This window comes from Scyliorhinus canicula, chromosome 21, assembly GCF_902713615.1.
Source record: "Scyliorhinus canicula chromosome 21, sScyCan1.1, whole genome shotgun sequence".
Lineage (NCBI taxonomy): Eukaryota > Metazoa > Chordata > Chondrichthyes > Carcharhiniformes > Scyliorhinidae > Scyliorhinus > Scyliorhinus canicula.
The window spans coordinates 6,213,751-6,357,929 of record NC_052166.1 but is presented as its reverse complement, the minus strand read 5'-3'; the positions used below and the strand labels follow the sequence as shown (position 1 = coordinate 6,357,929).

At 51.1% G+C, this 144,179-nt stretch overlaps 1 protein-coding gene across 1 annotated transcript; it reads right to left on the bottom strand.

The window, feature by feature from the left end:
- Positions 1 to 31,348: 31,348 nt before the first annotated feature.
- LOC119955620 (IQ motif and SEC7 domain-containing protein 1-like) lies at positions 31,349 to 82,751 on the bottom strand. Its single transcript, XM_038782020.1, has 12 exons — positions 82,604 to 82,751; positions 69,149 to 69,419; positions 65,027 to 66,294; positions 58,149 to 58,310; positions 54,906 to 55,028; positions 53,855 to 54,021; positions 52,703 to 52,842; positions 51,671 to 51,796; positions 49,239 to 49,338; positions 44,570 to 44,731; positions 40,657 to 40,827; positions 31,349 to 31,510 (listed from the first exon to the last, which is right to left on the bottom strand). The coding sequence occupies exons 1-12, from the start codon at positions 82,666 to 82,668 to the stop codon at positions 31,497 to 31,499; spliced, it is 2,769 nt and encodes a 922-aa protein (XP_038637948.1). The 5' UTR covers positions 82,669 to 82,751; the 3' UTR covers positions 31,349 to 31,496.
- Between the last annotated feature and the right edge of the window lie 61,428 nt (positions 82,752 to 144,179).

Here is a 144,179-nt window from a genome sequence, read left to right as displayed (position 1 = left end):
ATCAGGAGGTGGCAAAGGGGCGCGGGGGAGCTCACAAACACAGTGAGGCAGAGACGGGTGGGACCCAATCGGTCCGTACTGCGGACAGTTCCACGAGCGATCACCCAACACCGATTGACAGTGCGGGGGCGAGAGGCTGAATTGGAGGAGTGCAGAGATCCAGGAGGGTTGATTTGATTGTAAGAGGTGACAGGAGTCAGAGGAGGCCAATAGAGGAATCGGGTGAGAATGTTAAAATGTAGGCCCCATCACCAGGAGTGAGGGTAAGTCAACCAGCACAGGTCGGGGAAGACGGGCAAAACAGCAGAGTTCGAGGAGGGCAAATGATGGAATGGAGTGCAAGGAGAGTGCTGGGGATTGCAGGTTTTAGGATGCATGACCCCCGCTTTCTTCTGGGATCTAGTCCCGCCCAGCAATAACACACGTGGATCAGGAGGTTTATCGTGAGTGGGCAAAATAAATACAGATTTCATAAAGTCCAGCCGTAACGCGGGAAAGCCACGCTAAACTCTTCTGCTAATCAAAGTCTTGAACACAGGAATAGGAAGATTTTATGGGTGACACGGTGGCGCAGTGGTTAGCACTGCTGCCTCACAGCACCAAGGATCCGGATTCGATTCCGGCCTTGGGTGACTGTGTGCGCGGAATCAGCACGTTTTCCTCGTGACTACGTGGGTTTCTCCGGGTGCTCCGGTTTCCACCCACAGTCCAAAGATGTGCTGGTTGGGTGGATTGGCCATGATCAGTGCGCGCCATTATGGGGCTAGGCCCAATTGCTCTTTCAGAGAGTCAGTGCAGACTCGATGGGCCGAATGGCCTCTTTCTGCACTAGGAATTCTATGGATTCTATGGAGGAGGCCCATTCAGCCCCTCTCAGGCCTGTTACGCAGGAACAGGAGACCATTCAGCCCCTCTCAAGCCTATTTCCCCCATTAACCGAGATAGTGTCTGATTTTGATCTAACTCCAGATCCTACCAACCCCCCTCCCCTTCATTTCCCGTGACATCATAAAATAATGAAAATCTCACTCTCACGGATTTAAAATTAATTGACCCAGCATAACGATCGCCATTTGTGGAAGAGAGTCCCAGACTCCCACCACCCTTTTCTGTGTGGCAACCCATTTCCGAATTTCATTCCAGAAAGCTCGGCCTCTCCCTGGCCGACCAAAGACGCAGTTCAGACCAGGCAGAGACGACAGCCCAGGCCCTGCCGGACTGCGGGATAGCGAGCAACACGGTGGGCAGCACGGTAGCATTGTGGATAGCACAATGGCTTCACAGCTCCAGGGTCCCAGGTTCGATTCCGGCTTGGGTCACTGTCTGTGTGGAGTCTGCACATCCTCCCCGTGTGTGCGTGGGTTTCCTCCGGGTGCTCCGGTTTCCTCCACAGTCACAAAGATGTGCGGGTTAGGTGGATTGGCCATGATAAATTGCCCTTAGTGTCTAAAATTGCCCTTCGTGTTGGGTGGGGTTACTGGGTTATGGGGATAGGGTGGAGGTGTTGACCTTGGGTAGGGTGCTCTACCGGTGCAGACTCGATGGGCCGAATGGCCTCCTTCTGCACTGTAAATCTATGAAATATCTATGAAACACAACAGGATCTGAAACTAATTCTCTGTCAGCGGACAGAGTGGCATTGGAGCAGTGAGGGCGGGTGGGGTCCTGGTGCCCGGGTCACTTTGGAAGCGGACCGGTTTGGAGGAGAGGTTTCATGCCGGCGCGGAGCGAGGAACATCGCCGGCGTAAATCGCCAACGGGCGAGCACCGATCCGCTGGGAAAATAAACAACGGTCTCCGAGGCCTGAGCGGGAATCCTCAAGCCTGTTTTCCGGCCAAACCTTTGAGGGGGGGGGGGGGGGGGGGGGGGGGGGGGGGGGTAAAACTTAGCGACCGATAAGCGGGGCTCACTCTTCAGGCTGCCAACAAGGGAACTCGGGTCCTGCACTTGACCCTTTCTGGACTAACAACTCCCCCAACCCAGAGACTCAATCCTGAGCTTGAAGGGAAGGGGAAGAGAGAAACAATAAAACCTTTCCCAGTCGCCATAAGGGGAAAATAAAAGATCAAAACTTTTCCCCCACTGCCCCCTTGCCAGCCACCAATTACAATTCAATAAAATCTCACCCGTTATAATTTTTCACCGCCCCTCTCCTCCAAGTCTGATAAAAGGAAGAAACTTTGAAGGGTGACCTGGCCGCAGGGCAAGAGTGGCAGCGGGAGGGAGGAAGGGGGGCATTCAGGTACCCACTCCCATGATGATATTTTGGTTGTAATAGGAAAATAGTCACCCACCCACAGGTCCAACCCACTTTTCTCGTTGTCACAAATACGCAGATCGAAGTGTGTTGCTAAATGAGGTAAGCAAGGTTTGTGCTGATACACATCTCCCCACCTCCTCTCTGCCCGCCCCACACCAAATAAAAACTAAGGATGTGCCCCCTCAATGTTGCCACCTTTCTGGGTATATCAGGGAATGTAATTTGCAAAGACATCCAAAACATCAAAGACACAGAGGGTGCAATCCCTGTTTTTTTGTTGTTGGATAGAGCAGGACTGAATTGGAGGGAGAAGGGACACGTTGTGACCAAGTTTGATTCTGGAAGGGGGTGGTTGGGAGGGGTTGGTGGTGGTGTAAAGAAGGACAAGGTTCTCCTTCGCGTTGCACGCCCAGAGATTCGACATGTGCTCAAATGCGCGCGGGAATGGTTTATTTTGCACTTGTGTCTCCGCAAAGACATGGGGGGGGGGGGGGGGGGGGGTTAAGGCTCATTCTTTCTCTCTGTCTCCGCCATCTCAGTTGCTTTTCCTCCTCGGGGAAGTGGGGACTTTTGGAAGGAATTCAGTTTGGCACACCAGCAGGTTTAGACGCAAAGTTGGGACAAATCTCCGGGGTGCCAGGCCAATGTAACGGGATTGGGGAATTGTACAAGTGTTTGCGATTTTAAATAAAACAAACTCTCCACCCACCCCCCCCCCCCTCCCTCCCCCGCCATAGTTTCCTTTCCCCCACACCAACCAGAGGAGGCCTGATCTTGCAGATGCCACTCTTCTCCGCGATGGGCCTGATCTTGGCGATGTATCCCAGCGGGTCCGCGAACTCCTCCCAGCTCGGCTCAAAGACGGGGCACTCTGGCGGCGCCACGAACTCCTCGTACTCCGACATCTCCTTCCCCCGAGATTTCCCCCCCCGGGGGGGACAGGGGAAAGGGGTGGGGGGGGGATGGGGTGGGAAAAAGAGAGGGGAGGGTAAGAGATGAGAGTAAGGGATTTAAATGGGCTGCTGGAATGAGGGGTGGCTGGGTTGGAAGGCAAGGGTGAGGGAAGGAATTAGGGTGTGATCAGCCTCGCAAGACTGACGGGTTGGTCAGGGTGCAGTGTGTAGACCCCCCCTTGAGGGTGGGGACTCAGGGGGCCATCAGCTGGAGGTTGTCGATGCCTCTCCTCCTCCTTCCCGTCAATTCAGAACGTCCCCCCACACTGGGATCGAGGACTGCTTCCCCCTCAAGCAATTTCCCAATTCAAATTATCCCCAAATGCTGGATTCAGATTATAGTCAATTCAAATTATTCTCCAAATCTGGGATCAGATTATCCTCAATTCGAATTATCCCCAAATCCTGATTCAGGTGGTCCACAATTTGAGTTACCGTCAAAGTCTGGATTCAGATTATCCTCAATTCAAATGATCCCCAAATCCTGGAATCTGATCATTCTCAATTCAAATTATCTCCAATTGCTCGATTCAGGGCATCCACAATTCAAATTATCAAAATCTGGGTTCAGATTGTCCTCAATTCGATTATCCTCAACCTGAATTCTTCCCAGCTCCTGGGTTTGCGTTAACCTCAGTTTGAATTCCTTCCAGATCCTGGATTTGGATTCTCCTCAGTGTGGATTCTCACCAGATTTGAATTAATCTCAGTGTGAATTCTCTCCAGTTCCTGGATTTGGGTTCATCTCAGTCTGAATTCTCTCGAGCTCCGGGATTTCGATTCTCCTCAGTCTGATTCTTGGATTTGAATTGGGGAATTGCGTGAATGTTCCCCAGATCCAGGATTTGGATACTCCTCAGTACAAATTCTCTCCCGGATTTTGATTCCCTCCGTGTTAATTCTCGCCTGGAATTGGATTCTCCCCAGTGTGAATTCTCTCCAGATCCTGGATTTGGACTCCCCTGAAGTCTGAATTCTCCTCTGTGAATTCTCTCCAGGTCCTTGATTTAGATTCACCTCAGTGTGAATTCGCTCCTGGATTTGGATACGCTTCAGTCTGAATTCTCTCCAGATCCTGAATTTGGATTCTCCTCAGTGTGAATTCTCTCCAGATCCTGAATTTGGATTCTCCTCGGTGTGAATTCTCTCCAGATCCTGAATTTGGATTCTCCTCGGTGTGAATTCTCCTCAGTGTGAATTCTCTCCAGATCCTGAATTTGGATTCTCCTCAGTGTGAATTCTCCTCAGTGTGAATTCTCTCCAGATCTTGAATTTGGATTCTCCTCGGTGTGAATTCTCTCCAGATCCTGGATTTGGATTCTCCTCGGTGTGAATTCTCTCCAGATCCTGGATTTGGATTCTCCTCAGCTTCCTGAGGGAGAGGCTGAGCTTCCCTCCCTCCCTCGCACTCAGACTCCCTCTGAAACAATGGCTGCCCCTCTCTCTGGGAGAACCTCCCTCACACACTCAGACAAAAGCTGCTTCTCCCTTCTCTCTCTCTCTCTCTCTGGCTCCAGCTTCCCTCACTCTCCCCCTCCCCCACTTCCCTTTACCGCGGAACAATACCCCCAGTCCCACCACCCCCTCCTTCTCCGGTGGTGCTGCGCCGGACCCAGATCTGCCTCACTGCACCCCGCCAGCGTCGGTCGCGTCCGCCGTGCGTCAGAGAGTCCCTCTGCTCGCACCCCCCCCCCCCTCAACAAAACAGACAACCAGCCAGCTGACGTCAACACGTCAGAGAGGAGTTGGACGCAGCGGGCGAAACACAGCGCGCTGACGTCAACACGTTGGAAAAGAGAGAGAGAGGAGCTCCACACGCAGACCCAAGCACAGCGCGCTGACGTCAATACGTCAGAAAGGAGCTCCGCCACTGGAGGAGACAGCGCGCTGACGTCAATACGTCAGAAAGGAGTTCCGCCACTGGACGAGGCAGCGCGCTCACGTCAGCGCGTCAGCAAGCCCCACTGACACACGGTCAGGGACACAACCAGCAAACGTCAACACGTCGGGGTCCCTCCTACACGCAGGAAAACACGTCGCAGCGTCGCACCCGGCCCCTCCTCCCAAAGGGTCACGCGAGCTCACATCGCAACGTCAGACTCCCAGCGCGCTGACATCACCACGTCGCGTCCCACCTCCGGCAGAGAGTCCAAGCGAGCCAGCGTGGATGCGCCAAGCCTCACCCCCATGAGCTGATGTGGGACCGGTATGACGTCACTGCCGGAGGGACCCCCTCCGCCCAAGATAGAGGCGAGTTGTGCCGCCCCCTCAGCGAGGACCCTAAGCCACGCCCCTCGCCGGCAGCGCCATGACATCAGAATGTGTGCATGTCATCAGGCCGGAGAAGACACGTCACCCGTTCACCAGGCCCATCAGCGACCCAGGCGTGATCATGTACGCGCGGGCGCGCCCGAGGCCCCGCCCCTTTGCGTCTCCACGGCCACCGCTCGCACTCCTTCGCCGCCCCACCCCCCGCGGAGGCCCAAGCCCTGCGCCTTTGCACGTGGGCTGCTGGCGTCGACGCTCGAGCTCAGCAGAAAGCCGCCCCCTCAGCTCCATCCGCCGCCTCATCACCGCCAACGGCCGCCAGTCACTCGGCGCCGCCCAAAGGTGTCCCCCCCGCCCCCCAAAAGGGACAAGATTTTAATGTCGAACATGCCTCTTTTCTCAAATTTCCCCTGACGATCCAGCTCATTCTTCTCTCCCTGGTGCATCTTTCAAGTCATGGGCGCCGTCCCTCTTGCAGTACTAAGGGAGCCCAAATTGAGTGACTCAATTAGTTCGCAGAAAGCTCCTGCAGAACTCCCATGTGGTAAAATCAAACTTTTCACTTCAACTTTGCACAGATGATGATTGAGCAATAAATATATCCGCGGTACACTCGGAGGGTCAGTACTGAGGGAGCACCACACTGTCGGAGGGTCAGTGCTGAGGGAGCGCCGCACTGTCGGAGGGTCAGTGCTGTGGGAATGCCGCCCTGTCAGAGGGTCAGTGCTGAGGGAGCGCCGCACTGTCGGAGGGTCAGTGCTGAGGGAGCGCCGCACTGTCGGAGGGTCAGTGCTGAGGGAGCGCCGCACTGTCAGAGGGTCAGTGCTGAGGGAGCCGCCCTGTCGGAGGGTCAGTACTGAGGGAGCACCGCACTGTCGGAGGGTCAGTGCTGAGGGAGCGCCGCACTGTCAGAGGGTCAGTGCTGAGGGAGTGCCGCACTGTGTGAGGGTCAGTGCTGAGGGAGCCGCACTGTCGGAGGGTCAGTACTGAGGGAGCACCGCACTGTCGGAGGATCAGTGCTGAGGGAGCGGCGCACTGTCGGAGGGTCAGTGCTGAGGGAGCGCCGCACTGTTGGAGGGTCAGTGCTGAGGGAGTGCCGCACTGTCGGAGAGTCAGTGCTGAGGGAGCGCTTCTTTTAGCGTGAGACATTAATCCCAAAGCCCGCCTGCCCCCCTCATGTGAACTGAAAAGATTTCTTGACCACTGTTGGAAGAAGAATTGGTGTGAGCAGGAGGATTCCGCCCCCCACCACCCCAGATGACTAAGAGCCAAGACTTCTCTCTTCACCACCACTCTTAAAACAGATGCACTGGGTCTTGTGTTTGCTGTGCCCAGATTGCTTGCCGTGTTTCTTACATTGGCGCCCCTTCCAAACTCCCCTGTTTACTGTGAGGTCATTCAGGATGACCTGAGGCGGCGAAAGGTGCTGGAGAAGAAACGTAACTTTAATCCCAATCTTAGCGAGTTCTAACGTGAATTCTCCATCATCTGACATGTTACCAGTTAATTAGCAAATTCATTCTCTGCCTTCACACACTCAGCAGCATCGATGGCCAAAGAAACTACTGGTAAAGGCTGTCACTGGCTGTAGCTCTTAGATGGCAGAGTGGGTATGTTACTGGGGCTTGTAATCCAGAATCCTGGGCTAATAATCTCCAAACTCCACCACGACAACTGGAGAATTTAAATTCAATGAGTTAAATAAAATGTGGATTAAAAGCCTCGCCTTGGCAATGGTGACCGTGGCTGGGGTCTTCCCGCTCCTCCCCTCCCACTGGCGGGGTTTTCCGTTCCCGCCAAGGTCGACGCGGATTTAAACGGATCGCCGCATCGACAGTGGAGGAAAACCTCCCATGTGTGGGCCACGAAACCTCGGCGCACAAAACCACCTGATTGCTGTTTAAAAGTTCATCTGCCTCATCAAGAGTAGCACAGTGGCTAGCACAATTGCTTCACAGCTCCAGGGTCCCAGATTCGATTCCGGCTTGGGTCACTGCCTGTGCGGAGTCTGCACATCCTCCCCGTGTCTGCGTGGGTTTCCTCCGGGTGCTCCTGTTTCCTCCCACAGCCCAAAGATGTGCAGGTTAGGTTGATTGGCCATGCTAAATTGACCTTAGTGTCCAAACGTGCCCTTAGTGTTGGGTAGGGTTACTCTATTATGGGGATAGGGTGGAGGTGTTGACCTTGGGTAGGATGCTTTTTCCAGGAGCCGGTGCAGACTCGATGGGCCGAATGGCCTCCTTCTGCACTGTAAATTCTATGATAATCTATTCTATGATAATCTCTTCCAGATTCCACATCTCGTCCGAGCAAATCTAGTAACCCAAGTCAACAGTAGGTGCCGCAAAGCGAGGAGGAAGGCCTGCAGGTCAAAGGGACTGGAGGATGTGAAGAGGACGTCTGCCTCCAGTTATGCAGGTGGGACCACGGGCCTGAATTCTCCGTCCATTCACACTGCCGGATTCTTCGATCCCACCGCAGCGAATGGCATTTTGTATGAGCGCCAAATTCTCTGTTCGCGCCGGCAGTGGGGCGAATGCAGAACGGAGAATGCTAGCCCATGTCTCGAATAAGTGTAAAGAAAGCAAATACTGCGGATGTTGGAAATCTGAAACAAAAACAGAAAATGCCGGAAAAACTCAGCAGGTCTGGAAGCTTCTGTGGAGGGAGAAACAGAGTTAACGTTTCGAGTCTGTACGACTCTTCTACAGAACTGAAGTGAAGGTAGAAATGGGATGAATTATATACTGCAGTTAATGTAGGAATTTCTGATATATTGTATTATATGTATTTTGTGCAGTAAGGGTTAAAATCCTGGGTTAGTGTACAGAGGTCCAATTAAAGGACGTCTGTTTCCAGTGGGGCTCCACAGTTTTCCGGTATCTATCAATGATTTAGACCTAAATGAATGCACCACGATTGTACAAAGCTGCTCACGTGTTTTAGTGAATGAGGGAGACTGCAAAATGATAAATGGAATTCAGTCTGGAGCAATGGGAGGTAATGAATTTGGGAGGGTAAAAAAGGCAAGGGAATGACCAATAAATGGGATGATGCTGAGAAGTGTAGGGAAACAGAGAGACCTTGGAGTGCATATCCACAGATCGCTGAAGGTGGCTGTACAGGTAGGTCAGGTGGTCCAGAAGGCACTTGGGACACTTCTTTCTTGTCTGAGACCCAGAATATAAGAGCAGGGAGATTATGTATATACTTCATAAAATGTTAGTTAGAGCACAGCTCGAGGACTCAGCACAGGTCTGGTTACTGCCTGAATCAACTAAAAACGAAAACCAAACTAATGAATTAGCTTAAAACTAAAATTAATCATATAATTACAGTCAGTGTTCAGTAAATCAAATCTAGGGGTGAAGCGGAAGCTAAATAACAAACAATTGAACAGGGAAGAAGTTTGAATTTTTCAGTAAATAAAAATCTGAGGCATTGAGGTCCAAAAAGATGAGGTGTTGGACGCCTTGAAAAATATTAAGGTAGATAAATCCCCAGGGCCTGATGGGATCTACCCCAGAATACTGAAGGAGGCGAGAGAGGAAATTGCTGAGGCCTTGACAGAAATCCTTGGATCCTCACTGTCTTCAGGTGACGTCCCAGAGGACTGGAGAATAGCCAATGTTGTTCCTTTGTTTAAGAAGGGTAGCAAGGATAATCCAGGGAACTACAGGCCGGTGAGCCTTACGTCAGTGGTAGGGAAATTACTGGAGCAAATTCTTCGAGACAGGATCTACTCCCATATGAAAGCAAATGGACATATTAGCGAGAGGCAGCATGGTTTTGTGAAGGGGAGTGTCTCACTAACTTGATAGAGTTTTTCGAAGAGGTCACAAAGATGATTGATGCAGGTAGGGCAGTGGATGTTGTCTATATGACTTCAGTGAGGCCTTTGACAAGGTCCCTCATGGCACACTGGTACAAAAGGTGAACTCACATGGGATCAGGGGTGAGCTGGCAAGATGGATACAGAACTGGCTCGGTCATAGAAGGCAGAGAGTAGCAATGGAAGGGTGCTTTTCTGATTGGAGGGCCGTGACTAGTGGTGTTCCACAGGGATCAGTGCTGGGACCTTTGCTGTTCATAGTATATATAAATGATTTGGAGGAAAATGCAGCTGGTCTGATTAGTAAGTTTGCAGACGACACAAAGGTTGGTGGAATTGCGGATGACGGTGAGGACTGTTAGAGGATACAGCAGGATTTAGATCGCTTGGAGACTTGGGCGGAGAGATGGCAGATAGAGTTTAATCCGGACAAATGTGAGGTAATGCATTTTGGAAGGTCTAATGCAGGTAGGGAATATACAGTGAATGGTAGAACCCTCAAGAGTATTGACAGTCAGAGAGATCTAGGTGTACAGGTCCACAGGTCACTGAAAGGGGCAACACAGGTGGAGAAGGTAGTCAAGAAGGCATACGGCATGCTTGCCTTCATTGGCCGGAGCATTGAGTATAAGAATTGGCAAGTCATGTTGCAGCTGTATAGAACCTTATTTAGGCCACACTTGGAGTATAGTGTTCAATTCTGGTCGCCACACTACCAGAAGGATGTGGAGGCTTTCAAGAGGGTGCAGAAGTGATTTACCAGGCTGTTGCCGGGTATGGGGGGCATTAGCCATGAGGAGCGGTTGAATAAACTCAGTTTGTTCTCACTGAAACGACGGAGGTTGGGGGCGACCTGATAGAGGTTTACAAAATTATGAGGGGCAGAGACAGAGTGGATAGTCAGAGGCTTTTTCCCAGGGTAGAGGGGTCAATTACTAGGGGGCATAGGTTTAAGATGCGAGGGGCAAGGTTTAGAGGAGATGTACGAGGCAAGTTTGGAACTCGCTGCCGGAGGAGGTGGTGGAAGCAGGGACGATATTGACATTTAAGGGGCATCTTGACAAATACATGAATAGGATGGGAATAGAGGGATACGGACCCAGGAAGTGTAGAAGATTTTAGTTTAGTCGGGCAGCATGATCGGCACAGGCTTGGAGGGCCGAAGGGCCAGTTCCTGTGCTGTACTTTTCTTTGTTCTTTGTACCATAAAAGTTGGGCTAATGGATTTTTGTTTATATCAAGAAGGTTCCCCGGGGTATTGATAATTAGAGACACTGGGCGAAATTCTCCATTTGGGAGACAAAGTGTTGACACCGGGACTGAATTGCTTGCAGATCGCATTCCCATTGGGGGCGCTATTTCTGGAGCATTTCAGGACATGCTAATGAGCCAGCAGTCTGCTGCCGCAAAGTCCGAGCAATTCCTGGCGCAGTGAGTGTTCTAACCGTTGGGACCGGAGTTAGTGCCAAAGAACCCAGCAGCTCAAGCTGTTTTTGAAGTGTTGCACTTACCACACATTCACTGCAGCCACCAAGGTGGCACAGAGAAGACCTGCCTTCCCCCCCCCCCCCCCCCCCCCCGCTGTCGGGAGGCCGAGGTGGACGCACAGCTCCATGCCAGTGAGGAGCAGAGGGATACGATGTTCCCCAGCGCGGCTGGCAGACACAGTCAGCGCCGCCAATCTCACCAGAAGATGACAACTGGTGATCCAGAGGATTTGGGGGAATCATTGGTGAGGCCTCTGCCCTGAGAGGGGCAAAGAACAAGGGAGGGCTACAAACAGGTGTCCTCTGGATGGCGTGAGCTTATTGATCCCCTGCTTACTCAGCAATGGGGCAGCTCGTCTGAGCAGTACCAACACCTAGTGGTCCCCTGATTGAGCTTGGCCACGCCCATCTCCTTGATGATACAGTTGAGATATGAGGGTGTTGAGAGGGACGACCTGCGTGGGCTCCCAGATGACGGGAGGCCTTCTGAGCATTTAAAGGACACAGGCATCACTCATCAGTGTGAGCAGCCAGGGACCTGCAAGTAGCACCAAAGGGATGTATTTAAAAGACACACTGCAGAAATGGCAGTCAGAGCCAGGCCACCCTGATCCTGAGGGAGACACCCCAAGTCCACGGACCTGGCACTTCCTGCTACTGCCCTGGCCCAGGCAGCCATCCTCCAGCATTTCTAGCCTCCCGCTCCCCCTCCGCAGCCATGGCGCCCAGTACACATTTGTAAATATTTGTTGTAATTCACACATGTAATTCACTTCTGCCTGAGAGGAGCGAAACAAAGAACAATACAGCACAGGAACAGGCCCTTTGGCCCTCCAAGCCTGTACCGGTCATGATACCAACTTTTGCCAAAACCCTCAGCACTTCCTTGTGCCGTATCCCTCTATACCCATCCTATCCATGTGTTTGTCATGATGCCTTTTGAACGCAGTTAATGTATCTTCTTCCACAACCCCTGGCAACGTATTCCAGGCACTCACCACCCTCTGCGCAAAATAACTGCCTCTCACATCTCCCCTAAACTTTGCCCCATGGACGTTAAACCTATGCCCCCCCCCCCCCGGTAACTGAAGCCTCGCAGAGGAGCGGAGCACACTGCTTCCAACCCAATTATCAGATTTAAATGCATGCAAGTGGCGGTTTTGCATGTCACCATCAGCAAGGGCACAACCCTTGTTATCGCCAGCAGTGAGGGATTGGAGCATGATGCCCAAATTGGCGGCGGGCATGAACCTCGATTTTGGCCGGATGCCCAATTGCAAATCACATTTGCAGTATCGCGAGGCGGAGAATCTCACCCATTGTGTTTAGCTTCAGTAAGATGATGTAGTTAATGGGAGGAGCCAGAGGCTGAAACAGTCAGGCGTTGAGTTCTGGAGTTCAGTTTTGATCTGTCTGTGGACAGACCAGCAGATTCTCTCAAAGCAGTCTAGTTCAAAAAGATTATGCCTGTGAACAGAACAACATGTTCTAAAAAGGCTGGCAGGTTAATCATTAGTTTGACACAGGCAAGAACTTGCAAGCTGGTTTCCTGAAGGATCTCTCTCTCTCAAAGCAGTTTATCCAAGACATCTCTTTACGGCATATATTCCATGGTTGGCTATCTGTATTTAAAAGTGGATTTTGACCTCAGATGGGTTTTGCTTGAGTGGAGATAAAATATAGCAGCTCGGAATTGTGTTTCATTGTCATCGTTAAGTACTGTTTAACTGGTCACTATAAGCTTTTTTCTTTATGATGCTGTAGTTACAGATACTGTGTTAGCAATAAAGTTTATTGTAACATACCATATCCCTATTTGTGTGTGGAGTCACTCCTGGAACAAAGTATCCTTTCCTCACAGTCTCACAAATAAATAAAATATAGGGGCTTCCATCCGGTATCCTAGCAACGTTTGGGGTCTGGTCCAAAATCGTGATAATACTTGGAGAGGGGGATGCTGGGTCAGAATGGAAAGTCAGCGCTAAGGAGAGATTGACAAAGATGTCATGGACTGTAGGAAAATAGTTAAAATCCGAGTTTTTAAAATATTGTAACTGCAGTTGAAATATAAGCTTGTAATGTATGGGCAAAAAGTCAAACCTTACACCAGCCTCTCAGCTAGACTGCAAAGGGAGTACAGCCAGTAAGTCAGATATCAATGTGAGTGATGGTAAAGACCACCATTCAGAAGTCACAATTCAAAACCTATAAACCAATAGGGAGCAAAGACGGAGGCGGTATCAAACACAGGTCTAAGGTTACTAGCACAAGTGTTGCCGATCTCTCTCTTCTCTCTCTCTTCACCTTTGTTCTTCCTTATGCCCTGCTGGGCCTTTGCTTCTTTTATTGTGTAGTTTTTGAAATGTACTTGATTTTTGCAATAAAACTCAATCTCGGACTACCACCAGACCCTCATCTTAAAAATAAGAGACCCCACAATTTGGCGCTGCTAGCAGGGTTGCTAAGAGAAGAAAGGAATCGAAGATCTGGACAGGTCAATTCCTTGAGGTAAGTACATCTCTATTAAAAAAATGTTCTCAGCCATTGTTTAGACTCTTCCGGTACTCCAAACCTCTCCGGTGTGGTAGTCAGCTCAATTCCCTAAACAAACGTCTGGATTTTGGCGATGTACAGGGTAGATATACAGGCCTGGCTGAAAGAAGCCACACGGTTTGAGTCTATTCAGAGGTATTATGGCAGAGGAAAAGAAGAAACAGTTGGCGATCACCGTTAAAGGTGGGCAGGCCCGCCAGACGTTTCCTTAGTTGAGATCCTTCAGCAATTAAATGAGTATACAGAACAACAGTTTGACTTATCCAAACCCTGTACAGAGATTGAGAAAAAGTACAGTGCCGCCAAAGGACAATGGTCCTTGGAAGATATTAAAAGAATCTGGGGAAAAGCTGCCCGGATGAAAGAAAAAGATCGAACCAAATGGTCCCTAGTCGTTATGGGTCAGGTTCGGCGGCTAAAACAAAATTACGGGTCAATCGCAAAATGATCGCGCACTGACCACTGCAAAAGAAAGTTGAAGGCAGTAATCGAACAGTTAAAAATAGTAAAATTTAAATTGGAAAAATGAGAAGCCAAAGTAAAAGATCTGAAGTCAGAAATTAAGGAACTTAAGTCTGATATCAAGTCCAAAATCAAACAGCTTAAAAAGCAATTTTGCAACAAAGTAGGAGCCCCACCACCATCGAATAGGCCAGGTACACCCCTCAGATCCAATTTGTACCCTTGCCTAGAAGAGATAGAAGTGCAACAGCGAAAAGCGCAGTTATACGAGGGTGGTATAGAAACCGAATCGGAGTCCTCTTGTGCCTCCAGTTGAGAAAGTCACCTGCAGGAGGCATCCTCCTCGGTGCAACTTAATCATCTAAAGAAAAAACAGGTTAAGATCAAGATAGAAGAAACCACCAACCCCAGGGGAGTGAAAACAATTTGAGTTAAATGCGCCCAGTATTTTCAGCATGTCGCCACTGAAAAAATTATAAACGGTCTAAAGAATTGCCACACGCCAAGAAAGGGGTAAGGAAAACTTGGGAACAGTGAGGGCATTTATAATCTCCACTCGTTGGATGGGGTACAGATCCTGACGGTAATGGTACCTAGATGAAAGGGGAAGAGATTGAGTAAAAAGTTCTAAATCGCCCTTGGGGACGATGAGCAACAATTAGGTGCAGGATGGGCTGCAATCTAGCGCTGGTTGCTGGCGTCGGCTCCAGCAAAAAACAGACTGGGGAAAGATAGTGGCTTGCTAAAAAAAAGGGACGGAGGAAGTCTGAGATTATGACGAGCGATTCCAATTTGTCTGGTTGTAACACGCGGGAATGCGCGATCAGGGACCCGAAGAAATGGACGATAGCACTTTCAAACTCATGAAAGTTGCTAAAGTTACTAGTTTAAGACCAGAATTGGCAAAAATTACTCCGCCCAGGTGGGAGACCAGAGAAATAACCTTTGCAGCATTAGTCGATCGGTGCAACCAGATGGACCAGGATATGGTAGCTAAACTGCGAGCCATGCAGGCAGGGGGGTATATCTAAACAATTCTAATAACAACAATACCCAAGAAAAGCAACCTGGAAAGTGTTATCACTGCGGGAAAGAAGGCCATTGGGTGAAACAGTGCAAAGAAAAGGCAGACAGAGAGGCAGAAAGAGCCTGACTTCCAATCCAAGCATATCCTCTGTTGGTGAGGACAACCTGGTGCAACTACTTAAGCCGCTTACACCACGGCAACAGAAGGAGTTGCTGGAAGTTGCAAAAACCTAGAGGAGCCCCCCTCGATCTCCCTGACAATGATCCAACAGCACAGCTGGAAGATATTGCCCTCACGGAAGAGCTTGAGGCCTTCGCAAATCTAAAAAATGCATCGTATTCGGCACAGGCTCTGGGAATCCCCGACAATGGAAGGCCATTTACCTTGTTTGTTCATGAGAAAGAAGGATACATGACAGCAATGCTGACACAAGAACATGGGAATCAGCAGAGACCCATTGGCTACTATTTGGAACAACTGGGCACAGTAGCCCTCGGATGGGGAAGTTGCCTGAGAGCCATAGAGGCCACGTGTCAGGCAGTAATGGCTTCTGGTCTAGTCCTGAGCCAAAAGTTAACTGTCAAGAGCCCACACACCGTTCACATTCTGTTGTCTATGACCAAGTTTCACAGGTGACTGCAGCCAGATGGACAAGATGGATAGCAACCTGGAAGGCCCAACCTCCACATTGTCTGGGCTAGCCCGGTGAACCCATCATCTGTGCTGTCACTTCCCAAGGAGCAAGAGGCGGGAGGAGAAGGGCATGAGTGTGTGGAGATCTTGAACAAAATGGAGGAATCAAGCTTGGCAGCAGGAGAACCATTGTACAACCCAGATTTTATTCGATTTGCAGACAGCTCCTCCTTTGTTGACAATGGTATCCGAAAAGCCTACACAAGATTGTGGCAAAGGGTTGTCTGCCCTCAGGGATGTCTGTCCAACCAGCTGAGTTACGGGCCCTGGCGGAGGCGTGCCGGATAGCAAAAAGACAGACATCTATACAGACTCTATACAGGTACGGCTTTGGAGATGTTGACTACTTTGGCCAGTTGTGACAAAGAAGAGGATTTCTGACCACTGCAGGTATACCTATCCGAAATGGGAAGGAGGTACGAGACTCAGTAGAGGCCATACAGCTACCATGTGAAGGTCCATTTTGAAGTATTGGGCTCATTTGAAGGAAAATACCACAGAAGCACAAGGAAACACCCTAGCCGACAAGGCAGCTTAAGAGGCCTCCTCACAATGCGCTCCTCCAGAGGAACCAGCATAAATATGCAGACTGGGAGCAAACAGTCTAACTCGAGAGCTACAATGCAAGGCGACTGTACTCAAGAGCAAAAGGACATGGATTGAAGCAGGAATAAAGCTAAATGATGACAAAAAGACATCGACAAGCCAGTCATGCCACAAGCACTAGCACAGAAAAGCTAGCGGGGTCGAGGATTCAAGAAACACGGCCTGTTGGTAGCAGATCGCTGTGTAATCTGCCAGAAGAACAATCCTGGACCTTTCACGGTTATGCCCCTGCTCCAGCGGGACCATTCCAGCATTTGCAGGCCGACTATATCTCCCTTCTCCATCTCAAGGATACACCAGTGTTCTCTTGGTGGTTGGCAAGTTCTCAAGGTGGGTGGAAGCCATTCCAACTAAAAGGGCCACAGCCAATCACACGTCCACAGTCCTATGAAAGGATTACATTCCCCGAGGGTGTGTCCCGACCAGCATTAACTCTGACCAAGGAACTCACTTTACGGGTGCTGTCTGCAAAGAAATCTGTAGACTATTAAACCTCACCTGGGACTTACATAGTCCTTATCGCCCACAATCTTCAGGGCTTGTGGAAAGAATGAACAGAACTCTGAAACAGCGACTTGCCAAACACGATCAGGACGGAATACCTTGGCCTCAGGCATTACCAATAGTCTTGTGCAGTATTGGGCACCCTTAACAGGACAATGGGTCTGAGTCCGTTTGAAATCCTAACAGGGAGACCCATGTCCCTACCAGGAACAATTGATTTGCAAAAAGACGATTGTCACTTAATAAGTGAAGCCTTTTTGGAATATTGTCAGAATGTAACAAATCCTATTAGTTCTAGATTCCCAACAGATATGGCAGCTTGGGGAGACCTGCCAGAAGAAGGACACAACATCCTCCCCGGCATTTGGGTTTACATGAAGAAAGTACAAAGAGAACCCCTAGATGCTTAGTGGGATGGACCTCATCAGGTGCTACTGACCACTCAAGCAGCTGTTAAAGTCCAGGGAAAGAAAGCTTGGATTCTCACATCTCACGTTAAACGAGCATACCATGATTAAAAAGACAATTTTTATTCCCACCTTCTGAAAGCACAATTTTGTTTTGCCAATATGTTTGACCATATTGTTGCATCTGTTGTTTGCATTTAAAATTTTTGCATTCCTGGTTTCCCTTGACCAGCCTGTCCAGTTATACCAACTCTAAATGGAGAGAAAGAAACTCAAACAACCGGCAGCCAACACCTTGTGGAGCTGGGCATCTGGATGGGTGGGCTCAATGGGAACCTCTCTAGTTCAGGGCTTGATCTTATTTTTCATTTTGAATTGTGTTTTTATGCTCATTAAGTGTTGCTTTAAACGGCTAACCAAAACCCCTGCTAAGGTTACGCCTCTCAAGACTACCCATCATTCCCTTTTGCCTAATAAGCGTGCCTCCTATATTTAACGGCTTGTAACACTTTATAGGCTTGCCCATTCCAGTGTTGAAGACTGTTCCTAAACAAAGGGACCATCAAAGGCACCTGTGAATGTATTCATCTCGCTATTTCCTGCTTGCTAGCTTTTATTGATTCATTCTCTTTGAATTTTTAGAAGAATCAAAGGGGGGATTGTATGAAAATAGTTAAAATCCAAGTTTAAAAAATATTGTCATTGCACTTGAAATACAAGCTTACATTATTCTGAGTCAAGGTCAGCTTGGCGGTAAAACCGTACACCATCCTCTCAGCTAGACTGCAAAGAGAGTACAGCCAGTAAGTCAGATATCAGTGTGAGTGATGGTAAAGACCACCATTCAGAAGTCACAATCCAAAACTTGTAAACTAATAGGGAGCAAAGAGGGGGCGGCATCAAATAGGTATAAGGTTACTAGCACAACTGTTGCCTATCTCTCTCTTCTCTCTCTATTCATCTTTGTTCTTCCTTATACCTTGCTGGGCCTTTGCTTCTTTTATTTTGTAGTTTTTGAAGTGTACCACCTTGATTTTTGCAATAAAACTCAATCTCGAACTACCACCAGACCCTTGTCTCTTGAGATCCTACATGGGCATAAAGACAAAAGCGGGTGTTAATGGTGCCATTGGGGACTGAAGAGTGCTAATAGTGGCATAAAGGTAAGATAGCAGAATGTATTAATCAGTACTTAGTGAGAGCAAAACTAGAGAACAAGTGACTGGTGATTGTGTGGGGGTGGGCTGGGGGATTTTGCTGGGGCAGGCCAAAGGACCTTCTGCCATGGTTAGCACTGTTTGGTCTTTACTGGCATCATTCTGTAGAAGGGTCAAATGGACTTGAAACGTTCAGCGTATTTCTCCCTCCACAGATGCTGTCAGACCTGCTGAGTGCATCCAAAATTTTCTGTTTTTACTCCTGGAATACTGTGCGCAGTTTATGCCATTTTGCGTGGCTTGCCTGTCCTGCCGCCATGGAATATGCCGTTGGCAGGGAGGGGAGGTGGGGGCAACAAGACCAAAAGATCCGGCTGGCGGAAAGACCCGGAAAATCCAACCCAGTTTTTGGTAATTTATATTTGTGGGTGTTAGGAATAAGATATAGGTTTTCAGCACAGTGGGCAGCACTGTTGCTTCACAGCGCCAGGGACCCGGGTTCTATTCCCGGCTTGGGTCACTGTCTGTGTGAAGTCTGAGCGTTCTCCCCGTGAATGCATGGGTTTCCTCCGGGTGCTCCGGATTCCTCCCATAGTCCAAAGATGTGCGGGTTAGGTGGATTGGCCATGCTAAATTGCCCGTAGTATCCTAAAAAGTAAGGTTAGGGGGGGGGGGGGTTGTTGGGCTATGTGTATAGGGTGGATATGTGGGTTTGAGTAGGGTGATCATTGCTCGGCACAACATCGAGGGCCGAAGGGCCTGTTCTGTGCTGTACTGTTCTATGTTCTAAGTCCCGAAAGACATGCTGTTAGGTGAATTCGACATTCTGAATTCTCCCTCTGTGTACCTGAACAGGTTTCGGAATGTGGCAATGAGAGTATTTTCACAGTAACGTCTTTACAGTGTTAATGTAAGCCCACTTGTGACACTAATAAAGATTATTATTATAATATATATTTCTGTCAAAGCATGTTAACTTCAAAAGAAGCCAGCATTTTAGTGAGATTTTATGACTTTTAAAATTGGAAAATGATGCGTGGCCCAGCAACCAGGGGCCCACAAAGACAACAAAAGCAATTGTAATTCAGAAGGCCAGTTGCCCAGTGACTGGACAGTCAAAATAATAGAAAAGGGACAGAGGGCAAGTCCCATACTAAAGATGACGGTTCAAAAAACCAGGAAGGGGGCAGGAAAAAGTCCCAAGACAACAAGCTAAAGGTAAAGAACAAGGCCAGGTATCGTAAACAGATCCTATTCAGCTAAATTAAGGGTGACGATTAGAGGCTCCAAATTATAAAACAAGGTTGTGTGGTGCATACGTGAGATAATGTGGGCTTGCGAAAAGCCAGAAATCCAAGGAGACCCAAATATCTATGACTCTACTACAGGCCCATGAAGCAGCGATGTTCTGACAACACATTTGGCATCTGAGAGAGTGCTTGTGGAAGACAAAGCTTGAATGCTCGTGGCAATCTGGGGGAGAGCGAGAGACAGGACCATCAAGATTGAAACTCTGGATCCGTGGTGGCGACATCCGAGAGAGAAAGCATCGCACAGGAGAAGATTTTGAGGTGTGTCCTTTGAGAACAGAGGCTAAGTGAAGGAGAGAGGGTGGGATTTTCTGACCCCATCCGCCGCGTGCTTTCCGCGGTGGAAGAAACTTGCCATTGGCTGCCGACAAAATCTTCCGGTCCTGCCAATGTCTACGACATTTACTTGGCTCGCCCGCACCACCAGCAAGGAGAGGGATTGGTTGCCTTTAGCGGGTCTGAAAAATTCCACTCAGAGTTCCAGCGAGACGAGTTGGACAAGCATCTGAAAGGAGTTGGGGGGGCGGGGCAGGTGATTTGATCAGAAATCCGTAGAAGTTCCTTTGGGTTGGCATCTGCCACTTGATTTCAGAGTGTGGCTTCTCTGACCAGTTGGCCGATTGGTTTACAGGAACTGAACTCACAGAATAGTAGAGTAAGAGGTAGATGTTGCAACTTTTGTTATCGTTACAAATCTGTCCATATATCTGTAAAGGTATAGCTGGGGTGAAGGGTTAGCATATTATGGTTCATCTTCTCTTTAATAAACGTTCTATTCTTTTGTTAAAAGGTCCTCTGTCATTTCTTGTGACCCTGTTCAGTATATACCCAAACAAAAAAAAGTTAGGATTTGTCCAACCGGGTTCCACTCTGGGATCTAATGTATCCCAGCAATAACATCAGCTAGGATCACAGCATACGCATCGGAGGCTGGTACAGTGAAGGTTCACTAGAATGGTGTCCCTGGGGTGAGGAGTGGGGTGGGGGGGGGGGGGGGGGGGGGTTTGTCCTGCGATGAGAGGCTGAGGATATTCTTTGAAGCTTCGAAGAACAAGAGGCAGTCTGATTGAAACGTACCAGATTCTGAAGGGGGCTTGACAAGATGGGCCCCCGAGAGATTTTTTCCCGCTGGGCGTGGAATCTAAAAAAACAGGGCAGGGAGGGGGAGTGATCATTTAGTACCAAGAAGATAAGAAATTTCCTCATTCAAAGGGTTATGAATCTTCGGGATTTTTGGCCCCAACGGGTTAGCAAGGCTCTGTTGCTGAAGACATTTAAGACTGGGATTAGACAGATTTCTGGCCTCTCAAGGAATTGGTGGGCAATTTAAGGGTTAAAAGGCTGGGGTTAGTGTGTCTGGGGAAATCCCTTGACCGTTAATGATTTTCAGTCTGCAGAGATAATGTTTTTTTCATCTTGAGGAGATGAGGTCAGTGCTGGGTGGAGTTCAGAGAGACAAGGAGCATTTGTAAAGCATTAGACGTTTAGTGTGTTTTGGGAGAAAGATGAAAGGAAGCTCTGATCTGGCAGCCTTGTGTGACCACAAGACAGGCAAGTTTCTTTCCCAGTGACATAGTTTAAGAAGTGATAATATTTAAAAGCAGAGCAGCCTTTTCTGGAGACAAGGGGAAAGTTGAAACCACCCCAGTTGAAGCAGTCACTTGAAGACTTTCAAATATGTGCAGGTTAGGTGGATGTGCAGGTTAGGTGGATTGGCCATGATAAATTGCCCTTAGTGTCCAAAATTGCCCTTAGTGTTGGGTGGGGTTACTGGGTTATGCGGATAGGGTGGAAGTGTTAACCTTGGGTAGGGTGCTCTTTCCAGGAGTCGGTGCAGACTCGATGGGCCGAATGGCCTCCTTCTGCACTGTAAATTCTATGAAAATAGAGTCTGAAGTGGTTCTCACAAGATCCAGGGTATGATTTGGAATGCAACGGAATCCATCAGTTGAGGACTCTGGGTCTGTACTCGTTGGGAGTTTAGAAGGATGAGGGGGGAATCTTATTGAAACTTACAGGCTACTGAGAGGCCTAGATAGGTGGACATGGAAAGGATGTTTCCATTAGTAGGAAACACTGGAACCCAAGGGAAAAGCCTCAGACAAACAACGGATTAGATCTAAGCTCTGCAGATCTGCCACATCCACTCATGAATGTTGGTGGACAATTAAACAACTCACTGGAAGCTGAGGCTCCAAAAATATCCCTATCCTCAATAATGGAGGAGCCCAGCACATCTGAAGGCTGAAGCATTCACAACAATAATCAGCTAGAAGTGCCGAGTGGATGAACCATCTCGGCCTCCTCCAGAGGTCCCCAGCATCACACTTGTCAATGGATACTGCAAGGCTACGGGCCCTGACAATATTCCAGCAATAGTACTGAAGACTTGTGCTCAGAAGCTGTTCCAGTACAGTTACAACACTGGCATCTACCAAGCAATGTGGAACATTGCCCAGGTGTATCCTGCACACAAGAAACAAGATAAATCCAACCCGGCCAATTACTCTGTTAGTCTTCTCTTGGTCATCAGTAAAGTGATGGTCGGGGTAATCAACAGCGCTACCAAGCGGCACTTACTCAGCTATTGGGGAGCGGTTTAGCTCGGTTGGATAGCTGGTTTGTGATGCAGAGCAAGTTCAATTCCCGTACCGGCTGAAGTTGTTCATGAAGATTCTCAACATTGCCCCTCGCCTGAGGTATGGTGGTCCTCAGGTTAAATCACCAGTTGTCAGCTCACCCCTCAAAGGGGAAAGCAGCCTATGGTCATCTGGGACTACGGCAACTTTACTCTTACTTATTCAGCAATAACCTGCATTGTGGATGTTTAGTTTGGGTTCCGCCAGGGTCACTCAGCTCCTGACCTCATTACAGCCTTGGTTCGAACATGGAAATAAAAGGTGAACTCCTGGGGTGAGAGTGACTGCCCTCGACTCAAGGCAGCATTTGACTGAGTGTGGCATCAAAGAGTCCTAGGTGGAGTCAATGGGAATCAAGGGGACAGCTGGTAGGAGTCATATCTGGCACAAAGGAAGATGGTTGTGGTGGTTGGAGATCAATCAGCTCAGCTCCAGGACATTTCTGCAAGAGCTCCTCAGCATAGTGACTGAGGCCCAACCATCTTCAGCTGCTTCAATTACTTTCCTTCCATCATAAGGTCAGAAGTGAGGATGTTTGCTGATGATTGCACAATGTTCAGCACCATTCATGGCTCCTCAGATACTGAAGCAGTCCGTGTCCAAATGCAGCAACACCTGGACAATTTTCAGGCTTGGACTGATAAGCGACAAGTTACACAGTTATCAGGCAATGACCATCTCTTACAAGTGATAATCTAACCATCCCCTGTAGGAGTAGATGGTTATTAATGTATACAACTGCTGTGGTCAGCAGCAGATCTAGTCATAGAGGTTTACAGCATGAAAACAGGCCCTTCGGCCCAACTTGTCCATGCCGTCCATTTTTTACCACCAATTGCCTGCATTTGGCCCATAGCCCTCTATACCCAGTTTTCCCATATAACTGTCAATGCTTTCTCAAAGACAAAATTGTACCCGCCTCTACTACTGCCTCTGGCAGCTCACCACCCTCTGTGGGAAACAATTACCCCTCTGGACCCTTTTGTATCTCTCCCCTCTTACCGCAAAACTATGCCATCTAGTTTTAGACTCCTTACCTTTGGGAAAAGATGTTGACTATCTACCTTATCTATGCCCTCATTATTTTATAGACCTCTATCAGTTCACCCCCAGCCTCCTACGCTCCAGGGAAAAAAGATGTTGCGAAGCTAAGTTAAAGTATACGTGAAAAACATCACGAGTTCAGTTACTCAGTAACCGACATCACCAAAAACACAATAGGTTGTATGTGATTAAGACATAAACACAATCAGTGGGGGATAAACCTAATCAATGGGGGTAACATCCCACTGTGGCATATCACAACCAATCCGTGTAAGGAACTGACACTCTCACAGCCCTGCTTCTGAAAGGAGTTGTGAAAGTTGTAGGCATTGGAGAGAAAGAAATGATACCAGCATATAACGTTGCAGACTGAAGAAAGTTTTGTACGATTGTACCACAATTCCGGCTCATGTCCTGTGAATATAATAGCCCCTTGACATTGAATGACATTACCATTGCTGAATCCTCCTCACTGTCAACGTCCTGGGGGGGTTATCATTGACCAGAAACTGAACTGGACCCAGCCATATACATGTTGTGGCTACCAGAGCAGGTCAGCGGCTGGGAATACTGCAGAGTAACACACCTCCTGACTCCCCCCCCCCCCACCCACCAAGGCCCGTTAACCATCTAAAAGGCACAAATCAGGAGTGTGATGGAATACCCTCCCACTTACCGGGATGAATGTAGATCCATCAACATTGGAGAAGCTTGCCACCAACTAGGATCAAAGAACTCCCCTACCCCCACCCACCCCCAAGGCTTGATTGGCACTCTAACCACCACCTTCAACATTTACTCCTCCACCCGCCATGTGCACTGTCTACAAGATGCACTGCAGCAACTCGTCAAGGCTCCTTAACTTTTTAAAATACATTTAGAGTACCCAATTATTTTTTTCCAATTAAGGGGCAATTTAGCGTGGCCAATCCGCCTAACCTACACATCTTTGAATTTGGGGGTGAGATCCATGCAGACATGGGGAGAATGTGCAGACTCCACATGCTCAGTGACCCAGGGCCAGGATTGAACCCGGCCCTCAGCGCCGTAGGCAGAAGTACTAACCACTGCGCCACCGTGCCTCTCTTTCAAGACTCCTTAACAACGCTGCCCCAACCCACCACTTCTACCGCCTAGAAAGATAATGGTAGCAGATGCCAGGGGGAACACCACCACCTGGAGTTTCCCCTCCGAGCCCCCAGTCACTCACACACTCACCATCCCGACTTGTAAATATATCTGTCGTCCGTTCCTTCACTATCCTGGAACTCTGTGCATGTTAGACCACAGGGGGACTGCAGCGGTTTAAGATGACTCATCCAGCACTTTCTCAAGGGGCAACAAGGGATGGGCAATAAATGCTTGGCCCATCCACATCCCGTAAAATAAAAAATGAGAAAACACTCCTGACTTGTGCCTTGTAGATGATGGGGGTCAGTTACGCTCCGCAGGATTCCCAGCCTCCGATCTGCTCTGGTAGCCACAGTATTTGTATGGCTGGGTCCAGTACAGTTTCTGGTCAATGGTAACCACTGAGAATGTCGAGGGAAGGAGATCGAAGCCTGGGGATGTCGAGGGAAGGAGATCGAAGCCTGGAGATGTCGAGGGAAGGAGATCGAAACGGAGGGGGATTTACCAGAATCCAGGCATGAGGGAACTTCAGTTCATTTGAAGAGACACTGGGAGAAGCTGAGATTGTTATCATCAGAACAGAGAAGGTGAAGGGGAGAGATTTAATCGAGGAGTTCACAATCTTGAGGTGAGGTGGGGGGAATTTAAATCGATGAATGAGGAGAAGTGTTTCCCAGCGGCAGAACGGTCTGGTAGGCGTTGACTGAAAGGATGTGTGACCAGATTTGCCTTCATAATTGAAGGGTAAAGATTTTCAAGGGTTATTGGAGGGGGAAAGAGTAGAGGGGAGGGAGAGAGAGTTGTGGAACAATTGGATAGCCCTTTCAAAGGGGCCAGCAGGATCAATGATGGAATAAATGGCCTCCAACCGCACTTCCAGATTCTCCGCATCCTTTTTTCTTGGTTGGGCCACGATCCACGCCCGCGCGCTCGCCCTCCCTTGCATGAAAGCAGCTCCCAGGCGACTAAAACTTTGAAAATAACTTAACAGATCTCTTTATTGTTGTCGCTGATCAGATAATTATGTACACACAAAAGAGGAACAGATCACTCGTTATCATTTCAACAAACGGAAGAGAAAACCCAGTAAAAGAAAAGAGGGAACATAACAAACACCACTTTGCTGACACGCTTTCTACCAGTCACGTGATTTGAGACCATGCATTTGCTTACGTCACACAAGGCTTTGTAACATGCACGCACTGACATCACTCCACAAGGACCGCCCTCCGACGCAGTCCTGAATACCCAATGAGTGGCCGGGAGCTCTTTCCTCACCTTCTTGGAGAATCCACGTTTCAGGCCTCCCCGCCCACGCGTGCACACTTTGCAAAACCTCACTTCAAATTTTAATAAGCTGTCCAGGAGAGGGGGTTACAACCAGCGTGGTGTGAAGAGAGAGGCGGGGTGGTCATGCAAGACAAACCTGCCGCTCCCACTCACTCACGATGTGTGGGGGGGGGGGGGGGGGGGGGGGGGGAGAAACCCAGGAGGGGGTGGGATGCAGGTGATAGGAAGATGGGAAGGGGACTGTTCCTCATGTTGCTCTACTCAGGGCTGCATTGTGTGTGAGTATGCGGGGTGGGGCACTCCCTAGGAGTTCCGGACCAGAGGAAGGCGGGAGAGGTCAATCCAGAACTGAGGGGACCAGCGATGCGAGGTGTACAAGCTCAAGTATGGGCCCATAGCTGATTCCAGTCTGTAACTCACTCCCGGGTACCGTTATTCTGTATATACACCCCCTGAACCCCTCGATTAAGTTCCTGTCTAATGCAATTCCAGGTATCTTATTCTAGATACAAACCGCCTCAAACCCCTCAATTAGATTATAGTCTGTAACTCACTCCCGGGTGTCTGTTATTCTATCTATATATAAACCTTCCAAACCCCTCGATTAGATTCCAGTCTATAACTCACTCTGGGGTATCTGTTATTCTATATAAAAACCACCCCAAACCCATCAATTAGGTTTCTGTCTGTACTTCACTCCACTCCTGGGTGTCTGTTATTCTATACATAAAACCACCGAACCCCTCGATTAGATTCCAGTCTGTAACTCACTCCCGGGTATCTGTAATTCTATTTATAAACCACCCGAAACCCCTCGATTAGATTCCAATCTGTAATTTATTCCCGGATATCTATTATTCCATATATAAACCTCCCCAAACCCCTCGATTAGATTCCAGTCTATAACTCACTCTGGAGTATCTGTTATTCTATATAAAAACCACCCCAAACCCATCAATTAGGTTTCTGTCTGTACTTCACTCCACTCCTGGGTGTCTGTTATTCTATACATAAAACCACCGAACCCCTCGATTAGATTCCAGTCTGTAACTCACTCCTGGGTATCTGTTATTCTATATATAAACCACCCGAACCCCTCGAATATATTCCAGTCTGTAACTCACTCCAGGGTATCTGTTATTCTATATATAAACCTCCCCGAACCCCTTGATCAGATTTCAGTCTCTAACTGACTACTGGATATCTTATTCTATAAATAAACCCCGAACCCCACGATCAGATTCCAGCCTGAAAATCACTCTCAGATATCTGTTGTTCTACATATAAACCACCCTGAACTGCTTGATTAGATTTCAGTCTGTAACACACTCCTGGATGTCTGTTATTCTACATATAAAACGCCTCTAAACCCCTCGATTAGATTCTAGTCTGTAACTCACTCCCGGGTATCTGTTATTCTATATATAAACCACCCTGAACTCCTGGATTAGATTTCGATCTGTAACTCACTCCCAGGTATCTGTTATTCTATCTCTAAACGACCCCGAACCTCTCGATTAGATTCCGGACTCTAACTCACTCCGTGGTATCTGTTATTCTATATATAAACCCTCGTGAATTCCTCGATTAGATTCTCACTCTCAGGTATCTGTTTTTCGATATATAAATCCCTGACGAATCCCTCGATTAGATTCCAGCCTGTAACAGTTCCGGGTATCTGTTATTCCATATATAAACCCCTGAACCTCTCGATTAGATTCCAACTGTAACTCACTCCTGGATATCTGTTATTCCATATATAAACCACCCCAAACCTCTTGATTAGATTCCAGTCTGTACCTCACTCCCGGGTATCTGTTATTCTACATATAAACCATCCCAATCCCTCGATTAGATTCCAGTCTGTAACTCACTCTCGGGTATCTGTTATTCTATCTCTAAACCACCCCGAACCTCTCGATTAGATTCCGGACTGTAACTCACTCCCTGGTATCTGTTATTCTATATATAAACCCTCGCGAATTCCTCGATTAGATTCTAGTCTGTAACTCACTCTCAGGTATCTGTTTTTCAATATATAAACCCCTTACGAATCCCTCGATTAGATTCCAGCCTATAACTCAGTCCCGCGGTATCTGTTATAATATATATAAAACCTCCCGAACCCCTCAATTAGATTCCAGTCTGTAACTCACTTCCGGGTATCTGTTATTCTTTATATAATCCCTCCCGAACCCCTCAATTAGATTCCAGTTTGTAACTCACTCCCGGGTATCTGTTATTTTATATATAAACCACCCCAAAACCCTCGATTAGATTCCAGTCTGTAACTCAGGTGTAATGCTTCTGCACAGACATTTATACCTTCTATATGTTAGATTGTGCATACAGCAGAGCTGGAAAACATTGGAAATATATTGTCACATTGGTTTACAATATCTCCTGCTGGAATTAAAGAATTTATAATATTTCACAGAATGTTTTAATATCTCAATGGCAGGGAACATGGCTTTGTTTGATTGGAAGCACTCAGAGGTGTTGGGAACAGTGTATTGGGAATTTTACTCTGTATCAAACCCTGTGCTGCACCTGTCCTGGGAGTGTTTGATGGGGACAGTGTTGAGGGAGCTTTACTCTGTATCTAACCCCGTGCTGTACCTGTCCTGGGAGTGATTGATGGGACAGTGTCGAGGGAGCTTTACTCTGAATCTAACCCCGTGCTGTCCCTGTCCTGGGAGTGATTGATGGGGACAGTGTCGAGGGAGCTTTACTCTGTATCTAATCCCGTGCTGTACCTGCCCTGGGAGTGTTTGATGGGGACAGTGTAGAGGGAGCTTTCCTCTGTATCTAACCTTGTGCTGTACTTGCCCTGGGAGTGTTTGGTTGGGACAGTGTAGAGGGAACTTTACTCTGTATCAAACCCCGTTCCGAACCTGCCCTGGGAGTGTTTGATGGGGACAGTGTAGAGGGAGTTTTACTCTCTATCTAACCCTGTGCTGTACCTGTCCTGGGAGTGTTTGATGGGGAACAGTGTAGAGGGAGCTTTACTCTGTATCTAACCCCGTGCTGTACCTGTCCTGGGAGTGTTTGATGGGGACAGTGTAGAGGGAGCTTTACTCTGTATCTAACCCTGTGCTGTACCTGTCCTGGGAGTGTTTGATGGTGACAGTGTAGAGGGAGCTTTACTGTATATCTAACCCCATGCTGTACCTGTCCTGGGAGTGTTTGATGGAAGCCACATGCTGGAAGGCCATTTCAAGACAGTTGTGAGGCAGTCTCACAGTTCCTGTGCCTATGCTATCAGCTTAAAACCGTTGCTGTGATTCCCCACACGGTGCTGGGACACAGGCCTGTGGCTGTGATTTCCCCCACGCTGTTTCTGGATGCAGCTCTGCCTCTGCGATGTCCCCCTCGCGGGCCTGTGTCTGCACTTTACACCACGCTGTGACAGGACGCGGGTCTGCGTCTCCAATTTCCCCCACCCGGTGAATGGGACGCGCGTCTGCGTCTGTGGGTTTCATCATCCCGTGACCTCCAGGTGTAGGCTTGGGAAAACAAACACCTTGATGAACATCTGCAGTCCCTAAACCCAGAGCTCTCCCACTGTGCTCCCGGAGCACTCACAAGTATCCAGAGACAACCCAGAGGAAAGCATCACCTCGTCCTCCTCAAATCCTGTTTCATCCGATCAGAAACGGCAACACCTGAGAGTTGTCTCCATCATGACGTCTTAATTTGGCAAAAGTACTTCAATAAATATATTTGCTGAATTATACAGTCCGCCTATTAATTAATTACAATTAAATATATGTTTTTCTTTTTAAATATACATTCATTCAAGAACGTGGCCCTCGTGATATATCTCTCTTTCCCCTTGACAAACTTCAACCGTGGGCCAGCGAGGCACGTTCTCTTAGGGGAGAGCAACATTCGCCCTCCCCTCAGCCTTTTCAGGCTTCCGTGCAACACAGCAAGAGGTTATACTTTTTTTTGTCCTGTTTTGTTTATTTCTTTATATATCAAAAAAAAGGTGGGGGAGGAAATCCAGAGTTTCCCACGCATGTCTCATGACGGGGAGTGGGGTGGGACTGGGCTGAGAAAGAAACTGAGGGCCTTACTGGACAGTGGGCCAGAGTAGCTCTGCCCCAAAATGAAAAATAAAAATAGTAATACTTGAAGGATACTGGTATGAATTGCCAGATGTATACCTTAGAATGGTACTGGTGCCAGTTGTACAGGGATTTACCGGGATTTGGAAAATTTGAATGAGCTTTTCCTTCTGGGCAGGTAGGCCGTGGTAGGCCCCGGTTAGGCCATGCTAGACCGGGGTAGGCCTGGTAAGCTATGGTAGGCCCAGTTAGGCCATGCTAGACTGCGGCAGGACCAGGTTGGCCAGGACACCCCCTCAGGATTCAGTGTTTGCAACCTCCTTGACAGCTGCTCCCCATTTCTGAAAGGGAGAATCCAACTGGGAGAGGGGTTGACATAGAAATTTCCAAAGGGTGTGCGGAGGTTAAGGAACAGTTTCTCTTTCCGCACCCAACCCCCCCCCCCCCCCCCCACCCCCCAACCCCCATACCACCACCACACCAAAAAAAAACTCTCACCAAGATTCTGCCCTCCCCATCCCCACTCCCCCCCCCCCCCCCCCCCCACCGGTTCCCTTGTTCACACCACCGTACTAATCCGGTTGACGGGTTTGGCTTTGACTCCGGTTGAGACCTGGCTGCTCGGTTGCCCGACGAGGGTCTGCTGAGGGTGCGGGGGCAGGGTTGAGAGGGGCAGGGGGAGCAGCGGCGAGTAAGGGGAGTGCGGGGACTGTGGGGTGAGGGGGGTGAGAGGGGTGAGAGGGGTGAGGGGGGAGTGAGGTGTGAGCGGGGAGAGGGGCGAGTGGGGTGAGAGCTGGGGCGGCAGGCCGTGCTGCTGGAGTAGCGCATGCTGCTGGGCGTGCTGTTGCTGCAGCGCATGCTGCTGCACATGCTGCTGCTGCAGCGCATGCTGCTGCGCATGCTGTTGCTGCAGCGCATGCTGCTGCGCATGCTGTTGCTGCAGCACATGCTGCTGCGCATGCTGTTGCTGCAGCGCCTGCTGCTGCGCATGCTGCTGTAGCGCATGCTGCTGCGCATGCTGCTGCAACGCATGCTGCTGCACATGCTGCTGCAACGCATGCTGCTGCGCGTGCTGCTGCTGCAACGCATGCTGCTGCGCATGCTGCTGCTGCAGTGCATGCTGCTGCGCATGCTGCAGGGTGTGGTGCGCCAGTGGGTGCTGCTTCAGCGTGTGCTGTGCCAGTGGGTGCTGCGGTGCTGTGGCAGCGCCGTGGTGCTGGCCCAGCTGCACCGCCGGGTGATGTGACTGCAGCAAGTGCAGGTGTTGCTTCTGCAGCTGTGCCTGCAGGGCCGCGGAGTGGGTGTGTGGCGGCGGCACGTACTGCGAGAGCGGCTGACTGATGGCATATGTGGGTAGCTGGTGAGGCGCGAGCGGGGATTGCGGCGAGCTGATGGGTGGCCGGATTGTGTGCACCATGGTGGCACGGGGCAGGAGCGGGGGCAGTTTGGGTCTCTGCCTGCACTGTCGCTGGAGGGTGACATTCATGTGCTGTGGGTTGGGCTGCGCGTGGAAGCGATGGTGGTGGTAATAAGGTGGTGGTGGCTGGCAGTATTGGGCATGTAGCGCTTGTATCTTGGATGGCACCTCCGACTGTCCACTCTGGAGCTGGTAGGCCGGCTGGTAGGAGGAGGCTGGGTACTGCTGGGCTCCGCCAGCCTGCGAATAGGCCTGCGAGGCTTGCTTGCCCCGCTTGCTGCCGAACAGGGAGCCGAGGAAGGAGGCAGAGTTGGAGAACTGTCGGTGAGGCCGCATGGTCGAATCCTCCTGGATGGGCACGGGTCTCAGCTGCACCCGGGGGCTGCTAATGATGGATCCCTGTGGGAGCGAGAGACACAGAGAGAGAGAGGGAGTGAAAAGAGAGAGAACATTTCTTGGTTACACAGTCACTTTCACAAGTGCCCTGCAGCCGCTGAGCGACAGGAGATTCGGGCAGTGGGATCAACCCACATTCCAAACCCTGTCCGCGAGGAGAGAATCGATGGTGCCTTGTGCGGAGGAGATGGGTGGCTGTAGACAACTGGCCGAGGGGTGGGCAGGGCAAATTGGGCACGATCACAAATGGGGAAATTCTGCAGATGGTATGAATCTAAAATCAGGACTGAGAGTGCTCCAGATACCCAACAGGTCAGGGGAGCCAACAGAGAGAAAAACAGAATTAACATTTTGCATTGGTGATGATGCAAATCTCCTCCCAATGTTGTCAACCTTGACTCTGTCTCTCTCGCCCCATGGTCCCGTTTAATTTACAATTTCAACTCTGCCTCAGAATGCGTATGAGTGAAAGTGTTAGTGTGTGTGTTACAAATGTAGGGATTTCAGATATATTGAATTTGGTGCAGTGAGGGTTAAAAGCATGAGTTAGTGTGTGTGTGACTGCTGAAGTCATGTTTTAAAAGAATCCTGGTTTGAAAGTTTTTTTGGGAGCCAGAGGTGCAATTAAAGCATCATAAAAGCTTGGGTTAAGGGATTTTTGTTTAGATTAAGGGGGTTCACTGTGGAGCATGGAGTTTGTTAGAAAGATGATGTAACTAATTGGAATACCAGGCATTTCAGCAGAGAAGCAGAGATGGAAATGGAAGTCAAACCATGAAGAATTCAGCTAGAGATCCTGCATTGTTCTGACAGGATTCAGGTCGATCTCTTCAAACAGTCTTAAAGATCATCTCTGGGTCTGCTAACTGTCTTTAAAAGCGGATGTGCCCTGTGATGGTTTTATTGTTTGAGTGGGATAGCAGTTACCGTATTGATTACTATTGTTTAAGGGGTAATTGTAAGCCATTTTCTGCTGTGATGTTAAAGATATTTTATACTGTGTTCATAATAAAGTTTGTTTTAATATTCCATATCCCTATTTCTCAGTGAAGTAATTCTTAGAGCAAGGTATCCTTTCCTCACAGTCTTACAAAATGAAAATAAAATATTGGGGTTAGTATCAGAGCCACAGTTAGGGTCTGGGCTGAGATCGTAATAGTGTGTTTATGTGTAAGTGGGTGCGTAATGTGTGAGTGTGTATATGTGTGAGTCTGTGTGAGAAAGACTGTGTGTGAGAATGTGTTTGTATGTGGGTGTGCATGTTTGTGAGTGTGTGTGTTGGAGTGCGTTAGTGTGTGTGGGGTGTGAGTGTGTGTGTGTGAGTGAGTGAATGCATGTGTGAGTGAGTGTACATGAGTGGGTGTGAGAGTGTGTTGGTGTGAGTGTGTGAGCATGTGTATACATGTGTCAGTAAATGTGTATGCATGTGTGAATGAGTCAGCGAGTGTCTGTGTGTGTGGGTGAGTGTGTATGTATATGCACGTGTATGTGCATGCGCGCGTATTTGTGTGTTTGAGAGAGTGCGAGAGTGAGGGTGCAAGTGAGTGTGCGTAAGTGAGTGTGTGCGAAAGCGAGTGTGAGTGAGTGTGCGTATGTGAGTGGGTGTGAGAGAGAATGCGTGTGCGTGAGTGAGTGTGCGTATGTGAGTATGCATGTGTGAGTGAATGTGGGTGTGAGTGAGTACATGTGTGAGAGAGTATGCGTGTGTGAGTGGGTGTGTGCGTGTGAGTGAGTGGGTATGGGTTTGAGTGCATGTATGAGTTGATGGGTGTGTTTGTGAGTGAGTGGGTGTGAGTGAGTATGCGTATATGAGAGAGTGTGAGTGTGTGTGAGTGAGCGAGTGAGTGAGTGAGCAAGCGAGTGAGTGAGCGAGCGAGTGATTGTTGACAGGCAGATATGTAGAGGAAGAGACCGTGATGGAAGTTTAAACTGCAGGATACTTGGACAGCAGAAACCTCTCCACCCAGACAGGGGTGAGAGTGTGGCCTGCCTCATTTGGCCAGTGAAGCCAGGACCCCGTCAGCACTGAGGAATTTCCTGCACAGAAATGTAGGTATGCTCAAATTTAAATTTTATTTTTATTTCCATAGTGGGAAATATGTTTTAATCTAGTTTTTAAAATGTATATTGTATAAATTGGGGAGTGGGGTCATAGGGGTGCATAAGGTGTTTTAATTATTTTTAAATCGTGGATCATCTCCAGCACACCGTAGAATTATTGTCTGAGATGCTGAAGAGAACGATATTGAAAAAGGAAAGCTAGCTTTAAAAAGAGGGATACAGGGATCTGGGGAGAGGGTGGCTGAATTAGGATTCCTGCTCCGACTTTTCATTCTGTCTCCAGGTAACTGGATTGGGGCAGGAATCCTTCCAGGGAGAAAAGCCAAGCTGCAGAGGCTCCCTCACACACCCGGTCTTGGAGGTGGCCCCCCCTTGAATTTGGGGTGTGAATTGACCCAGGCTGGGGGATTAAAGTGGGGGCAGGGGGGGAATGCTCCCCTCCCTGTGAGTGCAGTTGAACAACAAGAAACGGAAGAGGAAGGGATGGGCAGTGAGTTACAACAGTGGGACATGGGTCAAATGGATGGAGACGTGCAAACATTGGAAGAGTGACACCGACATGCGTGCTCATGCAGTAGGGAGACAAATTCAAAATGGCGGACATCAAAGACGTACCAGGGGATGGAAGGGGTTAACTGGCGGGTGTTTGATTTTTTTGGGAGAGAGGGATAGGGATGGGGGGGGGGAGGGGGGGGGGGGGTTTTGATGGGGTGAAGGGCGTGCCACTTACTTCCATAGTACTGTCGAGCGATCCCACACTGTTTCTGCGTCCCCGCTTGCCTAACCAGACACGCAACACCAAGCATTAGCGGAAAAAGGCAAGAGAAAGCCCCATCACCTCTGCCACTCCCGCAGCCCCATCCCGACCCCTCCAACAATTCCCTCATCCCATCATCCCCGCCCAATCTTCTCCTCCATAACAGGTTATACACAGCTCATTCATACCAGCAATAGCATCCTCATTGAGCAGGAGGGAATGGGAGGGTGAATGTGGCGAGGGGAGGAGGAGGGGAGAAAGAGAGAGGGAGTGTGGAGGTAGAGGGGAGGAGGAAGGGTCAGTGTGGAGAGGGAAAGATATGGGCCGGGATTCTCCCCTACCCGGCGGGGCGGGGGGGTCCCGGCGTAGCGGAGTGGCGCTAACCACTCTGGCGTCGGGCCTCCCCAAAGGTGCAGAATTCTCCACACCTTTAGGGGCTAGGCCCACGCTGGAGTGGTTGGCGCTACGCCGACTGGCGCCAAAACCGGCGCCAACGGCCTTTGACGCCCGCCGCCCGGCGTCGGGGCTGGGCCGAAAGGCCTTCGCCGGTTCGCGCATGCACCGCTGATGTCACTACTGGCGCATGCGCGGTAGGGGGGGGTCTCTTCCGCCTCCGCCATAGTGGAGGCCGTGGCGGCGGCGGAAGAAAAAGAGTGCCCCCACGGCACTGGCCCGCCCGCCGATCGGTGGGCCCCGATCGCGGGCCAGGCCACCGTGGGGGCACCCCCTGGGGTCCGATCGCCCCGAGTCCCCCCCAGGACCCCGATCGCCCCGAGTCCCCCCCAGGACCCCGGGGGCCCGCTGGTACCAGAGGTGCTCCAATTCCCGCCAGCGGGAGAGGACTGTCAGCAGCGGGACTTCGGCCCATTGCGAGCCGGAGAATCGCCGCCGGGGGCCCGCCGATCAGCGCGGGGGGGCACGCCGATCGGTGCGGCGTGATTCCCGCTCCCGCCGATTCCCGGGTGGTGGAGAATTCTGGCCACGGCGGGGGCGGGATTTACGCCGGCCCCTGGCGATTTCCCGACCCTGCGGAGGGTCGGAGAATTCCGCCCATGGATGGAGAGAAGGCAAGGAGAGGGTGAGTGTGGATGGGGAGGGGAAGATGGAAAGAGGGAGGGGGTAAGAGGGGTAGGGTGGAGGAGGCGGAGGGAGGGGGAGATGGATGGAGGGAGGGAGAGGATGTGGCGAAGGAGAGAGAGGGGAAGCGGATAAAGGAGGAGAGGGTGAGTGTGGAATGGGAGGAGGGGGTAGGTGAGTGATGAGACAGGGGAGATGCAGAGAAAGGAGAGGAGGGAGGGAGTGGGGAGTGTAGGGAGAGAGGGAGTGTGAGTGTGGAGAGAAAGGGGAATAGGAGAGGGTGTGAGGTGAGGGGGATAGTGGAGCTAGAGGGAAGGAAGGAGGAAGAGGGTGTGGAGAGAGGAGGAAGGAAAGGAAGGAGGAATGTGGAAGGAGAGGCGAGGGTGAGTGGGCAGAAGGGAGAGGGCTGTAGTAGAGGGGAAAGGAGAGCGGAAGGGAGGGAGAGGGTGAGTGGAGGGGAGGGAGAGGAGAGAGTGTGTGGAGGGAGAGAGGGTGAATGTGGAGGGAGAGGAGGAAGGCGAGAAAGGGGGAGAATGTGGAGGGTGTGAGAGGGGGAGGGAGAGAGAGGGTGAATGTGGAGGGAGAGGAGGAAGGAGAGAAAGGGGGAGAATGTGGAGGGTGTGAGAGAGGGGAAAGGGGAGGAAAGGGTGAGTGTGGAGGGAGAGAGAGGGTGAATGTGGAGAGAGAGGAGGAAAATGAGAAAGGGGAGAATGTGGAGGGTGTGAGAGGGGGGGAAGGGGAGGAGAGACAGAAGAGGGGGGGAGAGTGAATGTGGATGGGGAAAGAAAAGGAAGGAGGGACAGAGGATATGTGGAGGGGAGGAGGAGTAGAATGAGGGCGAGAGTGGAGGGAGTGAGAGGTGGGAGATTCTCGGGTGAGTATGGGTGAAGGAGAAGGGAGGAGGAGAGGGAGGCTCCTTGTGGAGGGAGAGGGGAGGAGGAGAGAGGTGAGTGTTCAGAGAAAGAGAGCGGAAAGGAGAGGAGGGAAAGAGAGGATGAGTGTTCAGTGAGAGCTAGGGGAACGGTGTGGAATGAGAAAGGGTTACTGGAGGGAGAGAGATAGAGGGGGAGAACGAGGAAGGGTGAGCGTGGAGGGAGGGCAATGTTGAAGAAGAGGCTGGACGTGCAGAGAGAGAGAGACAGAGAAAACCAGAAAGTGAAAGGGATGGAGTGAGGAAAGCTGAACTCCAAAAACAGTTCAGCCTGTCACCTCCTTCGACTCTGAGTACTCCAAAGGATTTCCAGGAATCAGGGATGGAGCAGGACCCTGTGGGAAAAAATCTCCCTAACCCTCTCCCTCTGACGTCACGCTGTCTTCCATAATTCTCTCTGTGTGACATCACTCTCTCTCCCGTAACTCTCTCCATCTTAAATCTCTTTCCTGTAACACTCCCTGTGAGATCAGTCTCTTTGTGACCTTCTCCCTCTGATCCACTCTCCCTTTAATTCTCCCTGTGACATCACTCCCTGTAACTCTCTCCCTGTGACAACTCTCTCCCTGTGACATTACTCTCTTCCTGTTACCCTCTAACTGTAACATCACTCTCTCCCTTAACTATATTCCTGTGTCCTCACTCTCTTCCAGTAACCCTCTAACTGTAACATCACTCTCTCCCTTAACTCTTTCCTGTGACATTATTCTCTTCCTCTAACTCTCTCACTGTGACATCACTCTCTTCCTGTAACCCTCTAACTGTAACACTCTCCTCCTGTAACCCTCTAACTGTAACATAACTCTCTCCCTTACCTCTTTCCTGTGACCTCACTCTCTCTCTGTCTGTAACCCATTCCCCGTGACATCACTCTCTCCCTGTAAATCTCTACCTGTGACCTCACTCTCTCCCTGTAAGTCTCTCCATGTGACATCACAATCTCGCCATTAACCCTCTCCATGTGACATCACTCTCTCTCCCTGCAACTCTCTCCCAGTGACATCACTCTCTCTCCCTGTAACTCTCTCCCTCTGACCCACTCTCCCTATAACTCCCTGCGACATCACTCTCTCCCTGTAACTCTCTCCATGTGACGGTATTGAATAAACTGATGGGATTAAGGGCAGATAAGTTTCCGGAACCTGATGGCCTGCATCCTAGAATATTAAGGGTGGTAGCAGCGGAGTTAGTGGATACATTGGTTATGCTATTTTAGAATTTCCTGGATTCTGGAAGTGTCCCGGTGGATTGGAAACACGCTAATGTGACACCCTATTCAAAAATGGAGAGAGGTAAAAGGTTTGAAATAAAGACCGGTTAGCTTGACCTCTGTGGTTGTTGCTGGAATCAATCACTAAGGCGGCGATGACTGAACATTTGGAAAGACAAAGCTCAATCCATCATTGTCAGCATGGTTTTATGAGGGGGCAAGTCATGCTTGACAAATTCGCTTGAATTCTTTGAGGACGTAACCATCAAGATGGATAATGGGGAACCTATGGATGTGGTATATCTAGACTGCCATGAGGCGTTTGATAAGGTGCCGCATAAAAGACTGATCCAGAAGGTGAGATCGCAGGGGATTGGGCGTAGAGTGCTAGATTGGATTGAGGATTGGCTGACTGACTGACAGAAAGCAGAGGACCGGGATAAATGGGTCCTTCTCTGACTGGTGAATTGCAACTAGTGGAGTGCCGCAGGGGCCAGTCCTTGGACCTCAACTGTTTACAATCTATATAAATGCTCTGCAAGCAGGGACAGAGTGTAACATAGCAACATTTACAGATTATACTAAAATAGGTGGGAAAGCAGTCAGTGAAGAGGAGATAAAGATTTTACAGATGGATATAGATGGTCCAGGAGGTTGCCCAAAATTTGTGATGGAGTTTAATGTCGATAAGTGTGAGGTTATCTATCGAAAAAATAGAAAGGCAAATTATTATCAAAATGGACAGCAGATTCAAGATGCGTCTGTGCAGAGGGATCTGGGTGTCTTTGTTCATGAATCACAGAAAGTCAGTATGCAGGTACAGCATGTAATTAAAAAGGTAAGTGGAATGTTAGCATTTATTGCTAAAGGACTGGAGTATAAAAGTAGAGAAGTGTTCTTGCAGGTGTACAGTGTGTTGGCGAGACCACATCTGGAGTATTGTGTCCAGTTTTGGTCTCCTTATTTGAGGAAAGATGTGGTGCCATTGGAGGCAGTTCAGAGGACATTCACCAGGTTAATTCCAGGGATGAAAGGGTTGATGTATGATGAGAGATTGGATTTATACTCGCTCTAGTTTAGAAGGATAAGTGGGAATCTGATTGAGGTATATAAAATACTAAATGGGGTTGATAAAGTAAATGTAGATCAAACATTCTCCGTTATGGGGAAATCTAGAATGAGAGGTCATGGATACAGGTTGAGAGGCAGTAGATTTAGAACTGAGACGAGGAGAAACTACTTCTCGCAGTGGTGAATTTGTGGAACTCCTGGCCCATAGTGTAATGCAATCTGAGTCAGTAAATGGTTTCAAGAAAGAGATAGATATATTTTTGATTTTAAAAACGGGTTATAGGGATATGGGCTACAGGTAGGGAGGTAGATTTGAGACCAGGAAGAGATCAGCCATGATCTGATTGAATGGCGGAGCAGGCCCAAGGCGTTGAATTGCTGATTTCTGCTCCTAATTCCTATGTTCCTCTGTTCACCATCTCCATGTAACTCTCTCCCTGTGACATCACTCTCTCCCTTTAACCCTCTCCCTGTGATATCACTCTCTCCCTTTAACCCTCTCCCTGTGATATCACTCTCTCTCTGTAACTCTCTCCTGTAACATCACTCTCCTAACTATCTCCCTGTGACATTACTCCATGTAACTCTCTCCCTGTGACATCATTGTCTCCCGGTAATTCTCTTTCTGTGACATCATTCTCTCCCAGTAACTCTCTCTCTGTGACATCATTCTCTCCCGGTAACTCTCTCTCTGTGACATCACTCTTTTCATGTAACCCTCCCCCGTGACATTACTCTTTCCGTAACTCTCTCCCTGTGTCATCATTCTCTCCCCGCAATACAGCCTTGTGGAAAACCTTCCACAATCTGCTCTCTGGCCCCACACCACCTCCGTGAGCACCTACCTTACGCTGGAAAGCCCCTCCCATTTCTGCATGTATGCTAACAGGTGTCCACCTCGGGTGCCATGCGAGGGGCCTATGCGTGCATACACTAGAACGAGGCACTGAGGCAGCAGTTACGTTAGCGTTATTCAACCCACTCTCCCAAGCCACACCCTGTGTGAAAACGGGGTGGCAGGAATAGTCACACAACAGTCACTATTTCCCACGGCCATTGTACTCACTCAATAACAGCTCCGTTTCACCATAGCTGCGAGTCTAACGGCTACAATGTGCAGAATCTTGGTTCAGTCTATTGTCCCTGGACAACCTGTATCTAATCCTGGACTGTCCCTGTCCTGGGAGTGTTTGATGGGGACAGTGTAGAGGGAGTTTTCCTCTGTATCTAACCCTGTGCAGTACCTGTCCTGGGAGTGTTTGACGGGGACAGTGTAAAGAGAGCTTTACTCTGTATCTAACCCCGTGCTGAACCTGTCCTGGGAGTGTTTGATGGGGATGGTGTAGAAGGAGCTTTACTCTGTATCTAACCCCGTGTTGAACCTGTCCTGGGAGTGTTTGATGGGGATGGTGTAGAGGGAGCTTTACTCTGTATCTAACCCCGTGCTGAACCTGTCCTGGGAGTGTTTGATGGGGATGGTGTAGAGGGAGCTTTACTCTGTATCTAACCCCGTGCTGTACCTGTCCTGGGAGTGTTTGATGGGGACAGTTTAGAGGGAGCTTTACTCTGTATCTAACCCCGTACTGTAGCTGTCCTGGGAGTGTTTGATGGGGTCAGTGTAGAGGGAGCTTTACTCTGTATCTAACCCCGTGCTGAACCTGTCCTGGGAGTGTTTGATGGGGATGGTGTAGAGGGAGCTTTACTCTGTATCTAACCCCGTGCTGTACCTGTCCTGGGAGTGTTTGATGGGGTCAGTGTAGAGGGAGCTTTCCTCTGTATCTAACCCCGCCCTGTACCTGTCCTGGGAGTGTTTGATCGGGACAGTGTAAAGAGAGCTTTATTGTGAGTCAGTGAGAAAAGATAGAAGAGAAAGAATATCAGCTAGATGCTCAGAAGTGAAGCGGGTGAGTTGCCAAGGGAATGTTAATGGGTTGAACAACGGCAGCAATAATTAGCAGAGCCATGCCAACTGACTGCCTGCTGGTTAGTCACTGCACCGTCACCCAGCCCGCTCCCCCCCATACCCTGCCCCTCAACCGTACCTGCATCAGAGAGGTCACGCAGCGAGCTGCTGAGTGCGCTCCGTTTTAGTCCCTCCCCCATAGCGTATGTGTCGTCCAGGCTTGTCAGCGTGCCGTTGACCGTGTCCTTCTTCAGGCTGGCGCTCTGCAACATGCTGGCACGGATCACGCCTTTCTGTTTCTCCAGCTCCGCTGCAGTCGCCAAGGGAAAACCAACGGTTAGAATGACACCCCGCGTTTCCACCTAAAAACCAAACCCAATATACCTCTAAACCCTCGATTAGATTCCAGTCTGTAACTCACTCCCGGGTATCTGTTATTCTATATATTAACTACCCCGAACCCCTCGATTAGATTCCAGTCTGTAACTTACTCCCGGGTATCTGTTATTCTATATATAAACCATCCTGAACCCCTCGATTAGATTCAGCCTGTAACTCACTCCCGGGTATCAGTTATTCTATATATAAACCACCCCGAACCCCTCGATTAGATTCCAGCCTGTAACTCACTCCCGGGTATCTATTATTCTATATATAAACCACCCTGAACCCCTCGATTAGATTCCAGTCTGTAACTCCCTCCCAGGTATCTGTTATTCTATATGTAAACCAACCTGATCCCCTCAATTAGATTCCAGTCTGTAACTCACTCCCGGGTATTTGTTATGCTGTATATAAACCGCCCTGAACCCCTCAATTAGATTACAGTCTGTAACTCTGTCCCAGGTATCTGTTATTCTATATATAAACCACCTCGAACCCCTCGATTAGATTCCAATCAGTAACTCACTCCCAGGTATCTATTATTCTGTACATAAACCATCCGAACCCCTCAATTGGATTCCTGTCTGTAACTCACTTCCAGATATCTGTTGTTCTGTATATCTATATAAGTTCTTTTCATGATAGAGACATGATTGGAGAGCTGTAGTGTCAATCTGTGCCTCTTGGTGGCAGTGAATGATTATTTATGCCGGTCGGGTAAACATATTTTACGAACTGATCTGGGGGTCCTGCAAGCTGATGGTGACACTTTCAACACCTGTGGAGTTGAGTGGGCTCTGTTCTCGGCAGTCTCCCCAACTCTGAGCTCCTCTTGTTGACCCCATGCCTATATCACCCTTCTCCAGTGAGGCGCAGAGCCATGTTGAATGGATTTGAAGCCAACGCAATAGTTAAAAAGGAGGGTGTTGCTTCAAATGCGATGGGTGACAGGTACGTAGTGCCTCACCCGCGAATGTCGCCTGGAAAAATGGGATGCGCAGTCACCCTGACACCCTGAGTTGCTTTCTCTCAATGGCTGTGATGGTTTGACACTGTGGGTAAACTAAAAGTAAAGTCGCTATTGTCCCAGATGACCACAGGCTGCTTTCTCCCTGGGCGGGGGGAGGGCTGTTTGGTGGTGATTTGGTGGTGGCCACATCGAGGGCATCTTGAAACCCATCGCACAAGGTACACCCAGCTTCTGTCGCGACACGACGGAGTTCCTACAGAAACTCAGCACCCATGGACCAGTTGAACCAGGAACATTCCTCGTCACAATGGATGTCTCGGCACTCTACACCAGCATCCCCCATGAGGACGGCATTGCTGCAACAGCCTCAGTCCTCAACACCGACAACTGCCAATGTCCAGACGCAATTCTTCAACTCATCCGCTTCATTCTAGATCACAACGTCTTCACCTTGGACAACAAATTCTTCATCCAGACGCACGGAACAGCCATGGGGACAAAATTCACACCTCAATATGCCAACATCTTCATGCACAAGTTTGAACAAGACTTCCTCACCGCACAGGACCTTCAACCGACGTTATACACCAGATACATCGATGACATTTTTTCCTTTCAACCCACAGCGAAGAATCACTGAAACGACTACACGATGAGATCAATAAGTTCCATCCCACCATCAGACTCACCCTGGACTATTCTCCAAATTCAGTTGCATTCTTGGACACACTCATCTCCACCAAGGACGGTCACCTCAGCACTTCGCTTTACCGTAAGCCCACAGATAACCTCACGATGCTCCACTTCTCCAGCTTCCACCCTAAACACATTAAAGAAGCCATCCCCTATGGACAAGCCCTCCGTATACACAGGATCTGCTCAGACGAGGAGGAGCGTAACAGACACCTACAGATGCTGAAAGATGCCCTCGCACGAACGGGATATGGCGCTCGACTCATTGATCGACAGTTCCAACGCGCCACAGCAAAAAACTGCACCGACCTCCTCAGAAGACAAACATGGGACACAACTGACAGAGTACCCTTCGTCGTCCAGTACTTTCCTGGGGCGGGGAAACTACGACATCTTCTTCGCAGCCTTCAACACATCATCAATGAAGATGAACATCTTGCCAAGGTCATCCCCACACCCCCACTACTTGCCTTCAAACAACCGCGCAACCTCAAACAAACCATTGTTTGCAGCAAATTACCCAGCCTTCAGAACAGCGACCACGATACCACACAACCCTGCCAGGGCAATCTCTGCAAGACATGCCAGATCATCGACATGGATACGACCATTACACGTGGAAACACCACCCACCAGGTACGCGGCACATACTCGTGCGACTCGACCAATGTAGTCTACCTCATACGCTGCAGGAAAGGATGTCCCGAAGCGTGGTACATTGGCGAGACCATGCAGACACTGCGACAACGAATGAACGGGCAGCGGCGACAATCACCAGGCAGGAATGTTCCCTTCCAGTCGGGGAACACTTCAGCAGTCAAGGGCATTCAGTCTCTGATTTCCGGGTAAGCGTTCTCCAAGGCGGTTTTCAGGACACGCGGCAACGCAGAATTGCCGAGCAAAAACATATCGCTAAGTTCCGCACGCATGAGTGCGGCCTCAACCGGGATCTTGGATTCATAGAACATAGAACATTACAGCGCAGTACGGGCCCTTCGGCCCTCGATGTTGCGCCGACCCGTGAAACCATCTGAAGCCTATCTGACCTACACTATTCCATTTTCGCATGTCGCATTACATTCACCCCCCACCATCTGGCCTGGACTCGCAAAATCCTACCAACTGTCCTGGCTTGAGACAATTCATACCTCTTTAACCTGGGATTACCCCCTATCTCTGGATCTATAATGATTTGATTACCCGCAAATGCTCGCATTCCAAGCATTGTCTGGCATCTCTGACTTTGTCTATATAAATGTTTCTGGAACATATCTCTCCATTCACCTGAGGAAGGAGCAGTGCTCCGAAAGCTCGTGTTTGAAACAAACCTGTTGGACTTTAACCTGGTGTTGTAAGACTTCTTACTGTGGTGGTGATTTAACCAGAGGTTCACCACAACTCAGGTGAGGGGCAATGTTGAGAAGGTGGGCCTTCATGAGGAACCTCAGCCTGTACTGAAATTGAATCCCTGCTGTTGGCCTCATTCGGTATCACGAACCATCTGTCCAGCCAACTGAGCTAGGGGTAAGCAAAGTATATCCCTCAAAAATATTCCAGTCTCCAGAAAACATGGCCACCTTTTCCCCCAACAAACAAAGTCACCCCCTCCCCCCCCGCCATAAATGAGGCCTCTTTTGCCTTCAACAAACAAGGCCACTCTTATCTCCAACAATCATGGCCGCTATCGCCTCCTCTCCAGCAAACATGATCGCTCTTGCCACCAGAAAACATTGGCGTGGTTGCCCATCCTACGCAAACATGATTATGCGTGTCTTCAACCTACATGGTCGTCCTTGAGCCTGTAACTCTCTCCCTTGCCTCCAATGAACATGGTCGCCCCTGCCCCCACACAATCATGGCTGCCCTTGCCACAAGCAACATGGCTGCAATGCCTTCAAATGGTTGTCACCCACCCTTAACCAACATGTCTGCTCTTGCCCCCTCACAAACATTTCTGGCAACAAGCAGCTTGCATGCAACACATCACCGGCTTCTCAATACTTACATTCTACCCGGTATTTCTCCATCTCCTGGACCTCGGCAACAGACTCGCGCAAGTCACTCGCAAACCTGGTCCGGTCCTGCACGCTGGGGGCATTGAAGATGATGAGGATCTTCTTTTCTGCACTGGGGATGGACGAGGCCAGCTTGATGCCGTGGGGATAATCTGGGGTTAGAAAACAGAAATTGTGAGAGAGGGAGAGAGAGATGGGCATTTTGGGGACAATGGGGCTGGGAAAGTGTGGGGGGAGGCGTGAGTTACATTAATGTCTGTGCAGGGAGCGGGGGGGGGGGGGGGGGGGCGGGGGGGGAGTGTTCTCAGGCCAAGTCATGATCCATGTCAGGTTCTCGTGGAACGCAATATGACCCTTGCCCCCGACAGCCATAGTCACTCTTGCTCCCTCTCAAACAACAATGGCCTCTCTCATCCACCCCCACCCCAACAAACATGACCACTCTCACCCTCAAGAAACATGGCCACTCTGGCCCCCTACACACCAACAAACATGGCCACTCTCAGCCCCAACAAACATGACCACTCGTCTCACCACCCCAACAAGCATGGCCAATTTTGCCAACAGAAAACATGACCAATAACACACAAACATGGCCTCTCTCGCTTTCCCCTCAAACATGGCTGCGCGCACCTCAAACAAACATGGTTGCTCTCACCTCCCATCAAAATGGCCGCTCTTTCACCCAACAAACGTGCTCAACCCCAGTCAACATGGCCGCTCTCACTCCAACCAACATGGCTGCTCTCCTACCCAACAAACATGGCCAATCTCTCATCCAACAAACATGGCTGCTCTTTCCCACAGCAAACATGGCTGCTCTCTCACTCAACAAACATGGGTGCTCTTTCCCACAACAAACATGACTGCTCTTTCCCACACCAAGTACAGCCACTCTTGCCTTCAGCGCAAATAGCCACTCCTGTCCCCCCCAACAAACATGGCTGCTCTCACCTCCAATGAACATGGCCGCTCTTCCCCACAACAAACATGGCTGCTCACCTCCAACGAACATGGCCGCTCTTTCCCATAACAAACATGGCTGCTCTGACCACCAACAAACATGGCCGTTCACTCACCCAACAAACATGGCCGCTCTCTCACCCAACAAACATGGCCATTCTCTCACCCAACAAACATGGTCGCTCTTTCCCACAACAAACATGGCTGCTCTTTCCCACAACAAGCATGGCCATTCTTGCTCTTACTCCCCCCGACAAACATGGCCTTGGTTGCCGCAACAAACATGGCACCTCCCACCCCGAACAAACATGTCCTGCCTCTGTTGCCTCAACAAACAAGGCTGCTGTTGCTGCCCGACAATAAACATGACAGTAACTACGGTTCCCAATTGACCCTTGATGACACAAGGAACTTTTACGACACACATGCACATACGTAACAGCGCTCATGGACAATGACACTTTCATTGCCCTGCCTGAGTTGTTTGCCGCCTGTGCTGCATTTAACAGCAATGGAGCGAGCAAGGCTCGAGTGACTCAAGACTAAGACAAAGAGAGAGACAAGATTGAAAACTAAATGAACAAGCTGGACAGCCAGGAGCTAATGGGGTCGAGGAACATGGGAAAATTGAACTTTCAACTCCTGGAAACCACCTGTAATTTTACAGAAGAGCCATGCCCAGGACCACATCAGACCAGTCCCAGCCCTCAAAGGGGCCCGTTCACTGGCTGAAAGCAAAATCCCGAGAGAGAGAGAGACAAAGACTAACTCGAGATAAGACAGAGCTTCAGGGCGGATTTTCCAACCCCACCGGGTTGGAGAATCCCCGGGGGGCGGCGCGAATCAAGCCCTGACGCCGGCTGCCGTATTCTCCGGCGCCGTATTTCGGGCGGGAGGGGCAGGGTTCGTTCCATGCCAGTCGGGGTCCGTTGGCAGCGCCCCCCCCCCGGCGATTCTCAGAGCCCCGATGGACCGAGCGGCCATCCGTTTTTGGCCAGTCCCGCCGGCGTGGGTTACGTATGGTCACACACAGTGGGACCTGGCAGGTAATTCGGCTGGGGCGGTCCTCTGGGGGCTGTGGGGGGATCCGAACTTGCGGGGGGGGGGGGGGGGGGGGGGGCACCCACGGTGGCCTGGCCATGGATTGGAGCCCACCGATCTGCGGGCGGGCCTGGGCCATGGGGGCACACCTTCCTTTCGCACCGGCCCCTGTAGGGCTCCGCCATGGCCGGCGCGGAGAAGAGAACCCCCGCGCATGCGGCAAAACACGCCGGCGGTTCCGCGCATGTGCAAGATCACGCCGGCCCTTTGGCAAAAGCCCGAACTCGCGCAGTCCCTTCGTCGCCGGCTGGAGCGGCAGCAACCCCTCCACCATCCACCTAGCCCCCGAGACAGATGAGAATTCCTCACCTTGGGGGCCCATTGACGCCGGAGTTGTTGACGGCGGTTTTCCCACCGATGTGGGGACTAAGTCCCCGGAAAGGAGAATCCCGGCCCCTATTATGCTGGAGGACTTAACAAATTACATTGAATACAAAAAACCTAAAAAGCAAGAATTAGAAAGCTTTCTCCCCAGAGACTTCAGCTTTGTGTCAGAGAGAGAGCGTGTGTGTGCAGTTTCGGACACCCTATATATATATATATATAGTCTTGTTGGAGGCCATTCGGAGAAGGTTGACTGGGCCGATTCCTGGGATGAAGGAGATGAAGGCTGATGAGAAAAATCGGAGCCCTGAAGAACAAGAGTTGATCTTATTGAAACATGGATGCTAAGAGTATCCCCCCCCCCGATTCGCTGAAGTACATCTTGTAGACGGTACACACGGCTACTGCCATGTGTTGGTGAAGGAATGAGCATATATGTTGAAGGTGGTGGTTAGCATGTTAATAAAATGAGGGCTTTTTTAAAAATTGGTTCATGGGACTTGGGTATCGTTGGCTGGGCCAGCATTTATTGCCCACCCCTCATTGCCAATTAAGAGTCAACCACATTGCTGTAGGTCTGGAGTCATATCATAGAAATCCTACAGTGCAGAAACAGGCCATTTGGCCCATAGAATCTACACCGACCCTCTATAAGAGCACCCTACCTCGGCCCACTCCTCTGCCCTACCCCTGTAACCACATAGCCCCACCTAACCTGCACATTTTTGGACATTAAAGGGCAATTTACCATGGCCAATCTACCTAACCTGCACATCTTTGGACTGTGGGAGGAAACCAGAGCACCCGGAGGAAACCCACACAGACGCGGGGGAGAACGTGCAAACTCCACAGTCACCTCCGGTCGAAATTGAACCTGGGTCCCTGACGCTGTGAGGCAGCAGTGCCAACCGCCATACCGCGCGGGCCAGACCAGGTAAGGGGGCAGATTTCCTTTCCTAAAGGGACATTAGTGAACCAGATGGGCTTTTAGAACAATCAACAATTGTTTCATTGGTCATCATGAGACTTTTAAAACCAGATTTTCACCATTTGCTGTGGGCTGGATTGAAACCCGGTCCCCAGAGCATTACGCTGGTTCTCTGGGTTACCAGTCAAATGACAGTACCATCAATCCAATGTCTCCCTCTGATTTGTCCTGGGCAGTGTTCAGCTTCTTGAGTTTTGTTGGAGCTGCACTCATCCAGGCATCCAGGCAAGTGGGAGAATCCATGACACTCCTGTCTTGTGCCTTATAGATGGTAGACAGGCTTTGGGGGGGAGTCATGAGGTGAGTTACTCTCTGCAGGATTCACAGCCTCTGACCGCCCTGGTAGCCACAGTATTAATATGGCTGGGTACAATTAAGTTTCTGATCAATGGTAACCCCAGAATGTTAATTGTGGGGGATTCAGCAATGGTAATGCCATAGAATGTCAAGTAAGAAGTCTTACAACGCCAGGTTAAAGTCCATCATGTTTGTTTCAAACACTAGCTTTCGGAGCGCTGCTCCTTCCTCATTCACCTGAGGAACGAGCAGTGCTCCGAAAGCTAGTGTTTGAAACAAACATGTTGGACTTTAACCTGGTGTTGTAAGACTTCTTACTGTGCTCACCCCAGTCCAACGCCGGCATCTCCACATCATTGAATGTCAAGGGCGATGGTTAGATTTTCTCTTGTTGGAGATGGTCATTGCCTGGCACTTGTGTGGTACGAATGTTACTTGCTACTTGTCAGCCCAAGCCTGGATATTCCAGGTCTTGCTGCATTTGGACATGGACTGCTTCATTATTTGAGGAGTCGTGAATGGTGCTGAACATTGTGCAATCATCAGCGAACTTCCCCACTTTTTGATCTTATGATGGTCATTGATGGAGCAGCTAATGATGGTTGTGCCTAGGACACACTTAACAGCTAGCAACTCTCACAGCAACCTGGCCCACCCTCTCCTCTCTGCTGCCCACTACGATCCTGGGGGCCGAGGAGTTGTGGCGTGGCATGCAAGCTATCAGAATATTTTCCCCTCGCGTGTCAGAGTGGGCATCATCCAACTGTTCGGCCATGAATGCCGAGAGCAATTCAGCACAGCACCTCCTCCCCCAGCCCGGCTGGTAGTGAGCTGCGAGCACAGAGCCCCGAAGGATCAAGTGGCCCTCCCATGCACTGCAACCATACTCCGATTCGCAGCAGGGACATAACCCTGTCTGTGTGACTCCAGGTCAGGCCAAGCCAGCATTCACCAGCTGACTCAGTTGGTGGGAGTAAGACACTCACAAGCATTCTGAAATAGGTTAACCTTCATCTCGTGCAGCGCAAAGGACTGGCGGAAACTGTACGTCACAGATATCTTCTTCTTCTGAAAGACTTTAGTGACCTGGAAGAAAAGAATGTAGAAGTCATGGTGACAGAAAGAGAGACGATAAGATACAGGATAGAGAAAGAGAGAGAGAGGGAGAGAGAGAAAAAGAAAGAAGCAGGAGGGAGAGAGAAAGTGGCAGAGAGAGAGAGCAAGAGGAAGAGAGAGACAGCAAGAGGGAGAGAGGAAAAGATAGAGAGAGAGAGAAAGAGCGAGGGACAGAGATTGGGAGAAAGAGGGGGTGGGAAAGAAAAAACGAGGCAGAGAAAAGTGGAGAGATAGAAAGAGATGGAGAGAGACGAAGGAAGAGATTCGAAGGGAGAGAGAGAGAGTGATGCATGGAGAAAGACACCAGAGACAGACAGAGACGGGGACAGAGAGATGGAGAGAGACAGTGATAAAAATACAGTTAATGTTGTGTGGAAGAGAGCAAAAAAATGATAGAACAGGACAGAGAGAGAAAGAAAAGGGACAGTGGTCAGGAGAGGGAGTGGAAAAGTTTGAGAAGGGAAGAAATGGCAGGGGTGAACGAGAAAGAGGAATGTAGGAGGGAGAGAGCAAGAGAGAAGCAGTGAGAGAGGGATGAAAGAGGCAGAGAGAGGAAATGGCAGAGAGACGGTGGTGGGACTGACAAGAGGGAGCGGGAGAGACGGAGCGGAAGGTGACCGAGAGCGAGCAGAAGGGAAGGAAAACCATTGCGTTCACTCAGCTCTCCAGAAAGGAGCAACGGCAGAGGTGCTGAGGAAATGGCAACATTCCCGTGACAGCGAGTCACATTCTGTATATTCTGGGGGTGGGGGAGGAGGAAGATTGACCTTACCGCCTGCCACACAGGGTGACCAAAGCATTCTCTGCGAACAGAACGAGCACAGTGACCCTCTGCGAGGGGGAAATGTGGAGACTGGTTCTGCGCAGAGCACGATCCCACAAGCAGGGGTGGGAAATGAGGCAGACAGGCGGGCACAGGACTGGACGACATTGAGGATCTTTCGCATAAGATTCAGACCATCTCCCCATTCCAGGACAATGTACACAGGAACAATGTAAAGAGGAACAAACATTGGAGGAATATGGTCATGAACACAGAGGTTAAACATCTGCTTGTTGGGCAGGGAAACCTGCTCCGGTATCCACCACATTATACCTCCTTTGTCAGAATGGGTTCAGGAATCAACATTGTGCCCCAGGCCACCAGGTCGGTCTGGTCCCAACTCGGCACCTCTTCCAAAAGTAGCCATGAGATCGTTTGCATCCACTTGATAGGGTAGAAGGAACCCTTGGGTTCTTGTCCAGAATTCCATCCACTGACACACTGACAGCCCTTCAATGCTGCCCTCCGATAATGCAGCGCTCCCTCACTACTGTCCCTCCGATAGTGCAGCATTCCACCAGTACTGACCCTCCAACAGTGTAGAGCTCCCTCAGCACTGAACCTCCGACAGCACGTTGCTCCCTCAGCACTGACCCTCCGACACTGCAGCACCCTCTCAGCATTGATCCTGCGACAGTGCAGCACTCTCTCAGTACTGTCCTTCCGTCATTGCAGCGCTACCTCAGTACCGACCTTCTGACAGTGTGGCATTCCCTCAGTACTGACCCTCTGACATTCCCCCAGTTCTGACCTTCCGATAGTGCAGCGCTCCTCAGCACTGACCTTCCAATAGTGCTTCACTCCCTCAGCACTGGCCATGCGACAGGGCAGCATTCCCTCTGCATTGATCCTGAGACAGTGAAGCACTCCCTTAGTACGGTCTTTCCACCAGTGCAGCGCTCCCTCAGTACTGACCTTCTGATAGCATGGGGTTCCATAAGTACTACTCTCTCAGCAGTGACCCATCGACAGTGTGGCTCTCCCTCAGCACTGATCCTCCGACAGTGCTGTGCCCCCTCAGCAGTGACCCACCGACAGAGCGGTGGTCCCTCAGCATGACCCACCGACAGCGCGGCGCTCCCTCAGCACTGACACTCTGACAGTCTGGTACACCCTCAGCACTGATCCTCCGACAGCGCGGTGCTCCCTCAGCACTGACACTCTGACAGTCTGGTACACCCTCAGCACTGACCCACCGACAGCGCAGTGCTCCCTCAGCACCGCTCCTCTGACAGTGCGGGGCTCCCTCAGCACTGACCGACCCCTCCGTCAGTGCGGCGCTCCCTCAGCACTGACGCTCTGACAGTGTGGGATGCCCTCAGCACTGACTCTCCGACAGTGCAGCGCTCCCATAGCACTGACAAACTGATAATGCGGCTCTCAAGACTGGCATCGGGATGTGTCAAGCCAGGCTTTTGGCCATTGAAAAAACGCAGGGTGAGAGAGTGGGAGCACAAGGTAAGTGGGACTGCATCTTACCACAAGCAGATCATTAAAGAGAAAGACTTCTCGTTGATGGACCCCCTGCTTCTGCGGTCGATTTGGGTCTGGAACCTCGTACAGTCGACAGCAGCAAACAAGCCTGCGATGAGGCAAGGATAGAACCTGTAGAATGAAACAGCAACCTTAAATCACAGCCCTGCTGTCCTGGGATTCTTTGATGGGGACAGTGTAGAGGAGCTTTACTCTGTGTCTAACCCCGTGCTGTACCTGTCCTGGGAGTGTTTGATGGGGGCAATGAAGAGGGAGCTTTACTCTGTATCTAACCCCATGCTGTACCTGTCCTCGGAGTGTTTGATGGGGACAGTGCAGAGGGAGCTTTACTCTGTATCTAGCTCCGTGCTGTACCTGTCCTGGGAGTGTTTGATGGGGGCAATGAAGAGGGAGCTTTACTCTGTATCTAACCCCGTGCTGTACCTGTCCTGGAGTGTTTGATGGGGACAGTGTAGAGGGAACTTTACTCTATCTAACCCCGTGCTGTACCTGTCCTGGGAGTGTTTGATGGGGGCAATGAAGAGGGAGCTTTACTCTGTATCTAACCCCATGCTGTACCTGTCCTGGGAGGGTTTGATGGGGGCAATGAAGAGGGAGCTTTACTCTGTATCTAACCCCATGCTGTACCTGTCCTGGGAGTGTTTGATGGGGACAGTGTAGAGGGAGCTTTACTCTGTATCTAACCCAGTGCTGTACCTGTCCTGGGAATGTTTGATGGGGACAGTGTAGAGGAAGCTTTGCTCTGTATCTAACCCCGTGCTGTACCTGTCCTGGGAGTGTTTGATGGGGACAGTGTAGAGGGAGCTTTACTCTGTATCTAACCCCGTTTTGTACCTGTCCTGGGAGTGTTTGATGGGGACAGTATAGAGGGAGCTTTACTCTGTATCTAACCCCATGCTGTACCTGTCCTGGGAGTGTTTGATGGGGACAGTGCAGAGGGAGCTTTACTCTGTATCTAACCCCGTGCTGTACCTGTCCTGGGAGTGTTTGATGGGGACAGTGTAGAGGGTGATTTACCGGTTTCTTGCCCACTATCAGCCTCTCCACCGCTTGAACCTGCGATACGTGGTCATCATTGGTTCTCAGTTCCCGTTTCTGGATGCGATGGTAAATTCCCATCAGCATATCCCGTGGGATATCCTCTCCGTTATCCACTCCTATATGAGATGGGAGGGCATGAAGATCTTAGAATTAAGCAGAAATCTAAATTTGCATTGAGCCAACACCACAGAAGCATGCCATTCAGCCCCCCTACTCCATGCCACTTTCTGCCCCCATTCCAACCTCCTCCGACTGCCTACTTCATCTCCCCTCCCCCATATTCTTCTGTTAATTTCTTCCTTGTGTTTATAACAGCTTCCCCTTTCCCCCCCTTAAACACGTCAACTCGATTCACCTCAACCACTCTCTGTGGGAGTGTTCCACATTCTTCCCCACTCCCTGTGGGAGCGAGTTCAATATTCTCCCCACTCCCCATGTCGTATTGTAGGGGGTGGAGGAGGTTACAGAAATAGGAAGGGAGTGAGGAGTGCATAGAGGGATTTGAAAATGGGAATGATAACTTTAAAATTGAGGCTTTGCCAGACCGGGAGCCAGCGTGGGTCAGCGAGCTCAGTGGGTGATGGCTGAACGGAGACTCGATGCAAGTTAGGACCTGTGCAGCAGAGGGGGGAGGCAGAGTTTGGGATCAGCTAATGTTTATGGAGGGTAGAATGTGGGAGAGCAGCCAGGAGATCGACGGAGTAGTTGAGTCTGAAGGTAACAATGGCAGAGTTGAGGGTTTCCACAGTGAATAAGACGGGGCAGAGTTGGAAGTGGACGGTCTTCGTGACGGAGTGGATATGAGGTCAGAAACTCATCTGGGGGTCAAACATGACACTGAGGTTGCGAGCGAGGTGGTTTCACCTCAGTGTTATCAGGCAGAGGGATGGATTTGGTCGTTATGGAACTGAGTTTGGAGTGGGAACACAGAACAATGGCTTCAGTCTGCGCAATATTTACTTGGAGGGAATTTCTGCTTATCCAGTGCCGGCTGATGGGCTATTTCGAGAGTGCTGAGAGTTTGTGAGTGTTGGTGATGACATTGTGGATGTCGTAAGGGTACAAACAGCAAACAAACAGCGCGAGGACCCCGGATGAGTGTGGCTGCACCGCGTGGCTGGAACTCACCTCGCAGGTTCTTGATGAAGTCGTCCAGTTTCATTTTGCGCTCGGGCTTCACATTGGGACTGTACATGTCGGTGTTGAGCAGGATGATGGCGAAGGCCAGAATGAAGATGGTGTCGGGATTGCGAAACTGCCGCACGAGAGCCGGGTTACAGATGCAGTAGCGTTGGCTGGAGAGCGGGCACAAGCAATGTTTTCAAAAGTCTGACAACAGCTCATAGACTCTCACATGCGTTCCTTGCGCGGGATGGACCTTACTTAAGGAGGGGATATACTTGCATGGTAGGCCATTCAGAGAAGGTTCATAAGGCGGATTCCTGGGATGAGGAGGGTTTTTGTCTGATGAGGAAAGGGTTGAGCAGATTGGGCCCTGTACCCATCGGAGTTTAGAAGAACGCGAGGTGATCTTATTGAAACGTCAGATTCTGAGAAGTGGGTTTTGACACGGTGGATGCTGAGAGGATATTTCCACCCTCATGGGGGGGGGGGGGGGGGGGGGGGGGGTAATCTCGAACTTTGGGGGCGGCACAGTGGGAGAATAAGGGGGGTCTCCTATTGAAGACAGAGATGAGGAGGAATTTCTTCTCTGAGAGGGGGGGTCAGTCTGTGAAATTCCCCCCTCCTCCCCAGACAGCAGTGGGGTTGCGGCTCATTGAATATATATATATATTCAAAGCCGAATTAGACAGGGATCAAGAGTCATGGAGGGAGGGACAGGAAAGTGTAGTTGAGGCCCCGATCAAATCAGAGATGATCTTATCGAACAGGGAAGTAGGACTCGAGGGCCAGAGAACGGCCTCCTCCCGCTTCTAATTTTGATGTTCCTGTGATCTCATGGGTGAGACCCTGTGGTTGGGGGAGGGGGGAGCTAGTTACATCGACCCCCCACACTGTTGATGGAGGACCCAGGAGGGAGTGGTTCGAACAGTCCATTACCACGAGGAGTGCAAAATGTTGCCCGCAAACATCAATGAAGCAGATCCCCCCACATCGCAATCCCCTCACTGCCATAAATTGCCCTTCCCCAGTTCCCCTCCCCACATAGGACACCTACCTGAATGATTCAATCAGCCGCTCCACTTTCTGGGCCTCTCCCTGTACGCGGATGTGGGACTGGAACTTACGAAGAGCCTCATCCAGCTCCATTCCTCCAAAATCCATCTCGTCCACAACACAGCTGAGGGCAGGAAAGCATAAATTAGGCAGGCAGAGGGTGAAAGAGAGGGTGTCCCATACACGAGGGATTACTGTTTCCATTTGACAAGAGGCCCCATATCTGAATCCCACTCCCCCAACCACTATGAACATTCTGAGGGGCTACCATTAGAACATAGAACAGTACAGCACAGAACAGGCCCTTCGGCCCTCAATGATGTGCCGAGCCATGATCACCCTACTCAAACCCACGTATCCACCCTATACCCGTAACCCAACAACCCTCCCCTTAACCTTACTTTTATTAGGACACTACGGGCAATTTAGCATGGCCAATCCACCTAACCCGCACATCTTTGGACTGTGGGAGGAAACCGGAGCACCCGGAGGAAACCCACGCACACAGGGGGAGGACGTGCAGACTCCACACAGACAGTGACCCAGCCGGGAATCGAACCTGGGACCCTGGAGCTGTGAAGCATTTATGCTAACCATCATGCTACCCATTGACCAGAAACTGAACTGGACCCAGCCATATAAATACTGTAGCTGTCAGAGCAGGTCAGAGGCTGGTAATCCTACGGAGAGTAACTCACTTCCTGACTCTCCAACAAAGCCTGTCCATCAGCTACAAGGCACAAGTCAGGAGTGTGATGGACTCTCCCACTCGCCTGGATGAGCGCGGCTCCAACAACACTCGAGAAGCTCGACACCATCCAGAACAAAGCAGTCCTCCCCACTTGATCGACCCACTAACTACCACCTTCAACATCCACTCCCTCCACGCACCGATGCATAGTGGCAGCCGTGTGTACTGTCTACAAGATGCACTGCAGCCACTCGCCAAGGCTCCTTCAACAAGTGCTGCCAAAACCCGCCACCTTAACCACCTAGAAAGACAAGGGCAGCAGACACCATGAGTAACACTCACCGTCTTCGAGCCCTCCTCTGAGCCCTCCACACCATTCCATCTTGGAAATATAATCACAATGTTGTGGGTTTTCTACAGGCGCCCAATAGCCAGTGGGAGGAGCAGATATGTAGATAGATTTTGGAAAGATGTAAAAGCAACAGTTTTGTTGTGGTGGGTGATGTTAACTTCCCCTATATTGACTGGGACTCACTTAGTGCTAGAGTCTTGGATGGGACAGAATCTGTAAGGAGCAGCCAGGAGGGTTTCTTGAAACAATATGTAAATAGTCCAACTAGAGATGGCTGTACTGGATCTGGTACTGGGGACTGAGCCCGGCCAGTTGATTGAAGTTTCAGCAGGGGAGCATTTTGGGAATAGTGACCATAATTCAGTAAGTTTTAAGGTACTCATGGATAAGGATAAGAGTAGTCCTCGGGTGAAGTGCTAAATTGGAGGATGTCATCGCTTCTCGGCATTTTGGCTAAGATAAGCGTACGGTCAGTTGTAATGCCTGGATCTGGTATTTCTCTTGTGGGGACCATGAATTGGATTCAATTTGAATTTGAATTGGTTTTTGAAGCAGGCAAGGAGCTGGATTAGCGGCTTTCCCCTGTCCACACTCTGAGCCCTGGCTTTGTTACTATGATAAAGTAATTTAAAAAAATAAAAATTGGGGGATATCTAATTTCAACAAAGTCAGGCAGGGACTGAAGAATTAAGATTGAGGGCAGCTGTTTGAGCGTAAATCAACATCGAACGTGGGAGTCTTTCAAACATATATAAAGAGCAAGAGGGTAGCCAAGAAAAGGGTTGGCCCACTCAAGGTCAGGGGACAGAATCTATGTGTGGAGCCAGAGGAAATGGGCAAGGTTCTAAATGAGTACTTTGCATCAGTATCCACCAAAGATGGGGGGGCGTTGGAAGGGGATCCACCAGAACCGGCAGTGGGATTCTACATCCTGGCAGCCAGCCAATGGGGCTTCCCATTGTGGTCATCCCCAAGCCGTTGGGAGTGAGTGTGCTGCCGGCGAAAGAGGATCCCGCTGACTGAGAATCCAGCCCAAGGACTTTGTGGACGATGAGTCTAGGGAAGGGTGTGTCGATATTCTGGTCATGTCAATGTCAAAAAAATGGTGACAGAATCGACCCCAGAGTACTGAGGGAGGCAAGGGAGAAAATTGCTGGGGCCTTGACAGAAATTTGTATCCTCACCAGCTACCGGTAACGTCCCAGAGGACTGGAGAATAGCCAATGAAGTTCCTTTGTTTAAGAAGGGTAGAAGGGATAATCCAGCAAATTCTAGGCCGTTGAGCCTTACGTCAGTGATGTGGAATTTTTGGAAAAGTTTCTTAGGGACAGGATTTAATCACATTTGGAAACAAACTGACGTATTAGTGATAAACAGAATGGTTTTTGTGAAGGGGAGGTCATATCTCGCTAACTTGATCAAGTTTTTTGAGGAAGTGACAAAGATGTTTGATGAAGGAAGGACAGTGGATGTTTCTCCATGGACTTCAGTAAAGCCTTTGACAAGGTTAAGGGGCAATAAATGTTGCCTAGCCAGCGAAACCCACACCCAAGCAACCCTTCACACTAAAAGCCACTATCTGTGCTGTTTCCTCAGTACCCTCTACCAGAGCCATTATGCTCTGTACATCCACCCCACACTGTGCTCACTCATCCTATGCTGGTTCCTGGGAGTCTGACACAATCCCAGTTTAAAATGCTCAATTGTGTTAGCAAACCTCTCCTTACTTCCTCCCTATCGCCATACTCCCTCCAGCCCCTACACCCTCCCTATCTAGGTAACCTCCTCAAGCCTCAACATTGATGGACATGCCTTCAGCTGCCTGAGATGGGTGGGGGCGGGGGTTGCGGAGATAGGGAGGAATTCTCTTCCTAAACCTGTCACCAACCCAACAACCCCGCCCCCGGCCACCACCTCCACCACCACCACGCTTCTTAAAAACCGACCTCTTTGACCGAGCTTTTGGTCACCTGTCCCTAATGTAGCTCAGGGTCAGATTCTGTCTGAGTAAGGCTCCTGTGAAGCACCTCGAGGACTTTTCACTGCGATAAAGGGAGGAGAGAAAATGAAAGTCTATTCAGAGGCTATAACAGGTCGATGCTTTTATCAATGAGGTGGGACTGGTGGGTCAAGGATATGGGACAGAAAGTTTTGCCAGTGTGGGTTACAATATTTGAATGAAGATTTCAGACAATACTTACTCCAGCACATCTCTGTTGAACTGTTTCTGACGGTTCCCTAGGAACTCCCCAATCATCTGCCGACTGAGGCCCTTGCGTTCGAGGATGAAGCGCGCAACGCCAATCGGCGTGTCTGCCACGAAGCCTCGCTCAATCAGGTACTGGATCCCCTTTTCTGGCTTCCTGTGGCATTTGGGAGAGGAAGAAAAGAGACAATGTTTTGAGGTTCATGCTCCGGATTCACACCGTACCTTTCACACAGGAACAGGAGGAGCCTCATTCAGCCTCTCTTGAGATAATGTCTGAACTGTGTTCTGCTTTCACCCCCATAGCCCATCTCTCTCAATCTCACAGATTTAAAATTAACTGACCCAGCATCAATTGCCTTTTGTGGGAGAGAGTTTCAGACTCTTAGCACCCTTTTTGTGTCAACGCGTTTCCTCATTTCACTGCTGAAAGCTCGGCCTCTCGTTTCTAGACTCTGTCCACCTCCCTCCTCCCCACCCACCCCCAATCCTGCCCCTCGTGCCAGATACTCCCCAACCAGCGAGAAATAGTTTCTCTCGACCAGATCTGAATATCTCATAAACTTCCATCAAATCACTCCCCCCACACCCCCCCCCCGAACCTACCAAATCCAGGGAAATCCGAAGCCTAGTGTTGTAATCCCTACGAGGATGACCGAATGAATCTTTCCGTGAGCCTCGTGGGGTATGAGCGCTCCCCCCCACTGAGGGGTGGAGGCCCAGCAGCGGGATAGTTAACTTGGGACATTAAAAGCCGGGCCCAGGTAGGAGCCGAGCTGCATAGTCCCAGCCGGGACTGGGACTGTTACTTGTATATACCGTGGCAATAAACCTTTAGATTTAACTCTCTGTCCTGAACTCCTCTGTGATGACTAAACTGAGTTTTTGATGACTAATAATAATAACCTTTATTCGTGTCACAAGTAGGCTCACATTAACACTGCAATGAAGTTACTGTGAAAAGCCCCTAGTCGCCACACTCCGATGCCTGTTCGGGTACACTGAGGGAGAATTCAGAATGTCTAATTCACCTAACAGCACGTCTTTCGGGACTTGTGGGAGAAAACCGGAGCACCCGAAAGAAACCCACGCAGACACGGGGAGACCGTGCGGACTCTGCACAGACAGTGACCCAAGCCGGGAACTAAACCTCGGACCCTGGCACTGTGAAAAAACAATGCTCACCACTGTGCTATCGTGCTGCCCACGGGCACTCTAGGGCAGGCTAGATGTCATGTCACAGTTCAACCAATTTCAAAAGTCCGGGTTCACCAGGCTGTTTCCTGAGATGAGGGGGATCATATATCTCAGGATCAGAGGGCCATTTTGTATTGTGATGAGGAGAAACCTCTTCGCTCTGAGGGTTGGGAATCTTTGGAATTCTCGACTCCCAGAGGAAGCTCGGTCATCGAGTATATTTGGGGCAGAGACTGCAGTAGATTTTCAGACACAGTTGGATATTTTCAAGAAGCAGTTAGATCTAGTGAAGCGGGGTGGCATGGTGGCGCAGTGGTGCAAATTGCGCATTCTCCCCATGTCTGCATGCGTCTCACCCCCACAACCCAAAGATGTGCAGGGTAGGTGAATTGGCCAGGCTAACTTGCCCCTTAATTGGAAAAAATAGAATTGGGTACTCTAAATTCTAAATTTTAAAAAAAAATCTGGTGAAGGGAATCAATGGATATGGGAGGAAGGTGGGATTAGGCTATTGAGTTGGATGATCAACCATGACTATAATGAATGGTAGAGAAGGCTCAAAGGGTGAAAAGGCCTCCTCCTGCTCCCATTTTCTATGTTTCTATGGCACTGAGGGAAGCAAGGGACAGGGAGGGCAGGGAAAGTAGAGTTGAGGCAGATCAGCCATGATGGTATCTAATGGGGAGAGCTGGCCCGAGGGACTGAATGGCCTCCTGGTCCTGTTTATTTGTCTGCCCCCCCCACCCCTCACTCCCCCACCTCTCCCAAGCGACCTTGCTGATCCCAGGGAGCCTGAATGTTGGGGTTTTGGGAAATGGTTGTTTTCCCCCTCTTGTTAAGATTATTGACGAGCCTTGAACATGGCCTGCGCTGTGTGGCTCAACAGATGCAATGTCGCAAAGGCATGCGGAGAGGATTATTGTGGGAGGGGAGGGAGGAAGAAAGAGGGAGAAGGGGGAGAGAGACAGAGGGTGAGAGAGAAGTGGGGAGAAGAGAGGGAGGGAGAAAACGGGTGGGAGAGAGAGACAGGATGGAAAGGAGGGAAGGGCAGAGAGAGGCAGACAGACAGAGATGGAATGAGGGAGTATGCAAGAGGTATCGGTGCAGGAGAGTAGGAGGAGGCAAGGCATAGATAGAGAGAAAGGTGATGTGCGAAAGTGAAGAGGGAGCAAGAGAGGGAAAGAGGGAGATGGAAGGTGAGAGGTGGGAATGGGAGATGAGGGGGGAGAGAGAGAGAGACATAGAACATTACAGCGCAGTACAGGCCCTTCGGCTCTCGATGTTGCGCCGTCCTGTGAAACCCCTCTAAAGTCCCTCTATTCCCTTTTTGTCCATATGCCTATCCAATGACCATTTGAATGCATTTAGTGTTGGCGAGTCCACTACTGTTGCAGGCAGGGCATTCCACGCCCTTACTACTCTCTGAGTAAAGAATCTACCTCTGACATCTGTCCTATATCCATCTCCCCTCAATTTAAAGCTATGTCCCCTCGTCCTGGACATCACCATCTGAGGAAAAAAGCTCTCAGTGTTCACCCTATCTGATCCTCTGATCATCTTGTATGCCTCAATTAAGTCACCTCTTAACCTTCTTCTCTCTAACGAAAACAGCCTCAAGTCCTTCAGCCTTTCCTCATAAGATCTTCCCTCCATACCAGGCAACATCCTTGTAAATCTCCTCTGTACCCTTTCCAATGCTTCCACATCCTTCCGATAATGTGGCGACCAGAACTGCACGCAATACTCCAAATGCGGCCGCACCAGAGTTTTGTGCAACTGCAACATGACCTCATGGCTCCGAAACTCAATTCCTCTACCAATAAAAGCTAACACACCATATGCCTTCTTAACAACCCTCTCAACCTGGGTGGCAACTTTCAGGGATCTATGGACATGGACACCGAGATCTCTCTGCTTGTCCACACTACCAAGAATCTTACCATTAGCCCAGTACTCTGTCTTCCTGTTATTCCTTCCAAAATGAATTACCTCACACTTTTCTGCATTAAACTCCATTTGCCACCTGTCAGCCCAGCTCTGCAGCTTATCTGTGTCCCTCTGTAACATGTAACATCCTTCTGCACTGTCTACAACTCCACCAACTTTAGTGTCATCTGCAAATTTACTCACCCATCCTTCTACGCCCTCCTCCAGGTCATTTATAAAAATGACAAACAGCAGCGGCCCCAAAACAGATCCTTGTGGGGTACACCACTAGTAACTGGACACCAGTCAGAACATTTCCCATCAACCACCACCCTTTGTCTTCTATCAGCTAGCCAATTTCTGATCCAAACTGCTAAATCACCCTGAATCCCATGCCTCTGTATTTCTGCAATAGCCTACCGTGGGGAACCTTATCAAACGCTTTACTGAAATCCATATACACCACATCAACTGCTTTACCCTCATCCACCTGTTTGGTCACCTTCTCGAAGAACTCAATGAGGTTTGTGAGGCACGACCTATCCTTCACAAAACCATGTTGATTATCTCTAATCAAATTATTCCTTTCCAGATGATTATGCATCCTATCTCTTATAAACCTTTCCAAGACTTTTCCCACGACAGAAGTAAGGCTCACTGGTCTGTAGTTACCGGGGTTATCTCTACTCCCCTTCTTGAACAAGGGGTCAACATTTGCTATCCTCCAGTCTTCTGGCACTATTCCTGTGGACAAAGATGACTTAAAGATCAAAGCCAAAGGCTCAGTAATCTCCTCCCTAGCTTCCCAGAGAATCCTAGGATAAATCCTATCCGGCCCAGGGGACCTATTTTCGCACTTTCCAGAATCGCTAACACCTCCTCCTTATGAACCTCGAGCCCTTCTAGTTTAGTAGCCTGTATCTCAGTATTCTCCTCGACAACTTTGTCTTTTTCCTGTGTGAATACAGATGAAAAATACTCATTTAGCACCTCTCATAGAACATAGAACATTACAGCGCAGTACGGGCCCTTTGGCCCTCGATGTTGCGCCGACCCGTGAAACCATCTGAAGCCTATCTGACCTACACTATTCCATTTTCATCCATATGTCTATCTAGTGACCACTTAAATGCCCTTAAATTTGGCGAGTCTACTACTGTTGCAGGCAGGGCGTTCCACACCCCTACTACTCTCTGAGTAAAGAAACTGCCTCTGACATCTGTCCTATATCTACCACCCCTCAATTTAAAGCTATGTCCCCTCGTGTTGGTCATCACCATCCGAGGAAAAAGACTATCACTGTCCACCCTATCTAACCCTCTGACTATCTTATATGTCTCTATTAAGTCACCTCTCAGCCTTCTCCTCTCTAACGAAAACAACCTCAAGTCCCTGAGCCTTTCCTCGTAAGACGTTCCCTCCATACCAGGCAACATCCGAGTAAATCTCCTCTGAACCCTTTCCAAAGCTTCCACATCCTTCCTATAATGTGGTGACCAGAACTGCACGCAGTACTCCAGGTGCGGCCACACCAGAGTTTTGTACAGCTGCAGCATGACCTTGTGGCTCCGAAACTCAATCCCCCTACTGATAAAGGCTAGCAATCCATATGCCTTCTTAACAGCCCTATTAACCTGGGTGGCAACTTTCAGGGATTTATGTACCTGGATGCCGAGATCTCTCTGTTCATCTACACTACCAAGAATCTTGCCATTAGCCCAGTACTCTGCATTCCTGTTACTCCTTCCAAAGTGAACCACCTCACACTTTTCCGCATTAAACTCCATCTGCCACCTCTCAGCCCAGCTCTGCAGCTTATCTATGTCCCTCTGTAACCTATAACATCCTTCAGCACTATCCACAACTCCACCGACCTTCGTGTCATCTGCAAATTTACTAACCCATCCTTCTACACCCTCCTATCTCCTCGGACTCCACGCACAAGTTCCCACTACTGTCCTTGACTGGCCCTACTCTTACCTTAGTCATTCTTTTATTCCTGACATATCTATAGAAAGCTTTAAGGTTATCCTTGATCCTACCTGCCAAAGACTTCTCATGTCCTCGCCTGGCTCTTCTTAGCTCTCTCTTTAGAGCCTTCCTAGCTAATTTATAACTCTCAAGCACCCTAACTGAACCATCACGTCTCATCTTTACATAAGCCTCCTTCTTCCTCTTGACAAGTGTTTCAACTGCTTTAGTAAACCATAGTTCCCTCGTTCGACCACTTCCTCCCTGCCTAACAGGTACATACTTATCAAGGACACGCAGTAGCTGTTCCTTAAACATGCTCCACATTTCCATTGTGCCATCCCCTGCAGTTTTCCTCTCCAGTCGATGCATCCCAAGTCTTGCCTCATCGCATCATAATTGCCTTTCCCCCAGACATGACTCTTGCCTTGCTGTATATACCTATCCCTTTCCATCGCTAAAGTAAACTTAATCGAATTGTGGTCACTATCACCAAAGTGCTCACCTACCTCCAAATTTGACATCTGTTCTGGTTCATTACCCAGTACCAAATCCAATATGGCCTCGCCTCTTGTTGGCCTATCTACATACTGCATCAGGAAACCCTCCTGCACACATTGGAGAAAAATTGACCCATCTAAAGTACTCGAACTATAGTGTTTCCAGTCAATATTTGGAAAGTTAAAGTCCCCCATAACAACTACCCTGTTTCTTTCACTCCTATCCAGAATCATCTTTGCAATCCTTTCCTCTACATCTCTGGAACTTTTCGGAGGCCTATAGAAAACCCCTAACAGGGTGACCTCTCCTTTCCTGTTTCTTAACTCAGCCCATACTACCTCAGTATTAGAGTCCTCATCAAATGTCCTCTCAGCCACCGTAATACTGTCCTTGACTAACAATGCCACTCCTCCCCCTCTCTTATCACCTTCCCTGAGCTTACTGAAATATCTAAACCCCGGCACCTGCAACAACTATTCCTCGCCCTGCTCTATCCATGTCTCCGAAATGGCCACAACATCGAAGTCCCAGGTACTAACCTATGCCGCAAGCTCACCCACCTTATTACGGATGCTCCTGGCATTGAAGTAGACGCACTTTAAACCACCTTCCTTCCTGCCGGTACACTCCTGCAACTTTGAAACCTTACTCATGACCTCACTACTCTCATCTTCTTGTGTACTGGAGCTACAATTCAGGTTCCCAATCCCCTGCTGAACTAGTTTAAACCTTCCCGAAGAGCATTAGCAAACCTCCCCCCCAGGATATTAGTACCCCTCTGGTCCAGGTGTAGACCATCCTGTTTGTAGAGGTCCCACCTACCCTAGAATGAGCTCCAATTGTCCAGGAATCTGAAACCCTCCCTCCTGCACCAGACAGGAGGAGTCAGAGGAAGGGAGAGAGAGGGTAAGAGGTAGATATGGAGAGGAATGAAGTAGGGAGAGAGGAAGCAGAAAAAGACATGGAAGTGGTAAAAGGGAGGGAGGGAGAGAGAGAGAGAGAGGGAAGGAGGGAGAGGAAAGGACAGAGAGGGAAGAGAGAGGAAGGAGGAAGAGGGAGAGGAGAAAGGGATGGAGGAAGGAGAGGAAAGCTGAGAGAGGGAGGAGAAAGGAAAGAGAGCAAGGGGAGAGGAAGGGGAGGGAGGGGAGATGAAGGGGAGGGAGACAAAGAGGGAGAGATGGAGGGAGGCAGAGCCTAAGGGAGAGGGGGAAGGGGAAAGAGAGGAAGGGGGAGAGTGGAGCGAGCAGGGTTTAGGGGGTAAATAGAGGGTGGACCTACTTGTTGAAGAGGTTGAGTCCGATACGATACTGGCGCCGCTGCATCACGTCATTATTAAGAGCAGGTGAGTCCCAGCTATGGCGAGTTTCTTTGTGGTAGGTCTGTTTACAGAGGGTCTGCTCACGGATACTATCACGTGATGAGGAGCCCGTGCTACAGTTGATGGTCTCGTTGGAGTTGACGCTGCTGTTGAGACTGTCGTTGTCACCGTCCGAGAGCTCCGGCTCAGGCTTGCCGTTCCGGTTGGCATTGCCATTGTTGTTGGCAAGGTGGGCATCCAGCGGGCGCAGGGGAAGGGGAGAGCGGATGGGGGGCGGCGGGGGAGGAGCCCGATGGACAGGCACCGGGACAGGCACTGGGATGGGCACCGGGGCGGGCTTTGGAGGCGGAGGCACCTCCTGCTCGTAGCCCAGCTGGCGGCTGAGGGAACCCCGGTCCGAGCGGTCACTCATGTCCACTGAGCTGTCGCTGGGCGGCTCGATGGTCAACAGGGGCAGGTGGGCAGCCCGCCGCCGGTAGTCCCTGCACTCCATGCACCCGGGGCCCCGCCGCCCACCCTCGGCCTCCCTACCCTGTCCCCCGGCTCCCCCCCAGTACTCCTGCCCGCTGCCTCCCAGGTTTTGGTGATGGTGGGGGTGGTGGTGCGGGTGCAGCTCCTGTTCTGAGCTGGGCGCCCGCTCCGAGGAGAGGGGTGAGGCAGGTGCCGAGGCCGGCGCCTCCCCCTCGTCGATGTAGAGGGTGACGTCGCTGTAGGTGGTAGTTGAGTCCTCATTCTTCACCCGGCGGGGCTCGCTGCGGCTGTCAAAGGAGTCGCCCTCCTCGCCCGCTGTGCCAGGAGGCACGGGCCGGCAGCCCAGTGCGTCGTCGATGGACTCAGCCAACGTGCGCACCTGCTTGGAGAAGGTGTCCTCCAGCTCGGTGATCTCATTGGTGAAGTCACTGGACGCAGTGGTGGACTCCACGTCCAGGCCCCCAAACTGGTCGCTGCGCTCTGAGTGCGTGCGCGAGCCCAGTCCCGTGTGTTCGGAGCGCACTGAGGCCTGCTTGCTCTCGAAGCTGGCCCCGTGCCCCTTCTCGTACTCCTCGAAGGAGTACTGCATGCGCATGTTGGATAGCACGATGCGGCGCGACATACGGCTCTCGCTCAGCGAGCTGCGCAGCCGCTCAAAGTTCTTGTTCATCCGGTACTGGCGGAAAGCAGTCTGTATTGTGCGTGCGGCTCTCCGGCTCAAGAAGTATCCTCCGTACTTGCGCTCAAGCATCTCCACCTGTAGAGCAAAGGGTTAGAGAAAAAGAGAGAAAACGAGAATCAGAAACGGAGGTTGACAACAGGCAAGATTAAATTGCGTCAAATTCCACCCCCCCCGACCGAACTTACAAAATTGTACTTCGGACATTGAGAAACACCACTGCACACACATTCCCAAATGTTCAGTTGCCTTCTCCGCACTCCAGTATTGGATGTGGAGAGGGGCTGCAGAGAATACGCCCAGAACCACCCCGGGGCTGAAAGGGTTAAATTCCGAGGGCAGGTCGCACAGGCCGGGCATGCACTCCCTCGAGTGTCAAAGAGAATCGCCCGGGACTGGCGAAAATCCCGCACCCGCCGTGGCCGGAATTCTCCGCCACCCGGGAATTGGCGGGGGCACGAATCGCGCCGCGCCGATCGGCGTGCCCTATGCGCCGATCGGCGAGCCTCCTGCGGCGATTTTCCGGCCCACGATGGGCCGAAGTCCCGCCACTGAGAAGCCTCTCCCACCGCCGTGGTTTAAACCACCTCTGGTGGCGGCGGGATTGGCGGCGGGAGCGGGGTCCTGGGGGGGGGGGAGGGGGGGCAGGGGCCGATCGGACCCCGGGGGGTGCCCCCACGGTGGCCAGGCCCACGATCAGGGCCCACCAATCGGCGGGCGGGCCAGTGCCGGGGGGGCACTCTTTTTCTTCCACTGCCACCTCGGCCTCCACCATGGAGAATTCCGCACCTTTGGGGAGGCCCGACGCCGGAGTGGTTGGCGCCACTCCGCTACGCCGGGACCCCCCGCCCCGCCGGGTAGGGGAGAATCCCGGCCAAGGTGAGGGCAGAGCCTTAAAATGAGAGCCAGGCTGTTCAGGGGGTTGTCAGGAAGTAGTTCCTCACACAGAGGGTAATGGAAATCTGGAACTCTTTCCCACCACAGATAAAGCTGTGGAGGCGGTGGGGGTTCAACTGGAAATTTCAAACCCGGGATTGAGATTTTTGTTGGGTGTGGGAGGATTAAGGGTTTCGGATCCGAGGCGGGTAGATGGAGTTAAGATACAAATCAGCCGTGATCTGACTGAATAATGGAAAAGAATCGAGGGGCTGAATGGGCCTCCTCCTGTTCCTGTGTATCAGGCTCGAGAGGGGGACTGAATGGGCCTCCTCCTGTTCCTGTGTATCAGGCTCGAGAGGGGGACTGAATGGGTCTCCTCCTGTTCCTGTGTAACAGGCTCGAGAGGAGGAGCTTGATGGCCCCCTTACACTTGTGTCAGTTGTACAGTCCATTGCTGTCGCAACACGTGAACTCATCCAGGGAACAGGCTTGACTATTTCGCCAAGCTCAGGGGAGCCCTACTAGCTATCCCTCCTCAGAGTCAGAAGATACAAGCCGAAAAAACAGAGTACCGCACAGTCAACATTGGGGAGCGCCACAGTGTCGGTATTGAGAGAACGCTGAACTGTTGGAGGGTCAGTACTGACGGAGTGTGGTAAACTATGGTTGCACCTATATTCGGTGATGTATGGTAGGACCTGTACTACAGGTACGTCGGCAGTCCCTGCCTACTGGCTCCGGAGTATAAATGTCAGTACTGAGGGAATTTTGCCAGCTGTGTGAGGCCATACATCTTCGAGCAATAAAGCCTCAGTTGTATCCAATTCTCGTCTTCGTGCAATTGATCGTACATCAGGGAGCACCGCACTGTCGGAGGGTCAGTTCTGAGGGAGCGGGCGCTGCAATGTTGGAGTTTCAGTGCAGAGGGAATGGCGCACTGTCAGAGGGTCAGCACTTTTTAAAAATATACATTTAGATTACCCAATTATATTTTCCAATTAAGGGGCAATTTAGTGTGGCCAATCCACCTACTCTGCACATTTTTGGGTTGTGGGGGCGAAACCCACGCAGACACGGGGAGAATGTGCAAACTCCACACGGACAGTGACCCAGAGCCGGGCTCGAACCTGAGACCTCAGCGCCGTGAGGCAGCTGTGCTAACCACTAGACCACCGTGCTGCCCTCAGAGGGTCAGTACTGAGGGAATGTCGCACTGTCAGAGGGTCACTGTTGAGGGAGCTCTTCACAGTCGAAACATCAGTGCTGGGGGTCATCGGACTGTCAGAGGGTCAGTAATGAAGGAGCGCCGCACTTTCGGGGACTGGGAGGGATAGAGTTCTCGCTGGTATCCTGGGGCTTTATTGTTAATCCCTCCTCCAATCACCGCTTCCCTAAATAAAGGGGCAGACATCTTGGATTGTTTTATCTTGTTTCTCTCTGTGGGAACTTGCTATGCGCAGCTATGAACGTCGCACTGGTGACAGTTGCCTCTTGCGACCAAGGTCAACAGCAAGGGCATCATGAAGTGGGCAAGGACGGTTCAAAAACAAAAGTAGAGAAACGTCGTTCCACAGAGTGGGGAGAATGTGGAACTCGCTCCCACAGGGAGTGGGGGGTCTGTGGGAATCGCTCCCACGGGGAGTCTGGAGAATGTGGAACTCGCTCCCACAAGGACCTGGGAGGATGTGGAACTCGCTCCCACGGGGAGTGGGGAGAATGCGGAACTCATTCCCACGGGAGTGGGTAGAATGTGGGTCTCGCGTTGCTGTGTTTAAGGGAGGAGCAGGGGGAAAGGTGGATAAAGATATGAGGGAGAAATGAATAGAAGGAGAATGAATAGGGGCTGAGATCAGGTAGGGGGTGGGAGGAGGCTGTTATGTAAAATTCCACATCCTGTGACTGCTGAAGCCAATCTGGCACGACTGTTTGAAAACCAGCCGTCCCTATCAGCAAAATAGCTTAATAGTAACTGAAACTGCGAAACGGTGCAGAACAATTCCCCAATGGAGCGCCACCTTACTCGATCATCCGACTGCCACAGTGTCTCTCCTACCTTCTTGTCCTGCAGGTCTGTGGACAACTCGTAGCTCTCAGAGAGGGACTTGGGGCGTTTGCTGGCATCTTCCTCCTCCTGCTTGCGCAGTGCCAAGCTGGCGGGCTGGTGACGGGCCCTCTGCGCCCACTGGAGTTCGGCGCAGTGCGCACGGCTGACCGGGTGTTCGAAGGATGCCTGCTTCAAGTCGATGTGACACCTGTATGGGCCTTGGCTGCAGGGGCTGTCCACGATGGTTCCGCCCTCGCTGCTCTGCGTCTCGGCCTCCAGGCTGGACGATGGTGAGAATTGGAAGAGTAGACAAGGGTTAGAACACTTGCAGAGCATCAGAAGGAGCTGTATGTGGGTGCCCCCCACCTCCCCCTTCCCCATCACTCTCTCTACCCGACCGATTTTCCCGCCAACTTTCCCACCCTCTAATAATCGTCACTCACCTTATGCAGACTTCGCAGCACCGCTGGGGCCTACCCCTGATGGCACCAACATTCCCTGGAATGTTACGAGCAAGTAACAGGGAAGGAAAATAGTATAATAAAAGAAACCGGAACAGGACTAGACCAGACAGCCTGTCGATCGTTTTCCGCCATTCAATGCAAACATGGCTGACCTTGGGCTGCAACTCCATTCCCCCATCCGCTCCCAAGAACTGTTTTGCCTCAGAACACGAGAAATAGGGAATGACCATTCAGCCCGCTGAGCCTGCTTTGCCGTTCAATGCCATCACAACAGATCCTTTCCCCTTCAACTCCCCATATCCCTCCATTCCTCGAGGGGCCAAAAAACTGTCTAACCCCAACCTTAAATATATTCACAACCCTTTGAATGAAGAAATTTCTCCTCATCTCAGTCCTAAACGATTGCCCACCACCCCTTAGTCTGAGATTGTGCGCACCCCACCCCATGTTTTAGATTCCCCGCCTATGCAGACAATCGCCATCCTGTAAAACCACATTCAGAATCTCATTCAGCTCCCCTCTCGAGCCTGTGTTGACTCTCTGTCGAACAATCCAGTTGGTCCCACTCTCCCCCCCTCTCTCTCTCCGCAGGACCAGCACGTTTAATCCCCTCGAGTGCCCGTCCAGTTTCCAGTTTGAAATTGTCCAGTGTCTCTATTTCCTTCCCAAACTCGTGGGCAGCGAGTTCCAGGTCATTACCACTCCCTTTGTGAGAAAGGTTATTCCACACATCCGGCCCGGCCCCCCCTGCAAAACAATAACCTTTAATCTGTGTCTTCCCAGCCCCTTTACCCTTGTACCATCAGTCAATGGGAGCAGACTTTCTTTGTCGAGCTAATCCAAACCCTGTCCTAATCTTGTCCACCCTCCATCGAACCTCCACTCAATCGTGACCTCAAGCGAACTCTGTCACTAAGAACTCCTCCCCTACTGCTTCCCGAGAACCATTCTAGTAATTCTCCCTCCGTGCCCCTTCTATCGAGGACGCTCACATCCATCCTACAGAGTGGCAACTCTCGTTGGGGCCTAACCGGAACTGTACGAAGATTCAGCCTTAACTCCCCATTGCTGCTTTTGTACTCAACACCTCTGATTATAAAGCTCGCAGGGTGGCCTTGAACTTCAATTGACTCGAGCCTTCAAAGATAGCGTCACACGGGAACATGGGCACAATATCCTTAAAGCATTGTGAAAGCATGCTGGGAATGTCAAGTATATGAACTATGTCGGAAATCGTTCGGTCGCCCCGGGAGAGGATCAGGGGTTGAAGGCAACAAGGCGGTCAATATCGCAGACTCCACATTTACATGACCGCTGTGACAGGAGGCACTTCACCTGTGTGGGAGCGGGGGAGAGGGCGTCCCAAAACAAAGTATGAAATTGAGGGGATATTAGGAGCAGTTGACCAAAAGCTCGGTCGAGGGGCAGCACGGTGGGCGCAGTGGGTTAGCCCCGCTGTCTCACGGCACCGAGGTCCCAGGTTCGATCCCGGCTCTGGGTCACTGTCCTTGTGGAGTTTGCACATACTGCCTGTGTTTGCGTGGGTTTCGCCCCCACAACCCAAAGATGTGCAGGGTAGGTGAAGATTGGGCACACTAAATTTCCCCTTAATTGGAAAAAATGAATTGGGTACTCTAAATTTATTAAAAAGCTTGGTTGAGGAGCGAGGTTTAGAGAGAGAGAGAGAGAGCCCCCCCCCCCCCCCCCCCCCCCCACACACACACACACACACACACACACATACACACACACAAACACACCGGCAGCTGAAGGCCAATGCTGGGGCGATGGGAATCGGGGGGAGTGCCGCGAGGCGAGATTGGGAGGCTTTAGAGATCTTGGAGAGTTGTGGGAGTTAACAGAGATAGGGAGGGTTGTTGGGCTTGGAGGAGGTTACAGAGATAGGGAGGGTTCTAGGGACTGGAGGAAGTTACAGAGATTGGGAGGGTTGTAGGGGCTGGAGGGGGTGACAGAGATAGGGTTGTAGGGACTGGAGGAGGTTACAGAGATAGGGAGGGTTGTAGGGACTGGAGCAGGTTACAGAAATGGAGAGGATTGTAGGGGTTGGATGAAGTTACAGAGATAGGGAGGGTTGTAGGGGCTGGAGCAGGCTACAGAGATGGAGAGGGTGGTAGGGACTGGATGAAGTTACAGAGATAGGGTTGTAGGGGCTGGAGGAGGTTACAGAGATAGGGAGGGTTGTAGGGACTGGAGCAGGTTACAGAGAGGGAGAGTGTTGTAGGGGCTGGATGAAGTTACAGAGATAGGGAGGGTTGTAGGGGCTGGAGGAGGCTACAGAGATGAAGAGGGTTGTAGGGACTAGATGAAGTTACAGAGATAGAGTTGTAGGGGCTGGAGGAGGTTCCAGAGATAGGGAGGGTTGTAGGGACTGGAGCAAGTTACAGAGATGGAGAGGGTTGTAGGGGCTGGATGAAGTTACAGAGATAGGGTTGTAGGGGCTGGGGGAGGTTACAGAGATAGGGAGGGTTGTAGGGGCTGGATGAAGTTACAGAGATAGGGTTGTAGGGCTGGAGGAGGTTACAGAGATCGGGAGGAGGTGAGGTGGGATTTGAAAACAAGGATAAAATGGAGGCAATGCCGGACTAGGGTCAGCGAGCACAGGGGGTGATGGGTGAACAGAGACTCGCTGCGAATTGGGACACGGGGTGGGGGAGCAGCAGACATTGGGATGAGCTGAAGTTTCCAGAGGGTCCTTACGGAGATGACAATGGGCGGAGTGATGGAGCGGATATGAGATAGGAAACACATCTCGGGGATCGAACGTGAAACTGAGTTTGCGAACGAATTGGCTTCATTTCAGAGTGTTACCAGGGAGAGGGATGGAGTTGGTCGCTATGAAAACGGAGTTTGGAGCGGGAACCGAGAACAATGGCTTCAGTCTGCGCAATATTTACTTGGAGGGAAATTACTTTGATAAGTTTACCGATCTGCCCACAGCTTCTTCTCTTTCTCTCTCTCTCTGATATCAAATACCCAGAGCTCAACAGCCCTATCTCTCTCCACCTATGCACAGTGGCAGCAGTGTTTCCATCTGATGCACTGCAGCAACTCACCAAGGCTCCGATAACAGTGCCGCCAAAACCCGCCACCTCTTCCACTAGAAGGACAAGGGGGAACATCCACCACCTGCAAGTTTCCTCTGTGAGCCCCCCAGACATACACACACAACATCCCGACCTGGAAATATATTGCCCGTTCCCTCACTGTTGCTGGGTCAGAATCCTGGAACTCCCTAACAGCGCTGTGTGGTGTACTTACACCACACAGGGACTGCAGTGATTCAAGAAGGCATGACGGCAATTAGGAATGGGCAATAAATGCTGGGCCTAGCCAGTGAAGCCAGGGAGTGGGAGTTCCCGCAAAGCCATTGCGAACTGACTAACTCCCACGTCAAGAGACACAGAGACAAATAGCATGGGTCCCCTCTGTACACGGTGAAAGAATTTCTGCTCTGCACCCCACCCCCAGAAGTCTCAAGCCTAGGAACCATAGAATCATCAACTCACGATCAAAATCTAGCTGGCAGGGACGTACTTACCCGTGGCAACTCGTAGAATAATGCAAGGTCCAAGAAGGGCACTCGGCCCATTAAATCCATGCTGGCCATTCTAAAGTGCTATCCATTTGCCCCGTGACCCTGTCCATTCTCCCTTTTTAGATAAAGATCCCGATTCCGCCTTTGAAAAGCTTTGATTGATCCTGCCTCCTCCACTCTCTCAGGCAGCGCCATCCAGATCCTAACCACGCGTTGCGTGAAAATGTTTCTCCTTTTGTCCCCATCGCTCCTTCCTCCGAATGCCTTCAATCTCTGCACCCACCCCCCGACTGGTTCCTGATCCTCTCATCAATGGGAACAGTTTCGCTCTTTGTACTCTGTCCCAGAACCTTCCACGTCTCCATATAGAACATAGAACAGTACAGCACAGAACAGGCCCTTCGGCCCTCGATGTTGTGCCGAGCAATGATCACCCTACTCAAACCCATGCATCCACCCTATACCCGTAACCCAACAACTCCCCCCCTTAACCTTACTATTAGGACACGACGGGCAATTTAGCATGGCCAATCCACCTAACCCGTTTGTGAAAACTTCAATCCAATTTCCCTTCGACCTTCTCTTCTGAAGAGAACAGCCCTGGCTTCTCCAATCTGTCCACGGAGTTGAAGTCCCCTCATCCTTGGACCCGTCCTCGTCAATCTTTCCCGCTCTATCTCTCTCGCTCTCTGTCTGTCTCACTCTCTATCACCCTCTACTTATCTCTATCTCTATTGCTTGCTCTGACATTCTGTCTCTAACTCCGTCATCCTCTCGATTTATCTCAGTCCCTATCTCTCTCTCTATCGCTTCCTCTTTCTGACTCTCCCTCCGTCACTCTCTGTACATCTCTCTTTGTCTATCACCCTCTCTATCTCACTCTCTCCCCCATTCCTCCTCCCTGTCGAGCCCCCAATCTCTCTCTCTCTCTCCCTGTCTTTCTCTCTCTTTCCCTCTATTCCTTAAGTCTCGCTCAAATTATCTCTCTCTCTGTCTCTCTCGCTGTAGCTTCCTCTATCCTTTTCTCTCCTCTGTATCCTTCTCTCACTTTTCTCTCTCCCTCTACCCATCTGTTTCTCCCTCGATCTCTCCCTCTATGTCTCTCTGGCTCTCCTTCTCTGTTTTCTCCCCCTATCTGTCCCTCTATCTCTCATTGGCTCACTATCCCACTCTCCCCTAAAGGCTAGAATCACAAAGCATTCCACAATCACTAACAAATCACACACAGTAATGACCCAGCCCCCACCCCCATCACACACTCTTTCACCTACGTAGAGAACGTGGCCCTGCTGGCTGCTTTCAGCTTCCGTGTTTCCTGCTGTATTCCAGTTTGACAGCCCTCTCCAGCGCGGAGCTAATAGACGGCATACTCAGGCGAGCCATGACTGGGGGTAATGTCAGCCCGGTCAGTGGCTGCAAGGTATTGACAGAGAGTGAGAGAGCTCAGTGCCTCGGTCAAGGTCTAACTTCCAAACAAGATGAAAAACAAACGTCCGGTCAGGAACCTCCCAGAAAGTCCATCAAACAGCCCAGCCGGGGACACGCAGAGTCTGAGAACCAATCCCTGCCCAGCAGCTACAGGCCTGTCCGCCCGCCCCCTGGCCTGAGGCCCAGACAACGAAATCAACACAGCTCACAACTCCACATACACTCCATATACACACACTGCACTCCACATACCCAGGGCACTCCATATACCCTCGACAGAGACACATCGCACTCCAGATACACACACTGCACTCCACATATGCTCCATGTACACACTGCACTTCACATACACTATGGGCGGTATTCTTCCTCCCCCCCCCCCCCCCCACGCCGGGTGGGAGAATCGCCGGGGCGCCGCGTGAATCGCGCCACGCCGCCCCGACCCCTGCACACGATTCTCTAACCCCCCGAAACCAGCGCCGCGAGAATCGTGCCGGGCCGCTCGGAGAATCGCTGCAAACGGCAAGCGCGATTCTCCGGCCGGATGGGCCGAGCGGCCGCTCCGGCACGACAGGGTCCCGCCGGTGCTGTCCACCCCTGGTCACTGCCGGTGGGAACTCTGCGGGAATGCTCGGGGGGCGGCCTGTTGGGGGGGGGTGCTCCAAAAGGGTTTGGCCCGTGATCGGGGCCCACCAATCGGCAGGCCGGCCTCTCCCGGGCCTACATTCCACCGCGGCCGGCCCCTGAACACCCACACCATATTGCGTCGGGGCCGGCGCGCGTAAAAAGTTCCCACACATGCGCTAGATAGCACGGCCCAACTGCGCATGCGCAGGATTGAGCTGCCCCCACTGCGCATGCGCGGGTTGGTGCAGCGCCCATTTGGCGCCGCGTAAGGAGGCTGGAATGGCGTGAACCACTCCAACGCCGTGCTGGCACTCTGTGGGGGCCAGAATAGGTCATGCCCGGGCCCTGTTCACGCCGTCGTGAAACTTGGTCCGCGGAGCGGAGAATTGCCCCCTATATACAAACACTGCACTCCATATACGCTCTAGAGACACACAACGCACTCCTGATGCACACACTGCACTCCAGATACACACACTGCACTCCACATACACTCCATATACACACAGCGCACTCCACATACGCTCTAGAGAGGTACATCACAGTCCAGATACTCCACATGTACTCCATGTACACACACTTCACTCCACATACACTCTGGAGACACACATCGCACTCCAGATGCACACACCGCACTCCACATATACACTTCATACACACACACTGCACTCCACATACACTCCATATATACACACTGCAGTCCACATACACTTCATATACACGCACTACACTCCACACACTGCACTTCACATGGGGGACACGGTGGTTAGCACAGTTACTTCACAGCTCCAGGGTCCCAGGTTCGATTCCCGGCTTGGGTCACTGTCTGTGCGGAGTTTACACTTTCTCCCCGTATCTGCGTAGGTTTCCTCCGGGTGCTCTGGTTTCCTCCCACAGTCCAAAGATGTGCAGGTTAGGTGGATTGGCCATGCTAAAACGCCCTTAGTGTCCAAAAGGTTTAGGTGGGGATACTGGGTTACAGGGATAGGGTGGAGGTGTGGGCTTAGGTAGGGTGCTCTTTACAAGGGCCGGTGCAGACTCAATGGGCCGAATGGTCTCCTGCACTGTAAATTCTATGATGGCACAGTATTTAATAAATTATGTTGACATGGGATGTTTCTCTTAAGGGCTGGTTTAGCTCACAAGGCTAATCGCTGGCTTTGAAAGCAGACCAAGCACGCCAGCAGCACGGTTCGATTCCCGTACCAGCCTCCCCGGACAGGCGCCAGAATGTGGCGACTAGGGGCTTTTCACAGTAACTTCATTGAAGCCTACTCGTGACAATAAGCGATTTTCATTTCATTTTCAGGTAAAACACTATACAAATTTGCGGCAAGGTAGCACTGTTGCTCCACAGCGCCAGGGATTCAGGTTCGTTTCCTGGCTTTGGTCACTGTCTGTGCGGAATCTGAAAGTTCTCCCCGTGTCATAGAACATAGAACATAGAACGATACAGCGCAGTACAGGCCCTTCGGCCCTCAATGTTGCACCGACATGGAAAAAAATCTAAAGGCCACCTAACCTACACTATGCCCTTATCATCCATATGCTTATCTGTGTGGGTTTCCTCTGGGTTTTCTGGTTTCCTCCCACAAGTCCTGAAAGACATGCTTGTTAGATGAATTGGACATTCTGAATTTTCCCTCAACGTACCGAACAGGCACCGGAATGTGGCGACTCGGGGATTTTCACAGTAACTTCATTGCAATGTAATGTAAGCCTATTTGTGACACTAATAAAGGTTATTATTATTACATTCACTCCATATACATCATATACACTGCACTCCACATTCACTCCATATACAGACATCACACTCCATAAATACATGCTGCACTCCATATACACACACCGCACTCCATATAAACACACCGCACTCCACATACACTCCCATACATACACACACACCCCACTCCATATTCACACATTGCACGCCATATACACACACAACACTCCACATACACTCCATGTACATACACTGCACTGCACAATCACACACCACACACCAAATACTCACACCACACTCCAAATACACACCACATACACACACTGTACTCCACATACACTCCATATACATACACAACACTCTATATGCACACACACTGCCAGGGTAGGTGGATTGGCCACGCTAAATTGCCCCTTAATTGGAAAAAAAATAATTGGGTACTCTAAATTTAAAAAAATATATATATATACACACCGCACTCAATATAACTCCATGCATACACACCACACTCCATGTACACACACCACACTCTAGATGCACACACTGCACTCCATATACACTCCATATACACAGACCGCACTTCATATACATACACCGCACTCCATATACACACACTGTACTCCACATACACTCCATATACACACACCGCATTCCATATACACTCCAAATACTTGCTCTGCGCTCCACATATATACCCATATACACATACACCACACTGCACATCCACTCTATGTACACACACCACACTCATGTACAACATATACACACCCGCACTCCATGAATACTGCCTCCTGTCTATATACACTCCCCCAACAATATACACTCTCTCCATTCCATATCCACTGCCTCTCACTCCCCCGTTGAACCCTATTCTCTATGTCTCCTCTCTATCCCTTACTCACACTCTCTCTTTCTATCCCTCCTTCTGCACTGTAAATTGTACGTCTATCTCTGATTCCACCTCTCCCTCTATCCCTGACTCCTACGCTCCCTCCATTTAAAAAAATATATTTTTATTGATCATATTTTCATCATTTTCACCATACAAGAGAAACAAAAACAACCCCAACAATATAAAAAAGTAAACAAGCCCCCAAACCCTAAAATTCCCCACCCCGATACATGTTGTGTTGCCCTATTATGTATTTTCGTTTTGATTTATTTTATTTTCATGTACTTAATGATTTGTTGAGCTCGCAGAAAATACTTTTCACTGTACCTCAGTACACAATAAACAAATCCAATCCAATCAACAGTCATTGGTAACTAACTCCCAAAGGTACATAATAAACAAACCACGAGAATTGTAGAACCCCTCCTTTGCCGCCGCCCCCCCAGCTCAAACTTCTCCAGGGTCAAAAACGCCAGGAAGGTCCCCCCCCCCCCCATCCCCACACACACTGAGGCACAGGGTGGAATGACTGACCTCCACTCCAACAGGATCCGCCTACGAGCGATCAGCGAGGTGAAGACTAAACCATCCGCCTCCGTTCCCACCTGCAACTCAGGACGGTCCGACATCCCAAATATGGCTTCCACGGACCGGGCTCCTCATCCATGTGCAAGACCCCCGAGATTGTGCGAAATACTGTCCTCCAAAATCTTTCCAGCTTTGGGCAGGACCGAAACATATGAATGTGGTTTGCGGGCCCCTCCCACATCGCTCACAGAAACCCTCCACCAACCTGAACAGCCGACTCATCCTTGATTTTGTGAGGTGCACCCTATGTACGACTTTCAGCTATATCAGCCCCAGACTCGCACATGAGGTCAAGGCATTCATCTTCCGCAGCACCTCACATCACAATCCCTCTTCCATCGCCCCATCCCCGCCCTTCCTCATATTTTGCCTTAATTCCCTACATAGATAACGGGGGCGATTCTCCGAGCCCCGCGCCGGGCCGGAGAATGGCCGTAACCGCACCACGATGCCCCGACGCTGGCGCGCGATTCTTCGAGGTACAGAGAATTGGCGCGATTTGTGCCGGCGTGGCACCAGCCGCAGGCCGCTGGAATCGGTGGGGCTGCCGATTCTCCGGCCCGGATGGGCCGAGCGGCCCCTGGTCGCTGCTGGTGGGAACTCTGCATGAATGGTCGGGGAGGGGGGGGGGGGGGGGGGGGGAGGGGACTCTGTCCCCGGGGGGGCCTCCGATGGGGTCTGGCCCGCGATCGGGGCCCACTGATTGGCAGGCCGGCCTCTCTCCGCCGGGCCTACTTTCCTCCGTGGCCGGCCCCTGAACACCGACGCCATGTTGTGTTGGGGCCGGCGCGCTAAAGAATTGCGCATGCGCGGGTTGGCGTGGCACCCATTTGGCGCCGGGAAGGGTGGCTGGAGCGGCATGAACCACTCGAGCGCTGTGTTGGCCCCCTGTGGGGCCAGAATCGGTCGTCCCCATGCGCGTTTCACGACAGCGTGAACACTTGGGCTCCGTTTAGGAAAATCGCCCCCAACCTGTAATAGAACATACAGTGCAGAAGGAGGCCATTCGGCCCATCAAGTCTGCACCGACCCACTCTAGCCCTCTCTTCCACCTTATCCCCGTAACCCAATAACCCCTCCTAACCTTTTATGGTCACTAAGGGCAGTTTAGCATGGCCAATCCACCTAACCTGCACGTCTTTGGACTGTGGGAGGAAACTGGAGCACCCGGAGGAAACCCACGCAGACACAGGGAGAATGTGCAGACTCCCCACAGACAGTGACCCAGCGGGGAATCGCACCTGGGACCCTGGCGCCGTGAAGTCACAGTGCTAGCCACTTGTGCTATTGTGCTGCCCTGTTGTCCTCCTCCAATAGCCTCCCATTTTTACCATTCAAGTATTTTTCTAATTCCCCTTTTGAGGGTTAATCTACACCCGCCGCCCACTTGGGCAACGCCTTCTAGATCACAACAACGCGCTAGCTAAAAAAAACCTCTCATCTACCCCTGCCCCCGGTTCTTTATAGAGCTTCTTCAATGGTTAATCCAGAACAGTGCCACACAAGTGCCAGGCAGTGACCATCTCCAACAAGAGAGGATCTAACCATCATCCCTTGACATTCAATGGCATTACCATTGCCAAATCCCCACAATCAACATCCTGGGGGTTACCATTGACCAGAAACTGAACTGGACCCATCATATAATACTGTGGCTACTGGAGCAGGTCAGAGGCTGGGAATCTTGCAGAGAGTAACTCACCTCCTGACTCCCTCCAAAGCCTGTCCACCATCTACAAGTCACAAGTCAGGAGTGTGATGGAATCATTGATCATATATCGTAGACTTTACAGTGCAGAAGGAGGCCATTCGGCCCATCGAGTCTGCACTGCTCTTGGAAAGTGCACCCTACTTAAGCCCAAGTCTTTACCGTATCCCTGTAACTCAATAACCCCACCTAACCTTTTTGGACACTAAGGGCAATTTATCATGGCCATTCCACCTAACCTGCACGTCTTTGGACTGTGGGAGGAAACTGGAGCACCCGGAGGAAACCCACACAGACACGGGGAGAACTGGCAGACTCCGCACAGACAGTGACCCAGCAGGGAACCGAATCTGGGACCCTGGCGCTGTGAAGCCACAGTGCTATCCACTTGTGCTACCGTGCTGGCCAAATTAATTTTATTAATAACTATAATTAAATATGTAGCAAATACAACAGGTTAACCTAACCTGCATATCTTTGAACTGTGGGAGGAAACTGGAGCACCCAGAGGAAATCTACGCAGACACGGGGAGAACGTGCAGACTCCGCACAGACAATGACCCAAGCCGGGAATCGATTTTGGGACCCTGGAGCTGTGAATCAACTGTGCTAATCACTGTGCTACCATGCTGCCCTCACGGAACACTCGCCTCACTTGCCTGGATGAGCGCGGCTCCAACAACATTCGAGAAGCTCGAGACCATCCAGGAGCCCCGCTCGATCGACAAGCTAACCACTACCTTCAACATCCACTCCCTCCACCCACCAATGCAGAGCAACAGCCGTGTCTACCGCCTACAAGATGCAGTGCAGCCACTCGCCAAGGCTCCTTCAACAGCACCGACCAAACCCGCCATCTCTACTCCGTAGAAGGACAACACCCACTGCCTGTAAGTCCCCCTCTCCGAGCCCCACCACACATGCACCATCTCAACTTGGAAATATATCGGCTGTCATCACTGTCAGTGGGTCAGAACCCTGAAACTCCCTCCCTAACAGCACTGTACCTAGACCACACGGGTACTTCAAGATGGCGACTAACCCACCACCTTTTCATGGGCAATTAAGGATGGGCAACAAATGCTGGGGCCGGCCAGTGACTCTCCACATCCCGGGAATGAATACATTTTTAAAAATTCCATTTGAACATTGCATCTCAAACACAACACAGCTCGGGACCAGGTTTGGATCTGAGATTCATCTGGTATAAAATTCCTGAGCCTGCTTTGAACATCTGGTCCAGGGAGTCAGAAATGTTTAACTCCACCTGCGGATACATCTCGCTCGAACTTGTGGAACTGCCGGGCTTGTGAAGGAGGCCATGTGAACGCCACAGCATCTGAAACATTCCCAGCTGTGTGCCCTGAAGAGCTGGGGAAGGGCAAAGGGCCCTCGGGTTTAAAACTATCAGATTTCACATCCGGCCCTTCACATCCACAGCCCAACATGAATGTCAGCGGGGAGGAAAACAGAGAACTCTGTTTTAGATAGGGGAAAAGAGGGGGTGGTGCAGTGGTCAGCACTGCTGCCTCACGACGCCGAGGACCCGGGTTCGATCCCGGCCCTGGGTCATTGTCCATGTGGAGTTTGCACGTTCTCCCCGTGTCTGCGTGGATCTCACCCCCACAATGCAAAGATTTTTTTTTTAAAATTTAGAGTACCCAATTTATTTTTTCCAATTATGGGGCAATTTAGCGTGACCAATCCACCTACCCTGCACATCTGTTTGGGTTGTGGGGGCAAACTCCACACGGACAGTGACCCAGAGCCGGGATCAAACCTGGGACCTCGGTGCCGTGAGGCAGCAGTGCTACTCACTGTGCCACAGTGCTGCCCTCACCCACAAGCCAAAGATGTGCGGTGTAGGTGGATAGGCCACACTAAATTGCCCCTTAATTGGGAAAATATTCAAAAAAGACAGATGAAAACAGAGAGACAGAGAGGGACACAGGAAGAGACAGAGACAGGACAAAGAGAAACTGATAGAGACAGACAGCGAGATAGAGACACAGCGACAGAGCGAGAGATAGAGGCAAATAAAAACAGTGAGAGGCAGTGAGAGAAAAAAGATACATACATGAAAGACAGAGAGTGGGGAGAGAAAGAGAGATGGGGAGATAGAGGGAGGAGGAAAAACAGAGAGACAGAAAGGGGGGTAGAGAGCGATCTGGAGATAGAGGGAGTGAGATGCTGGGAGAGAGAAAAAGAGAGACAAAGATGGACAGAGAGGAACAAACAGAGACAGAGCGGGAGAGAGAGGGAAAGAGAGAGAGAGATGGCTAGACAGAAGCAGATTAGTGACTGAAACAGAGACAAGGCGGTGGGACGGGGATGGTGAGGGAAACCCATGAGATTGGGGTGCTTCGGAATCCCAGCCCGCAGGGGGAAGGGGCTGGTGACAGGCTTCTGAACATCACAGTCTGAGGCCTCTCTCTCTCTCTCTCAAGGGGTTCCCCTCGCAGGCAGTTGGCTTACCATCTTGAGACTCTGTTGTGCAGCGCTGACCGGGTCCTCTCTGACGCACAGTGCAGGCACCACATGCTTGTGTATGTGTGTGTGTGTCTGTGGCTCTACTCTCCCTGTCTCTCTCCCTCCCTGATCTCTCAATCCATTTCCGACAGCTGTATGCAGCTTGAGAAGCGAGCTCCTCCCATTGCCAATTCAGGCAGTCTGCCTCTATCCCGACCCCGTTATCAACCCCAACACACCCACCCACCACTCCCCCATCCCTGGATTTGACCCTGCACCTCCTGAATATAAGGTGCTCAGGGCTCCTGTTGACAGGACCTCTACTCCACCCACCTCCCCTGTTAATAGAGAGGGCAGAGGTCAGGCCTGGATTGACCTGTAGGCCTCATGTAGTTGTCCTTTACAAGGCCAGTGCTGCCTTTCCGCAGAAGGAGGAACTGAGAGCAACAGAGGTTGCCATGGGAGACAGGTCCGACAGTAAACCCCCTATTTCTGACTGGATGCTACAAACCGGCAGCCTAAATCATGCACCCCCCTCCACCCCCCCCACCCCATTCACCACCAATTGCCAAGGATCCTTAACTCCTTGGCATCAGAAAAGATTACGTTTAAAAAAGAACAAGAAAGAGAATCAGGCTGTTCCTGTGTAACAGGCACCAGAGGAGGGCTGAATGGGCCTCCTCCAGTTCCTGTCCAACAGGCTCAACAGAGAGGGTGGGGGCTGAATGGACCTACTCCTGTTCTTATGTCACTGGCTCAAAGGGGGCTGAACGGACCTCCTCATGTTCCTGTGTAATAGGCACGTGAGGGAGGCTGAACGAACCTCCTCCTGTTCCTGTGTAATAGGCTTGAGGGCGAGAACCGGTCCATTTTTGACAAACAGCTGTAGACCTCGGAAAACCAGTTTGTCGATTTTGCCCTTGGCATCCGTGGAATGCAGTTAATACTTGGAGGCCTGACTCACTGCTGGAAAGCCGACTTCAGAATTCCTGGGAGAGCTGCTTCTGCATCTTTCCCCATTCTCTCAATTCCTCAAAAGCTGAATCACGCTCACTTCCCCACCTGGAAACCTCAATGAGATTATGCACAGGACTGACAGAGCCTTCAGACATGGGAGCAATGTTGTCCAGTTCCTTTTCCATCTCTCTCTCCCTCTCTCAAACTCTGCAAGCTAGTAAATAGCTACACAGAAATATGTGTACGTGCCAAGTGGCAACGTGACTAACACAGTGGAAAGCCTCATGGCGTAAGGGATGCCGAGCCTCCATCCGCAGGCTTGAAGGAGCCTCTTCCTGGTTCCTGTGTAACAGGCTCTAGAGGAGCTGAATGGCCTCCTCCTGTTCCTATGTAACACGCTCGAGGGGGGCTGAATGGTGTAGCCACCTGGGGTGGCCACGTCCCGATTCCAAAATGGACACTCGCAAAGAGTGCAGGGAAAAATGGACAGCACTAGAAAAACAAGCAGGTGCAAGGTTTCCTGTGGATTAGGATTTGCAGAACCCAGACAGAACTGAAACTACTAGCCATTAGCATAGTAATGAGCTATCTCCGGAGACAAAAAGAAACATTGAAACAATCGGGACCAGGACAGACTTCCCGGCGCCAGTGGAAGCTAAAACAAAGGCAGGCCAACGGTTACATTGGGCCCGCCCAACGATCAGGGAACAACCCCGTTATTGGAGAAAATAAATATGAACGATTGGGACTTGGTCCAATTAATTGGGACCAAGCCCGGGGTCCGCCCAGAAGGGCGCAAAACACCTGGGGGCTATAAAACAGAGTGCCCAAGGTCAATTCGCTCTCTTGGAAGATCTCTTACTCCTCTTCGTCACCTTCACCTTGGCATTTGGCTCTCAGCGACGAGAGGCCGCCAAGCACCAGCCAAGTAAGTCTAAGGTCAACGCACGCTACGAGATAGGCGCTCCTAGCTACTATTCTATACCAGTTCGAAGCCAGCAGTGTCAGAACCGGACAATGGCCATTGTTCCTCTGACTGAGTGGGCCACTCGAAGCTAAGTATAGGCTTTTAGTAGTAGTTGTAGTTTAGCGAGTAGAGTTTATGCATGAGTAATAATTGACTGTGTGTAAATAAATGTGCATTGATTTCAAACTTACTAACTGGTGTATCGAGTCATTGATCAGTATTCGGCTTTGAACCCTGTGGTGGTATCAGAAAGATACCTGGCGACTCTTGAGCAAAGGTAATTAAAACAGAGCAAATTAAGGGAAAGCATAACGAGCAACAATGGGCCTCCTCCTGATCCTGTTCTTGTTGACTTGAGTCCGCCGTCGCCTCACTTGCTCGTGGTGCCTCTCCATCAAGAGTATGTGTCTCCTGGGACATGGGGAGGTTGACTCGACACTCCTGGCTGAGTGGGATATCGTGCGACAGAGATTTGACCGTCACTCACTCTGTCATTACCTCAAGCCTCGCCTCATCACCCGAGGGGAGAGCTGGAGCAGGGGGTCGAGGGGGGAGGAGAAACGCAAGGAGAAATAGATTGCCGAAGGACCAAGGTTGGGAGAAACAACGGAGAGAAATAATATGGCAGTCAGGTAGAACTACAAAAGGGATTTTGAAAGGGAGGTCTGCTCAGAGGAAAAGTCATGCATGAAGAAAAATTGTGAAAACATGGCGTTGTTCACAGACAGTCTCGGTATTTAACACAAGGGATGATCAATCGAGAAGATATTTCCACAAGCGTTCAGGAGGTCAGGATTTGTACAGAGTGAACAAAAATCCTCCATCTTCTCCGAATACTGGCCAGATTACTCGCCCAGTACAGACCTTCTAGCAGTGCGGCGTTCCCTCAGCACTGACCCTCCAGCAGTGCGGCGCTCCCTCAACACTAGCCCGACAACAGTGTGGTGCTCCCGCAGTGCTGACCCTCCGACAGTGCGGCGCTCCCTCAGTACTGACCCTCTGAAAGTATGGTCCTCCCTCAGTATTGACCCTCGGACAGTGAAGCACTCCCTCAGCACTAACCCTCCAAGAGTACGACGTTCCTTCAGCACTAACCCTCCAAGAGTGCGGGGCTCATTCAGTACTGGCCCACCGACAGCACAGCGCTACCTCAGCACTGACTCTCCCACTGTGCAGCGCTCCCTCAATACTGACCCCCCCCCAACAGTTCGACCCTGCCACAGCACTGACCTCCGACATTGTGACACTCCCTCAGTACTAACCCTGCAAAAGTGCGGCACTCCCTCAGCACTGACCCTCCAACATTGTGGCACCCCCCCTCAGTACTGACCCTCCGGCAGTGCGGTTCTCCCTCACCATTGGTCCTCCAACATGTGGCCCTCCCTCAGTATTGACCCTCGGACAGTGCAGCGCCACCTCAGCACTGACCCTCTAATGGTGCGGCGTTCCCTCAATATGACCTTCTGACAGTGGGGCGCTCCGTGAGTACTGATCCTTCGAAAATGCTGTCCTCCCTCAGTACTGACTCTCTGTAAGTGCAGCGCTCCCTTAGTCCCAACATTCTTATAGTGTGGCCTCACTCAGCACTGACCCTCCAACAGTTCGGCGCTCCCTCAGTACTGACACTCCTATAGTGTGGCGTCCCTCAGCACTGACGCTCCGACAGTGTGGCAATCCCTCGGTACTGACCCTCCAACAGCGTGGCTCTCCCTCAGCACTGACCCTCCGACAGTGCGACGCTTCTTCAGAACTGACCTTTCGACGGCGCGGTGCTCCCTTAGCACTGACCTTCTGACATTGCGGCGCTCCCTCAGCACTGACCCTCCGAAAATACAGTCCTCCCTCAGTACTGACCCTTCAACTGTGCGACGCTTCCACAGCACTGACCCTCCGACATTGCGGCACTCCCTGAGTCCTAACCCTCCAACATTTCCGGCACTCCCTCAGTACTAGTCTTTTGACAGTACGGCACTCCCTCAGCACTACCCTCTGACAGTGCGGCGCTCCCTCAGCACTGATCCTCCAACATTACTGCACTCCCTCAGCACCGACCCTCCGAAAGTGTGGCGCTCCCTCAGCACTGACCATCCGACATTGCGGCACTCCTTCAGAACTGACCCTCCGACAGTGCGGCGCTCCCTCAGCACTGACCCTCCGACAGTACGGCGCTCCTTCAGCACTGACCCTCCGACAGTGCGGCGCTCCCTCAGCACTGACCCTCCGACAGTACGGCGCTCCTTCAGCACTGACCCTCCGACAATGCGGCGCTCCCTCAGCACTGAGCCTCCGGTACTACAGAGCTGTCTCAGTATGGCCCTCCAACAGTGCGATACTCCCTCAGTAGTGGGATTCTAGCATAGTGCTTAGCACTGTTACTTCACAGCTCCAGGGTTGCAGGTTCGGATTCCCGGCTTGGGTCACTGTCTGTGCGGAGTCTGCACGTTCTCCCTGTGTCTGCGTGGGTTTCCTCCGGGTGCTTCTGTTTCCTCCCACAGTCCAAAGATGTACAGGTTAGGTGGATTTGCCATGCTAAATTGCCCTTAGTGTCCAATTAGGTGGGGTTACTGGGCTATAGGAAGAGGGTGGAGGTGTGGGCTTAAGTAGGTGCTATTTCCAACGGCCAGTGCCAGTCGATGGCTGAATGGCCTCCTTCCGCACTGTAAATTCTATGAGTACTGACCCTCCGACAGTGCGGCGCTCCCTCAGCACTGACCCTCTGACAGTGCAGCGCTCCCTCGTTACTGACCCTCCGACAGTGTGATGCTCCCTCATTACTGACCCTCTGACAGTGCAGCGCACCCTCGTTACTGACCCTCCGACAGTGTGATGCTCCCTCATTACTGACCCTCTGACAGTGCAGCGCACCCTCATTACTGACCCTCCGACAGTGTGATGCTCCCTCATTACTGACCCTCTGACAGTGCAGCGCACCCTCATTACTGACCCTCCGACAGTGTGATGCTCCCTCATTACTGACCCTCTGACAGTGCAGCGCACCCTCATTACTGACCCTCCGACAGTGTGATGCTCCCTCATTACTGACCCTCTGACAGTGCAGCGCACCCTCAGCGCTGACTCTCTGACAGTGTATTGGGAATGTCTGCCTAGATTTCCTGACATTTGCCCACAATTGTTCTGCCCCCAGGGCCCTAGGAAGTTAAGCATTGGGTCACTGCTGACAACCCTGAGAGCAGGAAACAACAGCAGAGTGAGAAACGGAGAGAGAAGAAGATGCTGAGAAGGGGAGCCAAAGAGACAAACAACTGCTGGTGACATGGCAGCGCTGGTGCCGGGAAGACAGCAAGCTCAAGCCATCATCTTGGCAGGCTGAACACACAGGGTGTTCGCGAGGGCAGAGTCCCTGGCAAATGTGCCAAAACTCTTAAACAGGGGCAGAACAGAGAGAGAAACAGAGAGAGAGAGAGAGAGTGCCAGGGAGAATGACACATAGAGAGAGACAGTGTGAGAGAGAGAGACAGAAAGTGAGAGAGGTAGAGTTAGAAACAGAGGGAAAGAGACAGAGAGCGAGAGAATGACAAAGACAGAGAATGACAGAGAGAGAGGCAACGAGAATGACAGAGAGAGAGAGACATAGTGAGAGAGAGTGTGATAGAGTCAAAGATGGAGGGAACGATGGAGGGAGATAGAGAGAAGGAGATGGAGGGTGCGACACAAGGAGAGAGTGAGATGGAGAGCTGTTAATTTGGTTACACAAAGAGCTGCCTCTCCCTGGAGGGGTCAATGTCTTTGTCATGCTGTATGTAAGGACGGAGGGTTGATCGAATAGACCTGACTCCACACATTGAGGAATCACAGTCGAATACCATCAGCGAATATAGCCCTTGTTTTTACAGACAGACAGACACAACCTTCGATTCAACCCATCATCTGTCTCAGATTTTTGACTTGCGTTTCTACTGGGAATTTCACGCACCAGCAGATCAGCTGATGCACTTTGCGCACATGTCGTTTCTCCTTCGAGCTATGCTCGCAACCGGAATGCAGGAAGCGCCAATCTGCGCAGGGAAAGATCCCACAGACATCCGACGGGATAAATGATTTATGCCATCTGCTTTTGTGAAGTGATGCCGACCAGGATAACTCCCTCCCGGACACCAGGGAGAACAGGCCGCCCGCCCAACTCACCTCTGATGCGACCATCAATTTACTCGAGACATGAGTAGAAGTAAACCTTGGCATTAATCAACTTAGAACAGTGCCTGCCTGCGACTGAACCAATGCTGAGAACTGCCTACAGGTCGACTGCTCTTTATACCTCCCTTCAAGGGGAGAGCGCATACATGCCCTATGGATAATGCCATACAATGGCCCATAGGAGAAGCCCACAAGGGCAACAGCATGGCACAGATACAAATACAAGTGCAACAGCACAGATACAAAGACACTGGTGGATTATTAGTATAATACATTCACCACAACCTCTTCATCTCCCCCCACTTACAATAGCGACAATAACAATGTACCCCAAGGGACCAGACAGAGCCTTGGAATTTGACCTCGCGTTCTGGGCTGGCACCCGTGAATTTTGGATAGAGATTGAAGGCAGCAGTGGATGCGCAAGAGGTGTCTGGAGGATTTTGGGAGCCGGGAAAGAATGGTCTGCAAAGTCGCCTGCATATTTACTGTTAGGATGAGGCACTGAGGGCAGAGTCAGTACAGAGGAGCTCGGAGTGAGAGAATTGCAAACCGTACAATTGTCTTTTACAGAAAGTGGGTCTCTCTCTCTCTGTCTCTCTCTCTCTCTGACTCGCTCTGTCTCTCTCTCTATCTCTGTCTCTCTCTCTCTGACTGTCTCTTTCTGGTTTAGCTCACTGGGCTAAATCGCTGGCTTTTAAAGCAGACCAAGCAGGCCAGCAGCACGGTTCGATTCCCGTACCAGCCTCCCCGGACAGGCACCGGAATGTGGCGACTAGGGGATTTTCACAGTAACTTCATTGAAGCCTACTCGTGACAATAAGCGATTTTCATTTCATTTCTCTGTATCTCCCACCATCTCCCTCCATCTCTCTGCCTCTGTCTCGCCTCAGTCTGTCTCTCTCTCTCCCTGTCTCTCTCATTCTCTCGCTTTCTCTCGCTCTATCCTGCTTTCTCTCTCTATCCATCCATCTTCCTCTCACTGTCTGTGTGTTTGTCTCTCACGCCTTGTCTCTATCTCTATCTTTTCCTGTCCCTCTCACTCTCTGTCTCTCTGCCTCTGTCTGTGTGTATCTCACACTCCACCATTCTCCCCTCTCTCTCTCTCTCTCTCTCGAGCTGACAGACAGGGGAGCGAGTGGGATATTAAGCGTGCTGATAACAAGGGTGATGGTTGGAGCCCTCACTACCCTGGCCAGGGTGTGAGTGGGAGAGGCTGGAAGGCTGACCGGGCCCATCAATTTACCTGGGAAGAGACATCGGTTTCTCTCGTTTTTCGTGAGCAGTGTTGGCTCACCGACTGCAGTGTGCATCGCAGCACGGCCCTGATTGTTCCTATGTCGAGCCGTGACGAGAGGACGTTTCACAGGAAGGGGGTCACTGAGCAGCAGGAGCAGCCTGGGAGGGCTAGCAGAGGTTGGGGGGGCTGGCAGGGAGAGTGGGACAGAGTAAAGAACGGTGAATGTGAACCCCCTGCCCCACCACACAGACTAGGGCTGGAGCAGACAGGCCGGACTGCTCCACTGAGCAGACAGTGATCGACAACTAAATCATTGCGCCCTCGCTCACTTGTGACCAGTTCTAACTTTTCCCAATCGCCCCTGCCTGGGCGCCACCTGGGGCTTCAGTTGCACATCAGAGTCTCTCACTTCCTGTGTGTTATCTCTCTCACTCTGCCACTTCCCCCACATCCCAAACTGCAAATGTGTGACAGAGAGACAGACAGACAAAGAGAGAGAGACAGAGAGAGGCAGACAGACAGTGAGAGACAGACAGAAACAGAGAAAGTGGCAGACAGAGTGACAGACAGAGACAGACCGAGAGAGAGAGAAACAGACAGAGAAGAGAGATGGACAGAGAGAGAGAGGGTCAGAGACAGACAGACAGACAGACAGACAGAGAGTGACTGAGAGGGAGAGAGAGAGAGAGGGGGAGAGAGAGAGGGAGAGAGAGAGGGAGAGAGAGAAACAGACAGACAGAGAAACGGACAGAGAAGAGAGGCGGACAGAGAGAGAGGGTCAGAGAGAGAGAAAGAGAGGGAGATAGACAGAAAGAGAGACAGGGCAAGAGACAGAGAAAAAGTCAGAGAGAGCATGAGAGAGAGATAGCAGCATGAGGCAGAGAGAGTGAGACAGAGAGTGAGAGTCAGAGAGAGATACAGAGAGAGTGAGAGAAGGATGGACAGAGAGTGAAGGTGGAGATAGCAGGGAGAGTGGGGGAGTTAAGCCTTTAGTAGTAAACCTGATTTGAAGTAGGAGGGGTTATTGGGATTACAGGGATAGGGTGGAAGTGAGATCTTAAGTGTGTCGGGGCTGAATGGCCTCCTTCTGCACTGTATGTTCTATGAGTCATTCGGTCGACCTCAGCACAGGATGGGTATATTGACCTCTGAGGGAGTTCAGTGCAGATTTAGCGAATGATAAGAAGGAGATTAAGAACAAACCCGAGTTGTATTTGCGGGAATTTAGGAGGACCGGAGATAAATTGATTGCGGTTTTTGATATAGGGCCTGTTATAACCTGCCTCGCAGATTCGCTGCATAAATAAAGCTGGCCAGTTTGGAACCGCTAGACTCTAGCGGCTAGAGGACAGTCAGCAGCAAGAGAAGTTGCTGCTGCTGTTGTATATATATGTTATTGTAAATAAATGTTATTTATTTCTATCCTTCAACTCGTGCTGGATTCCTCGTGGCCCTCACAAAACTGGCGACGAGGGTTAAAATGAATAGCTGTCTACACTGCTGAAGCCACCTCCGTGGATTTTTGTTGGATACAGATTGGAAGTTGTTTTCTATTACACCATGCCTCTGTATGGACGTTTGGATGTTTTTGATGCTGCGCTGGAAAGCTGGAACCAGTACGCACAACGGATGCGTTACTATTTCTGGGCAAACACATCACCGAAAAGAAGCGCCAGGTGGTCATATTGCTCACCGCCTGCGGCCCGCATACGTTTGGGGTGATTCGGAGCCTTACGTACCCAGCTGCGCCGGACACCAAAATGTTTGATAAACTTGTGAACTTAGTGGGGCAACATTTTAACCCAACCCTGTCCATGATAGTCCAACGTTACCGGTTTAATACTGCTGAGAGGACCCCAGGAGAATCCTTGGCTGAGTTTCTATCCAGGCTACGCAGGATTGCGGAGGACTGTGACTATGGTGAGACCCCGTCAGAAATGTTACACGACCATTTGGTTTGCGGTATTAACAATGCGACCACCCGGAGAAAGTTGTTAGCTGAGCCAACATTGACTTTTCAACAGGCCATTCAAATAGTATTGTCCCGAGAGAGCGCAGAATGGGGAGTGCAGGAGCTACAGGGAATGGAGATGCCTTGGCGCTTTGGGGCGCAAACCCTTCCGTCTGAAAGCTCCCACCGCACCCTTGTGGTACCTTGGACAAGGCGACGTCTGGATCCACGCCAGTGGCCGTCGGACATTCCTCCCCGAAGGGAGCCTTCTCCAGGACCAATGGATGAGGGGCCATGTCCGTGTGTCAGACATGTGGGCGCCGACCCCACCGCAGACACCATTCCTGGGGGCGCCAGAGGCGCCGTCGTTCGGACAGAAACTGGGGCCAGCCCAGGGGCCGTACCTTTCATTTGGATGTACCTGCGGCAACTACTCCCGAGGACATGGAGACGGAGGACGACTGGCTGCAGCTGCAATGTGTGGCAGCTCCCCGTGTGGCCCCCATTAAGGTAACGGTACGCGTCAATGGTCACCCGCTTGAGATGGAGTTGGACACTGGCGCAGCGGTCTCCGTGATCCCCCAGAAGCCATTCAACCGCATCAAGCAGGGTGTACAGACCCTTATATTAACCGACACACAGGCCAGGTTGGCCACCTATACGGGGGACCCATTGGACATTGCAGGAACTTCAATGACCCCTGTTGTTTATGGACGCCAGGAGGGGCATTTCCCACTTATCGTGGTGTGTGGCCAAGGACCCAGCCTGTTGGGTCGGGACTGGTTGCGCCATTTGCGGCTGCAGTGGCAGCACATACTCCAAACAGTTTCTGGAGGGTTGACTGAAGTGCTAGGACGGTACGCAGATGTATTCCAGCCCGGTTTGGGGAAAATAAAAGGGGCCGTAGCCATACCCAAGTCGAACCAGGAGCCACACCACGCTATTTCTGGAGCGCCCGGTGCCTTGCGCCTTGCTCGAGAAGGTAGAAAGGGAGCTCATTAGTTTGGAGACTTAGGGTGACTGGGCAGCACCTGTAATGAAGCCAGATGCCACAAAATCGTTCACAGAATTAGATATGAGTCACGCCTACCTACAGTTGGAGCTGGACCCTGCCTCCCGGCCATATGTAACGATTAATACACACCGGGGTCTGTATGAATATACACGGTTGCCCTTTGGAGTATCCTCTGCCTGCGCTATTTTTCAACGGGTCATGGAGGGCATTTTGAGAGGTTTACCGCGTGTCGCTGTCTACTTAGACGACGGTTTGATTAGAGGGATGTTGGAGCAGGAACATTTGGAGGCTGTCCTTAGACGCTTTTCGGGGGCTGGAGTCCGTTTATGTCACACAAAGTGCGTCTTTCAGGTGAAGTAGTCTACCTGGGTTATCGGGTGGGCCGCGAAGGTTTGCACCCCGTCGCAGAAAAGATGCGCACAATTCAACAGGCCCCCGTCCCGACTGATACTTCACATCTTCGTTCTTTTCGCGGCCTTGTAAACTATTACAAAAAGTTCCTCCCCAATCTGGCAACTACACTGACCCCTTTGCACCTTCTGCTAAAGAAGAATCACACCTGGCTTTGGGGTCAGCCGCAAGAAACCGCTTTCCGGCGGGTAAAACAACAATTGTCGTCGTCTGGGTTACTAATCCACTATGATCCTGGAAAGCCTTTGCTCATCACATGTGATGCATCCCCGTATGGTATTGGGGCCGTCCTGTCCCACAAGATGGAGAACGGGGCCGAGTGGCCGTTAGCTTTCGCCTCCCGCACATTGACTGCAGCGGAAGAGAAGTACGCGCAGATCGAGCAGGAGGGCCTTGCAGTGGTCTTTGCGTGTATGGCCACCACTTCACTATCGTGACTGATCATAAGCTGATCATAGGACTTTTCCGAGAGGATAACGCAATACCGCCCATTGCTTCCGCACGGATCCAGCGCTGGGCTTTGTTGCTCGCTGCCTACGAGTATTCTCTGGAGCACAAACCAGGAATCCAGATAGCGAATGCTGACGCACTGAGCCGATTGCCTTTATCGACCGGTCCCATGTCGACCACCACGACCGGTGAGATGGACACCTTGCCTGTCACGGCATCACAGATCCATGAGTGGACCCAGACGGAGCCAGTCCTGTCAAAGGTTCGGCACATAGTCCTGTATGGTGGGCAGCACAGACAGCTCCCAGGCGAGTTGCGGGCATTTTCCTCCAAGCTGTCAGAATTTAGCGTGGAAGACGGCATCCTCTTGTGGGGATCGCGTTTGATTGTCCCGGAAAAAGGACAGGAGCTGATACTAAGAGACTTGCACAATGGGCATCCAGGTATGACCAAAATGAAAATGTTGGCTCAGAGTTATGTCTGGTGGCCAGGCCTCGACACCGACATTGAGAATGTGGCCAAAACTGCTCCATTTGCCAGGAGCATCAGAAGCTTCCGCAGGCCGCGCCCCTAGATAATTGGGAATGGCCAGGGCAGCTTTGGGCGAGCTTGCATGCGGATTTCGCCGGCCCTTTTCAAGGATCCATGTTCCTTCTATTAATCAATGCCCAGTCTAAATGGCTAGAGGTGTATAAGATGGGAGGCACAACAACCTGCGCAACAATCGAGAAGATGGGTTTGTCTTTCAGTACACATGGCCTCCCCGAGATGCTGATCAGGGACAACGGCACTCCGTTCACAAGGAAGAGTTTGCGAGGTTCATGAAGATGAACGGCATACGCCATATCCGCACTGTCCTATACCACCCTGCTTCAAATGGGTTGGCGGTGAGCGCAGTGCAGACATCCAAACGAGGCCTAAAGAAGCAGTCTTCCGGGGCGATGGATACGAGACTGACTCGGTTCTTGTTTTCATATAGGACCACCCCACATGCGGTGACTGGGGTAGCTCCTGCAGAACTCCTAATGGGCCGGAGACTTTGCACCCGACTTAGCATGGTTTTCCCAGACATTGGCGCAAAAGCACGCCGCACACAAGACGGCAGGGACATGGTTTTTCTTGGCATCGGCCGATTAGGCAGTTTGCGCCCGGTGACCCAGTGTTTGTTCGGAATTTTGCTGGTGGTGCCCAGTGGGTCCCTGGCGTAATCTTTCGCCAAACGGGTCCTATCTCTTACCAGGTGCAAGCCCAGGGTCGTCTCCAGCGCAAGCATGTAGACCACGTTCGGTCCAGAAGACCATCCCTTCCAAAGATTCCCCGCCCCCGGAGCTCATTTCTACAGCGACAGAGACCAGACACAGTGGAAAGTATTCCTCACAATCTTCCTCTGGTGCCGCACTCAAAGCCTGCACAGGTGGTTACAGAACCGCGTGGAGATAGACGCCGAGGTGACGGAGGCAGCAGACTCCAACTCCGAGATGGAGGCACAGGACGCCTCAGAGGGGAAATCCGCCCTCCGCCACTCTGGCTGGTGGGCCCCGATCGCAGGCCAGGCCACATTGGAGGCCCCCCCGGGGCCGGACACCCCTCCCCACCACCCCCAGGCCGCCACCCGACCCTCCAATGCCGAGGTCCCGCCGGCTCATAGCAGGTTAAAACGGCGGCGGTGGGACTCATTTTTTTTTTGACGGCCCCAGCCCGAGAATCGGTGCGCCGGCCGCGTAGAGCGGCCCGCGACTGGCGTCACGCCAACCACTCCGGCGCCAGAATCGCGTCGGGGCGGCGTGGCCCGGTCGCAGGGATCCTCCGGCCCGGCCCATGGCTGGGAGAATCCCGCCCAGTGTCTCTCAGTACAGACCCACCAACAGTATGGTGATCCCTCAGCATTGACCATCCGACAGTGCGGCGCTCCCTCAGCACTGACCCTCCGACAGTGCGGCGCTCCCTCAGTAATGACCCTCTGATACTGCAGCACCCCCTCAGCACTGACCATCCGACAGTGCGGCGCTCCCTCAGTAATGACCCTCTGATACTGCAGCACCCCCTCGGCACTGACCCTCCGACAGTGCGGCACTCCCTCAGCACTGACCCTCTGACAGTGCGGTGCTCCCTCAGCACTGACCCTCTGACAGTGCGGTGCTCCCTCAGCACTGACCCTCCAACAGTGCGGTGCTCCTTCAGTACTGACCCTCCGACAGTGCGGCGCTCCCTCAGCACTGACCCTCCGACAGTGCGGCGCTCCCGCAGCACTGACCATCCGACAGTGCGACGCTCCCTCAGCACCGACCCTCCGTAAGTGCGGCACTCCCTCAGCACTGACCCTCCGACAGTGAGGCGCTCTCTCAGTACTGACCCTCTGGGCAGCACGGTGGCCTAGTGGTTAGCACAACCGCCTCACGGCGCTGAGGTCCCAGGTTCGATCCCAGCTCTGGGTCACTGTCCGTGTGGAGTTTGCACATTCTCCCCGTGTCTGCGTGGGTTTCGCCCCCACAACCCAAAAATGTGCAGAGTAGGTGGATTGGCCACGCTAAATTGCCCCTTAATAGAAAAAATAATTGGGTAATCTAAATTTATAAAAAAAGAAAAAAAAAAGTACTGACCCTCTGACAGTGCGGCGCATCCTCACACTGACCCTCCGACAGTGCAGAGTGTCATAATATACATACAGGTATATAATGGTGTGCAGACAGGCAGTGATTGACACAGGATGACCAGTGAACACAGCAGCCAATCACCAGACAGGACACGACCACTATCCAGCCAGAGGGCACTAGTTTTCCCGCGCTCTTGGGATCCAGCCTCTGAGACAGTCAGAGCTCGTGAGAACAAACATCATGTGGTAGCAAGATAGTCTGGTCAGGTTAGCCTCAGGTCTCCAGTCAAGTCAGCATAGTGTCAACCCACAGCTAAAGCATGTATTATAGTTAAGTGTTCAATAAAATCGAGTTGCATTTCTTCAAGTGTTGGAAGCCTGTCTCTCTCACCACTGCAGTAAACGTAGTCCTCGCAGACCCAGCATACCCAACACATCATGGTACCAGTGAGTTATGCTCGAGTTTGATGGACCTACCTTGAGATAGTCTGCCTTTTACCAGCGATCAGCCATCCGGTAACATGGACAGCGTCCACCCTCCTCCGCAGCTCCGCATCGCCAGCAACCTCGGTGCTAACTGGAAGATTTTCAAGCAGAAGTTCCATCTATATTTTGAATCCACCGACCTCGAGGCCGCATTGGATGCCAGGAAGATCGCTCTCTTCCTTTCTACAGCCGGGGACCACGCTATCATATCTTCAACTCCTTCACCTTTGCTGAAGGCGAAGACAAGACGAAGTTTAAAACAGTCCTGCTGAAGTTCGACAGCCACTGTGACATTGAAGTCAATGAGAGCTTTGAACGCTATGTGGCTTAAGGGTAAGGATGAACCTTTTCAGTCCTTTTTAATCCATCTCCACATCCTCGCACAGTCATGCAACTATGGCTCCACGTTCGATTCCATGATCCGGGATCAGATCGTTTTCGGGGTCCACTCCGATCCCCTTTGCCAGCAGCTCCTAAAAGTTAAGCAGCTCACCCTTCCCATCACCATCGAGACCTGAGTCCTCCATGAGCACGCTAACAAGCGATACTCCCATATCAAGGCGGCAGAAACGGCACGGCAAAACCGCCACGATGCAGAACGGGTGCAGGCCATCAAACAAATGCAGGGCCTGAGTCTGGATGAGGGCGGCCATTTCGCGCGCTTTCCCCAGGTTCCTGCGCATGCGCGCCACGACCAAGGGGACGGTGAGGCCGACGACCGATCCGCACAAGTCGTTCGATTGCACTACGCATGCGCGGTGGCGCACGGAACGTCCTGACGGCGGCGCCACGACGTGCTCCAACTGTGGCTCCGCCCACTTAAAGCGGCAATGTCCCGCGAAATCTCAACGCTGTCTTCAGTGTGGCAAGCTTGCCCACTACGCAGCCCTTTGCAGATCTGCTCCACTGCTCAACACACAACGATCCCAGCCACAGCGCAGGAGCATCCGGTCAGTACAGCAACCGTCACAGACTCCGACCCCGACATTCTTCCAGATCCCAACTGAGGGCCTCACATCCCCATTCCGGGTGGGCATCATCACCAAGCATACGCTGCCTTTGTCAACGATGGTTAAACAACTCCCAATAATGAGCATTGATCTGGACGACGAGTGGTGTGCCACCCTTACGGTCAACAAGGCTCGCATAGACTTCAAGCTGGACACCGGTGTTTCAGCAAACCTCATTTCAAAGTCTGACCTTGACATCATCCGCGTCAAGCCAACTATTCTTCCACCGGCCTGCCAGCTCCTCGACTACAATAGCAATGCCATTGCTGCCAGTGGCTCATGCCACCTTGCGGTGTCCCATCGTCCTTCAAAAGCAACGCTGCGTTTTGAAATTGTAGGAACCAACAGAGCTTCCCTGCTCGGTGCTCGGGCCTGGAAACTACTGAACCTTGTGCAGTGGGTTCACACCATGTCGTCCGCAGAGGCAACGGCCTCGCCAGATGTTAACTTCCAAGCACAACTCGATGACATCATAGCACAATACCACAGCGTGTTCGAAGGTGTGGGCACACTCCCTTACCGATACAAAATCCTGTTGAAGCCAAATGCCACCCCTGTGGTCCACGCACCACGTCGGGTGCCGGCACCCCTTAAGAACCGCCTCATGCAGCAGCTCAGAGAGTGACCCAGCCGGGAATCGAACCTGGGACCCTGGAGCTGTGAAGCATTTATGCTAACTACCGTCCAGGACCAGGGCGTCATTTCTAAGGTCACAGAACCCACAGACTGGGTCAGCTCCATGGTTTGTGTCAAAAAGCCGTCAGGGGAACTTCGAATCTGTATCGACCCCAAAGATTTGAACCGTAACATCTTGAGGGAACACTACCGAATACCTAAACGAGAAGAGCTAACCAGCGAGATGGCTCATGCCAAGTTCTTCATGAAGCTGGATGCCTCCAAGGGGTTTTGGCAAATACAGCTGGACGCGTCCAGTCGAAAGCTGTGCACATTTAACACCCTGTTCGGTCGCTACTGTTACAACTGAATGCCCTTTGGCATCATCTCCGCCTCAGAGGTGTTCCACCGCATAATGGAACAAATGATGGAGGGCATCGAGGGGGTGCGAGTATACGTCGATGATATCATTATCTGGTCCACAACTCCTCAGGAGCACATCGATCGCCTCAAGCGGGTGTTCCACAGCGTATTCGAAGGTGTGGGCACACTCCCTTACCGATACAAAATCCTGTTGAAGCCAAATGCCACCCCGTGCTCATTCGGTCAATCAGAACTCAAATTCCTTGGCGACCACATTTTGCAGGTCGGCATGCAGCCAGATGCAGACAAGGTGTCTGCGATCAACGCCATGAAGACCCCGGAGGACAAGAAGGCGGTCCTCCGCTTCCTAGGGCTGGTCAACTTCCTTTGGAAGTTTATCCCCAACCTTGCATCACACACCACAGCTCTCTGCCATCTCGTAAAAAAAACTAAGGGCTTCCAGTGGCTACCCGCTCATGAGCAAGAGTGGCGTGAGCTCAGGGCGAAACTCACCAAGGCCCCGGTACTGGCGTTTTTCGACCCCGCCAAGGAGACGAAAATCTCCACCGACGCGAACCAGGCTGGCATTGGGGCCGTGCTCCTCCAGCGGGACGACTCCTCCTCCTGGGCACCAGTCGCATATGCCTCTAGAGCCATGACACCCACTGAGCAACGATATGCTCAGATTGAAAAAGAATGCCTGGGCCTCCTCACAGGGATCGACAAGTTCCATGATTATGTGTATGGCCTCCCCAAATTCGAGGACCACAGGCCATTGGTTCACATCATCCAAAAAGACCTCAATGACATGACGCCACGGCTACAACGTATCCTCCTCAAAGTCCGCCACCACGATTTCGACCTGGTGTACACCCCGGGCAAAGAGCTCATTGTGGTCGATGCACTCTCCAGATCCATCACCACACCGTGTGAGCAGACTGACTTGGTCTGTCAGATAGACGCGCCGGTGCAATTCTGTGCCTCCAACTTTCCGGCCACTGATGAAAGGGTCATGCAAATTCGGCAGGAGACGGCCAGGGATCCTCTCCTCCAGCGGGTCATGCAACATCTCACGGATGGTTGGTAAAAGGGGCAGTGCCCCCAGTTTTATAATGTAAAGGACGATCTAGCGGTGGTAGACGGCATACTAATGAAGCTGGACAGAATTGTGATCCCACAGAGCATGCGAGAGTTGGTCCTCGGCCAAATCCACGAGGGTCACCTGGGGGTCGGAAAGTGTCGCCGTAGAGCCCGAGAGGCGGTATATTGGCCAGCATCAGCCAAGATATTGCCAACATGGTCCTCAATTGCCCAACGTGTCGAAGGTTCCAGCCGGCTCAGCCTAAAGAGACTCTACAGCCGCATGAACTGCTGATTTTCTCCCCATTTTCCAAAGTTGGTGTTGACCTCTTTCATGCCAAGGGGCGAGACTATGTCCTCCTAGTGGACTACTTTTCCAACTACCCCGAGGTGGTCAAACTGACTGACCTCACCTCAGCAACAGTAATCAAGGCATGCAAGGAGATTTTTGCCCAGCATGGCATTCCACTCACAGTTATGAGTGACAACAGCCCCTGTTTCTTCAGCTAGGAGTGGACAGATTTTGCCCGGCTGTACAATTTTCAGCACGTCACATCAAGCTCCCTGTTGAATGGGAAGGCTGAAAAAGGGGTCCACATCGTTAAAAGACTGTTGTGCAAAGCTGCTGATTCGGGTTCTGATTTCAGCCTGGCGCTGTTAGCCTACAGGGCGACTCCTTTGTCCTCTGGGCTGTCCCCAGCGCAGCTCCTAATGAATCGCACACTGCGAACGATGGTGCCGGCTATCCACATTCTGGACCTTGACAACTTCCCGGTCCTACAGAGGATGCAACAGTCTCGGGCCCAATGCAAATCGGCGTACGACGCCCACACAACAGATCTCCCTGACCTAGTCCCTGCTAACCGAGTTCGTGTTCAGCTACCTGACAGTGGCTGGTCTGCCACAGCTGTGGTGGTCAAGCAAATGGCCCCGAGATCGTTCCTCGTTCGCATACCTGATGGCTCCTTTCTTCGGCGTAATAGGCGGGCATAGCGTCGACTTCCGTGCCCGCCGTCTAACTGTGATGTCCCGCCTCGCACGCTGGCTCCTCAGGACGTGCCCTTCCACGAGGTCACCGATCTGCCAGTTATTCCACCAACCTCTACATTGGAGGCAACTCCGCCCGTTCAAGTGCAGGCGGCCACTGACCCACCTTTGAGGCGGTCAACCAGAATTCGTCGCCCGACACAGGGACTGAATTTATAGACTGAATGTTGCATTATCTTGTTATCTCATCGTTGACACAGCTGTACATATTGTTTTTTTTCTCATGTGTTATCTTCCCTCTATCTGCACTAGACACCTTCCCATGTAAATACGTTAGCATATTTTGTATATAGTCAGGCTCCTGTACACACTCACTCACTATTTATTGACCTGAACACATTTAAACAAAAAAGGGGGGGGAGATGTCATAATATACATCCAGGTATATAATGGTGTGCAGACGGCATTGATTGACACACAGGATGACCAGTGAACACACAGAACACAGCAGCCAATCACCAGACAGGACACGACCACTATAAAGCCAGAGGGCTCTAGTTTTCCCGCGCTCTCGGGATCCAGCCTCAGAGAGAGTCTGAGCTTGTGAGCCGCAACTAGAACAAACACCATGTGGTAGTAAGATAGTCTGGTCAGGTTAGCCTCAGGTCTCCAGTCAAGTCAGCATAGTGTCCTCCCACAGTTAAAGCATATATTATAGTTAAGTGTTCAATAAAATCGAGTTGTATTTCTTCAAGTGTTGGAAGCCTGTCTCTCTCACCACTGCAGTAAACGCAGTCCTCGCAGACCCAGCATACCAACACATCACAGAGCACCCTCAGTACTACCCTCTGATAGTGCGGCGCTCCCTCAGTACTGACCCTCTGACAGTGCGGTGCTCCCTCAGTACTGACCCTCTGACAGTGCAGAGCACCCTCAGTACTGACCCTCCGACAGTTCAGAGCACCCTCAGTAATGACCCTCCGACAGTGCAGAGCGCCCTCAGTACTGACCCTCTGACAGTACGGCACTCCCTCAGCACTGGCCCTCTGACAGTGCGGCGCTCCCTCAGCACTGGCCCTCTGACAGTGCGACGCTCCCTCACTACTGGTCCTCTGACAGTGCGGCGCACCCTCAGCACTGGCCCTCTGACAGTGCGGCGCTCCCTCAGCACTGGCCCTCTGACAGTGCGACGCTCCCTCACTACTGGTCCTCAGACAGTGCGGCGCACCCTCAGCACTGACCCTCCCACAGTGCGGCGCTCCCTCAGCACTGACCTTCCACAGTGCAGCACTCCCTCAGCACTGACCCTCCCACAGTGCGGCGCTCCCTCAGCACTGGCCTTCTGACAGTGCGACGCTCCCTCAGTACATATCCTCTGACAGTGTGGCACTCCCTCAGCACTGACCTTTCAAAACTCCGGTTCTCCCTCAGTATTGCCCCTCCGACAGTGCGACAATCCCTCAGCACTGACCCTCCGACAGTGCGACACTCCCTCGGCACTGACTTTCTGACAGTAAGGCTCTCCCTCAGTACCGACAGTGCGGCGCTTGCTCAGTACTGACCTGATGACAGTATGATGCTCTCTCAGTACTGACCCTCTGACAGTGCGGCGTTCTCTCAGCACTGACCCTCTGACAGTGCGGCGCTCCCATAGCACTGACCCTCCGACAGAGCTGAGCTCCCTCAGTACTGACCTTGCGACAGTATGGTGCTCTCTCAGTACTGACCCTCTGACAGTACGGCGCTCCCTCAGCATTGACCTTATGACAATACGGTGCTCCGCCACAGGGAGCCTATGAGCGCAAATGTCAGGGCTGTGTCTCAGACTGGGGTGAGACAGATAGGCAGGGGGAACAAAATGGCGTTCTATTACAGATGTTGCAGTGTTGCCCTGAGCCCTGGTGCTCCTTTTCCGAGCGTCAATCATTGTCCTGAAATATGAAGTCTGCTTCTCTCACTCCCACTCTGACTGTCTCTGTCTTTCCCTCTCTCTTTGTCTCTCCCTCTCTTTCTTCCTCTCACTGTCTATTTCCCCCTCTCTATCTTCTCTCTGTCCCCCTCGCTCTCTGTCTCTCTCTTCCTCTTTTTAAAAAATAAATTTAGAGTGCCCAATTATTTTTTTCCCAATTGAGGGGCAATTTGGCCTCGACCTACCCTGGGGTTGTGGGGGTGATACCCATACAAGCACGGGGAGAATATGCAAAATCCACATGGACAGTGACCCAGAGCAGGGATCGAACCGTGCCATCCTTCTGTCTCCCTCTATCTTTCTCTCTCTGTCTCTGTTCTCTCTCGATCACTCTTTTTTTCCCTTTCTGTATCTCTCGCTCTGTCTCTCTCTTTCTCTGTCTCTCCCTTGTACGGGAGCGATAACCGGGCTATGTTTATCTGCATTCACTCACCACTTGTCTTCCTGGAAATATGGCAATCAGAATATGCCCCGATGGCCCCCTCAGTCGCTGGCCTTGCTGTTTGGGACGTGGTTCCCCAAGGGTGGGGAACTCCGTAAATTCACCTCGCCTCACTCTGCCCCGCGTTCTACGTCCTCGGCCAGCAAGAACAGATGGCACGTCACCCCTGAGGAAGCGATTATGCTGCTTCAACTGGCCAATGGCGATGCCCTGAGTGTTGGTTTGTGGTTTCCGAGGGTGGGAAAGAGGCTGTGGCTTGGAGATGACTGTGTACGGAAGCTAGGGCCAAGAGAACAGGCCTCTGAGCCCAAAAGGGCCCTGTGATATTTCACACTTAACACCCTGTGGTCACACTTGTGGCTTAACTGGCAGCCGGCCTGACCTCGGAGTTAAAAAAGTCATGGGTTTGAGTCCTGAATCCAGAGGCTCGAGACCCAAATTTCAGCCCCAGCAAGGTTTCCCCACCGGCATCAGTGCTGATGGAACGCCTGCACTGTCGGAGGGTCAGTGCTGAGAGAGCGCCTGCACTGTCGGAGGGTCAGTGCTGATGGAGCGCCTGCACTGTCGGAGGGTCAGTGCTGAGGGAGCGCCTGCACTGTCGGAGGGTCAGTGCTGAGGGAGCGCCTGCACTGTCGGAGGGTCAGTGCTGAGGGAGCACCGCACTGTCGGAGGGTCAGTGCTGAGGGAGCACCGCACTGTCGGAGGGTCAGTGCTGAGGGAGCGCCTGCACTGTCGGAGGGTCAGTGCTGAGGGAGCACTGCACTGTCGGAGGGTCAGTGCTGAGGGAGCGCCGCACTGTCGGAGGGTCAGTGCTGAGGGAGCGCCTGCACTGTCGGAGGGTCAGTGCTGAGAGAGCACCTGCACTGTCAGAAGGTCAATGCTGAGGCAATGCTGCACTGTCAGAGGGGTTGCACTGAGAGAGCGCTGCACTGTCGGACGGCAACACTGAGGAAGTGCTGCACTGTTGGACGGCAACATGGAGGGAGTGCTGGACTGTCAGAGGGACAGTAGTGAGGGAATGCCTCACTGTTGGAGGGTCAGTGCTGAGGGAGCGCCTGCACTGTCAGAGGGTCAGTGCTGAGGGAGAGCTGCATTGTCAGAGGGTCAGTGCAACACGATAGCACAGTGAATAGCATTGTGGCTTCACAGCGCCAGGGTCGCAGGTTCGATTTCCCACTGGGTCACTGTGCGGAGTCTGCATGTTCTCCCCGTGCCTGCGTGGGTTTCCTCCGGATGCTCCGATTTCCTTTCACAGTCCAAAGATGTGCAGGTTAGGCAGTTTGGCCATGATAAATTGCCCTTAGTGTCCAAAAAGGGTTAGTAGGGGTTATTGAGTTATGGGGATTGAGTGGAAGTGAGGGCTTAAGTGGGTCGATGCAGACATGATGGGCTGAATGGCCTCCTTCTGCACTGTCTGTTCTGGTGTTCTATGTTCAGTGCTGAGGAGTACGGCTCTGTCAGAGGGTCAGTGCTGAGAGAGTGCTGCACTGTCGGAGGGACAGTAGTGAAGGAATACCGCATCATCGAAGTGGAAAATTTCAGGCATTCATGAAGTCAAGAGGCGCTGTACCATCCTTCATCTCATGGCCTGGCTGAATGGGCAGTTCAAATATTCAAAACCAGAATGAAGAAACAACTGCTGGTTCCCTAGATATACTGGCCAGGTTCCTGTTTGATTATAGAACCACGCCGCACACGATGGTGGGAGTCGCACCAGTGGAATTGTTAATGGATGACGACTATGCACCAGGCTCAGCCTGCTGTTTCACAATTTCAGGAGGTGGGGTGGGGGAAGATCGGGTCAAAGCCGGGGACTTGAAGCACCAGAAGACCCGAGTAGACCTTCTGAACTCATGGTGCCGACTATATGCAAAACTTTGGAGTTGGCTCCCAATGGATCCCAGGAGTCTTGCTGGAAAAAACTGGTCCATTTTGTTACAAAGTCCAAGGGCAAGCCGTGAAAAAATACCCGGGCCGCCTGAGAAGCAGGGGGCCCACTCCAGCGGAGACAGTTTCAGCAGCAACAACGTCCTTGCCGCCTGTTGCAACTACCACCGGCAAGCCTATGAGGGGCCCGAGAGTCACTCCTCCCCCCCCACCGGACGATGAAGATTCTGAATCTGAAATGGAGATGGAGGAGACTGATCCTCCGCCTGAGGGCAGCACCCTTCTGCAGCGCTCAACAAGAAAGTCCACGTCACGTACTCCCTCCCCTCACACGCTGCTCCACCTGCCGCTAACTCGAGGCCTCGTGTCAAGTGATGAAAGAGGCCTCATTGCCGCAGGAGTGTGTCATAATATACACACAAATATATGATGGTGCACAGACAGACATTGATTGACCAATGAACACACAGAACACAGCAGCCAATCACCAGACAGGACACGGCCACTATAAAGCCAGAGGGCACTGGTTTTCTCGCTCTCAGAGCCTGTGAGCAACAATTAGAACATCCACCATGTGGTAATAAGATAGTCTGGTCAGGTTAGCTTCAGGACTCCAGTCAACTCAGCATAGTGTCAACCCACAGTTAAAGTATGTTTAATAGTTAAGAGTTCAATAAAATCAAGTTGCATTTCTTCAAGTGTTGGAAGCCGGTCTCTCTCACTGCTGCAGTAAACGCAGTCCTCACAGACCCAGCCAACCCAACACATCAGAGTGAGGGGGATGATTCGGACTTGAGTGGGGGAAAGGTTGGCCTAGCTGAGGCTCGTTAGTGGGATCTTTAAATGTAGCTCACAGACCCGGACCGGGAGCTCCCAATAGTCCTGGGTTGGGACGCTCCAGTCCCGTGGGAGCGGCTTTATTTTTAGTTTAAAAAAAAAGTTTGGCCTTTCACACCGCTCCACCTGGAATTAATACACATACAAACATAGTAATTCGGAGCACGAAGACGCCCCTCGACCCCTCGGGTCTGCTCAGCCATTCAATACACATGTCTGACCTAATTGCAACCTCGACCCCACATGCCCGCCAACCTCCCGATAACCTTTCAACACCCCCTCGTTAAACGGCGAGCTCCCAGATTCGATCCCGGCTCTTGGTCACTGTCCGTGTGGAGTTTGCACATTCTCCCCGTGTTTGCATGGGTTTCTCCCCCCACAATCCAAAGATGTGAGGTTAGGTGGATTGGACAAACTAAATTGCCCCTTAATTGGAAAAAAATTAATTGGGCACTCTAGATTTATTGGGAAAAAAAGATGTGGGGCAGGATATCCTCCCCCCCCCCCCCCCCCCGCTGGGTCGGAGAATCTCCGGGGGTCGGCGTGAATCCCCCCCCCCCCCCCCGCCATCCTCCGAATTCTCCAGCCCCCCAAAAATCAGCCCGGCGTGAATCGCGCCACCTGCCTCGAAGAATGGCGGGGACCAGCGTGACTCAATGGGCCCCAGGGCCGCACAAATTCTCCAGCCAGTGATGGCCGAAGTCCCGTCTGTTTTTTGCCATTCCCGCTGGCGTAAATTGGAGTAGGTCCTTGGAGCGGGACCTGGCGGCATGGGCGGCCTCCGGGGTTCTCAAGGAGGGTGCAGGGGGATCTGGCCCCGGGAGGTGCCCCCACGGTGGCCCAGCCGATGATCGGGGCCCACCGATCCGCGGGCGGGCCTGTGCCGTGGGGGCACTCTATTCTTCCGCATCAGCCGATGTGGTCCTCTGCAATGGCCGATGCGGAGACCAACCCTCCCGCGCTGGCGCTCCTGCGCATGCGCCAACTCGCACCGACTGGCGGAGGCCCTTTGGCGTCAGTTAGCGTGGCGCCAAGCCCTTTCCCCGGCGACTGGCGGGGTGCAAACCACTCCAGGGCGGGCTTAGCCCCTGAAGGTGCGGCGACCCGATGCCGGAGTAGTTCACGCCACTCCGTCCCGCCGGAGTTGCCCGCCCTGCCGATTACGGCAGAATCCCGCCGGTGGTCTCATCAGTGCCCCTTACAAGTGAAGCACACCGTCCATACTTTTGTATTCAATTCCCGTCATAACGAACTATATAACTTTCAATAAGGTTTCCTGAAAACTTGCTTCCCAATTTTGCCCACCGTCCGCTCCTTGCACTGAAGGCCATCACACGATTTGCCTTCCCAGCCACTCGCTGCACCTGGGTCGCTTCAAACTTTCAGTTGGTCGCGTTCAACGGTCTCACAATTCCTTCAAGCGCGGGATTTTCCGATTTCTCCCTTCCACCCAGCCCACCATGTTTTCCGAGGTGGCCGGATCTTTCGGTCCCGCCAGCATTTTTGCATGGCTTTCACCGTCCCCTCGCCGGAGCGGGGAAGATTTCTTCATCAGCAAATGCCGGGAAATCTCACGCACACGATTTCCGCAAGCAGCAGTCATCGGACAAAGATTATTTTTTATTTTGTGGGGGAAAAATAAAATAGCCCCATCCTCATGGTGGAGGAATCCAGCACATCTGTGCAATAGACAATGAAGCATTCGCTCCAATCTTCAGCCAGAAGTGCTAATTGGTGATCCATCTCGGTCTCCTCCGGAGGTCCCCAGCATCAGAGATGTCAGTCTTCAGCCAATACGATTCACTCCATGTGATATCAAGAAATGGCTGAAGGCACTGGATACAGCAAAGGCCCTGACAATATTCCAACAATAGTACTGAAGACTTGTGCTCCAGAACTTGCTACACTCCAAGCCAAGCTCTTCCAATAACGCTACAACACTGACATCTACCCGGCAATGTGAAAATTGCCAAGGTGTGTCCTGTCTGCAAGAATCAGGACAAATTCAACCCAGCCAATTACCACCCTATCGGTCTACTCTCCATCATCAGCCAAGTGATGGAAGGAGTCATCAACAGTGTTATCAAGCATCACTTACTCAGCAATAACCTGCTTATGGATGCTAAGTTTGGGTTCCCCCAGGGTCACTCAGCTTCTGACCTCATTACAGCCATGGTTCAAACATGGACAAAAGAGCTGAATTCCAGAGGTAAGGTGAGAGTAACTGCCCTTGACATCAAGGCAGCATTTGACCCGGTATGGCATCAAGGAGCCCTAGCTAAACTGGAGTCAATGGGAGTCAGGGGGGGAAACTCTCCGCTGGTTGGGGTCCATACTTGGCACAAAGAAAGATGATTGTGGTGGTTGGAGCCCAATCATCTCAGTTCCAGGACATCATTCAGGAGTTCCTCAGGGTGGTGTCCTCGGCCCAACCACCTTCAGCTGCTTCATTAATGACCTCCCTTCCATCATCGGGTCAGAAATGGGGATGATCAAGGGCGGCACGGTGGCACAGTGGTTAGCACTGCTGCCTATGGCGCTGAGGACCTGGGTTTGATCCTGGGCCCGAATCACTGTCTGTGTGGAGTTTGCACGTTCTCCCCGTGTCTGCGTGGGTTTCACCGCACAACCCAAAGATGTGCAGGTTAGGTGGACTGGCCTCACTAATTTGCCCCTTAATTGGAAAAAAAATTATAATTGGGTACTCTAAAGTTTTTTTTAAAGAAATAGGGATGTTCACAGATGACTGCACAATGTTCAGCACCATTCGTGACTCCTCAGTTACTGAAGCAGTTCATGTCCAAATGCAACAAGACCTGGACAATATCCAGGTTTGGGCTGACAAGTGGCAAGTTACAGTCATGCTGCACAAGTGCCAGGCAATAACCATCTCCTAAAAGAGAGGATCTAACCATCAATCCTTGACATTCAGTGGCATTACTGGCCTCAGGCGACTGTCTGTGTGGAGTTTGCATTTTCTCCCCGTGCCTCTGGGTGCTCCGGTTTCCTCCCACAGTCGAAAGATGTGCAGATTACGTGGATTGGCCATGCTAAATTGCCCCTTCGTGTCCAAAACGTTAGGTGGGGTTAAGTAGGGCATGGGCTTAAGTAGGGTGGCCTTTCCAAGGTCCGGTGCAGACTCGGTGGTCGGAATAGTCTCCTTGTGCACTGTAAATTCTATGATTATGATCGCTGAATTACCACATTCAACATCCTGGGGGTTACCATTGATCAGAAACTGAACTGGACCCAGCCATATTAATACTGTGGCTACCAGGGCAGGTCAGAGTTTGGAAATCCTGCAGAAAATAACTCACCTCCTGACTCCCCCCCAAAGCCTGTCCACCATCTATAAGGCACAAGTCAGGAGTGTATTGGAGTACTTTCCACTTGCCTGGGTGAGTGCAGCTCCAATAACACTCAAGAAGCTCAACGACTTCCGGTGGCGGCCATGAAGGAGTAGGTCGCACATTTGGTGACTCCCGCTCGGGTCGGACCTTTGGACCTGTTCCCCCGATTTTTTTTTTGTTGGACTTGATTTGATAAATTGATGGTGGAGGCAATTGTGGAGTGGATTCCTACATCGGTGCATGGAGAGGCGGACTAGAAATGCTCGCAAAGGAAGAAATAGGCAAACAGAGAAGGCTTGGGCTGAAGCTGCAGCGGGAGAAAGCATGGCGGACGCCCGGTGTCCTGGCTTGTCGACCTAGCGGTCGACGAGCAGCTGATGCAGTGTATTCAGGAGGGCTTCTACAAGCAGAAACAGGAAAGCTTCGACCCGATTAAAGAATCGATTGCGCAGCTGGAACTTAGACTGGATGCCAAAGACCGGGCGATCCAGAAAGTAGAGAAGGTGCTGGCTGAGCAGGTGGAACATCAAACAGCAGTGGAGTTGGAGGTGGGGATGCTGAGAGACCAACAGAAAAGGTACTGAAGAAGGTGGAGGACCTAGAGAATAGGTCCTGCTGGCAGAACTTGAGAATCGTTGGTCTCCCGGTGGGGTCCAAAGGAGCGGACGCTGGGGCATACATAGCAGGCATGTTCGAGAAGTTACTGGGGGACGTTCTCCCAACCCTCGGAGGTGGACAGGGCTCACAGAGGAAGTCGCGAGTGGGGGAAGCCCCCGAGGGCAATGGTGGTGAAATTCCACAGGTACTTTGACAAGGAGCATATTTTACAGTGGGCCAGACAGACACGGAGTTGTAAATGGCAGAATAGTATCTTGCGGATCTATCAGGATTTGAGTGCGGATGTAGCCAAGAGAAGAGCGGTGTTCAATCAGATAAATTCGACCCTTTTCAAGAAAAAGGTTAAGTTTGGACTGCTGTATTCGGCCCATCTTTGGGTCACATATGAGGAGCAACATTTTTATTTTGAGTCGCCCGAGGAAGCGATGGACTTTGCTCGAAGGAAAGGATTGATGGCGGACTGAGGTCTTTGAACTTTGCTGCAGCGCTCATGTTAAAAAAGTTTCTTGTTTTTTCGGGTGTTATCTGTAATGCCTTCTGTATTGATTTGGGGCCTGGTGCAGAGCTGAGTGAGTTAAAGTTTGCACTGATGGGGGATTGAGGTGTGTTTGATAGATGTTGGATCTTCCCTTTGATCTTTTCTTTGTTTTTTGCGTTTTATTTTTGGGAAATTGTGTTGGGATTGTTTTTCTTTTGCATACGTGTGTCCGAGCGGGGGGGACGGGGACGGGACAATAGGTGGGAGAATGTCTGCCGCCATGGGTGGGGGGTCACCAAGCTAGCTGGGCGGGCTAGCTCACGGAAGCGCAGTGGGGGGTGAGCAGATGTTATGCTTGTTGAAGGGGTTGGTTTACTTAGTGCTGTTACTAGGGGGGAGGGGGGATATGTTTTGCTGTGCGACAGAAAGGAGATCGGGGCGGAGGCTGCCTGAGGGCAGGCCGGCGGATGCGTGGGGCGCGGGCTGGTGACTGGCCCAAGATTGCTGATTGGCGAAGGGGGGGGGTGCGATAAGCCCCCCAACCAGGCTGATCATATGGAATGTGAGAGGGCTAAATGGGCCAGTTAAGATGGCACGTGTGTTTGCGCATCTGAGGGGACTGAAGGCGGACGCGGTAATGTTACAGGAGACGCAACTTAGAGTAACTGATCAGATTAGATTAAGGAAGGGATGGTTCAGACAGGTTTTCCACTCGGGGCTGGACTCTAAGGCTAGATGTTGGGAAAGATCCCGGACCTGGATTCGCATAAGTTGGAGGGGACTTTAACACAGTGATCGACCCTGGGCTAGACCGGTCGAGCTCAAGAACTAGCAGGGTGGCAGCAATGGCAAAGGAACTAAAGGGGTTCATGGAGCAAATAGGGGGGTGAGGACCCATGGAGATTTGGGCAGCCGAGAGTGAAGGAGTTCTCCTTCTACTCACATGTGCATAAAGTGTATTCCCGGATTGACTTTCTTATTTTGAACAGGGCTCTACTGACGGGGGTAGTGGACACAGGGTATTCGGCGATCACAATCTCGGATAATGTCCCGCACTGGGTTGACCTACTGGTTAGCAAGGAGAGTAGCCAGCGCCCGGACTGGAGGCTGGACGTGGGACTTTTAGCTGATGAAGAGGTGTGTGGGCGGCTGAGGAAATGTATTCAAAACTACCTGGAAGTCAACGACAAGGGTGAAGTTTCGGCTGCGGTGGTCTGGGAGGCATTGAAGGCGGTGGTTAGAGGGTACCTGATCTTGATAAGTGCCCACAGGGAGAAGGCAGACAGAGCAGAGACAGACCGACTGATAAAGGAGATATATTGCAGGCTGACAGGAGGTATGCGGAGACCCCAGAGGCAAGGCTTCTAAGGGAGCTACGGAGACTACAAGGCAGAGTTCGGCTTGCTAACTACAGGGAAGGCAGTGGAGCAGCTGAGGAAGGCGAGACGGGGGGCGATATATGAACATGGGGAGAAGACCAGCAGAATCCTTGCGCAGCAGCTTAGAAAGAGGGAGGTAGCCAGGGAGATAGGGAAAGTAAAGGACAGGGACTGGAACCTGATCGGAGATGAAGCAGGGGTGAATTCTTTTTAAAAAAACATTTCCTTATTCTCCTCCTTTTTCACATTTTTTCCCAAATTTACACCCACCAACAATAAACAATAATCAGCAACAAGTATGTCAATCCCCATAACAATAACAACGATCCCATCCTCCCACCAAACCCAAAACATTCACCCACATGTTCACATAAGCAACTGACAAAAAGGAATCAGGAATCCCCCATAGCTCCCATTAACACCCACCCCCCCCTAACTAATGTTCGATGTTATCCAGTTCTTGAAATTGCATAATGAATAATGCCCATGAATTGTAGAACCCCTCTGTCCTTCCCCTCAGTTCAAACTTAACCTTCTCAAGAGTCAAGAATTCCAACAGATCCCCCTGCCACGCCAGGGCACAGGTTGGAGGTTGAAGAGGCTGCTCGCCAACGCATCAGGATCCGTCTTCGGGCGATCAACGAGGTGAAGGCTACAACATCTGCCTCTGCACCCGTTTCCAACCCTGACGGTCCAACACCCCGAATATGGCCTCCCAGGTCCAGTTTCACGTGCACCACTTTAGAAATTACCCTAAAAACCTCCTTCCAGTAATCCTCTAGCTTTGGACAGCAGGGGTGAATAAGGCATTCAAGGAGTTTTACAGCAGGTTGTATGAGTCGGAGCCCCCAGCTGGGCCGGAGGAGATGAGGCATTTTTTAGGGGGGCTGAAGTTCCCGAAGGTGGACAGTGGGTTGGTAGAAGGGCTGGGGCACCGCTCGGGTTGGAGGAAATAGCAGAGGGACTGAAGGCCATGCAGTCGGGTAAAGCCCCGGGGCTGGACAGGTACCTAGTGGAGTTCTATAAAGTTCTCTGGGAATTGGGGTCGCTGTTGATGAGGACATTGATGTGACCATCAATTCACTCGAGACACGAGAGGAAGTAAACTGTAGCTTTAATAGACTTACAACTGAGCCTGCCTGCAACCAGAAGAACTGAGGGCAGACTCACAAGGCTGCAGCACTTTATACTTCCGGTAGTGAGAGGGGCCAAGGGTGGAGCCCTGTACAAGTTCCTCATCTCCCCCTGTGGGCAGAGCCGCGCAACGGCTCACAGACAGAGCCCACAAGGACACAATGCTATACAGTGTGAATTCAGCAATATACATTCACCACAGACATTCAATGAGGCAAGGGAACGTGGGGTGCTACCCCCGACGATGTCACAGGCCACTATCTCATTGATCCTGAAGCAGGCAAGGACCCGGAGCTATGCGGGTCCTATAAGCCGATATCCTTACTAAATGTGGACGCCAAACGGCTGGCCAAAATCTTGTCCTCTAGGATTGAAGACTGCGTTCCGGACATGAGTGGGGAGGACCAGACAGGATTTGTTAAGGGTAGGCAGTTGGCGGCCAACGTAAGAAGGTTGTTAAATGTGATTATGATGCCCCCAGAAGGTAGGGACGTGGAGGTAGTGGTCGCAATGGATGCAGAGAAGGCATTTGATCGGGTGGAATGGGAATATCTGTGGGAGGTACTGGGGCAGTTTGGATTTCGGCGGGGCTTCATTGACTGGGTCAGGCTATTGTATCAGGCTTCTGTTGCGAGTGTACAGACGAATAGGTCATCGGACTTTTTCAGGCTGCATCGGCGGACGAGACAGGGATGCCCCCTCTCCCCGCTGCTGTTTGCATTGGCCATTGATCTGCTGGCAATTGCGCTGAGAGCCTGAAGGGGCTGGTCCGGGGTGGAGTGGAACACAGAGTCTCGCTATACGCAGACGACCTGCTCCAGTTTTCAGGTTATAAACTGAAAATGGGAAAACTGATATGTTTGCGATCCAGGCAAGGGGACAGGAGAGGCGATTGGGGGAGCTGCCGTTTTAGGTGGTAGGAGGAAGCTTTCGATACCTCGGCATTCAGGTGGCGTGGGAATGGGAACGCTACACAAGTTAAATTTGGCCCGATTAGTAGACCAAATGAAGGACGATTTCCAAAGGTGGGAGCACTTCCGTTGTCACTAGCTGAGAGGGTGCAGACAGTGAAAATGACAGTCCTCCCGAGATTCCTATTTGTGTTTCAGTGTCTCCCCATCTTTATTCTAAGGTCCTTCTTTAAACAGGTCAGTAAGATGCTCACTGGCTTTGTATGGGCGGGTAAGACAACGCGAGTAAAAAAAGGGATGCTTGAGCGGAGCCGGGGAGAGGGCGGGCTGGCGCTGCCGAACTTTAGTAATTATTGGGCGGCGAATATAGCCATGATCAGGAAGTGGCTGGTGGGGGAAGGGTCGGTATGGGAGTGTGTGGAGGCGGCATCATGCAAGGGCACCAGTTTGGGGGCGTTGGTAACGGCGCCTCTGCCGTTCCCGCCGGCACGGTACTCCACCAGCCCCGTGGTGGTGGTGGCCCTGAAGGGCTGGGGGCAATGGAGGAGGCATGTGGGAGTGGAGGGAGATCGGTGTGGTCTCCAATCTGTAATAATCACCGGTTTGCCCCGGGAAGGCTGGATAGAGGGTTCCGGAGATGGCAGAGAGCAGGGATTGAGAGGATGGGAGATATGTTTATAGAGGGGAGCTTTTCTAGCCTGAGGGAGCTGGAGGAGAAATTTGGATTGGCGAGGGGAAATTAGTTTTGGTACTTGCAGGTGCGGGACGTCCTACACAGGCAGGTCTCAACCTTCCCACTCCTGCCGCTAAAGGGGATTCAAGACAGGGTAGTTTCCAGAATGTGGGTGTGAGAAGGGAGGGTTTTGGACATCTATAAGGAGCTTATGGGGTCATAGAAGACACAGACCGAGAAGTTGAAACACAAATGGGAAGAGGAGTTAGGAGGAGAGATAGAGGATGGTCTCTGGGCGGACGCGTTAAGTAGCCAGGCTCAGCCTGATACAATTTAAGGTCGTTCACCGGGCCCACGTGACAGTGGCCTGGATGAGCAGGTTCTTTGGGGTAGAAGACCCCGGGCAGCACGGTAGCATGGTGGTTAGCATAAATGCTTCACAGCTCCAGGGTCCCAGGTTCGATTCCCGGCTGGGTCACTGTCTGTGCGGAGTCTGCACGTCCTCCCCGTGTGTGCGTGGGTTTCCTCCGGGTGCTCCGGTTTCCTCCCACAGTCCAAAGAAGTGCGGGTTAGGTGGATTGACCATGCTAAATTGCCCGTAGTGTCCTAAAAAGTAAGGTTAAGAGGGGGGTTGTTGGGTTACGGGTATAGGGTGGATACGTGGGTTTGAGTAGGGTGATCATGGCTCGGCACAACATCGAGGGCCGAAGGGCCTGTTCTGTGCTGTACTGTTCTATGTTCTAAGATAGGTGCGCAAGGTGTGTGGGAGGATCAACGAACCATGTCCATATGTTTTGGGCATGTCCAAAGCTTAGGGGTTCTGGCGGGGGTTTGTAGATGTCATGTCCAAGGTGTTAAAAACAAGGGTGGCACCAAGTCCGGAGGTGGCGATTTTTGGGGTGTCGGAAGACCCGGGAATCCAGGAGGAGAAAGAGGCATATGTTCTGGCCATTGCCTTTCTGGTAGCCCGGAGACGGATACTATTAGCTTGGAAGGACTCAAAGCCCCGAAGACGGAGACCTGGCTAACTGACATGGCTAGCTTTCTCTGTTTGGAGAAAATCAAGTTCGCCTTGAGAGGGTCAATGTTAGGGTTCACTCGGAGGTGCAACCGTTCGTCGACTTCTTTGGGGAGAATTAACCGTCAGCAGAAGGGGGGAGGGGGGTTGGGGTTTAGCTTAGTTTCGAGTAGTGGGCTAGTAAAGGTGGGACCTGTAAAGCAGGAAGACGGCTTTTGCACTATGTTTATATTTACATGTACATTATTTATTTTGTTGTCGTTGTAAAACCATAAATACCTCAATAAAATGTTTATTAAAAAAAACACTCAAGAAGCTCAACACCATGGGCAGCACGTTGGTGCCATGGTTAGCACTGCTGCCTTACCGCGCTGAGGACCCGGGTTCGATCCCGGCCCGGGTCAATGTCTGTGTGGAGTTTTCACATTTTCCCTGTGTCTGCATGGGTCTCATCCCAACAGCCCAAAAGGATGTGCAGGGCAGGTGGATTGGTCATGCTATATTGCCCCTTTATTTTGAAAAAAAAGAATTGGGTATTCCAAATTTATATTTAAAAAAAGCTCAACACCACCCAGCACAAAGCAGCCGCTTCATTGCTCCCCCTTCCACAAACATTCAAACCCTCCACCTCCGACGAACAGTGGCAGCTGTGTAATACCATCACTGCAGTAACTCACCAAGGTTCCTTAGACAGCACCTTCCAAACCCACAACCACTACATCTAGAAGGACAAGAGCAGCAGATACCTGGGAACCCCACCACCTGGAGGACCCCTCCAAGTCACTCACCACCCTGACTTGGAAATATATCGGCCGTTCCTTCACTGTTGCTGGGGTTACATCCTAGAACTCCCTCCCTAACAGCACAGTGTGTGTACCTACACCTCAGGGACTGCAGTGGTTCAAGAAGGCAACTCGCCACCACCTTCTGAAGGGCAACTAGGGATGGGCAATAAATGCTGGCCTAACCAGCGACGCCCACATCCCGTAAATGAGTAAAAAAATGGTCTGCTGTGAATATGCACAATGGAGGCGAATGTGTCTGCGTGCAGCCAATCACTGACATCTCAGAGCACATAGCCAGAGCCAAGCAGACGTGAGATAGGAAAGTGAAAGAGATCAGAAGATATTGTCTGCTAGCATTCACCAGCACTCCAAGGACTGTTTGGTCGCCTCTTCACGGTTCTGGCGCACGATCAACCCTCCACCACCACCCGCCCACCGAAACATTTCACTAGGTTACGCTCGCCACAGGTGCAGCCCAGGGGATTTTGTTTCAGTATTCCCAGTCTAGATCAGCAGTATTTTGCTTGTGTTCAGTTTGAAATCAACCTCTCCGTCTCTCTCTCTATTTCTGAGGTCGAGAATTGAAAATATTCACAATCCCACAGAGTGAATGCACTTCACCTAATCTCCGTCTAAATTGGCACCCACCTCAGCCGCTGCCAATCACAACCCCGCACCCCACACCCTCACCGCCGTTCTCTGTCTCATTCTTGTAGCCTTCTCTATCGGCTACTCTCATATGCCGCGCTCTATCGCTCCCTTACTCTCAAACTCTTTCTTCTTTTCCAATCCCTCCGTGGCTTCGTCCCTCCCCTCCCTATCTCTGTAACCTTCTCCAGCCCCTACGATCCTGCCTATCTCTGTAACCTCCTCCAAGCCTGTAATCATTCTCTCTGTTACCTCCTCCAGCCCCTACAGCCCTTCTGATATCTATAATTACCTCTGACCCCGATGGCCCTGACACTCATTGTAACCTCCTCCAGCCCCTACAACTCTCCCAAGTCTGCAGCATCCTCTATCGCAGGCATTGTCGGGGGCGTGACCCGCGGGTGGGTCACGGGCGGGTGTCGGGAGGGTCGGGGAGCCGTCCGTCGCGGCGCTCCCGATCATGCAGATCTGCGTGCAACAGCCGCAGCAGCCAGCTGTTAATAATGCTGGCTGCAAGCAGCCTTCAAAATGGCCGCGAACATGTTATAAAAAATGCGGCCGCACTGCGGATGCGTGCCAGATCATCAGCATGCGTGCACAAATCAATGCGCATGCACGCCAATTATTGGCCACGCATACGCAGTGCGGCCGCTTTTTATTTAAACGGCCGCAGCTTTTGTTTTACAAGTTTGGGGCGGTTTTATTCATTTACTTTATTCATTTAATTTTTATTTTTTTCATTTACTTTATTCATTTTTTTTTTACAAGTTTGTGGGGGTTTTATTTGATAAAATTGTACAGGAAAAAAATGCAGAACTTTGGACAGATGGAGATTCTATACTTTCCTACACCGGAAGGCTTCACCTTCAACCAACAGGTTCCATTGGAGGAGCGTGTACAAGGGCCAAAGGGACCCAAAACCATTTCCTCCATTTTTGTCAGCAGCAAACAAGGCAACAGAAAACGGTGGGTCGCGAAGGTCGCCGGGTTGGGTCCCGAAGGTTGGCCGGTTGGTAAAAATCGGTCCCCGGAAAAAAAGTTTGAAGAAAATTGCTCTAGCGCCTACAAACTTTCCTACTTCTGTAACCTCCTCCAGCACCTACAACCTTCCCTATCTCTGTAACCTCCTCTAGCCCCTAAAACCCTATCTCTGTCACCTCATCCAGCCCCGACAACTCTCCCAACTCTGTAACATCCTCTGGTGCCTACAAACCTCTCTCTCTCTGCAACCTCCTCCAGCACCTACAACCCTCCCTATCTCAGTAACCTCTGGGCAGCACGGTGGCACAGTAGGTTAGCCCTGTTGCCGCACGGCACTGAGGTCCCAGGTTCGATCTTGGCTCTGGGTCACGGTCCATGTGGAGTTTGCACATTCTACCCATGTTTGTGTGGGTTTCGTCCCCATAACCCAAAGATGTGCAGGGTAGGTGGATTGGCCACGCTAAATTGCCTCTTAATTGGAAAAATGAATTGGGTACTCTAAATTTATTTTTTTTTAAATCTCAGTAACCTCTTCCAACCGCTACAACACTCCCTATCCCTGTAACCTCATCCAACCCCTACAACGCTCCCTGTCTCTGAAGCCTTCTCCAGCCAAACATCCCTCCCTATCCCTGTAACCTCCACTAGCTCCTCCAACCTCCCTATCTATCTCACCTCCTCCAGTCTCTACAACTCTTTGTATCTCTGTAATCTCCTCTAGCCCCTAAATCCTATCTCTGTAAACTCTTCCAGCCCCTACAACCCTCAATATCTCTTGAACTTCTTCCAGCCTCTGCAAACCTCCCTCTCTCTGCAACCTCCTCCAGCACCTACTACCTCCCTCTCTCTGTAATCTCCTCCAGCCCCTACAACACTCCCTGTCTCTGCAACCTCTTCAAGCATGTACGTCACTATCTCTTTAATCTCCTCCAACCCTTACAGCCCTGCCTAACTCTGTAACAGGCTCCAGCACTAACAGGTATTGCTATCTCTGTAACCTCTTCCAGTCCCGACCACCCTCCCTAACTCTGTAATCTGCTCCAGCTCCTTCAATCCTCCCTATCTCAGTAACATCTGCCAACTCCGACAACTCTCCTTATCTTTGTAATCTCCCCAGCCCCTACAACCCTTCCTATCTTTGTCACTGCCTCCAGCTTCTACAACCTTCTCTATCTCAGTAACCTCCTCCAGCCCCTTCAACCCTCCCTATCTCTGTAACCTTCTCCAGCCTTGAAACCCTCCCTGTCTCTGTAACCTCTTCCAGCCCCTACAACCCTCCCTATCTCTGTAACCTCCTCCAGCCCCTACAACCCTCCCTATCTCTGTAACCTCCTCCAGCCCCTACAACCCTCCCTATCTCTGTAACCTTCTCCAGCCTTGAAACCCTCCCTGTCTCTGTAACCTCTTTCAGCCCCTACAACCCTATCTCTGTTATATCTCCCAGCTTCGACAACACTCCCCATCTCTATAACCTCTTCTAGCCCCTACAACTCCCCCAATCTCTGTAATCTCCACGTGCCCTTACAACCGTCCGTATCTCTGTGAGCGCTTTAAGCTGGTGTTCCCTAATCGGAAACCCTGGCTCAACCAAAGGGTTCACTCCGTGCTGAAGTCCCCGACAGAGGGGTTCAATTCTGATGACCCTGACCTATATAAGAAATCTAGGTACGACATACGGAAAGCCATCAGAAATGGCAAAAGACAATACCGCATCAAACTGGAGTCCCAAGCCAACAACACAAACCCACAACGTTTATGGCAGTGCTTACATGAGATCACAGGCTACAAAGCAAGGCCAGGCGCAATCTCTGGGGTTGGAGCATCCCTTTCTGATGAACTGAACAAGTACTATGCTTGCTTTGAACAGTCAGCCAAAACATCAGTGCCACCCGCCCCAACAGCCCTGGACACACCAAATCCACTATTACAGCCTCGGAGGATGGATTTGGATTGGATTTGTTTATTGTCACGTGTACCAAGGTACAGTGAAAAGCATTTTTCTGCGAGCAGCTCAACAGATCATTCAGTACATGAAAAGAAAAGGAAATAAAAGAAAATACATAATAGGGAAACACAAGGCACACAATGTAACTGGATAAAACCGGCATCGGGTGAAGCATACAGGGGTGTAGTGTTAATGAGGTCATTCCATAAGAGGGTTGTTTAGGAGTCTGATAACAGGGGAAGAAGCTGTTTGTGAGTCTGTTCATGCTTGTTCTCAGACTTTTGTATCTCCTCTCCAATGGAAGAAGTTGGAAGAGTGAGTAAGCCGGGTGGGAGGGGTCTTTGATTATGCTACCCGCTTTCCCCAGGCAGCGGGAGGTGGAGATGGAATCAATGGATGGGAGGTAGGTTTGTGTGATGGACGAGGCTGTGTTCACGACTCTCTGAAGTTTCTTGCGATCTTGGGCCGAGCAGTCGCCATACCAGGTAAAAGGTAAGAGCTGCCTTCTTGAAAGTGAACCCACGGAAAGCAATGGGCCCCGACGGAGTCCCTGGGCGAGCACTGCGCAGACCAGCCCCTACAACCCACTCTATCTCTGTAGCCTCCTCCAGCCGCTACAATACTCCCTATATCTTTTTTAAAAATAAATTTAGATTACCCAATTATTTTTTCCAATTAAGGAGCAATTTAGCATGGCCAATCCAGCTACTCTGCACATTTTTGGGTTGTGGGGCGAAACCCACGCAGACAGGGGGAGAATGTGCAAACTCCACACGGACAGTGACCCAGAGCCGTGACCGAAGCTGGGACCTCAGCGCCGTGAGGCAGATGTGCCAACCACTGGGCCGCCACGTTGCCCACAATACTCTCTATCTCTGCAACTGCCTCCAGCCCTAACAACTGTCCCTATCTCTGGAACCTCCATTCCTGCGCCTACCACCCTCCCTATCTCTCTGACATCCTCGAGCCCCTACTACTCTATCTCTGTAATCTCATCCAAACCGAAAACCATCCCTATCTCTGTAATTGCCTCCAGCCTCGGCAGTCATCCCCACCACTGTATTATTGTCATAGAGGGAGCGCGACAGATGAGAGATTGGGGTACCTTGGCAAATCTCGAGTGTAGAAGAATGAGAGTGAGCTTGCTGATATGAACAAAATACTTAAAGAGATAAACAGGGTGGATGCTGGTAATATTTTTCTCTAGGTCGTGATTCTAGAACCAGCGAGCACAATTTAGAAATAAATGGGGAACCCACTGCAGGCCGAGATGGGGAGAAATTGTTTTACCCAGAAGATTGTGAATCTTTGGGATTCTGTATCTCAGAGGGTCAAAGAAGCTCAGTCGTTGAGTGTGTTTAAAGGAATTCTCTGGCACCATCTACAGCAGGGGTGGGCAAACTACGGCCTGCGGGCCGCATGCGGCCCGCCAAAGGTATTTCTGCGGCCCACCAAGTGATTAAAAAAAAAAAAATTTAAAAATTTTTTTTTTTTTTTTTTAATTTTTTTTAAAGGTTAATGGGGGGGGCTGTTGGGTTACTTACTGGTATAGGGTGGATACGTTGACTTGAGTAGGGTGATCATTGCTCGGCACAACGTCGAGGGCCGAAGGGCCTGTTCTGTGCTGTACTGTTCTATGTTCTATATGAGGCGCCCAGAATCATAACTGGGTGAAGTAATTATTTTACTTAATATACTATGCGGCCCTTTGTGAATTGTGAATTTCTGAATGTGCTCCTTGCAAGGAAAAGTTTGCCCACCCCTGATCTACAGCAACACCGTTGGAGGGTCAGTAATGAGGGAGAGTTGCACTGTTGGAGGATTAGTGCTGAGGGAGCGCCGCATGGTCGGAGTGTCAATGCTGAGGGAGCGCTGCACTGTCGGAGGGTCCGTGCTGAGGGAGCACCGCACTGTTGGAGTGTTAGTGCTGAGGGAGCGAAGCACTGTCGGAGGGTCAGTGCAGAGGGAGCGCTACAGTTTCGGAAAGTCAGTACTGAGGGAGCGCCGCACTGTCAGAGGGTCAGTGCTGAGGGTGAGCTGCACTGCCGGAGGGTCAGTACTGAGGGAGCGCCGCACGGTCGGAGTGTCAGTGCTGAGGGAGCGCTGCACTGTCGGAGGGTCAGTGCTGAGGGAGCGCCGCACTGTTGGAGTGTTAGTGCTGAGGGAGCGAAGCACTGTTGGAGGGTCAGTGCAGAGGGAGAGTTACACTGTCAGAGGGTCAGTACTGAGGGCGAGCCACACAGCCTTAGGGTCAGTGCTGATGGAGCACCGTACTGTGAGAGGGTCACTGCAGAGGGAGCGCTACAGTGTCGGTGGGTCAGTTCAGAGGGAGCGGCGCACTGTCGGAGGGTCAGTACTGAGGGAGCGCCGCACTGTCGGAGGGTCAGTGCTGAGGGAGCGCCGCACTGTCGGAGGGTCAGTGCTGAGGGAGAGGTGCACTGTCGGAGGGTCAGTGCTGAGGGAGAGCTGCACTGCCGGAGGGTCAGTGCTGAGGGAGCGCCGCGCTGTCGGAGTGTCAGTGCTGAGGGAGCGCCACACTATCGAAGGTTCAGTGCTGAGGGTGAGCTGCACTGCCGGAGGGTCAGTGCTGAGGGAGCGCCGCACTATCGAAGGATCAGTGCTGAGGGTGAGCTGCACTGCCGGAGGGTCAGTACAGAGGGAGCGCCGCACTATCGAAGGATCAGTGCTGAGGGTGAGCTGCACTGCCGGAGGGTCAGTGCTGAGGGAGCGCTGCACAGTCGGAGTGTCAGTGCTGAGGAAGCGCAGCACTGTCGGAGGGTCAGTGCTGAGGGAGCGCCGCACTGTCAGAGTGTCAGTGCTGAGGGAGCGAAGCACTGTCGGAGGGTCAGTACAGAGGGAGCGCTACAGTTTCGGAAAGTCAGTACTGAGGGAGCGCCGCACTGCCAGAGTGTCAGTGCTGAGGGTGAGCTGCACTGCCGGAGGGTCAGTACTGAGGGAGCGCCGCACGGTCAGAGTGTCAGTGCTGAGGGAGCGCTGCACTGTCGGAGGGTCAGTGTGAGGGAGCGCCGCACTGTTGGAGTGTTAGTGCTGAGGGAGCGAAGCACTGTTGGAGGGTCAGTGCAGAGGGAGAGTTACACTGTCAGAGGGTCAGTACTGAGGGCGAGCCACACAGCCTTAGGGTCAGTGCTGATGGAGCACCGTACTGTGAGAGGGTCACTGCAGAGGGAGCGCTACAGTGTCGGTGGGTCAGTGCTGAGGGAGCGGCGCACTGTCGGAGGGTCAGTGCTGAGGGAGAGCTGCACTGCCGGAGGGTCAGTGCTGAAGGAGTGCTGCACTGTCGGAGGGTCAGTGCTGAGGGAGCGCCACACTGTCGGAGGGTCAGTGCTGAAGGAGCGCTGCACTGTCGGAGGGTCAGTGCTGAGGGAGCGCCGCACTGTCATAGGGTCACTGCCGAGGGAGTGCTACTGTTTTGGAGGGTCAGTACAGAGGGAGCGCCGCACTGTCGGAGTGTCAGTGCTGAGGGAGCGCCACACTGTCGGAGTGTCAGTGCTGAGGAAGCGCCGCACTGTCGGAGGGTCAGTGCTGAGGGAGCGCCGCACTGTTGGAGTGTTAGTGCTGAGGGAGCGAAGCACTGTTGGAGGGTCAGTGCAGAGGGAGAGTTACACTGTCAGAGGGTCAGTACTGAGGGCGAGCCACACAGCCTTAGGGTCAGTGCTGATGGAGCACCGTACTGTGAGAGGGTCACAGCAGAGGGAGCGCTACAGTGTCGGAGAGTCAGTGCTGAGGGAGAGCTGCACTGCCGGAGGGTCAGTGCTGAGGGAGCGCCCCACTGTCGGAGGGTCAGTGCTGAGGGAGCGCCACACTGTCGGAGTGTCAGTGCTGAGGGAGCGCCGCACTGTCGGAGGGTCAGTGCTGAGGGAGCGCCGCACTGTTGGAGTGTTAGTGCTGAGGGAGCGAAGCACTGTTGGAGGGTCAGTGCAGAGGGAGAGTTACACTGTCAGAGGGTCAGTACTGAGGGTGAGCCACACAGCCTTAGGGTCAGTGCTGATGGAGCACCGTACTGTGAGAGGGTCACTGCAGAGGGAGCGCTACAGTGTCGGAGTGTCAGTGCTGAGGGAGCGCCCCACTGTCGGAGGGTCAGTGCTGAAGGAGCGCTGCACTGTCGGAGGGTCAGTGCTGAGGGAGCGCCGCACTGTCATAGGGTCACTGCCGAGGTAGTGCTACTGTGTTGGAGGGCCAGTACAGAGGGAGCGCCGCACTTACGAAGGATCAGTGCTGAGGGTCAGTGCTGAGGGAGCGCGCACCGTCAGAGGGTCAGTGCTGAGGGCGAGCTGCACTGCCGGATGGTCAGTGCTGAGGGAGCGCGCACCGTCAGAGGGTCAGTGCTGAGGGCGAGCTGCACTGCCGGAGGGAAATGCCTTCACGTTGTGCGCAGGGCTGGCGCTAAGACAGCTAAGGGTGGTGTCACGTGAGAGTACCTTGAAGAAATGGGTGTTTATTTCTGCAGTGATGTCAGAGTGTGGGTGGAGCTGGGCTGTTTGTCAGCTTTTAGTTTCACTTTGAGGAAAAGCTTGGGTCTGTCTGTTTTTTGGTTTCGTTTTAGTGTTGGAGCTGAAGCCAGCCAAAGAAGGTGTAATTTCGATCTCTCTGCCATCTAAAGACTATCTCTTGATCATTTGGTGAATTCAGAGTGATAAAAGCTCTCAGTAGTGAATTTAAACCTGATGTGCCTCTGTTAAAATGTTTTTTAATGTATTTTGGATGTTAAAAGGAAAGTTTAAGGATTACTTAGTGTTGTATTCTTTGGGGGTTGTATTTGAATTAATGGTTGCTAAGATGTTCACTGTATGTTTTAAAAAGGTGAACTGAGTTCATAGAATAAACATTGTTTTGCTTTAAAAAACGCTTTTCCATTTCTGCTGTAACATACCTGTAGAGTGGGCCGTGTGCTCCCCATACCACAATCTAATAAAAGTTGTGGGTTAGGTGAACTCCATGATACACTTTGGGGTTCTCTAAACCCTAGCCCATAACAGTGGTGCACAGTGCACACCGTACAAGGTCTAAGATGAGGTCACTGTTTGAAGGGGTGGAGGATGCCTGTGAGCGATGTGGGAGGGACCCTGCGACCCATGTTTTGGTCCTGCCCGAAGCTGGAGACGTTTTGGAGGATGGCATTCAGGACCATCTTACATGTGGCCATGGAGCCCAGTCCCACAGAGGTCATGTTCGGTCTGTTGGACGGGCTGGAGCTGCAGGTGCAGATGCTTTCGCCTCGCTGATAGTTCGCAGACGGGCCTTGTTGGGGAGGAGGTCAGCTTGTCCACCCTGTGCCTCGGCGTGGCGGAGGGACCTGCTGGAGTTTCTGACCCTGGAAAAGGTGGAATCTGCTCTTAGGGTGGAGAGTGACGGGTTCTACAGTTGTTGGGGTTTGTTTATCATGCACTTTAGGAAGTTGGTTATCGTTAACTGTAGGAACGGGGTGCGGAGTGGTGGTTGGGGTTTGGTGGGCTTGTGAGCTTTGTGGGTTGTTGCAAATTGTAAAACTTGAAAAAATACTTATTTAAAAAAGCATTGAGAGGGTGCCGCACTGTCGGAGGGTCAATGCTGAGGGAGTGCCTCACTGATGGCGGGTCAGTGCTGCTGGAGTGCTGCACTGCTGGAGGGTCAGAGCTGAGGGAGCGCCGCACTCATAGGATCAGTGCTGAGGTAGGGCCGCAATGTCAGAGGGTGAGTGCTGCACTGCTGGAGGGTCAGTACCAAGGGAGCTCCACACTGTCAGAGGGTCAGTGGTGCTGCACTGCTGGAGGCTCAGCACTCAGGGTGTGCCGCACTCCCTGAGGGTCGGTGCTGATGGAGTGTCGCAGAGTCCGAGGGTCAGTGCTGAGGGAGTACTGCACAGTCAAAGGGTCAGCGCTGCACTGGTGGAGGGTTAGTACTGAGGGAGTTTCCGAGGGTCAGTACTGAAGGAGTGCTGCACTGTCGAGGGTCAGTGCTGAGAGTGCCGCACTGTCAGAGGGTCAGTGCTGAGGGAGCTCTGCACTGTCAGAGGGTTAGTGCTGCACTGGTGGAGGGTCAGTACTGAGGGAGTGTCGCACTGTCCGAGGGTCAGTACTGAAGGAGTGCTGCACTGTCAGAGGGTCAGTGCTGAGGGAGCGTCACACTGTCGGAGGGTCAGTGCTGAGGGAGCGCCGCACTGTCGGAGGGTCAGTGCTAAGGGAGTGCCGCACTGTCGGAGGGTCAGTGCTGAGGGAGCGCTGCACTGTCGGAGGGTCAGTGATGAGGGAGTGCCGCACTGTCCGAGGGTCAGTACTGAAGGAGTGCTGCACTGTCAGAGGGTCAGTGCTGAGGGAGCGTCACACTGTCGGAGGGTCAGTGCTGAGGGAGCGCCGCACTGTCGGAGGGTCAGTGCTAAGGGAGTGCCGCACTGTCGGAGGGTCAGTGCTGAGGGAGTGCCGCACTGTTCGAGGGTCAGTGCTGAGGGAGTGCCGCACTGTCCGAGGGTCGGTACTGAAGGAGGGCTGCACTGTCGGAGGGTCAGTGCTGAGGGAGTACTGCACTGTCGGAGGGTCAGTGCTGAAGGAGTGCCACAATGTCGAAGGGTCAGTGCTGAGGCAGCGCAGCACTGTTGGAGGGTCAGTGCTGAGGGAGCGCCGCACTGTCAGAGGGTCAGTGCTGAGGGAGCGTCGCACTGTCGGAGGGTCAGTGCTGAGGGAGCGCCGCACTGTCGGAGGGTCAGTGCTGAGGGAGCGCCGCACTGTCGGAGGGTCAGTGCTGAGGGAGCTCCGCACTGTCGGAGGGTCAGTGCTGAGGGAGCACCGCACTGTCGGAGGGTCAGTACTGAGGGAGCGCCGCACTGTCAGAGGGTCAGTGCTGAGGGAGCCCCGCACTGTCGGAGTGTCAGTGCTGAGGGAACGCCGCACTGTCGGAGTGTCAGTGCTGAGGGAGCGCCGCACTGTCAGAGGGTCAGTGCTGAGGGAGCGCCGCACTGTCGGAGGGTCAGTGCTGAGGGAGCGCCGCACTGTCAGAGGGTCAGTGCTGAGGGAGCGCCGCACTGTCAGAGGGTCAGTGCTGAGGGAGCGCCGCACTGTCAGAGGGTCAGTGCTGAGGGAGCGATGCACTGTCAGAGGGTCAGTGCTGAGGGAGCGATGCGCTGTCAGAGGGTCAGTGCTGAGGGAGCGATGCACTGTCAGTTGCTGTTGTTCGGAATGAGCCAGAGATCCCTGTCCATCTCTTGAGAGAAGCTGAAGGATTGCACGGCCACTGTTGGAGGAAGCGTTGAGAGCGTTCACCTGGTGAATGATATTGATCCCTCTCCCAACATCAGCCAGAAAAATAGACGGTGTTGTCCGCTTATCATGTCGCAGATTGTGGGATTGTAATGTGCATCATTCAGTTCTCACATTTCTTTCAAGACTTAAAAAAACTTCTTCACTTTCCACGAGATGTTTGGTTGAGCGAGGCATCGCACCCTCCTTCCGCGAACCATATAACTCAAACCCAGTGTTGTCTGTTCCGCACCCCCCAATCCCCTCCCCGAACAGTGCCCCCTCTCGTGTGTGGCCCGGCATCTCCGATTAACATTCCCTACGCTTTTGGAGTTGCCTCCACGGTCGGACAGGACAGCAGGAGGGCATTCAGGGAGGGAGGAGGCTGCCTTTGTGCCTGACTCACTCCCTGCAGTTAAATGTTGCTGGCGGCGTAAGAAGGAACTCTTTCTGCTGCCCTGAACTTACCTCTGCTTTCAAATCGCAGGGAAAGTGGGCGTAATGCCAGAAACCCAGCCACGGGACGCCCTGGTGTTTCCAATTTATCATTACATTCCAATCTGTACAAATAACTTCTGCTGTGAGGTCTAATTAACCCTTTGATGGAACACTGCCAATGGAAGAAAGAGAGAAGCGGGATTCTTACCCACACCTCAGGAACTCCCTCACGGACAAGGAAGAGAGATTCTTATTTTGTAGTGCAGTCACTGTGCTGATGTAGGAATTCCAATGGGCACACATCACACTGTCGCAGACATACACACTGGCTCACACACACTGACACACACCCACTGGCTCACACACACTGACACACATACACACACTGACACACACACAGACACACACTGACACATACACACACTGACACACACACACTGACATACATGCTGACACACACACACACTGGCTCACACACACTGACACACATACACACTGACACACACACTGACACGTACACACTGACACACGCAGACACACACACACTGACACACACAACTGACACACATTGACACATACACACACTGACACACACATACACACTGACACAGACACACACACTGACACACACATACACACTGACACATGCTGACACACATGCACACACACTGACACATACACACGCTGACACGCACATACATTGACATACGCACTGACACAGACACACACTGACACAAACACGCTGCCACACACATACGCACTGACACACTGACACGCACACAGACAGGTACACACACTGACACATACACACAGACATACATAGACACTGACACACATACACACTGACACACACTGACACACACACATTGACACACACATGCACACTGACACACGCACAGACACACACACAGATACACACTGACACGCTGCCACACATACGTACTGACACACACTCACACATTGACACGCACACAGACAGACACACACAAATACACGCACTGACACATACACACAGACACACATAGACAACCCCATAGGTTCACAGACAGTAAACCAGAGTCCCAGAGTAATGCTTTTGGACCCAGGTTTAAATCACGCCACAATTTGAATTTAATTTGAAAATGTGGAATTTAAGTTTAATGATGACCATGAAGCCATTCTCGATTGTCTTTAAAAATCCATCTGGGGGCAGCACGCTGGCGCAGTGGGTTAGCACTGCTGCCTCACGGCGCTGAGGTCCCAGGTTCAATCCCAGCTCTGGGTCTCTGTCCGTGTGGACTTTGCACATTCTTCCCGTGTTTGCATGGGTTTCGCCCCCACAACCCAAAGATGTGCAAGCTAGGTGGATTGGCCACGCTTAATTGCTCCTTAATTGGAAAAAAATGAATTGGGTACTCTAAATTTATATTTAACATTTTTAAAAAATTCATCTGGTTCAGGCAGCACGGTGGTGCAGTGGTTAGCGCAGCAGCCTCATTGTGCCGAGGTCCCAGGTTCGATCACGGCTCTTGGTCTCTGTCCGTGTGGAGTTTGCACATTTTCCCCGTATTCGCGTGGGTTTCACCCCCACAACCCAAAGGTGTGCAGAGTAGGTAGATTGGCCACGCTAAATTACTCCTTAATTGGAAAAAAAAAATTTTTTTAATCCAACTGGTTCACTAACGTCCTTTAGGGAAGGAAATCTGCCATCCATACCTGGTCTGGCCTACATCTGACCCACAGCAATGTGGTTGGCTCTTAACTGTCCCCCCAAGCACAATTTTTTTTTCATTACTTTATCAGAGTTACAAAGCCAGAGCTCAGAGTGTGGACAGGGGCAAAACCCTAATCCGGCTCCTTGTCTGCTCCAAAAATCAATTCAAATTGGCTCCAATTCATGGACCCCACAAGAGAGATATTCCAGTACCAGGCATTACACCTGACCGCACGCTCATCTTAGCCAAAATGCCGAGAAGCGGTCCCCTCTGGTGCAATTAGGGATGGGCAATAAATGCTGACCCAGCCTGTGACTCCCATGTCCCATGAATGAATAAAAAAAATACACAGACTCACATTCTCAGACACACACACACACTGACAGAAGACACAAACACACTCCCTCAGTACTGACCCTCCAACATGTGGTAGTCCCTCAATACTGACCCTCCGACAGAGTGGCATTCCTATGCCACTCCCTCAGTGCAGTGCTCTCTCAGCACTGACCCTCCGACAATGCGGCGTTCCCTCAGCACTGTGCAGCATTCCCTCAGTACACACTCTCCGACAGTGCAGCATCCTCTCAGTAAAGACTCTCTGACAGTGCAGCGCTCCCTCGGCACTGAGTCTCTGATAAGGCAGCATTCTCTCAGTACTGATCCTCCAGTAGTGCTGCGCTCCCTCAGTACTGACTCTGACAGTGCGGCACTCCTTCAGGACAGTGCAGCAATCCCTCAGTACAGATCCTCCAACAGTGCGACACTCCATAATTACTGACCCTCCAAGAGTGCGGCACTCCCTCAATACTGACCATCCGACAGTACGCCCCTCATTCAGCATTGACTCTCCGACAGTGCGGCGCTCCTTCAACACTGACCCTCCGACAAGGAAGCATTTCCTTATATGTTATTGTAAATAAATGTTATTTCTTTCTATCCTTCAACTCGTGCTGGATTCTTCGTGGCCCACACAAAACTGGCAACGCGGGTTAAAGCTGTCTACACTGCTGAAGCCACCTCCCTGGATTTTTGTTGGATACAGGTTGGAAGTTGTTTTCTATTACACCATGCCTCTGTATGGACGTTTGGATGTTTTTGACGCTGCGCTGGAAAGCTGGAACCAGTACGCACAATGGATGAGTTACTATTTCCGGGCAAACAACATCACCGAAAACGAGCGTCAGGTGGTCATATTGCTCACCGCCTGCGGCCCGCATACGTTTGGGGTGATTCGGAGCCTTACGTACCCAGCTGCGCTGGATACCAAAACGTTTGGTGAACTTGTGAACTTAGTGGGGCAACATTTTAACCCAACCCCGTCCACGATAGTCCAACGTTACCGGCTTAATACCGCTGAGAGGACCCCAGGAGAATCCCTTGCCGACTTTCTATCCAGGCTACGCAGGATTGCGGAGGACTGTGACTATGGTGAGACCTTGTCAGAAACCATTTGGTTTGCGGTATTAACAATGCGACCACCCAGAGAAAGTTGTTAACTGAGCCAACATTGACTTTTCAACAGGCCATTCAAATAGTATTGTCCCGAGAGAGCGCAGAACGGGGAGTGCAAGAGCTACACGGAATGGAGATGCCTTGGCGCCTTGGGGCGCAACCCCTTCCATACGAAAGCATCCCCCTGCACCCCTGTGGTACCTTGGGCGAGGCGACGTCCGGATCTATGCCAGTGGCCGTCGGACATTCCTCCCCGAAGGGAGCCTTCTCCAGAACCAATGGATGAGGAGCCATGTCCGTGTCAGACTTGTAGGCGCCGACCCGATCATGGACGCAGGTCCTGGGGGCGTCAGAGGCGCCATCGTTCTGACAGAAACTGGGGCCAGCCCAGGGACCCTACCTTCCATTTTAATGGAACTGTGGAGACTACTCCCGAGGACGTGGAGACGGAGGCCTGCAGCTGCATTGTGTGGCAGCTCCCCGTGTGGCCCCCATTAAGGTGACAGTACGGGTCAATGGTCACCCGCTTGAGATGGAGTTGGGCACTGGCGCAGCGGTGTCCGTGATCGCCCAGAGGACATTCGACCGCATCAAGCAGGGTATACAGACCCTTATATTAACCGACACACAGGCCAGGTTGGCCACCTATACGGGGGACCCATTGGACATTGCAGGAACTACGATGACCCCTGTTATTTATGGACGCCAGGAGGGGCGTTTCCCACTTATCGTAGTGCGCGGCCATGGGCCCAGCTAGTTGGGTTGGGACTGGTTGCGCCATTTGCGGCTGCAGTGGCAGCACATCCTCCAAACAGTTTCTGGAGGGTTGACTGAGGTGCTTGGACGGCACCCAGATGTATTCCAGCCCGGTTTGGGGAAAATAAAAGGGGCCGTAGCCGGTATCAAACTCAAACCAGGAGCCACGCCGCGCTATTTCCAGGTGCTTCCGGTGCCTTACGCCTTGCTCGAGAAGGTAGAAGGGGAGCTCACTTGTTTGAGACTTTGGGTATTATCAGGCCTGTCTGTTTCGCTGACTAGGCAGCACCTATTGTACTGTAATGAAGCCAGATGCCACAGTTCGCTTGTGCGGTGACTATAAACTTACATTGAAAACGGCTTTCTGGCTCGACCGATATCGAATGCCTCGCATAGAGGATCTCTACGCGAAGCTTGCAGGCGGACACTCTTTCACAAAATTAGATATGAGTCACGCCTACCTACAGTTGGAGCTGGACCCTGCCTCCCGACCATATGTAACGATTAATACACACCGGGGCCTGTATGAATATGCACGGTTGCCCTTTGGGGTATCCTCTGCCTGCGCTATTTTTCAACACGTCACAAAGGGCATTTTGAAAGGTTTACCGCGTGTCACTGTCAACTTCGATGATGTTTTGATAACAGGGACTTCAGGGCAGGAACATGTGAAAAATTTGGAGGCTGTCCTTAGATGCTTTTCGGATGCTGAAGTCCGTTTATGTCGCACAAAGTGCGTCTTTCAGGTGAAGGAAGTAGTCTACCTGGGTTATCGGGTGGACTGCGAAGGTTTGCACCCCGTCGCAGAGAAGGTGCGCGCAATTCAACAGGCCCCTGACCCGACTGACACTTCGCATCTTCGTTCTTTTCTCGGCCTCGTAAACTATTACGGGAAGTTCCTCCCCAATATGGCAACTACGCTGGGCCCGTTGCACCTTCTGCTAAAGAATAATCACACCTGGGTTTGGGGTCAGCCACGAGAAACTGCTTTCCGCTGGGTAAAATAACAATTGTCGTTGTCTGCATTACTAACCCACTATGATCCTCGAAAGCCATTGCTCATCACATGTGATGCTTCCCCGTATGGTATTGGGGCCGTCCTGTCCCACAAGATGGAGAACGGGGCCGAGAGGCCGTTAGCTTTCGCCTCCCGCACATTGACTGCAGTGGAAAAGAGGTACGCGCAGATCGAGAAGGAGGGCCTTGCAGTGGTCTTTGCGGTGAAACGCTTCCACCAGTATGTGTATGGCCACCACTTCACTATCGTGACTGATCATAAGCCTCTGCTGGGACTTTTACGAAGGGATAAGCCAATACCGCCCATTGCTTCCGCACGGATCCAGCGCTGGGCTTTGTTGCTCACTGCCTATGAGTATTCTCTGGAGCAAAAACCAGGAACCCAGATAGCGAATACCGACGCACTGAGCCGATTACCTTTATCAACCGGCCCCATTCGACACCCACGACCGGTGAGATGGTTGCAACCCTAAATTTTATGAATACCTTGTCTATGATGGCATCACAGATCCATGAGTGGACCCAGATGGAGCCAGCCTGTCAAAGGTTCGGCACATAGTCCTGTATGGTGGGCAGCATAGACAGCTCCCAGGCGAGTTGCGGGCATTTCCTCCAAACTGTCAGAATTTAGCGTGGAAGACGGTCCCCCTCTTGTGGGGATCGCGTGTGATTGTCCCGGAAAAAGGACAGGAGCTGATACTAAGAGACTTGCACAATGGGCATCCGGGTGTGACCGAAATGAAAATGATGTGGTATGCCGGCGTTGGACTGGGGTAAGCACAGTGAGAAGTCTTACAACACCAGGTTAAAGTCCTTCAGGTTTGTTTCAAACACGAGTTTTCGGAGCACTGCTCCTTCCTCAGGTGAATGAAGAGGTATGTTCCAGAAACATTTATATAGACAAAGTCAGAGATGCCAGAAAATGCTTGGAATGCAAGCATTTGCAGGTAATCAAATCTTTACAGATCCAGAGATGGGGGGTATTCCCAGGTTAAAGAGGTGTGAATTGTCTCAAACCAGGACAGTTGGTAGGATTTTGCAAGTCCAGGCCAGATGGTGGGGGATGAATGTAATGCAACATGAATCCCAGGTCCAGGTTGAGTCGCACTCATGCGTGCGGAATTCAGCTATAAGTTTTTGCTCGGCAATTCTGCGTTGTCGTGTGTCCTGAAGACCACCTTGGAGAACGCTTACCCGGAGATCAGAGGCTGAATGCCCTTGACTGCTGAAGTGTTCCCCGACTGGAAGGGAACATTCCTGACTGGTGATTGTCGCACGATGCCTGTTCATTCGTTGTCGCAAAATGAAAATGTTAGCCCGGAGTTATGTCTGGTGGCCAGGCCTCGACACTGACATTGAGAAGGTGGCCCAAAACTGCTCCATTTGCCAGGGGCATCAGAAACTTCCGCCGGCCACGCCCCTACATCACTGGGAATGGCCAGGGCGGCCTTGGGCGCGCTTGCATGTGGATTTCGCTGGCCCTTTTCAAGGATCCATGTTCCTTCTATTAATCGATGCCTAGTCTAAATGGTTAGAGGTGCATAAGATGGTAGGCACAACAATCGAGAAGATGCGTTTGTCTTTCAGTACGCATGGCCATCTCGAGGTGCTGGGCACGCACAACGGCACTCCGTTCACAAGTGAGGAGTTTACGAGGTTCATGAAGGTGAATGGCATACGTCATATCCGCATTGCCCCTTACCACCCGGCTTCAAATGGGTTGGCGGAGCGCGCAGTGCAGATATTCACACGGGGCCTAAAGAAGCAGTCTTCCGGGTCGATGGACACAAGACTGGCTCGTTTTTTGTTTTCATATAGGACCACCCCACCTGCGGTGACTGTGGTAGCTCCCGCGAAACTCCTAATGGGTCGGAGACTTCGCACCCACCTTAGCATGGTTTTCCCGGACATTGATGCAAAAGTACACAGCACACAAGAACGGTAGGGACATGGTTTTTCTCGGCATCGGCCGATTAGGCAGTTTGCTCCCGGTGACCCAGTGCTCGTTCAGAATTTTGCTGGTGGTGCCCAGTGGGTCCCTGGCGTAATCTTTCACCAAACGGGCCCTATCTCTTATCAGGTGCAAGCCCAGGGTCGTCTCCAGCGCAAGCATGTAGACCACGTTCGGTCCAGAAGACCATCACTTCCAAAGATTCCCCGCCCCCAGAACTAATTTCTACAGCCACAAAGACCAGACACAGTGGAAAGTATTCCTCACAATCTTCCTCTGGTGCCGCACTCAAAGCCTGCACAGGTCGTGGAGATAGAGACGCCGAGATGACGGAGGCAGTGGACTCCGACTCCAAGATGGAGACACAGGATGCCTCCTCGGGCCCACGGGCCGTGGATGTACAACTGCTACACCGTTCATCACGGAAGCGCCGTTTTCCGTCTCGTTACATGCCGCCCGATCCAGCACCACGTACAAATGGTGTCCGGACTGCGGCAAAACGAGTCCGACGCCCTCCTTCGCCAGGGTTTTCAGTGGATTCCTTGGACTTTGGGGGAAGGGATGTTATAACCTGCCTGCTTGCCACTGGCTGGGGACTAATGGCAATCCCACAATCCTGTGGGAGTATGAGCTTCCCCAATGAGGGGGGGGGGCGGCGAAATCATTAGCAGATTCCCTGCATAAATAAAGTGGCCAGTTTGGAACTGGCTGGAGGAGAGTGAGCAGCAAGGGAGTTGCTGCTGTATATATATATATATATATGTTATTGTAAATAAATGTTATTTCTTTCTATCCTTCAACTCATGCTGGATTCTTCGTGGCCCTCACAAAAATTTCCTTCGTACTGATCCTCCAATAACATGGTGGTTCCTCAGTACTGATTCTCCTACAGTGCGGTGCGGTGTTCCCCCAGTACAGACCGTCCAACAGTGCGGCGCTCCCTCAGTTCAGACTCTCCCACAGTGCGGCACTTTATCAGTACTGACACTTGAATAGTGCAATGTTTCTTCAGTACTGACCTTCCCACAAGGCAGCACTCCCTCAGTACTGATCTTTCGACAATGCGGCAGCCCCTCAGTACTGACCATCCGACAGTGCGCCGCTCCCTGAGCAGTGGCACCGGGAGTGTGAAGTACTGAGTATGGATTAAGGGGGACAAAGATCTCCAACTGCACGATCCTACAAGCTTTTGACTCAGAGACAAGGGTGATGCCCACCTCGGTTTAATGATCTGCTTGTTAAAGAGGCAATCAAAATTGGCAGGTTGAACACAGGAAGATTTCAATTAGTTAGGCCTGCTCACAAACTCTAACCCAGACTGGGGAAAATGATCTGGGTGAACTTATTTAATGGAACTCACTGATGGAAGCAGTCAGGTTAAACATAATAAAATACTATGATCCTGCTCAGCAGTCTGCTCACTAATTCTTCACCCCACCTGAGCAGTGTACAGGCAGTGTCACTTTTCCCGTGTGGTGTCGGTACACCAACTGCGCTGTTCAACATTTTGGACAAAATGGGTAATTTATCATGGCCAATCCACCTAACCTGCACATCTTCGGACTGTGGGAAAAACTGGAACACCCGGAGGAAACCCAAGCAGACATGAGGAGAATTTGCAAACCACAAAGACAGTCACCCAAGGCCGGAATCAAACCCAGGTCCCTGGCCCTGTAAGACAGCAGTGCTAGCCCACATGGTACACACTGCTGCTGTGCGTCGGTGGGTAAAGGGAGTGGATGTTGAAGGTAGGGTCGATCAAGCGGGATGGGCTTTGTCCTGGATGGTGTCAAGCTTCTCGAGTGTTGTTGGTGCCACGCTCATCCAGGTGAGTGGGAGAGTATTCCACCTCGCACCTGACTTGTACCTTGTAGATGGTGGACAGGCTTTGGTGGTCGGAGGAGGAGAGTGATCAGGAGGAGCGTTACTCTCCACAGAATTCCAAAACTCTGGAGTCTGTCACAGAGGCTAGGATGGTGGCGGCTCGCAGGAGGGTCAAGGGTGTAGGGAGAAGGGAACAATGAGCTGTATATCAATAATGCCATACCTCATCATGCTGTCACAGTGGCCAGGTTTAAGCTGTTCCTTAAGGCTGGCAGCACCAATCACAAGCCAGAGAGGACTGACCTGTTCCCACAGTCTGTCTTGAAACTCCCGAATGCAATGTCGAAAAGGTCAATGCGTCAGCAACTCAGGGAGGGTCGGCCAACAGGAACTGCTTGCTGTTAATGGATCCTAGCCGCAGCTAAGGCATTTCCTGCCAGTAATTTTGGAGTTATGTAGCCACAGAGAGAGCAGATTCAGAAGAGTGATGACAGAGGCTGAAAGCCAGGGATAGATTGCATCACCCGTCAGAGTGGGGAATGTAGGAAGGACAGTGCTGAGGGGGTGCTGGAATGTCGAAGGGTCAGTGCTGAGTGGGTGCTGCACTGTCGTAGGGTCAGTGCTGACGGAGCGCCGAACTGTAGGAGGGTTATTGCTCAGGGAGCGCAGCTCCCTCAGCAATATTCCAGGGAGACTGGAATCCAATCGAGGGGTTCGGGGTGGTTTATATATAGAATAACAGATACCCGGGAGTGCGTTACAGACCGGAATCTAATCGAGGGAATCGGGTTTTTTAAAATATAAATTTAGAGTACCCAATAATTTTTTTTTACGGTTAAGGGGCAATTAAACATGGCGTATCCACCTAACCTGCACATCTTTTGGTTGTGGGGGTGAAACCCACGCAGACTTGGGGAAAATGTGCAACTCCGCACGGATAGTGCAAACTCCACTTGGACAGGGTTCGCGGGGTTTTATATATAGAATAACAGATACACGGGAGTGAGTTACAAACTGATATCTAATGTAGGGATTTGGGGTATTTTATATAAAGAATAACAGATACCCGGGAGTGAGTTACAGACTGGAATCTAATTGAGGGGTTCAGGGTGGTTTATATATAGAATAACAGATACCCGGGAGGGAGTTACAAACTGGAATCTAATCGAGGGGTTCGGGGTGGTTTATATATAGAATAACAGATACCCGAGAGTGAGTTACAAACTGGAATCTAATCAAGGAGTTCGGGGTGGTTTATATATAGAATAACAGATACCCAGGAGTGAGTTACAGACCGGAATCTAATTGAGGGGTTCAGGGTGGTTTATATATGGAATAACAGATACCTGGGAGTGAGTTACAGACTGGAATCTAATCAAGGGGTTTAGGGTGGTTTATATATAGAATAACAGATACACGGGAGTGAGTTACAGACTGGAATCTAATCGAGGGGTTCGGGGTGGTTTATATATAGAATAACAGATACCCGGGAGTGAGTTACAAACTGGAATCTAATCGAGGGGTTCGGGGTGGTTTATATATAGAATAACAGATACCCGGGAGTGCGTTACAGACCGGAATCTAATCGAGGGAATCGGGTTTTTTAAAATATAAATTTAGAGTACCCAATAATTTTTTTTTACGGTTAAGGGGCAATTAAACATGGCGTATCCACCTAACCTGCACATCTTTTGGTTGTGGGGGTGAAACCCACGCAGACTTGGGGAAAATGTGCAACTCCGCACGGATAGTGCAAACTCCACTTGGACAGGGTTCGCGGGGTTTTATATATAGAATAACAGATACACGGGAGTGAGTTACAAACTGATATCTAATGTAGGGATTTGGGGTATTTTATATAAAGAATAACAGATACCCGGGAGTGAGTTACAGAGTGGAATCTAATTGAGGGGTTCAGGGTGGTTTATATATAGAATAACAGATACCCGGGAGGGAGTTACAAACTGGAATCTAATCGAGGGGTTCAGGGTGGTTTATATATAGAATAACAGATACCCGGGAGTGAGTTACAAACTGGAATCTAATCAAGGAGTTCGGGGTGGTTTATATATAGAATAACAGATACCCGGGAGTGAGTTACAGACCGGAATCTAATTGAGGGGTTCAGGGTGGTTTATATATGGAATAACAGATACCTGGGAGTGAGTTACAGACTGGAATCTAATCAAGGGGTTTAGGGTGGTTTATATATAGAATAACAGATACCTGGGAGTGAGTTACAAACTGGAATCTAATCGAGGGGTTCGGGGTGGTTTATATATAGAATAACAGATACCCGGGAGTGAGTTACAAACTGGAATCTAATCGAGGGGTTCGGGGTGGTTTATATATAGAATAACAGATACCCGGGAGTGCGTTACAGACCGGAATCTAATCGAGGGAATCGGGTTTTTTAAAATATAAATTTAGAGTACCCAATAATTTTTTTTTACGGTTAAGGGGCAATTAAACATGGCGTATCCACCTAACCTGCACATCTTTTGGTTGTGGGGGTGAAACCCACGCAGACTTGGGGAAAATGTGCAACTCCGCACGGATAGTGCAAACTCCACTGGGACAGGGTTCGCGGGGTTTTATATATAGAATAACAGATACACGGGAGTGAGTTACAAACTGATATCTAATGTAGGGATTTGGGGTATTTTATATAAAGAATAACAGATACCCGGGACTGAGTTACAGACTGGAATCTAATTGAGGGGTTCAGGGTGGTTTATATATAGAATAACAGATACCCGGGAGGGAGTTACAAACTGGAATCTAATCGAGGGGTTCAGGGTGGTTTATATATAGAATAACAGATACCCGGGAGTGAGTTACAAACTGGAATCTAATCGAGGAGTTCAGGGTGGTTTATATATAGAATAACAGATACCCAGGAGTGAGTTACAGACCGGAATCTAATTGAGGGGTTCAGGGTGGTTTATATATGGAATAACAGATACCTGGGAGTGAGTTACAGACTGGAATCTAATCAAGGGGTTTAGGGTGGTTTATATATAGAATAACAGATACACGGGAGTGAGTTACAAACTGGAATCTAATCGAGGGGTTCGGGGTGGTTTATATATAGAATAACAGATACCCGGGAGTGAGTTACAAACTGGAATCTAATCGAGGGGTTCGGGGTGGTTTATATATAGAATAACAGATACCCGGGAGTGCGTTACAGACCGGAATCTAATCGAGGGAATCGGGTTTTTTAAAATATAAATTTAGAGTACCCAATAATTTTTTTTTACGGTTAAGGGGCAATTAAACATGGCGTATCCACCTAACCTGCACATCTTTTGGTTGTGGGGGTGAAACCCACGCAGACTTGGGGAAAATGTGCAACTCCGCACGGATAGTGCAAACTCCACTTGGACAGGGTTCGCGGGGTTTTATATATAGAATAACAGATACACGGGAGTGAGTTACAAACTGATATCTAATGTAGGGATTTGGGGTATTTTATATAAAGAATAACAGATACCCGGGAGTGAGTTACAGACTGGAATCTAATTGAGGGGTTCAGGGTGGTTTATATATAGAATAACAGATACCCGGGAGTGAGTTACAAACTGGAATCTAATCAAGGAGTTCGGGGTGGTTTATATATAGAATAACAGATACCCGAGAGTGAGTTACAAACTGGAATCTAATCAAGGAGTTCGGGGTGGTTTATATATAGAATAACAGATACCCAGGAGTGAGTTACAGACCGGAATCTAATTGAGGGGTTCAGGGTGGTTTATATATGGAATAACAGATACCTGGGAGTGAGTTACAGACTGGAATCTAATCAAGGGGTTTAGGGTGGTTTATATATAGAATAACAGATACACGGGAGTGAGTTACAAACTGGAATCTAATCGAGGGGTTCGGGGTGGTTTATATATAGAATAACAGATACCCGGGAGTGAGTTACAAACTGGAATCTAATCGAGGGGTTCGGGGTGGTTTATATATAGAATAACAGATACCCGGGAGTGCGTTACAGACCGGAATCTAATCGAGGGATTCGGGTTTTTTAAAATATAAATTTAGAGTACCCAATAATTTTTTTTACGGTTAAGGGGCAATTAAACATGGCGTATCCCCCTAACCTGCACATCTTTTGGTTGTGGGGGTGAAACCCACGCAGACTTGGGGAAAATGTGCAACTCCGCACGGATAGTGCAAACTCCACTTGGACAGGGTTCGTGGGGTTTTATATATAGAATAACAGATATACGGGAGTGAGTTACAAACTGATATCTAATGTAGGGATTTGGGGTATTTTATATAAAGAATAACAGATACCTGGGAGTGAGTTACAGACTGGAATCTAATTGAGGGGTTCAGGGTGGTTTATATATAGAATAACAGATACCCGGGAGGGAGTTACAAACTGGAATCTAATCGAGGGGTTCGGGGTGGTTTATATATAGAATAACAGATACCCGGGAGTGAGTTACAAACTGGAATCTAATCAAGGAGTTCGGGGTGGTTTATATATAGAATAACAGATACCCGGGAGTGAGTTACAGACCGGAATCTAATTAAGGGGTTCAGGGTGGTTTATATATGGAATAACAGATACCGGGGAGTGAGTTACAGACTGGAATCTAATCGAGGGGTTCGGGGTGGTTTATATATAGAATAACAGATACCCGGGAGTGAGTTACAAACTGGAATCTAATCGAGGGGTTCGGGGTGGTTTATATATAGAATAACAGATACCCGGGAGTGCGTTACAGACCGGAATCTAATCGAGGGAATCGGGTTTTTTAAAATATAAATTTAGAGTACCCAATAATTTTTTTTTACGGTTAAGGGGCAATTAAACATGGCGTATCCACCTAACCTGCACATCTTTTGGTTGTGGGGGTGAAACCCACGCAGACTTGGGGAAAATGTGCAACTCCGCACGGATAGTGCAAACTCCACTGGGACAGGGTTCGCGGGGTTTTATATATAGAATAACAGATACACGGGAGTGAGTTACAAACTGATATCTAATGTAGGGATTTGGGGTATTTTATATAAAGAATAACAGATACCCGGGAGTGAGTTACAGAGTGGAATCTAATTGAGGGGTTCAGGGTGGTTTATATATAGAATAACAGATACCCGGGAGTGAGTTACAAACTGGAATCTAATCAAGGAGTTCGGGGTGGTTTATATATAGAATAACAGATACCCGGGAGTGAGTTACAGACCGGAATCTAATTGAGGGGTTCAGGGTGGTTTATATATGGAATAACAGATACCTGGGAGTGAGTTACAGACTGGAATCTAATCAAGGGGTTTAGGGTGGTTTATATATAGAATAACAGATACACGGGAGTGAGTTACAAACTGGAATCTAATCGAGGGGTTCGGGGTGGTTTATATATAGAATAACAGATACCCGGGAGGTAGTTACAAACTGGAATCTAATCGAGGGGTTCGGGGTGGTTTATATATAGAATAACAGATACCCGGGAGTGAGTTACAGACTGGAATCTAATCAAGGGGTTTAGGGTGGTTTATATATAGAATAACAGATACACGGGAGTGAGTTACAAACTGGAATCTAATCGAGGGGTTCGGGGTGGTTTATATATAGAATAACAGATACCCGGGAGTGAGTTACAAACTGGAATCTAATCGAGGGGTTCGGGGTGGTTTATATATAGAATAACAGATACCCGGGAGTGCGTTACAGACCGGAATCTAATCGAGGGAATCGGGTTTTTTAAAATATAAATTTAGAGTACCCAATAATTTTTTTTTACGGTTAAGGGGCAATTAAACATGGCGTATCCACCTAACCTGCACATCTTTTGGTTGTGGGGGTGAAACCCACGCAGACTTGGGGAAAATGTGCAACTCCGCACGGATAGTGCAAACTCCACTTGGACAGGGTTCGCGGGGTTTTATATATAGAATAACAGATACACGGGAGTGAGTTACAAACTGATATCTAATGTAGGGATTTGGGGTATTTTATATAAAGAATAACAGATACCCGGGAGTGAGTTACAGACTGGAATCTAATTGAGGGGTTCAGGGTGGTTTATATATAGAATAACAGATACCCGGGAGTGAGTTACAAACTGGAATCTAATCAAGGAGTTCGGGGTGGTTTATATATAGAATAACAGATACCCGAGAGTGAGTTACAAACTGGAATCTAATCAAGGAGTTCGGGGTGGTTTATATATAGAATAACAGATACCCAGGAGTGAGTTACAGACCGGAATCTAATTGAGGGGTTCAGGGTGGTTTATATATGGAATAACAGATACCTGGGAGTGAGTTACAGACTGGAATCTAATCAAGGGGTTTAGGGTGGTTTATATATAGAATAACAGATACACGGGAGTGAGTTACAAACTGGAATCTAATCGAGGGGTTCGGGGTGGTTTATATATAGAATAACAGATACCCGGGAGTGAGTTACAAACTGGAATCTAATCGAGGGGTTCGGGGTGGTTTATATATAGAATAACAGATACCCGGGAGTGCGTTACAGACCGGAATCTAATCGAGGGATTCGGGTTTTTTAAAATATAAATTTAGAGTACCCAATAATTTTTTTTACGGTTAAGGGGCAATTAAACATGGCGTATCCCCCTAACCTGCACATCTTTTGGTTGTGGGGGTGAAACCCACGCAGACTTGGGGAAAATGTGCAACTCCGCACGGATAGTGCAAACTCCACTTGGACAGGGTTCGTGGGGTTTTATATATAGAATAACAGATATACGGGAGTGAGTTACAAACTGATATCTAATGTAGGGATTTGGGGTATTTTATATAAAGAATAACAGATACCTGGGAGTGAGTTACAGACTGGAATCTAATTGAGGGGTTCAGGGTGGTTTATATATAGAATAACAGATACCCGGGAGGGAGTTACAAACTGGAATCTAATCGAGGGGTTCGGGGTGGTTTATATATAGAATAACAGATACCCGGGAGTGAGTTACAAACTGGAATCTAATCAAGGAGTTCGGGGTGGTTTATATATAGAATAACAGATACCCGGGAGTGAGTTACAGACCGGAATCTAATTAAGGGGTTCAGGGTGGTTTATATATGGAATAACAGATACCGGGGAGTGAGTTACAGACTGGAATCTAATCAAGGGGTTTAGGGTGGTTTATATATAGAATAACAGATACACGGGAGTGAGTTACAAACTGGAATCTAATCGAGGGGTTCGGGGTGGTTTATATATAGAATAACAGATACCCGGGAGTGAGTTACAAACTGGAATCTAATCGAGGGGTTCGGGGTGGTTTATATATAGAATAACAGATACCCGGGAGTGCGTTACAGACCGGAATCTAATCGAGGGAATCGGGTTTTTTAAAATATAAATTTAGAGTACCCAATAATTTTTTTTTACGGTTAAGGGGCAATTAAACATGGCGTATCCACCTAACCTGCACATCTTTTGGTTGTGGGGGTGAAACCCACGCAGACTTGGGGAAAATGTGCAACTCCGCACGGATAGTGCAAACTCCACTGGGACAGGGTTCGCGGGGTTTTATATATAGAATAACAGATACACGGGAGTGAGTTACAAACTGATATCTAATGTAGGGATTTGGGGTATTTTATATAAAGAATAACAGATACCCGGGAGTGAGTTACAGAGTGGAATCTAATTGAGGGGTTCAGGGTGGTTTATATATAGAATAACAGATACCCGGGAGTGAGTTACAAACTGGAATCTAATCAAGGAGTTCGGGGTGGTTTATATATAGAATAACAGATACCCGGGAGTGAGTTACAGACCGGAATCTAATTGAGGGGTTCAGGGTGGTTTATATATGGAATAACAGATACCTGGGAGTGAGTTACAGACTGGAATCTAATCAAGGGGTTTAGGGTGGTTTATATATAGAATA

Bases quoted from the DNA above. Each gene is read 5' to 3' on its own strand.
- LOC119955620 (XM_038782020.1), bottom strand. From the start codon at position 82,668: ATGTGGTGCCTGCACTGTGCGTCAGAGAGGACCCGGTCAGCGCTGCAC. The intron at 69,420-82,603 runs GTAAGCCAACTG...ACCATCGTCCAG, and splicing joins CACAACAGAGTCTCAAGATG to CCTGGAGGCCGAGACGCAGA. The intron at 55,029-58,148 runs GTAAGTATTGTC...TCCTGCCCTCAG, and splicing joins TTCAACAGAGATGTGCTGGA to CTGTGTTGTGGACGAGATGG.